Raw genomic sequence first — 144179 nt, 5'->3', positions numbered from 1 at the left:
AAATTTTACAATTTGTGTGGAAACACAAAAGACCCTGAATAGCCAAAGCAATCTTGAGAAAGAAAAATGGAGCCAGAGGAATCAGGCGCCCTGATTTCAGACTATACTACAAAGCAACAGTTATCAAACAGTATGGTACTAGCACAAAAACAGAAATATAGATCAATAGTATAGGATAGAAAGCCCAGAGATAAACCCACACACATATGGTCACCTAATATATGACAAAGAAGGCAAGAACATGCAATGGGGAAAAAACAGCCTCTTCAATAAGTGGTGCTGGGAAAACTGGACAGCTACATGTAAAACAATGAAACTAGAACACTACCTAACACCATACACAAAAATAAACTGAAAATGGATTAAAGCCCTAAATGTAAGACCGGACACTATAAAACTCTTAGCGGAAAATATAGGCAGCACACTCTATGACATAAATCATAGCAAGATTCTTCTTGACCCACCTCGCAGAATAAAGGAAATAAAAACAAAAATTAACAAATGGGACCTAATGAAACTTGAAAGCTTTTGCACAGCAAAGGGAACCATAAATAGGACAAAAAGACAACTCTCAGAATGGGAGAAAATATTTGTAAGTGAAGCAACGGACAAAGGATTAATCTCCAAAATACACAAGCAGCTCATGCAGCTCAATATCAAAAAAACAAACAACCCAATTCAAAAATGGTGGAGGACCTAAATAGACATTTCTCCAAGGAAAACATACAGAGGGCCAACAGACACACGAAAAGATGCTCAACATCACTAATCATTAGAAAAATGCAAATCAAAACCACAATGAGATATCAACTCACACCAGTCAGAATGGCCATCATCAAAAAATCTAGAGACAATAAATGCTGGGGAGGGTGTGGAGAAAATGGAGATTCCTTAAAAAACTAAAAATAGAACTACCATATGACCCTGCAATCCCACTACTGGGCATATACCCAGAGAACACCATAATTCAAAAAGATACATGTACCACAATGTTCATTGCAGCATTATTTACAACAGTCAGGACATGGAAGCAACCTAAATGTCCATCAACAGATGAATGGACAAAGAAGTTGTGGCACATATATACAATGGAATATTACTCAGCCATAAAAAGGAATGAAACTGAGTTATTTGTAATGAGGTGGATAGACCTAGAGACTGTCATACAGAGCAAAGTAAGCCAGAAAGAAAATAACAAATACTGTATGCTAACTCATATATATGGAATCTAAAAAAAATGGTACTGGTGAACCCAGTGATAGGGCAAGAATAAAGATGCAGATGTAGAGAACAGACTTGAGGACACAGGGTTGGTGGGCAGGGGCAGGCAAAGGGGAAGCTAGGATGAAGTGAGAGAGTAGCAATGACATATATACACTACCAAATGTAAAATAGATAGCTAGTGGGAAGTTGCTGCATAACATAGGGAGATAAACTCGATCATGGGTGATGACTTAGAGGCCCAGGATGGGGAGGGGGAGAGGGTGGGAGGGAGTCACAGGAGGGAGGGGATATGGGGATATATGTGTAAACACAGCTGATTGACTTTGGTGTACCTCAAAATCTGGCACAAGAGTGTATAGCAATTATATTCCAATAAAGAGCTTTAAAAAAAAAAGTTGTGACACATATATACAATGGAATATTAATCAGCCAAAAAAGGAATGAAATTAAGCTATTCGTGGTGAGGTGGGTGGACCTAGAGTCTGTCATACGGAGTGAAGTAAGCCAGAAAGAGAAAAATAAATACTGTATGCTAACACATATACCCGGAATCTAGAAAAATGGTACTGGTGAACCTAGTGGCAGGGTAGGAATAGAGATGCAGACGTAGAGAATGGACCTGAGGACACCGGGAGGAGGGGAAACTGGGACGTAGTGCGAGAGTAGCATCGATATACACACACTACGAAATGTAAAATAGATGGCTAGTGGGAAGCTACTACAGAGCACAGGGAGATCAGCTTGATGCTTTGTGAAGACCTAAAGGGAGGTTGGGAGGGAGGCTCAAGAGGGAGGGGATATGGGGATATATGTATACATGTGGCTCTTTCATTTTGTTGTACATTTGAAACTGACACAATACTGTAAAGCAATTATACTCCAATAAAGATTTAAAAAAAAAAGTCCCTTGGACTAAGGGAGTGACAGTGGACATGGAAAGAGAGGATGGATTTTGGCCTTCTTTAGATAAGGTCAAAGAAGTTACTGATCAGAGTAGAGGTAGGAGATGTGGAAAGGGAAATAAACAACTTATAGGATGGTAATGCCATTACTGAGATTGGAAAGAATGAGGAATGGTGAACTAGGGGCAGGGGATGGGCTTGGCAACCAACAGTTCTGTTCGACATGCATAGTAGGAACCCACGTCTTTTCATTCGTTCTCCTGCTTCGACTTTTGCCCAATTCCTTTCCCTCCTCAACCACTCATAGCAAACATCGTGATTCTTTTAAAACTTAAGTCCTATTATACCACTTTCCTTCTCTCAACCTCCAAATGGCCTTGGTTCACAGAATACAAGAGTTTTTTTTACCATAGTTTACAGAATTGCGCACCATCTGACCTCTGGCTACCTCTGCAGCTTCACTTCCCATTATTCTTCTCCTTGCTCACTGTGCTTCAGCCACTCTGGCTTTCCTCCTGCTCCTCAAACGGCAAACCTCTTTCCATGTCTGAGCTTTCAAAACTGCATTTTTGTGTAGATCCTAGGAGGTCCACTACCTCATTGCATTCCGGTCTCTACACAAATGTCTCCTCCCTGGATAGGCCATCTTGACTAATCTATAGAAAGTAGCAATATTGTCACTTAATTGAAGGGGGGAGCCTGGCTGTGAGAACAGCCAGTCCTAACCACTGGACTGCCAGGGAATTCCTGCAACGTTGTCATTTTAACTCTTTGTCCTACTTTAATTTTCTTCAAAGCACCTGTCAATATGTAACATTGTAATTTGTTTGTTTCTTATCTGTTTCTCCCACAAACTTCACCAACACCTTTCAAACTTTTACCAATTGTAACTATAAAAAGTTCTATACACCAGTGAATTTTAATATGCCTTTCTCTTACTGTGAATGAAGTTGAAAACCTTTTCATATCTGTTTTGTGCAAATTTGTTTTTTCCTCATTTTAGTAAATATTATATATATATTTTAGGCCCTATCTACCCCTACCTTCCCCCCCCTTTTTGAACATTTCCAGCCTATTTATTTATTTATTATTGAAGTATAGTTGATTTATGATGTTTCAAGTGTATAGCAAAATGATTGTTATACATATACGTATCTATTCTTTTTCAGATTCCTTTCCATTTAGGTTATTACGAGATATTGAATATAGTTCCCTGTGCTCTACAGTAGGTCCTTGTTGTTTATTTTATATGTTGTAGGATTTATATGTTTTGGGATTTTTTTTAAGATTTATTTTATTATTTATTTATTTTTGGCTGCGTTGGGTCTTTGTTGCTGCACATGGGCTTCCTCTAGTTGTAGAGAGTGGGGGCTACTCTTCCTTGCAGTGCACAGACTTCTCATTGTGGTGGCTTCTCTTATTGGGGAGCATGGGCTCTAGGCGTGCATGCTTCAGTAGTTGCGGCACGTGGGCTCAGTAGTTGTGGATCACAGTCTCTAGAGCACAGGCTCAGTAGTTGTGGTGCACGTGCTTAGTTGCTCCACGGCATGTGGGATCTTCCCAGACCTGGGCTCGAACCTGTGTCCCCTGCATTGGCAGGCAGACTCTTAACCACTGTACCACCAAGGAAGCCCAGTGTGTAAATGTTGATCTCAAACTCCTAATTTATCCCTGCCCCCCCTTTCCTTTGGCAACCATAAGTTTGTTTTCTATGTCCGAGAATCTGCTTCTCTTGTAAATAAGTTCATTTGTATCATGTTTTTAGATTCCACGTATAAGTGATATCATATGATATTTGCTTTTGACTTACTTCCCCTTTTAATAAAATGTTTACTTTCATATTATGTGTCTTAGTCCATTTGGGCTGCTATCACAAAAATACCATACAATGGATATCTTAAACAGCACCTACTGCTCAGAGTTCTGGAGGTTGGGAAGTCCAAGAGCAAGGCATTGGCAGATTCAGTGTCTAGTGAGAGCTGTCTCTTGGTTCATAGACAGCCTTCTTCTCTCTGTGTCTTCACATGGCAGAAGGAGTAAGGCAGCTTTCCTTAGTCTCTTTTATAAGGTCACTAATTGCATTCATGAAGCCTCCACCCTCATGACCTAATCACCTCCCAAAGGCCCCACGTCCAAACACCATCCCATTTGGGATTAGGTTTCAACATATGAATTTTGAGGGGTACACAACATTTAGTTCTTAGTGTGATAAGTATATTTATTTATATACACTCCTTTCCACAAAATATTTCAGAAAGTTTTTTAAAGCACATATAATAAAGCAGTAAGTTATAAATAAAAGAAGAAAATGAAGACTAAGCAAAAGAAGAATGTTAGTATGACTGTCCATTGGGGGTTAACATAAATTACTATCTTTAAATCACATTTTTTCCCATGAACTTCTTAGTGTTACCAGGTATAAAATTGTTCTAGAGTTTCTATCATAGACACAAAGATGGTCCCAAATTATTCTCACTTCCTGGTGTTCATGCCTTTGTGTAAAACCCTTTCCTTGAGTGTGGGGAGGGCCTGTGACTTGCTTCTAACCAATAGAATATGGCAAAGGCAATGGGATGGCACCTGTGTGACTGCATTACATAAGACTGTAACTTTGATCTTGCCAACAGACTCTATCGGCTCTCTGACTTGATGGCTTTGATGAGGTAAGCTGCCATGTGGAAAGGTCCATGTGGCAAGGATCTGGGGTCCGTCTCCACTCAGCATTAGAGGAACTGAGGCTTCCAGTTCAACCAACTGAATGCTGCCAACAATAATGTGAACTTAGAAGAAGAACCTTTCCCAGCTGAACCTCAGATGATACCTCTGCCCCGGCTGACACTTATTGCAGCCTCGTCAGAGACTCTGAAACAGAGGACTGAACTAAGCCATGTCCAGGTTCATGACCCAGAGAAACTATGAGCTAATGCATGAGTAATATTTTAAGCCCTCAATAAATGAGTGATATTTTATGTCACTCAGTTTGTGGTAATATTGCTACACAGCAATAGATAACTAATAAGACGAAGGTGTAGGAAATATCACATTTCACTGTTTTTCTCAATTAAACTAAATCCTTTGAACTCTCCCCTATTAGGGTTGATAATTCAATCAAAGTTATTTTTAGAGGGCCCCGTCTCATTCTTCATAAAAGGACCCTACGGCTTAGCTAATTCAGGGAAACTGATGTGGAGAAGAGGTGTATAAAGTGTTCTCAATCCACTGATTTCATGCTGAAATGCACATTGTCTAAATCTATGTATCTATCTATCATCTATCTGTCTATCATCTACTCTAAGGTGGCTACCTCTGCTGAAAACAGCATCTACTCCTTCTGTGCCAAATTTGGCAACTGGAAACTTCACTACACAGGGATGTTTACAACTTAGTATTCAGTCCCTGGGTACACACACAAAGCCAGGCCATCAAAATTCCTGCAACTTCCAGGCCACTGTGAGGAAGCACAGTGCAAATCTCCACAGCTAGAGGACCAAGCACTATGCATCTGTCTACTCTGGATAATTCACCTCTGCTTTTGCCCTTCCTCTCTTTCTCTTTTTTTAAAATTTATTGGCTGCGTTGGGTCTACGTTGCTGGGCATGGGCTTTCTCTATTTGTGAAGAGTGGGGGCTACTCTTCATTGCGGTGCGTGGGCTTCTTACTGAGGTGGCTTCTCTTGTAGTGGAGCACTGGCTCTAGGCCCTCGGGCTTCAGTAGTTGTGGCTCATGGACTTAGTTGCTCCGTGGCACGTGGGATCTTCCTGGACCAGGGCTCGCACCCGTGTCCCCTGCATTGGCAGACAGATTCTTAACCACTGCACCACCAGGGAAGCCTGCCCCTCCCCTCTTAACACCGGAAGCTCTTTCTCTTTAGGCCAATCCAAGAACAAGCCTCCAAAAACCTAGATTTCAAAAACAAACAACGTTCTCTTAACTAGGTGAAGGAAGCCTAGATCTTACCACATAGAACACAAAGCCCTGGCTACTTTCCCCTCTCCCACCCCCACACTTCCCCCAGGAAGGGAGAGAAAATGTCTCATTCTTCTGTGACGATTCTACAGCAGCTGGAAGTGGTTTAATTTGTCATTTAGGTTGCTAGCCACACACTCTGTCAGGGTAAGATGAAAACAAACACTCAATCATGAAGTTCTCATTATTGTGAAAGATTCTATTTCCTCAAGAAAAACAATACTTCTTCTAGCTCCAGATTCTACAGGGGACTTTTTAACAAGTAAGAGGGTAGCAGTACTAAGATTTGCAAATTCTAGTCGACTTAAAGTATGAATGTTGGTGAAACCCTCATGCGGTGACCCTGGGCCTGGGCTCAGTTAGGGTGTAGGGTATAGAGCCCAAATATGTTTGAGGTAAGGAGAGGACTGAATGTGTGGTAGAAACCATATCATGGAGGGACATGTAGGCACCATAAAGGAGACAGATTAAAACTGAACCAAATATACACATGTATATTTCACTAGCTTTAAAAAAGATCTATATTTTACCACCATAGTCTTGACCGTTATGGTTTCTGATGCTCTTTTAATTTTTTCCCTTTGAAATGCATTAGACAACATTCCAAACTATTTATATAACCAAATCTGGGTTCTTCCACAGAGACATGAATTTAGTTTTTCAGCAGTTCAAAAACACTTTTTTCTTTTCTTTCTTTTGCCATTATCTCTGATAATGCTGTATTATTCCTCCCACTGAAAGCCAAGAAAGACAATCCAACTACTTCCTCCTCCAACATACTTACAGGAAAGAATAGAAACAATTCTATCAACTCCAGCTGGTGTAGCACAAATGCCAGGAAGCTTTTCTTAGATTTTTTTGAATCCTTGGTGACTCTCACTGTAGGCGCTTTCCGACAATTTGGTTTTCTTTTTCTTGAATTCTGTTCTTGCTACAGAAACCTTCAATTGTCTAACACTGGTGGCATTTAGTAATCTTTGCCAAGTTTAATTCCAATTCTCTCACTTGGAAGGTTTCAGTGACCCTGGAAAAGTTTTGTAAAGTTCCTTGTTCTGTGCAATGGGAATTTGCTCAGGAAGTATGAGTCAGGCCCCCTCCCCCTCCCACCCAGCAAAATAGATCGAATGATTTCCTTTTTTTTCAGGATAGAAACTGAAGACAAACCAAAAAATATGACCGTCACCATTGCTCCTACCCCAGTACAAGTTAAATCTGCAGCATTGCAAGAAGCAGTGTTTACCTCAGGGAAATATATGTATCTCTCATAGTACCCAAGGTTATTTTAGGTGGTAAGTGGGCAAATTTTTTGGTTTAATAATTATGTATTCATTTTAGTGTGTATTAGAAAAGTATAACAACATATTAACCCATCATTTCATGGACATTATTATTTCAGATTAGGTTAACTAATAACAAAAGAAGGTCCAAGGAAAATATGAAGTAAATGATAATATGATTGGCATGCATATCCTGAAAGTGGTACGTGAACAATGGTGTATGAACAGTTGATGTTTAAGAACATTGTCCAATTAAAATACGCTGGAATTTGTCTTAAGACAAAACTGTTTTAAATCCCAGTATTGCTACTCTGCAACTATGAGCTTTAGGTAAGTTTACAAACTCTCTGAATCTCAGTGTCTTCATTTGTAATGTAAGGATAATATCTACCTTGAAGAGTTGTTGAGAGAAACCGAGCTACTGGATTTAAGAGTGGTTTTATAATGAGCATAATGTGTGCTCATTAAATGGTAGACATCATATCTGATTCCTCTCTACTGTTTATTGTCATTTATCTTAAGTAAAAATCTTGTAGCCACAAAGCAAGTAAGCAGCTCTCCTGTTCAACATTAGTGTCAGAAAATACTGGTGCCCTTGAGAAATAGGGAATCTAATGAATAGGGCACTGTTTTGGGAATCAGGAGATCTGGCTTCCACCCTGGACTTAGTGTAGCAAGTGACTTGACTTACAAAGCGACCATGAAAACAAGCCTTGTGCCTAAAAAAATAAACCCTCTCAACTTTTTTCTTGATGTGTTTGATTGTTATGGGATTGTTTTCAGGATCAGGAGACTATGACGCAAGTTCAGTTATGGTCAGCAAATATTTTTTTCAGCACTTAATCTGTGTCAGGCACTGTGTTAGTTCTCAGATATAAAAATGAATAAGGCAAACTTCCTGAGCTTTTGTTCACTCATTCAGTAAATGTTTATGGAGTACCTACTAGGTAATAAAAAGCTTGCAAGACCTAGAATGGTGGAAGTACACACAGAGGGTCTCAGAGCACGTAGGAGGGCATTTAGCCCAGCCTAGATGGGTCAGTAAAGACTTCTTAGAGTAAAGAATGACTAAAGATGTGCAGGAGGATAATGAGGGCTGTAAAAGAATAATCAAGTGTTTCAGAAAGGTTTTGAACCTCTGTGTGGATAGATTGGAATTTTCTAGACAAATGTTTTGACCTAACAATCAGAGTCATATTTGGTTTTAATATTTTACTCTCTCTTTACAGATTTGGTAAAGAGAGTGAAATAGACCACATAATGGTAATGTTTTTAAACAATTGTTATAGAAAAACTTGATTTATTTGGGCATATTTATTTATTTGTTTGTGCATATTTTTTTCAAGTTATATTCCTTATCTTATTCTGGAGATATAAGAAAGCAGGAGTAGGCAGGGAGTATAGGGAAATATTCACCTAATCTTTATTCTTTTTTTTTTCAGCTTTAAAGCACTTATTTCAACTTCGCTCACATATTATATTTCTTGCAGTGGAGATACATACATTATTTACCACTAAATACTTAATGCTTTACAATGATCATATTTGCAGAAACTTGAAAATAATTCCAATCAAATGAAAAAAAGTTCAAAAATTATCTTTCTTTTGCTTTATAATTCAAAGTGTATTCAAAATAACATTTTTTAGCAGCTAAAACCTGTAACCAAAAATTCAGAACAACAGTTTTATAAGCTCAACAAAATGTTAAGTTAAATTATTTTGATGACCCTGTCTCTCTTTACTAGTCTGATTAAACCATGAATTTATAGCTGCTGGCTCATAAAAAACAAGCTAGTGGTTATGGCTCTGAGCCCCTACTGCATGGGGCACAGATTCCATCAGGGAACTAAGATCCCACCAAAAAAAAAAAAAAATGTTGAAGGAACTCTAGTCTGTTTCTGGCTGTTATCCAGGATTTCTGCATTACTATGTTTGCTTCAGTATGGCTCCTCAATCAGATTCTTCATCCAGCAGGTTCTGGCCTTAGTCTCCTCTTTCCGGCCATGTGTTTCATTGCCTCCAGGATTTGATGCCTTCCTCACTTTGCCTGTTTTGAAGAAATCTGCCTACCTCACTTTGACTGTTGGCCCAGAACCTCGGTTATCCCAGTTCCATGGAATGATAGGAAAGAGATTTTATTCTGATCAACCAGTCACCTGATCAAGTTAATTTGAAGATATTTTTTGGGCTCTGGAAAAATGTAGTCCACAAACCTTTCTCTATGTGGTAGAATTATTACTGATTATTGTGTTTTCTTCTGGTTCTACTTTTTCTCTAATAAACATAGGAAGAAGCAATAGTAACATACCATCCTCTTCAACCAGAGCAGCTCAGCTTTTCTGTGTTGTATTTTTTAACTTCCATAATAAGATTTTAACAAAGGGCTCCTCAGCAAAGACAAATAGTGCTTTTCAAATCACTCGTACATTCAATATTTCATTTGATCCTCAAAACAACCCAACATGGCTGGTAGATCATTTTTCAAAATTATACTTGAGAGAGAAATATATGACAGCAACCAGATACTGACTGATTGAGCCCCTTTTATTTAGCTAGTTAGCTTTATATCTGAGAGGAGAATTCATGGTCAGAAGTAATTAAAATACAAATTGTCTGGAAATTCAAGGTGGTAGTTTCTTGTAGTTAGCAAAGTGTGAGCCCCACATTAGATTTTTAATATCCACAATATTCATATCACTACCTGATCCTGTTGGGGCACCAATACCACATTAGCCTACTGGAGGATTAATTGTGCCAATCCTGATGCTTTGGTGAATCATCTTTCTAAATTAAAAATTGAAATTTGTAATTTAGCAAAGGATATTTTACTCAAATGCATGAATTTATTTGCAGGAAAAATCTTTGAGAGACATAAAAGTTAAAATCCAATATAGGAATGACTTTTGCTATGGAAAAACAAAAGAAAGAGAGAAACTGAATCTTTTCTGGAAAATCTGGGACATCGAATTATTAGGCGTAATGTGCTTCCTCCTAGGGACATTGTTCACTCTCAATATTTGCCAAAGTATTAGATCAGCCAGGCACTAGGAAACATTTCTAAGCTTAATAACTGAGCTACTTTGATGTGTTTGGGTAAAAGTTTAAAACCTCTCTGGTCCCATTTTATTAAACGTATACCTTTGGTATACAGCATCTCTCCCTTAGGATATTAGTGAGAGAATAACCATCTCTTTATTGTGTCTCTAGTAAGTGTACTGTGTATATGGTTGTTATGTTGTAAAATTGCAATGATTAGGGCTCTGTAGGAGGGTTTGGGGAAATAGGAGGACTTGGTAATCTGAATAGCAAAGGATTCAATTATTCAACTGACTAAAAGTATGTCAACCTTCTCTGCTTTTCAAATAAACTGGAAATCAGGGTAAACTTTTTTTTTTAATATATTTATTTATTTATTGGCTGCATTGGGTCTTCGTTGCTGCATGCGGGCTTTCTCTAGTTGCGGCAAGCAGAGGGTACTTTTCGTTGCAGTGTGTGGGCTTCTCATTGTGGTGGCTTCTCTTGTTGCAAAGCATGGGCTCTAGGTGCGCGGGATTCAGTAGTTGCAGCACGCAGGCTGAGTAGTTGTGGCTCACAGACTCTAGAGCACAGGCTCAGTAGTTGTGGCAGATGGGCTTAGTTGCTCTGCAGCATGTGGAATCTTCTTGGACCAGGGCTTGAAAGCGTGACCCCTGCATTGGCAAGTGGATTCTTAACCACTGTGCCACCAGGGAAGTCCCCAGGGTAAACTGTAGATCAAAAATAAAACCTCAGAGGTTAACTAAGAAGACAAGCATTAAAAAAATTAAAGTTGAAACCAATTTGTTATAGAATAGATAATCAGAAAACACAGATACTTTTTTTAAGGATAAAAACTACCTGAAATTCCACCAGCCAGAGATAGATTATTAAGCTTTTAAGAAACATTCTTCCACATTTTGTATGCATATATTCATACATATAATAAAACTATATATTCTGTTTTATAACCTGGAATGGAAAATTTTAATTTTTTAAAAAACTAATCAACATATTATAAGCATATTTCTATGTCAAATGAGAAACTAAAATGTCCTGTTAGTTATTACATAGTATTTTATTAGATTAATTTGCCAAATTTGCATAGAAAAATCTTTATTTGGGAATACCAGAAAATCTGAGTTTTGATCTTTATAAACATTAAAATGATAGACATTCTTATAACCAAAGTCTTTGGAATTCTTTGTTAGTTTCTGAAGATAACTTCAGAAGTGGAATTGTAAGGTGTATTGGTTAAGATTCTTTGGTTGCAAGCAACAGAAACCCAACTATAACTAGCTTACGGAAAATGGGAGAATGCATTGACTCACAGTCATACAAGAATTTTTTTAGAGATTTTGTTCATTGGAAACTATAAGGATATATTTATTTTCCAAGTTGGAACACAAATCTACTCAAAGAAAACTATAGAAGACTTTTTCTTACAGTTCCCACTTCAGATTGTTCCTTATGTATAGACTCTGATCAATAGTCAGCTAAACAATAAAAAGGAACTCTGCAGATCTCCAGAGTACTCTCTCTGTGCAGCAATCTCCTCTCTGGTATGCTGCCCCGAGAACTCTAGCTGCCTTGTCCTTGCACGACCCCAGTTTCATCTTCTCAACTCAGAGAAACTGTAAGATTCCACCAGGGTCCCTCTCTTTGCAATACAGTATGAAAACTCTCCAGATGATAGAATGGGGTAATTATAGGGCTCACTTTGTTTCCTCTCTTTCAGAAATCACACTATTCTGTACTGTCTGAGGTCCAATGTCTAAAAACCATTTTGGGGAGCTTCTCTGGTGCTCCAGTGGTTAGGACTATGTGCTTCCGTTGCAGGGGGCACGAGTTCCATTCCTGGTTGGGGCGCTAAGATCCCTCATGCCATATAGCATGGCCAAAAACATAAAAATTTAAAAAATTAAAAAAATTTTTTTCATGTAGTTTTTGTTTTTTAAATTGTTTCAGAAGGAAGGGTAAATGTGGTCCCTGTCATTCCATCCTGATCCAAAGTGAAGTCTCTATCTCAGCAGTTATTCTTGGAGTGGCTGTCATGTGCCAGGAACTTGGAATCCTTGCTTTCATAGAGCACATGATCATACTACAAGAAGGTCAGAAGTTGAGATAGCTCCCAGGACAGCAAGACCCAGTCTGGATCCTATGCCTACCTTTGTGCCCAGGGATCTGGAATTTCTTACCAGATAGAATCACAGGGGAATCATCAGATGAGCAGCCATCCCAATTGGTGTCTACAATTTTAGGTATACTATTATTTGACACTTTAACTACTTTGAAGTAATTCCAAACTTCATGACTTTCGCCACTGGTTAGCATTAAGGGTCAAATGCTTGCCTGATATAGTGTATAAAGAAATTAAGGTAGAAGTAGCCTTAACATTTAATTAATGAATGTGGTTCAGACAAGCAGTACATTATAAAAAGAAGCATATGAAGATCCAGAAGAACAAGAGAGAACTTTAAAGAGCAAAGAAGACATTTATAAGCTTAATTTAGGAAACACCAAAAAGGAACTTTAAGATAAGCTCAGGAAATCTTTTCTCATTCATGGACCCATGGCCAGGAAATTCTTAGGACAGCTAGGCTAACTATGCCACAGCCTGAACAAGAAAAAATTTTAATCTTGGCATCATCTTTTTTTTTTTAAATAAATAAATTTATTTATTTGTTCATTTTATTGGCTGTGTGAGGTCTTTGTTGCTGCACATGGGCTTTCTCTAGTTGTGGTGAACAGGGGGTACTCTTCATTGTGGTGTGAGGGCTTCTCATTGTGGTGGCTTCTTTTGTTGTGGAGCACCGGATCTAGGTGTGTGGGCTTCAGTTGTTGCAGCATGTGTGTTCAGTGGTTGTGGCTCATGGGCTTAGTTGCTCTGCGGCATGTGGGATCTTCCCGGAGCAGAGCTCGAACCCGTGTCCCCTGCAATGAAAGGTGGATTCTTAACCACTATGCCACCAGGGAAGTCCTTCGGACCATCTTTGATTAGTCTCCCCACTCTTTGCCTTTTCAGCCAATTAGTTATCAAGCCCTGTCATTCTCTCAACCTTCACTGCCCTCTCCTTATCCAAGTCACTCTCATCTCTCACTTGGATACTGGAAAGGTCTTCTAGAAGCCTCTGTGAATCAAGTCTTCCTCCCTATGAAGGGGTGCTTGTGCTTGCTGCTCCGCATCAATTTTTGCTTTTTTTTTTTTTTGTATGTGTACCCAAAAATCTCCTTTGGGAAAAAAATCCCTCTCCCATTCTCAATCATATAATTTCGGTGGGATTAACCTCACCTTTAGCTCCAGAAGTAGATTCTGGTTAGTTTAGCTACTCAGTGAATTCCTATTGATTTAGTGAATTCACCTATTGCTCTGACTCTACTGATTATTTTAGACCTAATGAGACAAAATAACATGTTTGTTGGGGGCTTCTGGGAGCTAATATCTATTCTTCCTTCAGTTCTCTGTAGAAATGTCACTTTCTCAGGGACAATTTCCCTAATCTCACAATTTGGGTTGTACCATACACTCCCATAATTAACTTTTATGGTGCATATTGAGTTTGTAATAACTTGTTTAAAATCTGCCTTCTTTTTAAAAAATATGTGCTCCCTGGGTACAGGCCTTTCTATCATACTCATTTCTGTATTCCCAGAGTCCAGCACAGGGTCTGAGACCAAATACACAGTGAGCAAATCAATAGAGCAAGAATGAACATGGATCTCAGAACCACAGAAAAAAGCAAAAAGTGTATTTTAAGAAGAAATGAAAAAAAAAAAAAAAAAAAAGAAGAAATGAGCATTCCACCAAACCTAGCTTAAATGTCAACCTAAGGCTACCTAATATTAATGAATATGAGTATCTTGGGTGAAATTCCAACTTAGATTGGGCTAAGACAAGGAATGTGAAATCTGATAGGCCAAATATGCCTTTCAGGTCAGCTTTTAACTATACTTTCCATACTTAATGTGCTCTGTGAATCATCCATGTCTATGCCTGTGCATTGTCTATCATTTTGGCTTTTTCTTATTCATTAATTCAACAAATATTTGTTCACTATCTCCTTTAGTTACCACTGCCTTAGATGCTACAGATAGGATGAATAAAATATGATTCTATAAGAAATTTACAGTCTAATTAGAGATAGATATGTAGACAAATAAATTAGAATATGACATTGTAATTGCTAAAAGAATAATGATTGTTGTTTTCTTCAAACATGAGGTGTTATTAATCAGAGATCTTTCAATGACAGAAATTCAATTTCAAATAGCCTAAGCAGAAAATGGAATCTATTGGCTTATGTAACTAGGAATTCCAGGGATGGAGCTGAGCTGAGGAACCCAAATAATATTATTGGGTCTCTCCATTTCTTTCTGGATTTATTTCTTGCTGTTTGGGCCTCATCTTCTTCTTGTGAAGATGGACTCTGAAGTGGATTCTGTGGTACACCACCCAGACGCCACTTTTAGGATGGAAGCACTGGTTTCCCTTAGCTTTGGGGAGTGTAGGCTGCTGATGGCTTAAAGCTGAGTCTCTCTCTCTGGGAATTGCCCTTAGAAGAAGCGCAATTCTTAGACGGAGCCTCACTCAGGGAGGGGTTTATGACTCTTCCCTGGGAGCGGCTTGCATCCAAAAACTGATCAATGAGGGATACCAAGGCCTGGCCTTTTTCCTTGATTGAAGAGCCATCCCAGCTTTAGAGCTACGCATGGGATCAGCTGAGAAGTCTGAGGAACTTGAGGTCTGACTTTTGGCAGATCTGTTCTATATAAAAAAGAAGGTTGAGTTTATTTTTTAAATTCTGGATATATAGTGAAGGAATGGAGAGAGGTGAAGAGGAGGAGATACGAAGTGAATCAAAAGACTATTCCAACTAAGAAAAGACCAAGCACCTTGCCCTACGACCCCTCTCTAGGACTTTGCAGATCTCTATCAAGCACTTGAATGCAAATAGTTTTTTTTTTTGTTTTGTTTTGTGTGTGTGTGTGAAAGCTGTGAAAAGACTGGCCATCCCCCACCAGAATGGCCTAGGAAGGGAAGGAACTGTAGAGCACAGGTATATTTAGGAGTTTAGAGATGTAATATGAGAAAATAAGTTCCACAATTTTGCAGAAACAGTGGGTAGGGCTATGAACACTGTAGGTTATAAGGTTTAACTAGTGAATATCTGGATATATCTGTCACAGCAACAAATATTTTGGAGAATAGAGTATAGCTTTGTTATAGCCTTCCCCAATCAATAGAAATTGACTAGAGGCCAGACAAGAAATTCAGGCAAGGCTTTATTGGGGCCCATGCTGCAGCAGTGGGGAGCGAGAACAAACAACAGGTTCCCTTGCTTGCTTGCTCGCTGGGAGGGGGGCAGCTGGTTCCTTATATGGGGTGAGGGTAGGGGTGTGTTCAGGGGACTGACAGAGGGGTGGCTTAGGTGGTGTGCCCACCCCGTAGGTGGTGTTGTGTGCAGAGGGCATGCTCAGTACCTGCTTTTGCTCTTTCATCCTCTTTTTTCTCCAGGCTCTTCAAAAGTGGCAGTTGGGTTTTTTGCTCTCTGTGTATATTTGGGGCAGAATTTGCCCCAAATGTGCATGTATGCAGTTATTTTTAGTCCCATATAGTTTCTTTGTATTTTGTTGCTTGAGGAGAAGTGTGTCCAGGTGCATGCATTACAGTACTGCAGCAAAGAGTCCCAGGTCCCAGCAAAGGGTCCCCGGTCCCAGCCTGTCTCTGCTTTATTCTCTAAACATTTGATGAAGTAATAGTAAAACTAGTAAATGCCAGTAAATCACAATATAATAAAATAAGTAAAATGCTATGGGAATAGAAAGGTCCTGAACAACTAATTGATATAGTAAAGAAAAGATAGAGTTTTATAAGTCATTACTTAGCTTTATAATGCAAAGAAAAACTAAGGGAAGAATTAGCCATGTCTAAATTTATTATAAAGAAATAAGATATCAAGAAAATTGAAAGTTCATTTTCCATGAAAAACTTAAGATATAAATATGTTCATCATCTATCATGACAGGCAAATAAATCAAAATTCCAGGCTCCAATGAAAACATTTCCAAAATGGTTTTCATATGTTTTCTTACAAACAAATGAAAACCCCAAAACTATCCACTGAAGAAGTACTTCTGCAAATGAATTTACAACTGCGGATTGTAAATCCTACCAAAAGACAGACAAATTAATTACATAATTCCTGGAGAGCCATTTCTACCCTGTTACCGGGATTTGTGGTAGGGTGATGAAAGCACAAATCTGAACTGAAAATAAACTAGCAAATTAAGAGAGCCATCTACTGGCAGCTCATTGAAATCTGTTTAATTCATTAGGTTTCTATGCCAAATATATTTCCATATGTAATACTGTGATCAACTTTCTGGATAAATTTAATCTGACCAACTTTCATGCTATACGTTGTACGAAGGAGGATATCTTTAGTATCATAGTTATAACTTGAAAACCAGATACCCTGCGTTAAGGAGATTTTCTTTGAAATTTAGCCAACTTGGCTATTACAGTAAGAATGATAACAACAGTGTATATGATGCTTAGTAAAGTGAACATAATAAGAGCAGAAAATATATGTCCAGCACTGTTCCGTGGAGTTTACTTACAGTAATTCTTGTAATCTTCATAAGAACCTTATAAGGTTTGTGCTATTATTTTTTTTCTCTTCTTTATTTCCCATTCATTCTTCTTTTTAAAAAATTATTTATTTATTTATTACTGAACTATAGTTGCTTTACAGTGTTCTGTTAATCACTGATGTACAGCAAAATGATTCAGATATATATATACATACACACACACATTTATATACATTCTTTTCCATTATGGTTTATCATAGGATATTGAATACGGTTCTCTGTGCTGTACAGTAGGACCTTGTTTATCCATTCTATATATTAAAGCTTATATCTACTAATCCCAACCTCCTACTCCATCCCTCCCATAACCCCCTTCCCCTTGGCAGCCACTAGTCTGTTCTCTAGGTCTGGATTCAGTTTCTGTTTCATAGATATGTTCATTTGTGTCATAGTTTAGATTCCATATATGTGATATCATATGGTATTTGTCTTTTCCTTACTTCACTTAGTAAAATAGTTTCTAGTTGCATGGTAGTTGCTATTATCATTCTCATTTTGCAGGTGAAGAAACTGAACACAGAGCAGTTAGATATCTTGGCGGAAGGTCAAGCAGCTAGGAATTGTCAGAGTTTGGATTAGGATTCAAGTGATTTGGGTGCAAAGTGGATACTCTTAACCATAGAAAGATATAAACACCTACTGAGTTCATATTGTCTAATCAGCATTGTTATGGCTTATAGAGATACTAAATCAAATTTGAGAAAGTTGCAGTTAGTTAAGATGAAAAATGCAAATGTAGATAAATTTTAACACAAATGACGTGGTAAGTTAATTAAAGCATGTAAAGGATGCTCTGAGACCACAACGAAGAGGCACTTAGCTCAACCTGATGAAGAAAGAATGGGAGAGTATCTTAGCTTGTTCTCCTAATCATAGCACATACCACACTAAAATAGGACTACTTGTTTACTTTTCTAGACAGCAAACTCCCTGAAGTCAGGGGCTATCTATGTCCGCTTTGCTCACTCATTTATTCCTTGTATTGAGTGTTAAATATTTGTTTAATGAATGAATGTAATTCAGTTTGTGGAGAAAAATATCTGAGACACAGTGATGAAAGATGAGGCTGGAGAAGAGTGCAAAGGCCATGTCTAGAGGGGTTTGATATGCTATATTAAGGAGAGACTTTCTTGAAGTGCTCTGCTGTCCATACATGATCTCACACTTTTCATGGTTTCAAAACTCACCTGACTTTTGCACTTTCTCCAGAACTGTAGTGAAGTAATTCCAAATGTCTGCTTAGAGTATCTATCAGGGTATTCTGGAGGTACCTAAGACTTAACATGTTAATATCTTCAAACAGAACACATTTCTCCTCCATCACTAAATCTGTCCCATTACCTACTTCCTTTTGTTGTTGTTGTTGAGATGTAATTCACATATTATTAAATTCACCTTTTTCAAGTGTACAATGCAGCATTTTTCAGTATATTCACAAAATTAATCAACCATTACCAATAATTCTAGAATATTTCATCACCCCAAAAGAAATCCCATATCCATCGGTAGTTATTTACCATCCTCTCCTTCCCCCCAGAATGTGGCAACCACTAATTTAGTTCTGTCTATATGGATTTGTCTGTTCTGGACATTTCATAGAAATGAAACCATATAGTACATAGTCTTTTGTGTCTGGCTTCTTTAACACAGCATAATGTTATGTTAAACATAGCATAATGTTCATCTGCGTGGTAGCATATTTCAGTACTTCATTCTTTTTTATGACTAAATACCATGCTATTGTAAGGATAGATCACATTTCTTTATGTATTCAACAACTGATGGATATTTGAACTGTTTCCACTCTTTGGCTGGTGTGAATAATGCTAGTACAGATATTCATATAAAAATTTTGTGTAGATATATGTTCTCTTTCTCTTGAATATGTAACTCAGAGAGGTTTTGCTGGGTTATATGGTAATTCTATATTCAACTTTTAGAGGAACTTCTCATTTTCCAGAATAGCTGTGCCATTTTATATCCCCATCAGTAATACATAAGAGTTCTGATTTTCCACATGCTTGTCAACATTTGCTATTATTTAAATTCTTTTTTTAATGGCTGAGTAATATTTCATTGTATGTGTGTGTGTATATATATACCATATCTTCTTTATCCATTCATCTGTCAATGGACATTTAGGTTGATTCCATGTCTTGGCTATTGTAAATAGTGCTGTTATGAACATTGGGATGCATGTATATTTTTGAATTTAGTTTTCTCCAGATATATGCCCAGGAGTGGGATTGCTGGATCATGTGGTAACTCTATTTTTAATTTTTTAAGGAGCCTCCATATTGTTCTCCACAGTGGTTGTATCAATTTACATTCCCATCAACAGTGTAGGGGAGGGTTCCCTTTTCTCCACACCCTCTCCAACATTTATTGTTTGTAGACTTTTTGATGATGGCCATTATGATCAGTGTGAGGAGATACTTCACTATAGTTTTGATTTTCATTTCTCTAATAATTAATGATGTTGAGCATCTTTTCATGTGCCTCTCGGCCATCTGTATGTCTTCTTTGGAGAAATGTCTATTTAGGTCTTCTGCCCATTTTTTAATTGGGTTCTTTGTTTTTATGGTATTGAGCTTTTCGTAAACTTTGGAGATTAATCTCTTGTTGGTGGCATCATTTGTAAATATTTTCTCCCATTCTGTGTGTTGTCTTTTCATTTTGTTTGTGGTTTCCTTTGCTGTGCAAAAGTTTTGAGTTTAATTAGGTCCCATGGATAATGAAATTTTGAATGATTCTTGCTGCTTTTTTTTTCTTACTGCTTTTCTGCAGTTACGATGATTTACAATCTGTATATGTTTTATTTTATAATTGGAAAAAACAGTAATAGTAAAAAAAGAATGGAAGAAATAAAAAGAAGCAAAGAGAGAAAAAAATGTGAATTCTGAATTGATGCTTATCTGAGTTCAAAGCATCTGAAAGCTGAGACGTGAGACAAGCCAAGGAGTATGACTTTTATTACCCACTGGGTTCCGGGTGCCTTGAACACATCAGTTCTGTCATTAGCCCCAAGCAAGAGGAACCATGCCTTAGAGGGCTCCACATGTAACATGATCACAAAAATCATACTAAGAACACAAGAGTGTCTTTATCATTCTCTAACTGGCTCTCAGCACTAACCTGGTGCCACCGCTCACCCTAAACCTCTGTTCCTATGGCTAACATTGTTCAGGCCTCAGGAAAATGCTTCTTCATATCTCTTGTCCTATAAAAGGCGGCTATGTTCAAATGCTATAATATTCTGGATTTTGCTGGTAACAACATAAAAGATAAATACTGCTTCAGAGTATAGAGAGGATTTGAGCGGTAAAATACTTATGTAAGAAAAAAGACAACTTGTCAAATCTTATGTCTCAAAAAGCATGAATGCAGTAGATTCCTATATAGCAGAGACTCATTTCACAATAAAGCTAGGCATTCACTTTCTTGCTTCTGTTCCTATTCCAATGCGTGGTTCCAAGTTACTTATGAATTGCCGTGGTATTTGCAACAGTTGTGTATGGTGGCTGTGGTGAATATTTCTAAAATGGCCTACTGTGATTCTCACCTCCTTACATGTATGCCTTTGTGTAATAATCTCCCCTTGACTGTGGGCTCAGCCTAGCAGGTTGTTTCTAATAAGTAGAACACAGCAAAAGTGATGGGGTGTCAATTCCATGACTGGGTTTTAAAAGAATGTGACTTCTATCTTGCTAGCAGACTCTCTCTATTGCCTTCTTGGCTTACATGCTTTGATGAAGCTGCTAGTTTTGGAGAGGCTCATGTGGCAAAGAACTGAGAGAGGCAATGACCAACAGCCAATGAGAAACGAAAGCCTTCAGTTCAACAATCTGCAAAGAACTGAATCCTATCAACAACCACTGAATGAACTTGGAAGCATGTTCTTTCCCAGTCATATTTGCAGATGGGGCCTCGGACATTGGCTGATTTGATTGCAGCCTTGGCAGAAACCAGGAAGCAGAGGACCCAGCTAAGTCATGACCAGATTCCTAACCCACAAAAATTGTGATAATAAATATTGTTTTTTAAAACCACTAAGACAGGGATAATTTGTTATACAAAATACATGATTAATACAGTGGCTGAGAAACATTTTGCAATTTTAAACACATATTACTCTTAAATGTTTGTTATGTAGGTTTAAACATAAAATACACTTTATCATAAAAGTGTGATTAGCGTTGTTGGACATCTTTTCATGTACTTTTTGGCCATCTGTGTTTATCCTTCAGAGAATGTCTAAGCCCTATGCCCATCTTTTAATTGGATTGTTTTCTTTTTGTTATTGATCTGTAAGTTCTTTATATATTCTGGATTCTAGACCCTTATCAGATATATGATTTGCAAATATTTTTTTCCCATTCTGTGGATTGGCTTTTCATTTTCTTCATGGTGTCCTTTGGTGCACGCAAGTTTTTAATTTTGATGAAGTATGATTTCTCTTTTTTTTCTTTCTTGCATGTGCTTTTGGTGTCATCTAAGAAGCTGTTTGCCAAATCCAGGTCATGAAGATACATCTGTATGTTTTATTCTAAAGGTTCTATCATTTAAACTTTCATATTTAGATCTTTGATCCATTTTCAGTTACTTTTGTAACATGGCATGAGGTAAGGCTCCAACTTTATTCTTTTGCATGTGGAACCCAGTTGTTTCACCACTATTTATTTGTTGAAGAGACTATCTTTTTGCAATTGAATGGTCTTGGTGTTCACTGCTTTTTCTTCTCTTTAATCATTTTTATTATGGTAAAATACATATAACATAAAATTTGCTATTTTAACTATTTTAAGTTTATAATTTAGTAACATTAAGTACATTCATCTTGTTGTACAACCATCAGCATGTCTCCAACACCATTCATTCACAGAGTCAAAGTTCCGGTCCATAAATCCTTCCCTGTAGGAGGTTCAATGCTTGCAAAAGAATTTGTAGTAAATCTGGCCTCTCAGGATGGCTAGCTCCAGAAAAATAAAAAAGAAAAGAATCCATTTTATCTTACAAGATTGAAACTCTATATCCATTAAACAATGACTCCATCTCTCCCTTCCCCCAGCCCCTGGTAACTACCATTCTACTTTCTATCTCTATGAATGTGACGACTCTAGGTACCTTAGGTAAGTGAAATCCTACAGTACAGTTGACCCCTAAATACCATGGGTTTAAACTGAATGGGTCCACTTATACTCAGATTTTTTTCAGTAGTAAATACTACAGTGCTACCTAACCCATGGCTGACTGAATCTGTGGACGCAGAATCGTGGTTATGTAGGGCTGACTATGAGTTACACATGCAGATTTTCAACTGTGTGGAGATGGGTGCCCTAACTCCCTCATTGTTCCAGGTTCAACTGTATTTGTCTTTTTGTGATTGGCTTATTTCACTCAGTATAATGTCCTCAAATTTCATCCATCTGTAGCATGTGTCAGAGTTTCCTACTTTTTTAAGGAATAATAGTCCATTGTTGTCTGAACACCACATTCTGCTTATGCATTCATCTGATGATGGACACTTGGGCTGTGTCCACCTTTTAGCTGTTGTGAATAATGCTGCTATGACTGCATTTTGTTGGAGAGAAAAAATTTTCCCAGAAGCCCCCATAGCAGATTTTCCCTCACATCTCATTGCCTGGAATTATCTCACATGTTCATGCTTAAACCAAGAGAAATGGGCCAAAGTGTTTGATTTAGGGTCTAAATGTTTGGCAAATCACAATTTATGACTTGTAAAGCTTCGGTGGGGGATATTCCTCTCCTGAAGCTCTTGGCTGTGAGAAGTGTGGGTTCCATTATGAAAGAAGGATGCACGCGTAAGTCAGTAAGTTACACTGTCTGCTGCCAAGACTAGTGAAGGCTACATGCACAAGTTAGGGTGAACCTCAGATTTATATTGGATTTCTGTTTTGAAACCTTGAGGCTAGGGAATACTTCCTCATACTCCTGGCATCCTTGGTCATCATCTTTTTTGTGTGTGTTCTCACTTGTGCTTCCTTTCTTACGGCCCAATCTCCCACTACTTTTTTCCATTAAACATCTTTCCATTCCCTCTCTGATGCTCTAATTCACTACCTCAGGATTCTCCTCACAGAATTCTTGCTTCACCTTCTCGTCTAAACACATGCTGACTCTTCTCTGAAGATTCTGTCCCCCTGCAACTTTCTTGAATTCATGCCTTCTTGTCTTTTTGGTCTCATTTATTCATGAACACCGGGTCCAGAGTTGAGTTCAGCTCTCCTCTTATTCTTCAATGCTACATCTAAACTAGTAACGCTCTATTTTTATGTAAAAATCTTGCTCCTTGAAAAATTTCATGATATTTATGTATACTGTTCTCCACCCTCTCTCATTTCTGTCACCTTTTGGCTTTGTGCTTACTAGCTCAGATTCCCATCCACCTGGCTTGTAATCTTATCCATGACCATGATTTCAACTCTCACCTAAAGCTAAGGACAACCAAAGCTATATATTCCAAAAATCTTCCTCTTAAGCTCCATATCTAATTGCCTCCTGGGCATAGCTACCTGATGGCACGTAAGCATTCCTAACTCAACATGTGGAAAATTGAAAAAACAGAAACCAGGGAGTCTCCTTTGATTTCTTTCCTCCTTCACCCCTCCTCTTGGTTCTATTGTTCTAATAACTCTGACCAGTTTTTTGCTTTTCCCTTATCACTATTTATTTCAGATCTCTCATTTTTTAAAATCTGAATTATGAAAACAATTTCCTAACTGGTCTTTCCAGCCCAAGCCATTCTCTGTAATCCTGCAACCAGCAATCTAATTATGTCATTCCCTAAATGGTTTCCTTTATAACCAGATTAAAATTCAAGATTCTTATCATAGTATACAAGTACTACTCCCCAACTCTCATGTTGCAGCTACAAGAAATTTCTGGGTTATCCTAGCCTGGTTGAATCTCCCTCTTCTGCAGCTAGTTAATTATTTTTGTCATTTAAGTTATCTCAGGACTTCCTCCTTCAGGATCCCTCAATTTGAGAATAACTGACACTCCTTGTTCTTTTGATGCCCTGTTCATATCTCTATCACAATGCTTATCATACTGTATCATGAGATAATAAGTTACTTCTCTGAATTCTTTTCATATTTCCATGACTTAGCACAGTGCTGGGTGTTTTGTAAATATTAGCTGTGAATAGATTTTGTGCTGCATTTCAAGGCTAAGGTTCTCTTTGTAGCACTTGTTGAAATGTGGCTATGAAAGGAAGAAGAGGATGGAATAATATTGCATCTAGGAGGGAAACTGAGTCCACTGAAGTTGCTTTCGGAATTATGGGGATTCAGTACATATTTGTAGGCTGAGGCAAAGGGGGCAGTGGAGATAGTGAGCTTGAGGATGTAGGAGAGGGGACAGAAGCAAGGTTACTTGGAAAGGAGAAAACGTTTTCACCAAGTTATCCTTAAAATAATTTTTTAGCCTTTAGATTTCTACAAGGTATTCATCTCGTCAAGGCTGAGTTCAATTTATCTCAAAATAATGTTCTTGATCAGGCATATATAGTACATATTTACTTATTAAACAGAACCTTCATCTTTCCCTGGGTCCTGGAGGGAGGTGAATAAGAAGTATACTTGGTATAAGTTAATAATTAAAAGTTCACTAGCAAAAACCTGTAGCTGTATCACAACCAATGCTACTAGAATGGCTTGTATGTTTTCAAAGTACATGCCTGCAATATGATGAATTTTAGAAAAGGCTTGATGCTTAAGATGAATTTTTTAATATATCTACACACTAAGCAGTGAATTGCTGTTTTTCATGATTTTTAAATGTAGCATTTTATTAGTCAAATATTCTGGTTTTAATAGCTATTTAATTATACAATCTGATTTAAAATTAAAATAATAAAGCATGGGTGTTAAGGATAGCTTATGTATGAATCAGAAGAGAGTTTCAGGGCCTTAGTCATCACTGTGAACTCCCACAAACATTGATGGAAAGCCAGTTACTCTGTACAAGGTACTGTGCTTAGGGTTGAGAGGGACATAAATGTTTAAGATGCAGCTCCTGCCCTTTAGAAAGTATATTTGCTACTAAAGAGTTCCAGTTAACCAAATGCATAAGTGATTATTAAAAGTAGATGTTGAAGATAATTTCTAAATACTTAGAACACTATCTTGTTCAAATATAGTAGCATTTTTTTCACTAATGATAGATATTATTTAAGTACTTTCTCAGAATAGGGTTATAGTTTATTTTTAAAACTTTCAACACCCTGACTAAAATTTTACCTTCAAAAACAATTTTATGTGCCAGGCCCTGTCCTAAATACTTTATGATGAGTTTTATTATCACCCTGTTGTACAGATGAGGAAACTGAAATATATAGAAAAGAGTAATTTGCCCAAGGGTAGAGCTGTGACCCTTACACAGGTATTACACTGCAAAAGCCTTTTAATTTTTAATTAAATTTTTTTTGACTAGGTAAGATTCGCATAGTTTAAGAATAAAGTGTGTATAGTAAAAAAAAGTTGATGTTACACATATTTTACTTTCTGTTTTCCATTCTGATAAATGTTTTCAAAGTACATGCCTGCGATATGATGAATTTTAGAAAAGGCTTGATGCTTAAGATGAATTTTTTAATATATCTACACACTAAGCAGTGAATTGCTGTTTTTCATGATTTTTAAATGTAGCATTTAAAATCATCTTCTTTTCACTTCCTTTTAATTCTTTCCTAATTATCAAAACTATACGTGCTTTGAAAAAAAAAACAAAACACTATAGTGCTGAGGGACTTCCTAGGCAGTGCAGTGATTAAGAATCTGCCTGCCAATGCAGGGAACACAGGTTCAATCCCTGCTCCAGGAAGATCCCACATGCCGAAGAGCAACTAAGCCTGTGTGCCACAACTATTGAGCCCATGCACAGCAACCACTGAAGCCCACGTGCCTAGAGCCTGTGCTCCGCAACAAGAGAAGCCACCGCAACGAGGAGCCCGCACACTATAATGAAGAGTAGCCCCCTGCTCGCTGCAACTAGAGAAAGCTGGTGAGCAACGGCAAAGACCCAATGCAGCCAATAAATTAAAAAAAAAAAAAGACTATAGTGCCTAGGCAGAGTGCTTTTGCCCTAGTAGCACGTATCATGTATTTGTTGAACCAAAATGAACATCCTGTCCAATTTTGACTCTTGTGTGGTTGGCAATTGGCTGAATTGTAAAATCAAAGACACATTTAGAGGAGAGACTATTGCTGAGTACTGCAGCTGCAAGAATCTCTTTTAAAAACCTAAAGTCTGGGACTTCCTTGGTGGTGCAGTGATTAAGAATTCTCTTTCCAATGAAGGGAACATGGGTTTGAGCCCTAATCTGGGAAGATCCTACATGCCACGGAGCAACTAAGCCCTTGTGCCACAACTACTGAGCCTGTGCTCTAAAGCCCTTGAGCCACAACTACTGAGCCCGAGTGCTGCAACTACTGAAGCCTGTGCGCCCTAGAGCCCATGCTCTACAAGAGAAGCCACTGCACAGAGAAGCCTGTGCGCCGCAATGAAGAGTAGCCCCCGCTCACCAAAATTAGAGAAAGCCTGCGCGAAGCAACAAAGACCCAACACAATAAAAAAGAAAACAAAACAAAACCTAAAGTCTGTTATATAAATTATGTACTCTTTAGACTCTTTCCCACGTTCATTTACACAATTGATCATTGAAACTGCTTTAGAAATATGTGTATCAAATATTTAGCATATTTTAAAGCTTCCTTAATAACAACCCTAATAAGTGGATCCAATATGTGTTTATTTACTACAAACACCTATGAATAACAGATAACCTAATTATAGTTTATTATTATCTCTGAATCATTCCAGTGAAAATGTTTTCTCTCACAGAGTTCATATTGCTTTGGTGCATGAGTATGGAAAGCAGCAGATTGTTTTCCATGATCATAGGTTTTAAATATTTACCTGCTTGTGCTGCATAATTTAGCACACTGGAGTTGGAAGCAGTTTGTATGGTAGCTGATGCCATGCCAATGTTAAAGAATATAATTTCCCTGTGTGACTTCTTCATGAAGTTGTAAAAATGGAAAGTATTCTACTGTTTTACTAGCCAATTAAGATTTGCTTTGCTGTAAATCCATAGACTACCAATGTTTGTGGTATACACACAATTTTATTTTGTATAATTGCCATGTAGTTTATTTAAAGAATTGAAGCATTGTTTCTCACTTTCTGTTAATGTGTAATATTAAAAATAAAATACATTCGTTCTTGTAATCCAAGCCTTTATGAAAGTAACAGAAAAGCATCCAGACAGCTTGTTAAATGCCTGTTATCTGTCCTAAGAAATCAAAACAGAGTTCTGTATTTTAACACGTGGAACCACTGGCTACCTAATCAGGCAAGAAAACAGTTATTTTGTTTGCTTACTCTAGTAAATGTTACATCTGCCTATATTCTTTGTGTGATAGGTTACTTGGTTACCCAACTGCATAACAGAAAATAAATAGTTGCGGTTACCTGTCTCTGTGAGAATAATAATAAATATAATTTAAACCATTAAACACAAAAAAATTGAAAACCTCTTCAAATCTAATTTTGAACTTTTCAACTTTGTATTCCTTTTTTAAAATAAATAAATAAATTTATTTATTTATTTATTGGCTGCCGTTGGGTCTTCGTTGCTGAACACGGGCTTTCTCTAGTTGATGCAAGCGGGGCTACTCTCCATTGTGGTGCCCAGGCTCCTCATTGTAGTGGCTTCTCTTCTTGCGGAGCAGGGGCTCAACTTTGTATTGCGAAAGATTTTCTTTTCCATGTGGTTTCATAGTCTGGTAGTACAGACTTAATTTTTCACTTCTAGCTCTTACTGTAATTTCCTACGCAATTTAGGAGCATGTCTGGTAGCCCTTGTTCCAGCACAACCTTGCAGTACTCCAAAAACGACACAGGATTACACTTCGCAATAATTTAGTATTTCTTTCAACACCCCTTATGAATGAGGATAAAAATTTCCATTTCATAAAAAGCCTTTGCAGACTGTCCTGTGTTTCAATTCTGGAAAATAATCTGAACGTGGAAAATGAATGCACATATTCCCTGATATTTTATAAGCATTCATCTACAGTCCTTTAAGAATACCTTCACAAAAGGAAAGAAGGGAATACTAGTATTTTTACCAAAGTGGGGCTTGGTAGAAAGATCTACATTAAACTAAACGATTTAATCAGTCCTCTGAAACCGCATTTGAGGTCTGCGGGTGACAGGGGCAGTGAAGTATGAGGGGCGCAGTGCATGCTGGATCTTGTAGTTCCCGCGCTGGAGGAGCGGGAGTGCTGCACGGCATGCTGGGAGTTGAAGTCTAATTGTTTAACAGGAACTCATGTCAGGAATAATGTACTGGTTCTATCAGAGATACCGCTTATAGATGGATACTTTCCCTTGGTTCTGCTCTTGCTATATTGGTAAGTTATAGTCTGGGGTGAAGAAGAGGGCGAAAAAAGGATGGACGAAGTAAATGGGCCAGGGGCCTGTAGGCTGCGGCTAAAGCTACTGCCAATCAATAGGCTTTAGTGCCCCGGAAGTGGCTGACCCACAGAGTTTGAGGGGGGAGTGGGGAGTTTCTCTTACTACGGTGGCCGGCGAGCTCGAGGAGCCTGTGGCTGCGGCGCTGAGGTCGGAGCGTTTGCGTGTGTCCTGGCTGCTTTTGTGGCGGCTGCTGCTGGAGCTGGAACATTTCCTGGTTGGTGGCTCCTGCACGTTGTTTACACTTTGCAGTTCCGTTTTCGGTGAGGGGTCGACTTGAGTTTCTTCTCACTCCGCTAGCCTCAGGAGAAGGTGGGGACTTAGTGTCTCCGGTCCCCTCAAATGACCGGTTTTATTGGGGGGCCCTGCCCTCAGTGGAGACCCTGTGGCCAACCGTTTGGACTCTGAGGGTTTTGGCGCCTCCCTCATCTCTCTTTCTGGTGTCATTTCTATTCTGACTCCTCGCCCGTCCTGGGCTCCAGAGCTTACGAACCGTAAACCTTCCTGTGGGCAGCTGTTCCCCCATCCTAGAGGCTTTTCTTACGTGTTTCAGCACGATCCCTTGTCCCCTAAGCTATTACATCCATTTAACTCCTTCCCTATTTCTCTCCATTAAAAAAAAAAAAAGAAAAAAAAAATCCCCCCAAATCAGATCCTCAAGATTGCAATCTTCTCATTCCTAACTCCTTTATCCCTCTTTAGGCCTTTGTCACTGCTTCAGACTCTTTTAACACAATTTGCCTGAATATCTTAATGCTTTTCCATCCAGACATTAACGTTTAATCACCTTATTTGCTTCTTACTCACTCTCAACTCTTCCATCTCCCTTCGCATCTCAGAGCTTTTTAGGTTGAAGGTTCAAACACATTCTTAAGATGCCTGGTGAATACGAGAGATGTCAACGAGCAGCTAAGCATGACTGTGCTTATAGAGTTTATAGTTAAGATCTCTTTGGCTTACATTTTTGCTTTGTATTGATTATTTTCCCACAAGGGGTTCACTGCTACCCTATGGTTAGAGAATACCTCGTTCTACAGCTCTTTGTATCTCAGTTACTTAGATGGGATTTTTTTCCTTTTTCCTTTTCGAAACATGTCCCCAGTGGAATTTTTGCGATGATTTTGTGTCGATTAATAGCATATAGACGCAAGAGAATGCTCTTTCCTCCTTGGTTGTTTATGATTTGTAATTAGGTTGTGAGTCATTGAAAGTACCCAGAGGGATTCGAAAGCTTTGAAAGGTAAAGTCTGTGTATATACCAATTTGCAAATTAATAAAGCATCTTTCCTGAACAAGGGAGAGTTTCTAATTAGCCCAATAATCTGATGTTATAGTGAATTAATTATCAGTTATTTCACTGTAAAGTTTTGGGAACTGTTTAAAAAGTAGCCAATATGAGAAATTTTATAGTTTAGTAAAAAGAGTTTAAAAACCGTTTAACTTATGCTCTTTTTTTCTGTAAAGTGGAATACAAATATATTGAAAAGTATGTTGTGATTGTTTATGAGATATTTCTATATATTTTGATAGATCTGGTAAAACAGCATTGTTTACTATTCACTAATATTTTGTAGACAGAAATTTTTGTATTTCCTGGCTTTCTGGGGACCATGTAACTTAAATAACTTTGCAGCTTTCTTCTATGCTGAGTATTTTACTTTTCTAACAGTAAAATTATTGTTATTCTATAGTCTATGTGTCAGTAAAATATAAATATTAATACTTGTACACAGCGTTTTTGAGGTTATTTGTAATTAATCAGAAATGGTTACAGCCATGCTTAAGACTGGGGCTAAATGTATAATATTTCAGAATTAATTCACTCATGAAATTCTTTATTGGATAGATGGTATTAGGCTAAACATTACTCAAAGTTTTTATATTTTACCTGAGATTTTATTCATTTAGTAGACATTTATTGAATGCTTCTTACTATTTAACTTTGTCCTTACTATTTGTCCTCTTGTCCTCAGCTCTGTACCAGATGCTTTAAAGCATTATTGCATTAAATCATTATAACAACTCAGTGAGCTGTTGAGTATTATTTACATTTAACAGATGAAGAAACTGAAGCTCAAAGAGTTCAAGTCATTTAGTCCAGTTCCTTTTGACTCTTCCTACTTACTACAGTTGCAAAGATTTGTTCTCTGCTCTGGAATTTATAAAGAGTATTAATTCAGTAAATCCTTGCTAAGCAGGTATTACATACCAAATACTCTTCTAGGTGCTGGGAATATAACAGTGAACAAAGAGACAAGAGTCCCTCCTCTTAGGGAGTTTACACTCTATTAGAATGCTTGACATGTAAACCTTGCCTTCAAGAAGCAGAAAATGTAGCCAGTATGCATTAGATTTTTATGTGTTTTAGAGTGTTAAGGTTGAAAAGAGAGATTAACTAGGGAGTGTTTCACGAAGAAGATGAGATTTGATCTAGAACTAAAATAGTGAGAATGAATTTGGTAGGTAGAAATTGCCAGGAAAGTGATTCCAGTTTGTCATAAAATGAGCAAAATTGTAAATAGTAGGAGAGAGAGATTAGTGGGAGGGAGGTTAACTGGACTGCTTTATATCTTCATTTCTCTCCATATAGGTGTGCAGTGTTGGTTGAATTTGAAACAAATGTTTAAATGAATAAAGCTATGGCAAGAGCTCAGATACCAGGCAACGAGGAATTAGGTAGATCTAGTGTGATTATTGTGGGATTTAAGGAAAGGAATTGGTTTGATAACTGTTGGTGAAAGAACCAGTAGGCACTGTTAATTATTGAGTGTTGGGAGTGGTGTGGTGGCCAAAGGAGAAGGGAGGCTAGCTTACCAAGTTTGAATTGAGTGGGTCAGGTGTATTATAGATTTACTTGTTTCATCCAATCGTGAGGGTTTTTGGTTTTTTTTTGGTTTATTTTATTCCAAGATGCACATTATTTTATGAACTGCTGTAAAAAAAGAAAAAAAATTGCTCATTAAACATAAAAAGATTGTCAACTGTAAGATGTATTCAGTTTCAGAGTTAAAATGATGAAATAAGGTACTCCTTATGATGATTTGTTAGCCTTATAACTACTTAATTTTTTTTTGGACTATTTATAAATAAGTTTGTAATCTTTGACATGCATTCAGTCCTTTAGCATTTATTTATTTACTAGGCAGTCTTCTAGGCCACAGTGATATAGTGACGAGTAAATGTAGCTTCTACCTCCTGGAACGTATGAGGGGAGGCAGACATAAATCAAATATTCCATCAAAGAAATGTAAAGTTGCAACTATTGTAAGTTCTGCGAAAAAGGACTTGATGTTATACAGAAGAAAAAATGTTTACAGAGGAGATAAGAGTGTGGATGAGGAGAGGCCAGATGAGAGGTGGTGTCTTAGACAAGGTAGTGGTGAAGACAGGTAAAAGTGGATAGAGTGAATTTAGAGATGTTTAGGAGGTGGAACTGGGTGATGAATTGGATATGAGGAATGAGGGAGAGAAAGGTGCCATCAGCCACTACTAGCATTTTGGATTATGTAACTGGATGGATTGTGGTACAGTTCACTGAGGTAGGGAACATTGTAAGATGACTGGTTTTGGGGGAACATGCTTTGTTTGTTAATATTTTTTCACTGTGGCATCAGTGTTCAAGGTTAATGTCTTAATTATTCTTTTTTTTTTTTGCTTTTATGTCATTGTTTAAATTAAGTATGTTTGAGGAATGGTGTACCCAAAATAAGTTTTTTTCAGTATTTTTTTTTCCTTGAGTGGACAGGGATAAAGTTCTAGATGAAGGCTTTTGGAAATATGTTGGTATTTGTTTTGAATTTATATGTAACATATTCAACCATATATATGAATAGGTAACTGAGTAATATAGCTATATAGCATTTTTATTTGCACTTGAGATTTGGCAATAAACTGGGCATCTGGTTAAATTCTAACTTCATTCAGTTGGTGTATATGTAAATATAAATATGTATGAAGGAAAAAAGACACGCTTTTGATTTTTTTTGAAATGACTCATGTAGTTTTTGGTGGATATTGAATTAATACAGTCAGTTATTTAGATTTTACATTTCATAGTAAAGCAGTAGAGGGTACAGAGCAAAAAGCTTGGGTTTGGAGTCAGATTGCCTGGATTCAAGATGTGTTTTGATATTTCGTAGCAGTATGATCTTGCAAAAGTTATTTAGCCTTTGTTATTTTTTAAATCTATAAAATGAGGATAATAATAGTACCTGCCTTACAGAGTTGTTGTGAGGATTAAATGAGATGGTATGTGTGCATAGGTTAACAAAATTCCTGGTACAGAGTTTATTTATTATTATTATTATTGATATTATTGTTATAGTGATATGGTGTCTGAGATCATCTGGACTTGAGTAACAACATTTTAGAGTTCCTTTTAACTAATAGATCTCAATTGGGGAAAAAATTGTTTGGTAGTCATATTTGGATTTGGAGAAAATATTATATAAGACAGCTTTTGTTCATTCACAGTTGTCCTAGGTGAGTCACCACACATCATCTCTCACAGAATTCTCATCAGAGATTATAGTTAGTCTACAGCTATAATTGGAAATTAATGATGGATTGGCTTATAATTACTTATTATTTGTTAGGATTATTACTTTTATTTTTAGTCCAACCTTTCTGAACTTTGTACTGGTGTTTAGGTCTCATGGATAGGGTGAAGAAGTAGTTAAACGTTATAAAGTCTGATCAGCTGCTCTAAAGTCGATTTAATTTTCATCCCACTATTTTCCCCCAACTTTTTTTCTTTTGAAAGTTTCAAACCTATAAAAAATGTTTAAAGAGTAGGACAACAAATACCTGTATATCCTTCACCTAGATTCACTAGTTGTTAACATTATGCTTCTTTTGCTTTTTCGCTTTTTCTCTAATACACACACATACACACACACAAATGCACACATTTTTTTTTCCCCTTGTTGAACCATTTGAAAGTAAGGTGGAAACATCATGACACTTTACTCTGAAATATTTCATCATGCATCTCCTAAGAACTAGGACATTCTCCTCCATAACTATAATGCCATTAGCATACCCAAATAATTTAATTTTGATATGATATTATCTAATATATAGGCCATATGAAAAAATTCAAATTTACCCAAATGTTCCAGTAATGTCCCTCATACCTTTATAGGAAGAGAACACTGAATTGAAAGAGAGATATGAATTATATTTAGTTGTCATGTCTCTAATGTAGAACAATCCTCACCTTTTCTTTTTCCTCCTATCTTCCTTCCTGTTTTTTCTTTTTTTTGGTCTTTCAAGATGTTGACATTTTTGAAAAGTCTAGGCCAGTTTTTTTGTAGAATGCCTCACAAAATGAATTTGTTTCCTCACAATTTCAGGCTAAATAGTCTTTTTTTCCAAGACAGTTACATGGTAGTTATTGTAAGCTTTCCATTTGATCACATCAAGAGTAATGTAATAATAATTTGTCCATTTATTGATGATGTTAAGGTTGATCACTTAGGTTAGCCAGATTTCTATATTCTAAAGGTATCTTTTCTCTACTTAACAATTCATCTGTGGAGGTGATACTTTATCATTGGATATTCTGTTTTCCAACAATTTTTTTTTTTCTCTATGGTGGTTTTAGTAGCTGTTGGTGATCCTTGCCTGAATCAGTCATTGCACTGGTGGTTGCCAAATAATGGTCTTCCAGTTCTCTCAATCCTTCTAAATATGTTTGCTGTCTATCTTCTTTAAAGAAGAGATATTCCTCCCCTCTCCTTTTATTTTAGTATCACTATGTACCCAAGGATTCCTTTTTAAAAAATTTATCCAATGTGATGATCTGTTACTATTATTATTTTTGATGACTGAATTATCTCAAAGTTGGTTGGTCCTTTCAAACTAGTTCCTGTGGCCTTTGTATAGGTCCACGTTGTTATTTGGGCACCTTCTTACTTCTTTGTACAATAAGGTATTCCAGGCTCACTTTGTATATCCTACCTGGAATCAATTATTTTACCATGGAGCCCTTGTTCATTTTAGTGGAAAATGGTGCTTAGAAGCCAAAATTGAGGCATTGAATATACTCATTACTACTGGAGTGTTGTTGCTTCTAGGCCCTTTATATGGACACACAGACACAGACACAGACACATTAAAAAAAAAAAAATCATGATTTTATAAGATACCTTCAATTCAAGTTCAGAACCACAGATTTCAGTTTTGCCTTTCATCAGTTCATATTTGCATCTCCCTTTTCCTACAGGGAGAATTCTAATTCTCAGCCATATCAATATATTTACTCATTTAATCTGCCCTACACACACATATGATAGTTTGGGGATTGCTATACTGATACTCCCTCCTACAACAGATTTACCAAGTAAAGATTTCTTGGCCACTTTATGTCCTTAGAATATATCCCTCTAAAGATGTATAGTTAAAGTAGGTATTCAAAGTTATTTGAATTATTCCTTCTGTGATTATGTTATCAATTTAAAATATAGGTAAGTTCCTACTAAACTACTTTTTAGTAGACTTTCTGTAAAATCGGTTATCTGTAAAACTACTGAAGTAGACATAATAATTTAAAACTTTATCATCATATATAGTAATAGGGAACTCTAGAATAGTTAGAGAATATGCAGTTTTTATCTTTATAAGGCTTTAAACTCACAGCTCTATTTTCACATTGATGTGATTTTTATTATTTAAAATTAGAAATGATAAGAAAAATGACATCCTGCAATTCCATTCATAAGCCAAAACAATTGTGTTTGTGAACATTTTAAACAATGCTCTTCTTTTGACTGATGATACAATTCAAGCATTAATCTTTAACAATAGGCATAATTGTTCAGGGTACTTTAACTCATTCCTTAAAAATATGGCTCGTGTTTTCCTGTATTTACACACAGAATAGAAAGATCTATGTTATTTGTATGTCCTTGTTCTTTGTATTTGAAGAATGCTGTTTATGACTGTGTGTTACCCTGTGATTTTTTCATGTGTGAATGTTCTCATTGGAAAGGGAAAAATACTTCTCTTAATTATTATAGCATTTCATATTTCTGTTGTGAGACATAACCACATTCATTCTAGAGTTCTGGTTAGTTATAAACATCTTGCTTATTAGAATGCAAGGTTAATGGGGACAGGAACTGGGTTTCGTGGCTTATTGTATTTCCCACAGTGCCTGACAGAAGTAAGCATTGCAATACCTGATTAATGAATAAACCTGATGCTTTGTGTTTAAATGACATGTAATTACTAGTCTCAATAATATGGATGCACCTTTTTCCTGATAAAAGTATCTAATGGAATGAGACTTAGAAAGGATCTTATTGGTATTGTTACAGATCTCAAAATCACTGTGTCTCACACTGAATTCCCCATCTTCCCTTAGCCTTTTCCTCTTGGATTCCCTTTTTCTGTTAAAGGTATCATTATCCTCTGAGATATCAGACCTGAAATCTCAATCACTATAGTCTCTCTCCTGTATGTGGGCATATAAACATTCATATATTTATATGATGTTGTTAGCTCTACCATCTCAGCTTGTTGCTTATATCTCCTTATTCCTTATCCCCTTACCAGCACTCTGATTGAGGCACCCATTACCACTCATATAACAGCCTTCTGACTAATTGAAGGAATTAAGAATATTTAATGTGGAAAAGAGATAGGGTAGGGTGAAGAGCAGGAAGTATGTCTTTGAATATCTGATGGACTGTCAAATGGAAGAGGGATTGATTTCAGAGAGCACAGCCAAGACCAGTTAGTAGAAATTATAAGGACACAGACTTTTCGTTCCATATGTCTTTCAGGCAAGTGTAGGTGTTTAAAATGAGCTATTATCATGTAGTTGTATGGCTACTCTAGAACAGTTATGTTAGTAGAGAAAAAATAGTTTAAAATATTATCAGGCTTTTAAACTTATAGCTGTATATTTAGCTCAATACAAAGCTCATTATATACTAAACTCCCTGTTCTAGGAGTATTCACTCAGAGGCTGGGTGAATGCACTTGGCAAGGATGTTGTAAAGGAAATCTTGCTGGTGTATGGGTGGGTGAACCTGATTATCAATGAGTCTGAACCAGAGAGCAGGTCAGATTCCTAGGGATAGGAGTGACTTTTCTTTGCTTTTTAAACTTGCGTATTTTCTTTCACTGCTCCTCGCCACCCATGCAGTACAAGTTAGGCGAGATTAATGGTAGATTGGAGTGTATTGTGTAGGAAAATGGTCAAGACCTATTAATGTTACTGCTTAATAATTACTAGATGCTTTTAAGTCCCCTTTTAATCCTAAAATTCTGACATCCTTCAGTTCTTGTAGAGATTAAGTTTATTTTGTTGATTAAATGATTTGACTCAGTATGTTATTTCTTATATGTAGACTGTGTATTTAATAGCTTGCAAAGTTGTACTTTAAAGTATGGAGGTTGCAAACATTCATATTTATCTTGGACTCATCAGAGGCTACTAAGGTACTGACATGATTAAAATTTACTTATCAAACTATTCTAACAATATTATGTTCTCTTAGAGATAAGATCAAGGAATGCTTAGGACAGCCCAGGTAACATTAATAGTTCTTATTGTAGTCTTCAATCATTTAGGTTGGTTATGGTGACGACTTTACAGTCTGTGAACATGTAATATTCTGTGTTGGATAGGTGGAGATTTTCGCCTATAGGAACTTGATACATGTCATATGTGAGGGTAAATGTCTATTCAGTACTTAGTTTTTTCCATGTAAGTTTCATTTTAGATTTAAGAGAACAACTAAGTAGTACATTTTATTTATGTCATCATTATAAAGTAGCTGTATATTGATTTAGTGTCTTTAACTGGAGGTTGCAATCCTGGAAAGTTCTAAGAATGTTTACAAGATGTATCCTTGAGGCAAAACTACCAAGCCAGTTTCTGAATGTACATGTCTTACCCTTATTATGTTGCTTGTTCCTTTTCTCAGTCTTTTTATCTTTATCTCTTACTGCCGTCTACATTGCCTAAACGTTAGGTCTGAAAGAGAGCAATCCAAATAAATATTGCCAGTGCTCTCCCTTTCTTCATATTTGCTACTTAAAAAAAAGAGTGTGCAGGGTTTACAAACTGAACATTTTTAGACAACAAGTTCAGTGCATGAAGACAGAAGACTGGCAAGTATAGGAAGAGAGGGAATAGAAATGGATACAATAGTTGATGATTCTGTAAACAAAGAACTGAGATGGAGAAAAGATATGAGAGTAGAGATGACAGACCAACATATTGAGAGACATTCAGGGTCAGACAAGGCATTGATATTTGTTACTAAAAATGCAAGCAGGTTGAAAAGGTTACAGTAGATGAAAACCTTCCTCACAGTTCATTTTATTTGATGGTATAGCTAAAAGCACATCAAAAATTCTAAATCAATATTTGTATTTCTTTTGCTGCAGGATACCGTTTGGGGAAGATGCCCAAGCATACACAAATCATGGAAGTCTGCAATGTTTTTATTGGTTGTGCTGTGTGACTGAGATATATTCTGTAGAATCAGTCCCTGAAGTTCTGTCAGGAGTTTTTACTGGCTTTAAATCCTCAGTGGATAAAATATTCTATTTATTGCCATATGGGAGAGGCTGATTACCTTCATCTGCCCTTCAAGGACAATGATTTGAGTACCTTTTACATTTATCAGTTTATAATTTATCGACTATCTTAATATGTGGTTGTGGTTATAAAAGTGACTCTAAAAATGACATTTGGGTCTCAATCAATGATTTTCATATCAAATGTTGTAGTTTTGTCTTCCAAAAGAGCTCTAGTTAGTCTTCACTCTGCTTTTCAAATCATTAATAATAAAGTTTAGGAATAAACCTCATCTAGTAGCTTTATCTGTGTTTACTGAGGTAAAGAGTTTTCTATTCTTTAATGCTATTATCTTTTTTTAAAAAAATAAATTTATTTATTGGCTGAGTTGGGTCTTTGTTTCTGCACACGGGCTTTCTCTAGTTGCGTTGAGTGGGGGCTACTCTTCATTGGGTGTGCGGGCTTCTCACTGCGGTGGCTTCTCTTGTTGTGGAGCACAGGCTCTAGGTGTGCAGCACAGGCTCTAGGTGTGCACGCTCAGTAGTTGTGGCACATGGACTTAGTTGCTCTGCGGCATGTGGGATCTTCCCAGACTAGGGCTCGAACCTGTGTCCCCTGCGTTGGCAGCGGATTCTTAACTACTGTGCCACCAGGGAAGTCCCAATGCTATTATCTCTTAATTAAAAATGGAATCATTAGAATGTAAACAGCAAACAGAAATATGGAAATGGTGGATGATGAAATTTGTTGTAGTATGCATTAGTAAAGAAAGTTTGTTTGCAAAAAGGGTTACTAATTTCTCTTAAGTTTTAGGAAATAAACCAGAAATCCCCTCTAAAAAGTATTTGGAAATTGTGAAGAATGATATTTGGATGGTTTTCCAGACTGAGACTCTGACAAAAATACATAAAATAACCAAGAATTTTGGCATATCATTTTTTATTTTCCTGGAACAGTCAAACCATGTGTTTTAGGTATCATAGGAGATTGAAATATACTGGATAATGGGTAAATCATCTCTTCACTTTATAATTGGTAGACAAATGAATTTTAATTCATTTTTAATATTTTTTTAAATCAGGAAAGCTTTGGGAATGGGAATTTATAGGTGAGGATAGTTTAGAATTGTGGTTTCTTCATTTGTGTGTGGTTTTATTTGTTTGTTTTTCTTTTATAGTTAAACTAATTGTACTGTTTGTCTTGCCTTTCTGTGGCTTTTCTCACACAAATATAAAGAAAAAAATTGTTTTAATCATTGATTTATTAAATTATGTACATTTTCTTCCAGCTTTATTGACCTACAGTGCTGTATAAGCTTAAGATGTACAGCATAATGATTTGACTTACATCATGAAATGATTATCACAAGAAGTTGAGTCTATCATCTCATATAGATACAAACTTAAAGACATAGAAAAAAATTTTTTCCTTGTGATGAGAACTCTTAGGATTTACTCCCTTAGTAACTTTCATATGTAATATACAGCAGTATTTTTTTCTTTTAAGTTTACTTTATTTTTGGCTGCGTTGGGTCTTCACTGCTGTATGTGTGCGGGCTTTCTCTAGTTGCGGTGTGCAGGCTTTCGCTAGTTGTGGTGAGCGGGGGCTACTCTTAGTTGTGGTGCTCAGGTTTTTCATTGCGGTGGCTTCTCTTGTTGCAGAGCATGGGCTCTAGGTGTGAGGGCTTCAGTAGTTGCAGTACACAGGCTCAGTAGTTGTGGTTCACAGGCTCTAGAGCATAGGCTCAGTAGTTGTGGCACACGGGCTTAGTTGCTCCGCAGCATGTGGAATCTTCCCAGACCAGGGATTGAACCTGTGTCCCCTGCATTGACAGGTAGATTCTTAACCATTGTGCCACCAGGGAAGTCCCAGCAGTATTAATTACATTTATCATGTTGTTAATTACATCCCTAGTACTTATTTATCTTACAACTGGAAGTTTGTACCTTTTGACTACCTTCATCCAGCTCCCCCTCTGCCATACCCTCCTCTGGTAACCAGAAATCTGATCTCTTTCTCTGTGAGTTTGTTTGTTTGTTTTTGAAGTATAATTGACCTAAACATTATGTTAGTTCCTGTTACACAACATAGTGATTTGGTATTTCTGTGCATTTCAAAATGATCACTACAATAAGTCTAGTTAGAATGTCACCATACAAAGATAGTACATAATTATTAACTATATTCCCTACAGTGTACATTTCATACCTGTGACTCATTTAAAGAAACTATTTTAGTAGGCTGAATGAATGCGAGTATTAATTTATTCCTTTTCCTCTATCTGGATTTCACCACACTTATTTTAAGGAGAAACAAAAATTATGAATTAACAAGGAGTATGCTCCAAGCCATTTTATTCAGCTAAAGCTGCTCTGGGGAATTACATTGGGAAAGTTAAGTTTTGTAAATGACTAAAGAGCTGAATCTGGGGTCTTTAAGAACCACAAGAATAATGTTGTTTATCTTAAAAAGGAAAAAGCACTTTGTCTCAGCACTTTTTCTTATAGGCTGTTTAGGAATTTTGCAATAGAATGTCTTCTCTGTAGATTTCTTAGTTGAGCAGTTTCAGTTGTTTTGTTAGAATTTAACATAACCTGGACACATTTGTAATTTTGTGTATTAAGTTTTTCATTTGAGCAATTTATTTATTTTTAATTAGTTAATTAATTTTTATTTATTGGCTGAGTTGGGTCTTCATTGCTGTGTGCGAGCTTTCTGTACTTGTGGAGAGTGGGGGCTACTCTTCATTTCAGTGCCCAGGCTTCTCACTGCGGTGGCTTCTCTTGTTGTGGAGCATGGGCTCTAGGCACACGGGCTTCAGTAGTTGCGGCATGTGGGCTCAGTATATGTGGCTTGTGGGTTCTAGAGAGCAGAGTCAGTAGTTGTGGTGCACTGGCTTAGTTGCTCCTCAGCATGTGGGATCTTCTCTGACTAGGGATCAAACCTACGTCCTCTGCCTTGGCAGGCAGATTCTTAACCACTGCGCCACCAGGGAAGCCCCTTGAGCAATTTGTTTTTGAATAATTTTGTTATTATGTTTTTAAATTTTTAAATTTATTTTATTTATTTATTGGCTGTGTTGGGTCTTCATTGCTGCACACGGGCTTTCTCTATTTCCTGCGAGTGGGGGCTACTCTTCATTGTGGTGCGCAGGCTCCTCATTGTAGTGGCTTCTCTTGTTGTGGAACACGGGCCCTAGGCACGTGGGCTTCAACAGTTGCGGCACATGGGCTCAGTAGTTGTGGCTCACGGGCTCTAGAGCACAGGCTCAATAGTTGTGGCGCATGTGGAATCTTCCCAGGGCAGGGCTCGAACCCGTGTCCCCTGCGTTGGCAGGTGGATTCTTTACCACTGTGCCACCTAGGAAGTCCAATTTTGTATTATTTTAAAAGAGGCTCAATGTAAATGATTTAATAAAGAGAAATACAAAAAAGAAAGTAGAAATGACGTTGCATAATGTCAGCATTTTTTAATTAATTAGTCTCACCATAAATCATATCTTGTTAAATAAAGCTTCTCCTAATGTTAAAAAAAAATGATATTGCATCTGTTAGAGATTTCCACTTTTAACATTGCGGACTTCTAGACATTGTTTTATGTGTGTGTGTGTGAGAATAGGTATGTACTTATATAATACATATGTATATAGATGCGTGAATTGTATTTATGCTGTTCTCTTTTTTTTTCCCTACTGTATGCCCTAGATGGCGCTTTAAAAAATAATTAGGACTTCCTAGGTGGCACAGTGGTTAAGAACCTGTCTGCCAATACAGGGGACACGGGTTTGAGCCCTGCTCCGGGAAGATTCCACATGCAGCAGAGCAACTAAGCCTGTGTGCCGCAATTATTGAGCCTGTGCTCTAGAGCCCATGAGCCACAACTATTGAGCCCGTGTGCCACAACTGTTGAAGCCCACATGCCTAGAGCCCATGCTCCGCAACAAGAGAAGCCACTACAATGAGGAGCCCACGCACCACAATGAAGAGTAGCCCCTGCTTGCAGCAACTAGAGAAAGCCCATGTGCAGCAACAAAGACCCAATGCCGCCAATAAAATAAATAAATAAAATAAATAAATAAATAAATAAATAAATTTATTAATAAAAGGTAAAAAAAGGAAAGAACAAACTATCAGTACACACAACAACCTGGATGAATCTCCAGAGAATTATGGAGAATTAAAAAAAGATTAATAAACTTTATTTTTAGAGCAATTTTAAGTTTACAGCAAAATTGAACAGAAATAATACAGCATTTCTATATACCTCCACCCCCAATACACATAACTTCTGCCACTATCAAAATCCTGTACCAAAGTGGTACATTTGTTACAGTTGAAAAATCTTTGACATGTCATTATTACTTAGATACCATAGTTTACATTAGGGTTCACTTTTGGTGTTGTACATTCTCTGGTTTGGAAAAATGTGTAATGACATGTGTAGACAATTACAGTATCAGATAAAATAGGTTTACTGCCCTAAAAATCCTCTCTGTTCTGCCTACTAATTCCCTCCCTCTAACACCATAATCGCTGGCAACCATTTTTTACTGTTTCCACAATTTTGTCTTTTCCAGAACATCATATGGTTGGAATCATGTGGTGTGTAGCTTTTCAGATTGGCTTCTTTTAGTTGATATCATTTAATTGCTTGATAGCCTATTTCTTTTTAGTTCTGAATAATACTCCATTGTTTGGATGTACCACAGTTTATCTAAATAATTTATCCATTCTGAAGGATAAATTGGTTGTTTCCAAGTTTTGGCAATTATGAATAAAACTGCTATAATATTTGTGTGCAATATTTTGTGTGGTTATAAGTTTTCATTTCACTTGGGTAAGTGCTAAGGAGCACATTTACTGGATCATATGCTAAGAGTATGTTTAGTTTTGTAAGAAATTGCCAAACTGTCTTCCAAAGTAGCTGCATTCCCACCAGCAGAGAATGAAGGTACCTATCCTTGCCAACATTTGGTGTTGTCAGTGTTTTAAATTTTGGTAATTCTAATAGATGTGTAGTGATATCTTACTATTGTTTTGATTTCTCTAATCACATATGATGTGGAGCATATATTCATATGCTTACTTTCCATTTATAGATCTTCTTTGGTGAGGTATCTGTTAAGATCTTTGGCCCATTTTTAAATTGGATTGTTTGTTTTCTTATTGTTGAGTTCTAAAAGTTTGTCTCATATTTTAGATAACATTTCCTTTTCAAATATGTCTTTTGCAAATATTTTCTCCTAGTCTGTGGCCAGACCTCTTCATTCTCTTGACATTGTCTTTTGCAGAGCAGAAGTTTTTAATTTTGATGAAGTCCAGCTTACCAATTATTTCTTTTAAGGTTTGTACCTTTGGTGTTGTATCTAAAAATTTATTGCCATACTTGGGGTTCTTTAGATTTTCTTCTGTTATCTTCTAGGATTTTTATAGTTTTGTGTTTAACATTTAGGTCTATAATCCGTTTAGAGATAATTCTTGTGAAAGGTATATGATCTGTGTCAAGATGCAGTTTTTTGCCTGTGGATGTCTAATTGTTACAGCATCATTTGTTGGAAAAACTATCTTTGCTGTGTTATTTTGCCTTTGCTCCTTTGTCATAAACCAGTTGACTATATTTATGTGCATCTATTTCTGTTCCATTGATCTACTTATCCTTTTGAAATACCACACTGTTGTGATTAGTGTAACTTTATGTCTTGAGGCTGGGTACTGTCAGTCTTCCTACTTTGTTCTTCAATATAATGTTGGCTATTTTGTGTCTTTTACCTCTCCATATAAACTTTAGAATCAGTCTCTGTGTCAGTGTTCATAAAATAACTAGCTGGGATTTTGACTGAGATTGTATTGAATCTGTAAATCAAACAATATTGAGTTTTCCTATCCATGAATATCTTTCCATTTATTTAGTTCTTCTTTGATATCTCTCACAGTTTTGTAGTTTTCCTCATATAGATCTTGTATATATTTTGTTTGACTTATACCTATTTAATACTTTTTTGAGTGTTAATGTAAGTGGTAATGTCTTTTGAATTCCAGGTGTTCGTTGCTAGTGTATAAGAAAGTGATTAACTTTTGTGCATTAACATTTATTTCTAGTCTGTATCTTACAACCTTGCTGAAGTCACTTATTAATTCCAGAAGCTTTTTTATTTTTTGTTTTTGTTTTTTGATTCTTTAAAATTTTCTCCATAGACAATCATGTCATTTGTGAAGAAAGTTTTATTTCTTCTCATTCTATATACCTTTTATAGCCTTTTCTTGTTTTATTGCGTTAGCTATGACTTCATGTACAATGTTGAAAAACGGTGGTGAGAAGGGACATCCTTGCCTTGTTCTTGATCTTAGTGGGTAAATTTCTCTTTTCCCAACATTAAGTTTGATGTTAGCTGTAGATTTTTTGAAGATGTTCTTTATCAAGTTGAGGAAGTTTCCCTCTATTCCTGGTTTGTTGAGAATTTTTAAATTATGAATGGGTGTTGGATTTTGTAAATTCTTTTCTGCATCTGTTGATATGATCATGTCATTTTTCTTCTTTAGCCTGTTGATATGATGGCTTACATTAATTGATTTTTGAATGTTGAACCAGTCTTGCATACCTGGGCTAAATCCCACTTGGTTGTGTTGTATAATTCTTTTTATACATAGTTGTTTTTCTTCCAGTTTTATTGAGATATAATTGACATACTGCACTGTGCAAGTTTAAGGTGTACAGCATAATAATGTGACTTAGCACAGTAAGTTTAGTGAATATTCATCTCATATAGATACAAAATTAAAGAAATAGAAAGAAAAAATTCTTGTGATGTGAACTCAGGGTTTATTTTCTTAATGTGTTCATATATAACACACAACAGTGTAATTGTGTTTATCATGTTGTATATTACATCTCTAGTACTTACTTATAACTGGAAGTTTGTATCTTTTGACTGTCTTCATCTAATTTCCCCTCCCCTCACCCCTTGCCTCTGGTGAGCACAAATCTGATCTCTTTTTCTTTGAGTTTGTTTTTGAAGTGTAATTGACCTACAACACTATGTTCCTGTTACACAACATGGTGATTTGATATTTCTGTGCATTTCAAAATGTTCACTACAGTAAATCTAGTTATAATATGTTACCATACAAAGATATTACGTAGTTATTGACTATATTTCCCACAGAGTTCATTTCATACCCATGACTTATTTATTTTGAACTGGAAGTTTGTACGTTTTAATGTCCCTCATCTATTTCTTTCTTCCCTTCACCCTGCCTCCCCTCTGGCAGCCACCTGTTTGTTCTCTGTATCAATAACTCTGCCTCTGTTTTGTTATGTTTGTTCTTTTGTTTTGTTTTGTGAGATTCCACATATAAGTGAAATCATATAGCATTTGTCTTTCTCTGTCTGATTTATTTCACTTAGCATAATACCCTCTAAGTCCATCCATGTTGTCACAAATAGCAAGAATTCATTCCTTTTCATGGCTGATTAATATTCCATTTTGTATGTGTATATACCACATTTTCTTTACCCATTCTGTGAATTGGTACTTAGTTTTCTCTCATATCTTGACTATTGTAAATAATGCTGCAGTGAACATAGAGGTACATATATCTTTTCTAACTAGTGTTTTTGTTTTCTTTGGATAAATACCCAGGAGTGGAATTGCTGGATCAAATGGTAGTTCTATTTTTAATTTTTTGAGGAATCTCTATACTGTTTTTCATAGTGGCTGTATCAATTTAAATTTCAAACAACAGATCACAAGAGTTCCCCTTTCTTCACATCCTTACCAACACTTGTTATTTGTTGTCTTTATTAGACATTAGCCAATGTCTAATAATAGCCATTCTGACAGGTATGAGATGATATGTCACTAATACATATATTTTTTGGTTTGTGTTTCCCCAGTGACTAGTGATGTTGAACAGCTTTTCATGTGTCTGTTGGCCATCTGTATGTCTTCTTTGGAAAAATGTTTGTTCAGATCCTCTGCCCAATTTTTAATTGGGCTCTTTGTTTTTTGATGTTGAGTTGTATGAGTTATTTGTGTAATTTGGATATTAACTCATTATCAGATATATTGTTTGCAAATATCTTCTCCCATTCAGTAGGTGGTCTTTTTGTTTTGTTGATAGTTTCTCTGCTGTGCAAAAGCTTTCAAGTTTGATTTGGTCCCATTTTTTAAAATTTTGCTTTTATTTCCCTTGCCAAAAAAATATTACTAAGCCCAGTGTCAAATAACTTTCTTCCTATGTTTTCTTTTAGGTTTATAGCTTCAGATCATATAGTTAAGTCTTTAATTCATTTTGAATTTATTTTTGTGCATGGTGTGAGAGAGTAGTCCAGTTTGATTCTTTTGAATGTAGTTGCCCAGTTTTCTCAACACCATTTATTGAAGAGGCTGTCTTTTCTTCATTGTATATTCTTACCTCCTTTGTCATAGATTAATTGCCCATATAAGTGTAGGTTCATTTTCTGGGTTCTCTATTCTGTTCCATTGATCTATGTATCTTTTTTTGTGCCAGTACCATATTGTTTTGATTATTGTAGCTTTGTAGTATAGTTTGAAATCAGGGCACATGATACTTCCAGCTTTGTTCTTCTTTCTCAAGATTGTTTTGGCTATTTGGGGTCTTTTGTATTTTGTTCAAGTTTTAGAATTATTTGTTCTAGTTCTGTGAAAAATGCCATTGGTATTTTGATAGGGAGTGCCCTGAATCTGTAGATTGTCTTGGGTAGTATGGTCATTTTAACAATATTATTTCTTCCAGTCCATGAATACAGTATATTTTTCCACCTGTTGGGTCATCTTTAATTTCGTTCATCAGTGTCTTACACTTTTCCAAGTACAGGTCTTTTACCTCCTTAGTTAGGTTTATTCCTGGGTATTTTATTGTTTTTGATGTGATTGTAAGTTGGACTGTTTTCTTAATTTCTCTGATAGTTTGTTGTTAGGGTATAGAAATGCAGCAGATTTCTGTATATTAATTTTGTATCCTACAACTTTACTGACTTCATTGATGAGTTCGTTGTTTCTTTGGTAGCATCTTTAGGATCTTCTATGTATAGTATCATGTCATCTGCAAACAGTGACAGTTTTACTTCTTCCTTTCTAATTTGGATTTCTTTTATTTATTTATTTATTTATTTATTTATTGTCTGATTGCTGTGGCTAGGACTTCTAATACTCTGATGAATAAAAGTGGTGAGAGTGGATATCCTTGTCTTGTTTCTGATCTTAGGGGAAATACTTACAGCTTTTTACTGTTGAATGTGATGTTAGCTGTGGGCTTGTCATATATGGCCATTACTGTATGGGGATACATTATCACTGTTGAGAGTTTTTGTCACAAATGCATGTTGAGGTTTTTTTTTTAAATTTTTATTTATTTATTTACTGGCTGTGTTGGGTCTTTGTTGCTATGCTTGGGCTTTCTCTAGCTGCAGAAAGTGGGGGATACTCTTCATTGCAGTGTGCAGGCTTCTCATTTGTGGTGGCTTCTTTTGTTGCGGAGCACAGGCTCTAGGCATGTGGGCTTCAGTAGTTGTGGCACAAGGGCTCAGTAGTTGTGGCTCATGGGCTCTAGAGCGCAGGCTCAGTATAGTGTGGCCCACAGGCTTAGTTGCTCTGTGGCATATGGGACCTTCCAGGATCAAACTCATGTCCCCTGCATTGTCAGGTGGACTCTCAACCACTTCACCACCAGGGAAGTCCCTCATTGTTGAGTTTTGTCAGAAGCTTTTTCTGCATCTATTGAGATGATCATATGATTTTTATTCTTCAGTTTTTTAATATGATGTATCACATTAATTGATTTGCAGATTTTGAACCATCCTTGCATCCCTGGTGTATGATCATGGTATATGATCCTTTTAGTGTATCGTTGGATTCAGTTCACTAGTATTTTGTTGAGGATATTTGTTCATCAGTGATATTGACATGTAGTTTTTTGTTCATTTTGTTTGTTTTGTTATATCTTTTTCTAGTTTTTGTTATGGTGCTGGCCTTGTAGAATGAGTTCAGAAGCATTCCTTCCTCTGCAACTTTTTGGAGTAGTTTGAGAAGGATAAATGTTAACTATTCTCTAATTGGTTGATTCACCTGTGAAGTCATCTGGTCCTGGACTTTTATTTGTTGGGAGTTTTTTCATTACTGATTCAGTTTCACTGATGGTAATTGACCTGTTCGTTTTTTTTTAATTTGAAGTATAGTTGATTTACAGTGTTGTGCTAACCTCTGCTGTATAGCAAAGTGACTCAATTATATGCATATATGCTTTTTAAAAATATATTCTTTTCCATTATGGTTTAGCACAGGATATTGACTATAGTTCCCTGAGCTATACAGTAGGACTTGTTATTTATCAATCATATATATAATAGTTTACATCTGCTAATCCCAAACTCCCAGTCCTCTCCTCTCCTACTCCCCGCCCCACTGGCAACCACCAGTCTGTTCTCTATGTCTCTGAGTCTGTTTCTGTTTTGTAGATAGGTTCATTTGTGCCATATTTTAGATTCCACATATAAATGATATCATGTGGTATTTGTCTTTCTCTTTCTGACTTACTTTACTTAGTATGATAATCTTTAGTTGCATCCATGTTGCTGCAAATGGCATTATTTCATTCTTTTTATGGCTGAGTAGTATTCCATTGTATATATGTACCACATCTTATCCACTCATCTGTTGATGGGCATTTAGGTTGTTTCCATGTTTTGGCTATTGTGAATAGTGCTATGAACATAGGGGTGCATGTATCTTTTTGAATTATAGTTTTCTCCAGGTATATCTCCAGGATTGGGATTGCTGGATCATATGGTAATTTTAGTTTTTTGAGGAACCTCCATACTGTTCTCCATAGTGGCTGCACCAACTTACATTCCCACCAACAGTGTAGGAGAGTTCCTTTTTCTCCACACCCTCTCCAGCATTTGTTATTTGTAGACTTTTTAGTAATGGCCATTCTGACTGGTGTGAGGTGATACCTCATTGTAGTTTTGACTTGCATTTCTGTAATAATTAGTGATGTTGAACATCTTTTCATGTGCCTACTGGCCATCTGTATGTCTTCTTTGGAGAAATGTCTTTTAAGGTCTTCTGCCCATTTTTTGATTGAGTTGTTTGTTTTTTTGTTGTTTAGTTGTATGAGGTGTTTGTATATTTTGGAGATTAAGCCCTTGTCTGTCACATCATTTGCAAACATTTTCTCCTATTCCATAGGTTGTCCTTTCATTTTTTTAAAATTTATTTTATTTTTAAATTTATTTATTTTTTACAATTTCCTTTGCTATGCAAAAGTTTGTAAGTTTCATTAGGTCCCATTTGTTTATTTTTGGTTTTGTTTCTATTGCCTTGGGAGACTCACCTAAGAAAACACTGGTATGATTTATGTCAGAGAATGTTTTGCCTATGCTCTCTTCTAGGAGTTTTATGGTGTCATGTCTAATGTTTACGTCTTTAAGCCATTTTGAGTTTACTTTTGTGTGTAATGTGAGGGTGTGTTCTAACTTCATTGATTTACATGCAGCTGTCCAACTTTCCCAGCATCACTTACTGAAGAGACTTTTTCCCATTTTATATTCTTGCCTCCTTTATCGAATATTAATTGACTGTAGGTGTGTGTGTTTATTTCTGGGCTCTCTATTGTGTTCCATTGATCAGTTTGTCTGTTTTTGTACCAATATCATACAGTTTTGATTACTGTGGCTGTGTAGTATTGTCTGAAGTCTGGGAGAGTCATGCCTCCTGCTTTTTTTTTTCCTCACGATTGCTTTGACAATTTTTGGTTTTATATGGGTCTGTTCATGTTTTATATTTCTTCCTGGTTCAGTCTTGGGAGGTTATCCATTTCTGGAAATTTACCTATTTCTTCTTGTCTATTTTACTGGTGTATCATTGTTTGTGGTAATCTCTTATGATTCTTTGTATTTCTGTTGTGTCACTTGTAACTTCTGCTTCTTCATTTCTAATTTTATTGATTTAGACCCTCTTCCTTTTTTTTTTTTTGATGAATGTGGCTAAAAGATTATCAATTTTGCTTATCTTTTCAAAGAAGCAGCTCTTAATTTCTTTGATCTTTTTCTTTCTTTCTTTCTTTCTTTCTTTCTTTCTTTCTTTCTTTCTTTCTTTCTTTTCTTTTTAGTCTTTATTTCATTTATTTCTACTCTGGTCTTAATATATGTTTCCTTCTACTAACTTTGGATTTCCTTTGTTCTTCTTTTTCTAGTTCCTTGAGGTGTAAGGTTAGGTTGTTTGAGCTTTTTCTTGTTTCCTGAGATAGGCTTGTGTTGCTAAAAATTTCCCTCGTACAACTGTTTTTGCTATTTCCCGTAGATTTTTTTTAAAAAATTGGGGTATAGTTGTTTTACAATGTTGTGTTAGTTTCTACTGTACAGTGAAGTGAATCAGCTATATGTATACATATATCCCCTCTTTTTTGATTCTCCTTCCCATTTAGGTCACCACAGAGCATTCAGTATGGTTCCCTGTGCTGTACAGTAGCAGGTTCTCATTAGTTATCTGTTTTATAGATATTGGTGTATATATGTTAATCACAATCTCTCAATGTATCCCACCCCCTTTTTCCCCCTTTGTGTCCATACCTTTGTTCTCTGTGTATGTGCCTATTTGTGTCTTGCAAACAGGTTCATCTGTACCATTTTTCTAGATTCCACATATATGTGTTAATAGATGATGTTTGTTTTTCTCTTTCTGACTTACTTCACTCTGTATGACAGTCTCTGGGTATATCCACATCTCTACAAATGACCCAATTTCGTTCCTTTTTATAGCTGAGTAATATTCCATTGTATATATGTACCACATCTTCTTTATCCATTCGTCTGTCGATAAGCATTTAGGTTCTGTGACCTGGCTATTGTAAATAGTGCTGCAATGAACATTGGGGTGCATGTGTTTTTTTGAATTATGGCTTTCTCAGGGTATATGCCCAGTAGTGGGATTGCTGAATGTTATGATAGATCTATTTTTAGTTATTTTAAGGAACCTCCGTACTCTTCTCCATACTGGCTGTATCAATTTACATTCCCACAAACAGTGCAAAAGGGTTTCCTTATTTCCACACCATCTCCAGCACTACTTGTTTGTAGGTTTTTTGATGATGGCCATTCTGACTCCTGTGAGGTGATAACTCATTATAGTTTTGATTTGCATTTCTCTAATAATTAGTGATGCTGAGTATCTTTTCATGTGCCTACTGGCCATCTGTATGTCTTCTTTGGAGAAATGTGTACTTAGGTTTTCCGCCCATTTTTGGATTGGGTTGTTAGTTTTTTTGACAGTGAGCTGCATGAGCTGTTTGTGTATTTTGGAGATTAATACCTTTTCCGTTGCTTTGTTTGTCAACATTTTCTCCCATTCTGAGGGCTGTCTTTTCATCTTGTTTATTGTTTCCTTTGCTGTGCAAAAGCTTTTAAGGGTCATTAATTCCCATTTGTTTATTTTTGTTTTTATTGTCTCATAGATTTTGGATTGTCGTATTTTTGTTTTCATTTTCTGTGGGTATTTTTTTTTAATTTCAGTGATCCATTGGTTATTTACTAGCGTATTGTTTAGCTTCCATGTGTTTGTGCATTTTTGCAGTGTTTTTCTTGCAGTTGATTTCTAGTCTCATAGCATTCTCGTCAGAAAAGATTCTTGATATACTCTGGATTTTATTAAATTTACCAAGACTTGTTTTGCGGCCTAGCATGTGATCTATCCCGGAGAAAGTTCCATGTGCACTTGTAAAGAATGTTGTTTTTGGGTGGAATGTTCTGTAGATATCTGTAAAGTGCATTTAATCTAATATGTCATTTAAACCCCTTTTTACTTATTGATTTTCTGTCTAGATGATTTTCAATTGATGTAAATAGGATGTTAAAGTCCCCTACTATTAATATTATTGTGTTTCTGTTACTTTCTTCATATCTGTTAATATTTGCTTTGTGTATTTAGGAGCTCCTATGTTGTGTGCTTATATACTTACAACAGTTATATCTTCTTGAATTGATTCCTTGATCATTATGCAAGGTCCTTCTTTCTCTCTTCTTACAGTCTTTGTTAAAGTCTTTTTTGTTTGATATAAGTGCTGCTACCCTGGCTTTCATTTCCATTGTATGGAATACCTTTTTCCATCCCCTCACTTTCAGTCTGTGTCTTTAGATCTGAAGTGAGTTTCATATAGGCTGCATATGTATGGGTCTTGTTTTTGTATCCATTCAGTCACTCTGTACCTTTTGTTTGGAGTATTTAGTCCACTTACATTTAAAGTAATTATTGATAGATATGTAATTTTTGCCGTTTTGTTAACTGTTTTGGGTTGTTCGTGTAGTTCTTTTTGTTACTGTGTTCTTACTTTGCTCTTTTCCCTTGTAATTTGATGACTATCTTTAGTGTTGTATTTGGATAGCTTTTTTTGTAATCTGTGTATCTATTGTAGTTTTTTGCCTTGTTGTTACCATTAGGTTTATATATAGCAGTCTCTGTGTATTTACATGATTATTTTAAGTTGCTGACTTCTTCAATTCAAACACATTTTAACAACCCTGCATTTTTTTCTTCCCTCAATATGTTTACTGTTTTTGACATATTTTACATCTCCTTGTTTTATATGTTACTAACTACTTATTGTGGATATAGGTGGTTTTACTACTTTTGTCTTTTAACCTTCCTACTTAGCTTTGTGCTTGGTTGGTTTACTACCTTTACTATATGTTTGCCTTTACCAGTAGTCTTTTTCCTTTTGTAATTTTTGTGTTTCTAGTTGTGGTCTTCCTTTTTCATTTAGAGACATCCTTTTAACAATTCTTTTAAAGCTGGTTTGGTTGTGCTGAACTCTTTTGCCTTTTGCTTGTCTGTGAATCTTGATCTCTCCATCAAATTTGAGTGAAAGCCTTGCTGGGTAGAGTGTTCTCAGTTGTAGGTTTTTCCCTTTCATCACTTTAAATGTATTATGCCACTCCCTTCTGGCCTGCTGAGTTTCTTCTAAAAAGTCAGCTGATAGCCTAGTGGGAGTTCCTTTATTTGTAGCTTGTTGCTTTTCCCTTGCTGCTTTTAATATTCTCTTTGTCTTTAATTTTTGCCAATTTAATTACAGTGTGTCTTGTTGTAGTCTTCTCTGGAATTGGTCTCATTTGGCACTCTCTGTACTTCCTGGACCTGAATGTCTGTCTGTTTCCTTTTCCTGTTTAGGAAAGTTTTCAGCTATTATGTCTTTAATACAGTCTCTGCTCTTTTCTTTCTCTCCTTCTTCTGGGACCCCTGTAATGTGAATGTGAGTTGATGTGCAAAGGTGTCTTAAACTGCCCTGTATCTTTTTATTACTTTTTCTTTTTCTGTTCACCTTTAGTAATTTTTACTACTCTGTTTTCCAGCTTACTGATTCATTGCTTATATCATATGCTGTTGATTCTTTCTAATGTATTTTTTATTTCAGTTATTGTATTTATCTCTGTTCATTCTTCTTTATATTTTCTAACTCTTTGTTAGAAACTTCTAAGTTCTGTGTTCATCCAATCTTCTCCTGAGTTTTTTGAACATCTTTATGTCATTACCTTGACCTCTTTATTGGTTAGATTGCTTATCTCTGGTTCATTTACTTCTTCTAAATTTTATGTTGTTCTTTCACTTGCAACATATTTTTCTGTTTCCTCATTTTGCTATTTTTATGTATTTGGTAGGTTGGTTATGTTTCCCAACTTTGGAGAAGTGGCCTTGTGTAGGAGACATCCTGTGGTTCCCAGCAGTGCACTCCCCTCTAATTACTGGAGCTATATGCTCTAAGGGTGCCCCCTTTGTCAGCTGCATGGGTCCTTCTGTTGTGAGCTGGCTACTGTGGTTGGTCTGGTAGGCATGACTGGCCCTCAGTCTGTTTGTTTGTCAGTCCCTGCCTTGTGCAGAGGCTGTTGGCTGGGTCATGAGGCAGCTGATGGCAGAGCCCCAGAAGGTCCTGTCCCACTGTTGGGTGGGAACCAGGTTCTGGTGTGGGTGGTTGTGGGGCTGGGGGGGTCCCAGATCTATTATCAGCCTGCTGTTGGTCAGGTCCATTTTCTGGCATGGCTGGCTGCTGGGTCTGGGGTGTCCCAAAGCTGATTTTTTACCTGCTTGTGAGTTGGGCCAGATCCTGGGGAGGCTGGCTGAGGGGCCCAGGGTGTCCTAGATCTGGTGTTGGCCTGCTGGTTGGCAGGGCCGGGACCCAGGGTGTCCTATGGTTGGTGCTTTTCTTCTGGTGGGTGTGCTGTGTCCTGACATGACAGGCTGCAGGGTTGTGGTGGTCCCATGTCTGATGTCTGCCCTCTGATGGGTGGGTCCATGGCCCAGGGGATCCTGGTACTGGGGCCCACCCACTAGTGTCTGAGGTCCTGGGGCTAGTGCCATCCCACTGGTTGGTAGAACTGAGTCCTGAAGTCTCTGGCTTTAGAGCCTCGGGATTACAGAGCTGGTAGCAGCCTGCTGGTGTCTGTGGGAAGGGAGTGGCGAGGCCCAGGTCGTCCTAGGGCTAGTGCCTGCTCATTGGTGGGTGAAGCTGGGTCCCAGGGTCTTTGATTGCAGGGCTCTGGGGGTCCTGGAGTTGAGGTATTGGCCTGGGCGCAGGGAGTCCTGAGGCTGGCGCCTGCCCACTGGTGGGTAGGGCCAGGCCATGGGTTCTCTGGCTGCAAGGCCTGGTGGTTCCGAGGCTAGTGCTGGTGCACTGGTGTGTGCGGCCAGGTCCTGGGCCCTCTGGTGGACAGGGCGTGTCCTGAGGCAGCTGTGGGCTCAGGGGGCAGGTCTTAAGGTAGCTGGCCTGCTGGTGTTTGAGGCTTTGTTTCTGCCTGGCTAGTTGCTTGGCCTTAGGATACCTATTACTGGTGGTGACATGCTGATGGGAGGGGCTTGGTTCCAGAGGTAATAAGCTAGAGGGAGGAGTCCAAAATGATACTTGGCAGCACCAGCATCCTTGTGGTAGAACAAGCTCCCCAAAATGGCTGCCACCAGTGTGTATGTCCCCAGTCTGAGCTCCAATTGCCTCTGCCTCTCTGCCAAGATCAGCAGGTAAGTCTGACCCAGACTCCTTTCAAATTATTGCTTCTGCTCTGGGTCCCAGAGAGTGTGAGGTTTTGAGCACATCCTTTAAGAGTGGAGTCTCTATTTCCCATAGTCCTCTTCCTCTCCGAAAAATAAGCCCCACTGGCTTTCCAAGCCAAATCTTTTGGGGGCTTTTTTTCCTGGTGCAGGACCCCTGGGCTGGGGACCCCAGTGTCGGGTTCAGACCCCCTTGCTCTTTAGGGAGAAAACTCTATATTTGTAATTATCCTTCTGTTTGTGGGTTGCCCACCCTGGGGAATGGATCTTGACTATACTAAGTCTCTGCCCCTCCTGTCCATCTCGTATGGTTACTTCTTTATACCTTTAGTTGTAAAATATCTTTCTCTGTTAGTCTTCCTGTCTATAATCAATAGTTGCTCTGTAAATAGTTGTAATTTTGGTATGCCTGTGGGAGGAGATGAACTCAGGGTCTTCCTACTCCACTAAAGAGTCCACCCAGACGAATCTCTTATGCATTGCTGAACTTGGTTTACTAATATTTAGTTGAGGATTTTGCAGCTATGTTCATGAGAGATATCAGTCAGTAGTTTTCTTTTCTTGTAATGTCTTTGGTTTTGGTATTAGGGTAATGCTGACCTCATAGAATGAGTTTGGAAGTATTCCCTTTGCTTCTGTCTTCTGGAAGAGATTGTAGAGGAAAGATATAATTTCTTTTGTAAATGTATGGTAGAGCTCAGTGAAGCCACCTGGGCTTGATGGTTTGTGTTTTAAAAGTTATTAGTTATTAATTCACTTTCTTTTCTTTTCTTTTTTTTTTTACAAATTTATTTATTTATTTATTGGCTGCATTGGGTCTTTGTTGCTGCACATGGGCTTTCTCTACTTGCTGTGAGTGGGGGCTACTCTTCTTTGTGTTGCACGGGCTCCTCGTTGTGATGGCTTCTCTTGTTGTGGAAGCACGGGCTCTAGGTGCACGGGCTTCAGTAGTTGCGGCACATAGGCTCAATAGTTGTGGCTCACAGGCTCTAGAGCACAGGCTCCGTAGTTGTGGTGCATGGGCTTAGTTACTCTGTGGCATGTGGGATCTTCCTGGAGGAGGGATCAAACCCATGTCCCCTGCATTGGCAGGCAGAGTCTTAACCACTGCGCCACTTAGGAAGTCCCGTTGATTTACTTTTTTTTTTTTTTTTTTATTTACTTTTTAAAATAGATATAGCCCTATTCAGATTGTCTGTTTCTGGTGTAATTTTTGGCAGACTGTCTTTCAAGAATTTGGTTTATTTCATCTGTGTTATCAAATTTGTGAGCGTAGAGTTGTTCATAATATTTCTTAGTGTTCTTTTAATTTCCATGGGATCTGTGCTGATGCCCCTTCTTTCATTTCTGGTTTTAGTAATTTGTGTCTTCTCTCTTTTTTCTTAGCCTGGCTACAGGCTTATAGGTTTTATTGATCTTTTCAAAGAACCTGCTTTTGGTTTCGTTCAATCTCTATTGATTTGTTTTCTTTCTGTCCTATTTTTTATTATTTCCTTTTTTCTGCTTACTTTAGATGTAATTTGCTCTTATTTTTCTGGTTTCCTAAGGTGGAAGCTTATGTTTTTGACTTTATCTTTCTTTTCTAACATATGCATTCAGTGCTATAAATTTCCCTGTAGGCATGCATTTGTTGCATTCCACAAATTTTGATATTACTTTTTCATTTTCATTTAATTCAAAATACTTTTCCATTTCTCTTGAGATTTCTTCTTTGACCCATGAGAGGTATGTTGTTTAAGCTCCAGGTATTTTGGAATTTGGGGGCTGTCTTTTCATTTTTGATTTCCAGTTCAACTCCACCATGGTAAGAGCAAACCTTGTATAATTTTGATCCCTTTAAATTTGTTAAGGGGTGTTTTATGGCCGAGAATGTGGTCTGTTTTGGTAAATATTCTGTGTGAACCTGAGAAGAATGTGTAATCTGCTGTTGTTAGGTGAAATAGTCTGTAGCTGTCTAGTCTGTAGCTGTTGATTGATGCTGCTTTTGAGTTCAGTTATGTCTTTACTGATTTTCTGCCTGCTGAATGTGTCCATTTCTGATAGAGGGATGTTAAAGTCTCAAATTATAACAGTGGATTAATCTATTTCTTCTTGCAGTTTTGTCTCACATATTTTGATGCTCTCTGGATATCCTTTTTTTTTTTTTAAACTTTTTGTTGGATATCTTTTTATGGTGATAAATATAGGTTATAATGTGTATCATCAACAGATATTTGTGTCTAGTAGCACACCTGTATGCTGGCTGTGAGGATGCAGTAGTGAACAAGACACATTCTCTGCCTTCAAGGAGTTTATTATCTGAGAAAGAATTTTGTAAAATGCTTGTTGCCTCAGGCTTGTGAATATCCCTTGCTAAGATGAAAAAAATATTAAATTCCTTTAATGTGCATTACTTTGTTATAGCAAGGTTGAAAAATATTTTTATATGTTTATTGGCTGTTTAGAATGCTTGTCTTTTTTCTTTTTTTTTCTATATTGATTTTTTTTTTCAGATCTTCACTGGAGTATAATTGCTTTACACTGTTGTGCCAGTTTCTGCTGTACAACACAGTGAATCAGCTATATTTATACATATATTCCCACATCCTCTCCCTCTTGAGCCTCCCTCCCACCCTTCCTATCCCACCCCTCTAGGTCATCACCAATCACTGAGTTGATCTCACTTTTGCAGCAGCTTCCCGCTAGCTATCTATTTTTTCTGTATTGATTTTTAAGAGCTCTTTGTATATTATGGACATTAACCTTTTGTCTATACAATACTCATTGATTTTTTCTGAATTGATGAATTGTAAGTCAACCTTAATGCTTTTTTTCTTCTTCCTGTATTATTTTTATGTAGTTACATTTTCCTTTTTGATTTCTAGTTTTGCCTGCTATGCTTAGAAAGGCCTTTTCTACAAGACTTTTAAAAACATTTAAATCAGTATTTCCTTGTAGTATGTGTACACATGCCATGTGTTTGTATTTGCATTTAGATCTGTGATTGGGCTAGAATTCATAATGTGGAGGTACCTTTATTCTTAAACTGGCTAGCTTATTATTGCAGTACTATTTACTAAATTAGCCATCATTTCTCACTGATGTGAAGTATCTCTTGTATCAGTCACTAAATTCTCAAATATATTTGGGTTTATTTTTGTACTCCCTGTTATGTTTTACCCAGTGACATTCTTTGTTAATAAGATCAATAAATTTAAGTATTACTAAACTTTAATTACTGTAGTTTTATAATGTGTTTTAATATGCAGTAAGGAAAATCCTTTCCTTGTTAGGAATTTTTGGTTCCTTTTTAAAGTGTTTCAATTTATAGTACTTTCTAATATGGCTCGAGGGATCACCTTTCAAAATCGTCTCTGGTCTGAAAAGTTAGGATTTTTAGAAACAGCCATTCAAATTTTTGTTATAGAAATACAGTGGGTTTCTGTCTTTATAGAAGATTGGAAGTCAATTTTAGTTATGTGGAAAGTGACTATATTGAATTGTTAAACTAGTAAGAACTTAATTAACTTGACCTTATGATAATAATTTTATTCTTTTCATGTACTCTCTATAACAATCACAATAAATGCATTCTTATAAAATAGTTAAGGAAGTGTTCCAAAAACATTTCAAATGTTTCAAATTTGGGATAAAATTACTCTGAGTAAGTAGCAGGAGTTGGAAGTAAAAATAACAGTAAAAGAATAATTTAACAATTTATTCCTAAGTTCCTTGACATTAGTATACTGATGAGGTCATTAATTTCTGTATCTGTCACAGTATCTTATCTTGGTTATTTATTTATTTACTTATTCATTTATTTATTTATTTAGGCATCATTATCTAAGATACAGACTTTCCCCATAGAAAATGTCTCATTTTGTCCTCATTCGCCCCCCCCTGCCCCCCACACACTTTAAAGGTATCTTGACTTTCACGCTGTTGCCAAGGACTGTCCTGGTAGCTGGTGTTGGGAACTGTTTGAACCAAGGTCTTCCCTGTGACCTACTTTCTTTCTGACTTAGGAAGAAAATACATGCATGTACATTCTTATTTTATTTTTATTTTTTTAATTAATTGATTTATTTTTATTGAAGTCCAGCTGATTTACAATGTTGTGTTAGTTTCAAGTTTAAAGCAAAGTGATTCAGTTATACATTTATATAGATCTATTTCTTTTTAAGATTGTTTTCCCTTATAGGTTATTACAAAATATTGAGTATAGTTCTGCTATATGGTAGCTCCTTGTTGGTTATCTATTTTATATAGAAAAGTGTGTATATGTTAATCCCAAACTCCTGATTTATCCCTCCCCTGCCCCTTTCCCCTATGGAAACCATAAGTTTGTTTTCTATGGCTGTAGGTCTGTTTCTGTTCTTTATATAAATTCATTTGTATCATTTTTTTTAGATTGCACATGTATGTGAGATCGTATGATCTTTGTCATTGTCTGGCTTACTTCACTTCATATGGTAATCTCTGAGTCCATCTATGTTGCTGCAAATGGCATTAATTCATTCTTTTTTATGACTGAGTAATATTCCATTTTATATATATACCACATCTTCTTTATCAACTTATCTGTTGGTGGACATTTAGGTTGTTTCCTTGTCTTGGCTATTGTAAATAGTGCTGCAGTGAACATTGGGATGAATGTATCTTTTTGAATTACAGTTTTGTCCGAATATATGCCCAGGAGTGGGATTGCAAAATCATATGGTAGTTCTATTTTTAGTCTTTTGAAGAACCTCCAGTCTCTTCAATAAGTGGTGCTGGGAAAACTAGACAGCTACATGTAAAAGAATGAAATTAGAACATTCTCTAACACCGCACACAAAAGTAAACTCCAAATGGATTAAAGACCTAAATGTAAGACCGAATAGTATAAAACTCCTAGAGGAAAATATAGGCAGAACACTCTGACATAAATCGCAGCAATATCTTTTTGGATTTGTCTTCTATAGTAAATGGAAGTAAAAAGAAACGAATGGGACCTAATTAAACTTAAAAGTGTCTGTACAGCAAAGGAAACGATAAACAAAATGAGAAAACAACCTACTGAATGGGAGAAAATATTTGCAAGTGATGTGACTGCCAAGGGATTAATCTCTGAAATATACAAATGGTTCAAACAACTCAATATAAAAAAAACCCAAACAACCCAATCAAAAAATGGGCAGAAGATCTAAACAGACATTTCTCTAAAGAAGACACACAGATGGGCCAAAAGGCATGTGAAAAGATGCGCAACATCGCTAATTGTTAGAGAAACACAAATTAAAACTACAATGAGGTATCACCTCACACCAGTCAGAATGGCCATCGTCCAAAAGTCTACAAATAATAAATGCTGGAGAGGGTGTGGAGAAAAAGGAACCCTCCTACACTGCTGGTGGCAATATAATTGGTACAGCCACTATGGAGAACAGTATAGAGGTTCCTTATGTTCTCTTATTTTAAACATTTTGGATTTAGAAGATTCATGGTTGGTGCCTTTTTAAAAATAAACTTTTTAAATTCTAAAAATTGTATATGTTCTTTGCATAATATTTGGAAAAAGTAGGCAATAGTGATAAAAAATAACCACAGACAATTTGTCAAGGAAACTATTGTCAGCACTTTGGTGTAAACTTTGGTGTACTTTTTGTTTTGTTTTGTTTTTAAGCCAATAGGGTCTTTTTTAATAAAACAAGAATAAAAAATAGCAGGAAAAATTTTGGCAATTGAAAAAGTAAGGGCCCTTAGGAGAGGACAGACATGGCAAATACAAATTAGAAAGAGTCATCATGGTATAGATAAATTTAAAAATCACTGATAAAAATAATAGGAATTATATTTGAACAACAAAAGCAAATGAAGTTGTAAAAACATCCTGTAAATATCTTCTTTTCCCTGTGGCTATGACCCAGTGTATACAATGGTGTACTTTTTTTTTTAACTACTTCACTTCTCTTTCAGCCCCCAGACAGTATTGCATGATACATAAAGTCTTAGATTTTTTTTTTTTTTTTTTTCATAGTCAAAATTACAGTTTCATTAAGTGGAATCTTTTCACTTGTCTTATTCTTTTTTTTTTTTTATTTTTTATTTTTTTTTTTTGGGGGGGTACACCAGGTTCAATCAACTGTTTTTATACACATATCCCCATATTCCCTCCCTTCCTTGACGCCCCCCCCTCGAGTCCCCCCCACCCTCCCTGCCCCAGTCCTCTAAGGCATCTTCCATCCTTGAGTTGGACTCCCTTTGTTATACAACAACTTCCCACTGACTATTTTACAGTTGGTAGTATATATATGTCTGTGCTACTCTCTCGCTTCGTCTCAGTTTCCCCTTCACCCCCCGCCCCCTCCCATACCTCGAGTTCTCCAGTCCATTCTCTGTATCTGCTTCCTTGTTCTTGTCACTGAGTTCATCAGTACCATTTTTAGATTCCGTATATGTGAGTTAGCATACAATATTTGTCCTTCTCTTTCTGACTTACTTCACTATGTAAAGTCTTAGATTTTGCATAGTGTTTCCCCGTTTTCACAGACTCTTTGTGAGCATTTTTAATAGATATATAATGCATAACGTGGAGGCACTATATATAATTCACACAGCTTATAAACTTTTCTCCTTCTTGCTTTTCCAAAGTTTGTTAAATAATGCAATTTGGGAGGAAATTTTTTTCCTTTATTCTAGTCAGTTGAATTCTAATTACAGCAGGTAAAAGTACTACTACATTTCATCAATTTATCAGTTCACTGATTCGTTTAATAAACATTTTGAGAACCAATTGCATGCCAGGCAGAATTTAAGGACACCTGAAAAGTTTACTGTCTAATGTAAGAGACAGGTAAGAAACAAATAATTACAATGCAGTGTGATGAGTGCTGTGATAGAGGAAGACATAGGCTCCTGAGGAGCTAAGAAGAGGGACTTCTGTTTTAGTTTGAGGTTGGGACAAGGGTAGAAATTTTACTAATCTTACCAGAGGAAGAGAAGCTTAAGTTGGGTCTTAGGGACTCATGATAATATAAGGCATTCAAAAAATGAGGATGAGCAGGAAGGCATCCTAGGTGGAGGGACAGCACTTGGAAAGGCATGGAGGTATTAGCATGTCAAGTTTAGGAAGCTTTAATATTAATATTAAAAATGGCTTCAGTATATGGTGCATGTGAAGGAGTGGCAAGAGAGAAAATTTGAGTAAGTGGGCAGATATAATTTCATAAAGGGCTTTGAATATCATCCTCAAGGCTGGAGTGCCATTATGGACGAGGCAGAATCCTTGAGAAACATGTTTATAGCTCTAACCCTTCATTTGTACATCAGCAATTCTCAAATTAGTAGCTCTAGCCTAAACCTCACTTTTGAGCTCCAGATCTCTATATCTAACTGCCTTGTTGGCCTCTCTAGAATGTCTAGAATGTAAGTTCTGTGAAAGCAAGTATTTCACTCCCTTTGTCCTAAGCTATATCTGCATTGCCTAGAACATGTGCCTGGCAATAATTTATTGAGTGATTAGGTAAAAACAAAGGATTCCCTACTATATCTCAGAGCATCTCAAGCTCCGCATAAATCTGATTCATGATCTTCTCCATCTAACCTGCCCTTCTCCTAATGTTCCCTATTTAAGTGATTGGCATCATCTATTTAATTTCACAAGCCAGAAACTTTGTTGTATCTTTGACATATTCCTCTTTCTCACCTTTTACATCTATTTTATCACCAAGACCTACTCACTTCTTGACACATTTCTTCATATGTCCATTTCTCTCTATCTCTACTGCTCTAGTCCAAGCTACCATCTCTCTCCTCATCCTATACAGTAATAGTAAACTTTCACCCTTTTCTCTTGTCCCTTTTCAATCTGTTCTCTGTGTTGGAGACAAAAAACCAAATAAACCCAAAAAATCTGATTCTGATATTCCCGTTTGGAATTGGAATATTATTCTTTGGAAAAAGAGCCAAATCCTTAACATGGTCTACAGGGCCTGTGTGCTCTGGCCCGTCTAACCCAATAGCCACATCTCATGACACTTTTTTGGATTCTGTTCTTAGTCGCATTGGCTTTTAAAATTCTTCCAGTGGACCCTGCTTTCTTCCGTCATAATGATAATTTATAATTAGTAGCTTCTAATACATATTATCAAATGGGATGTCTGTTGTAAGAGAAACAAATGTGTCAATACCTTTGAGTTGATAGTTATAACCCTGAAAGGATAACTATTCTATGTGGCATTCTTTTCTTGAAAAGCAAACTGTCTCTGAATTATTGCAAATAAGCTCAGGCATTTTCAGTTATAATTTGTTCCTCTTTCAGATTACATATCACATATCTCAATTTTCCCTCAAGTCAGTGAAATATTTATAACCTACGTTTATTCTTATTTTAAAGTAAGAAAACATTGTTGTAAATTTAAGCCATTCTATTTTTTTAAAAAAATGCTGCAGTAGGAAGAATATGTAGGAAATATAGGAAATGCTTTAATTAAAAAAAAAAACAATTAGGCTTTATATGAAAGTAGTGACTTAACCAATAGATATGGAAGCCTCCATTCTGAAGATAGTCGTCATTTCTTATACAATTTCAAATCACCTTCTCTGATTACAAATGAAACAAATCTTGAATAGTCTCACCAAAACTGACTTGTGTTACTAAGTTATTATTCTTAATTGTGAGTATCTGGGAGAGGTTATTGTTTGGTTTTGTGTGATAATTTTTATTGTTGTATGTAAAATATACAACAATGAAGTATATTTTGTAATTAAAATATATATAGCATATATTCTATTCTATAAATTGAAAAAATGATTTGTTCATTTCCAGCTCAAGTTGTATTTAATCACTTAAGTGACTTTAGCAGATTTTGTGCCATATAATATGTACTTATTACTTATTTTTCTTTAACCTTTTTTCTTTACTCCAGAACAAAAGACTAAATTCACAGAAGAATGCAATCAAGTGATGGCTTTTTCTTTAGAATCTGAATATGGAGGCCACAGGAACAGAAGAAGTTGATAAGTTAAAAACTAAATTTTTATCTGCTTGGAACAACATGAAATATAGTAAGTATCATAATTTGAAAATGTATAAATCCAAAAAAAATTTGGAGAAATGTATTATCTCTCTTATTAAGTCACTGACAATTGCTGAGATTCTCTTTGGATGAAATATTTCTGTAAGGAATGTAGATAAGAATAATTCCTGAAGAAAGAGCCAAATATATCATAAACATTGCTTAGAAACTCAGGCATATCATGTGATCCTTTAAAAAAGAAAATTCCAAAGCAGATAGAATTTATTCAGGTGATGATAATACCTCAGTTTTTCAGACTCAGTATCAGGCAACCTCATGTATGAACCAGGAAATGAGCAAAATAGACCTCTGAACACATAAAGCAAACCCTTTAAAGTTCACACACCAATATATATGACTTTCTTCTAAGAGTACACTCAGACCCCTATTTTTAACTTAGTTATTCTTGGTTTGCATACAAATGCAATAAGGATTGTATGGTGGTTTTGAAGCCCACTTCAGACTAGAAACAAATTGGAGATGAAGAATCCTTCAAAGATGGCGAAATACTCAGGAGAGCCAGTTTCAACCTGCAGAAATTCATATCCATTAGATAGGAATGATAAAATTCAGTAAAACCCCCTGACAATGTAAATTCAGGTAAAACACAATTGACTGTTGGCTCCTGGTTCTCTGGAAGTCATGGCCAGCTAGCTATTTAGACAGTTAAAACTTGATGATAACTTGACATTGTATTTTGAAGATCACAGACATTAATTTTTTGAAAAATTGAGATTTAAATCATATACTACTAAAATTCATCCTTTTAAAGTATATGTCAGTGGTTTTTGGTATATTCATAGGAATGTACAACCATCATCACTGTCTAACTCCAGAACATTTTCATCACCGCCAAAAGCTACCTTGTACTCATTAGCAACTGCTCTCTTTTTCTCTCTGCCTCTCTCCAGTCCCTGGCATCCACCAGTCTACTTTTTGCTTCTGTGGATTTGCCTGTTCTGGACATTTCACATAAATGATATCATACAACTTGTGGCCTTTTGTTTCTGACTCCTTTCACTTAGCTTAATGTTTTCAAAGTTCATCTTTGTTGTAGCCTGTATGTATCAATACTTCATTCTCTTATACAGCTGAGTAATATTTCATTGTATGGGTATACCACATTTTTTTGACCCACGCATTAGTTGATGGACATTTGGGTCATTTCCACTTTTTGGCTGCATGAATAGTGCTGCTATGAATATTGTGTACAAGTTTTTGTGTAAACACATGTTTTCAGTTCTCTTAGGTATATACCTAGGAGTGGAATTTCTGGATCATATGTTAATTCTAACTTCTTAAGGAACTACGAAAATGTTTTCCAAAGTGTTTGCACCATTATGCATTCCTACCAGCAATGTCTGAGGGTTTGAATTTCTCCACATACTCAGCAATACTTGTTAATGTCTATCTTTTTAATTAGACCCATTCCAGTGAGTGTGGAGTATCTCACTGTGAGTTTGATTTGCATTTCCTTGATGAATATATATATAATTAGGCATCTTTTTATGAGTTTATTGGCAATTTGTATATATCCTTTTGAGAAATGTCCATTCAAATCTTATGTACATTTTAAAATTGGGTTGTCTTTTTGTTGTTGAGTTATAAGAGTTCTTTATATATTCTAGATAAAAATCTCTCAGCAAATATGTGTTTGCAAATATTTTCTCCCTTTCTTGGATTGTCTTTTTACTTTCTTGATAGTATCCACTGAAGCATAAAACTTTAAAAATTTTCGACCTTCCTAGTAGCACGGTGGTTAAGAATCTGCTTGCCAGTGCAGGGGACATGGGTTCGATCCCTGGTCTGGTAAGATCCCACGTGCTGTGGAGCAACCAAGCCCGTGTGCAGCAACTGCTGAAGCTCGTGCGTCTAGAGCTGGTGCTCCACAACAAGAGAAGCCACTGAAATCAGAAGCCTGAGCACCGCAGTGAAGAGTAGCCCCTGCTCTCTGGCAACTACAGAAAGCCCACGTGCAGGAACAAAGACCCAAACACAGCTAATAAAATAAAAATAAATAAATAATTTTAAAAAACTTTTAAATTTTGATGAAGTCCAATTTACCTATTTTTTTTTTCCTTTGGTAGCTTGTGCTTTTTTTTTTTTAATTTTTATTTATTTGTTTAAATTTACCTTTTCTTTTTTTTGGCTGTTCTGGGTCTTTGTTGCTGAGCACAGGCTTTCTCTAGTAGCAGCGAGCAGGGCCTACTCTTTTGTTGTGGTGGCGGGCTTCTCATTGTGGTGGCTTCTCGTTGCGGAGCACGGGTTCTAGGTGCAAGGGCTTCAGTCGTTGTGTTGTGTGGGCTTGGTAGTTGTGGCATACAGTCTTAATTGCTCCATGGCATGTGGGATCTTCCTGGACTAGGGATTGAACCTGTGTCCTGTGCATTGGCAGGTGGATTCTTAACCACTGTGCCACCAGGAAAGTCTGTTGCTTGTGCTTTTGATGTCATGTTTAAGAAACTGTTGCTTAAATCAAGGTCATGAAGATTTGCACCTATTCTTTGAAGAGATTTTATCTTTTTAGCTCTTATATTTAGGTCTTTGATCCATTTTGAGTTAATTTTTACATATGATATAAGGTAGAGGTTCCACTTCATTCTTTGTATGTGGCTATCTAGTTGTCCCAGCACCATTTGTGTAAAAGAATATTCTTTCTCCATTGACTGTTCTTGCCACCCTTATCTAAAATCAGTTGACCATAGATGTAAGGGTTTATTTCTGGACTCTTAGTTCTTTTTTTTAAAGATTCTGTTTTTTTAAAATAATTAATTAATTAATTAATTTATTGACCGCGTTGGGGTCTTCATTGTTGCACGTGGGCTTTCTCTAGTTGCGGAGAGTGGGGGCTACTCTTCATTGTGGTGTGTGGGCTTTTCATTATGGTGGCTTCTCTTGTTGCAGAGCATGGGCTCTAGGTGCATGGGCTTCAGTAATTGTGGCACACGGGCTCAGTAGTTGTGGCTCGAGGGCTGTAGAGCACAGGCTCAGTAGTTGTGGTGCATGGGCTTAGTTGCTCCGTGACATGTGGGATCTTCCCGGCCCAGGAATCAAACCCGTGTCCCTTGCATTGGCAGGCAGACTCTTAACCACTGCACCAGCAGGGAAGCTCTGGACTCTTAGTTCTATTCCATTAATCTTTATGTTTGTTCTTATGCCAGTAGAACATTCTCTTGATTACTTTAGCTTTTTTGTAAAATTTGAAATTGGAAAGTATGATTCCTCCAAATTTGTTCTTTTCCAAGATTGTTTTGACTATTCTGGATCCCAGGCATTATCCACATGAATTTTTTATTGTCTTAACAATTTCTACAAGAAATACAGCTGGGATTTTTATGTAGATTTTAGTGAATCTGTAGATCAATTTTCAGAGTATTGACGTATTAACAGAGTATTGTCATAGTAAGTCTTCCAGTCCATGGACGTGGGATGTCTTTCCATTTGTTTAGGTCTTTAATTTCTTTCAGTGATGTTTTGTAGTTTTCTGTGTGCAAGTCTTGCACTTCTTTTGTTAAAGTTATTCCTAAATATTCTTTTCAATGCTATTTTAATTAATTAATTAATTTTTATACATTATTTATTGGCTGTGTTGTGTCTTCGTTGCTGCACATAGGCTTTCTCTAGTTGCAGTGAGCGGGTGGGCTCAATAGTTGTGGCAGATGGGCTTAGTTGCTCTGCAGCATGTGGGATCTTCTGGAGCAGGGATCCAACCCGTGTCCCCTGCATTGGCAGGTGGATTCTTAACCACTGCGCCACCTAGGAAGTCCCTCAATGCTATTTTAAAATGAATTGTTTTCTTCATTTCATTTAGACTCTTCATTTCTAGTATATAGAAATACAGTTAATTTTTTGTGATTTGGTCTTGCATCTGGTAAGCTTGATAATCTCTTTTGATTAGTTCTAATAGTTCTTTTGTGGATTCTTTTGGATTTTCTGTGTGTAAGATCATGTCATCTGCAAATTGAGGCTTATGTTCTTTTTCAACTATTTAATCTGATGGGTAGGTTATGTGATGAATATTTTATTTATAAGGTCTGAACGTTGTCATACAGATACTCAACACATTTCATCAGTGTCCCAGGAATTATTTAACCTATTATTTACATGTGTGTAGCTTTCCCTATCTTGATATTTAAGTGGGCATAGTAAGATTATGGTAATCCCTAATGTCTGAAGAACAGATTGTTCAGGGTAACTACATGTTCTAGATATAAGTTATATATGTTTTAAGTTATTGAGTAGTATTTTAGTTTGATTTTTATTGATGAAAATTATTCTAAAATGTTTAATGTATTTTCCTTGCTTAGAGGTTGTGTAGTATGGATGGTTTAAGAAGGATTAAAATTGACTGAGCACCCACTAGTATGTTGTAACTTATATACCTTCTCATTTAAATCTCATATCTTTCTGAGTTAGATACCTTTCTGAGATTTAAATCTTATATCTTTCTAAGGTATTCTTTTTTTGTAAATTAGAAAACCGAGATTAAGTGACAGATTCAAGGTCACATACCTAGGTAAGTCTTGAAACTTGTATTCAAACCCAGCCTCCCTTGCTCCCTATTCTTGATGTTCTCTGAATACACTAAACATAATTTAGGATTATTTTTTAATCAATGTCAATCTTGTGATATGAAGATGGAACTAGAAATGGCATAGCAGTTAAAATTTAAAGGAACTGGACCTTACTTTCTTGAAAAAGTGTTTCATTTTTGCTTTCCTCCCCATTCCCCTTTATTTACATAACTTTATAAGGTATGTAAACTTGATTTCCTTTTTAAAATATTAAGAAGTAAATCATTCTTCTTCTGGGTGTTTCTGATCCTCTAGGAAATCATTATCATCTCTACTATTTCTGTGCTCTTTGGCTTGTTTGCATCTTTTAAAGCCTTATTTGTGATTTTCAAATTGCTGACTTAATGGACTATAGATTTTTGGGTAACATTTTGTTTATGGTAGCTGGTCTCCAAAGACAGCCTCAATGAATCACATTTTGTGTTGTCTCTTTTCTCATTTGAATCTGGGCTGGCCTATGTCTCACATCAACCAATAAAATGAGATAGAAATGAGGCTCTGTCAATTCCAGGCCTAGCCGTAAAGAGACAGCTTCTACTTCCTCTGAGCACTATAACTCATTGCTTGTGTAAAATGTAGATTGTTGCAGAGTCTTAGACTCTGACTGGTCAGATTTACTTCTCTTTTCTTTTGGTAGGATTGGTAACTTGTAAGAGCGTATATAGGCAGAGGGTAAAAGCATAGGGAGAAAGAGAGAAGTTCCTCCTTAAAGGTTTTTTCTTTGTTAGTTTTTGAGGTTGTTTTTATGAAGTTCTTAGGATTTGCTTTGGAAATAACTGCCTTTTGGGGAGGGGGATTGTTACTGTTTTGGGGATTAGAATCATCCTAGTATGGTACTAATAATACTCCTAAGACGCAATGTCTATAAAGCACCTAGCTTAGTTCCTAGTGTAAAATAGGTGGTCAGTAAATACTAACTTCCCATTGGGGTTCAGAGAAGAGAATGAGAGATAGGTGGGAAAAGGAAAAGATGGCTTAGAAGTGCTTGTAAGAGTCAGGAGAGGAAGATTTAAATGGATTTAAATGGGCTGATATTGGGGAGGATGTTTTTGTCATGGAATAGTATGAATTAAATAGTAAAGCCCACTTTGAGTATAGATGAAAAGTAGTGGAAAGATGACTCTAAAAGTAATTTGTATCATATTGTGGAAAGTCTTTAGTATCACAGAGAAGTTCATTGTAAATCTGTTAGGTAATGAGTCATTGAGGATGGTTTTTGAGCAGATGAGTTACCTAATCAAAGCTGAGCCATCGGGAGATTAATTTGGCAAGAATATGTGGCATATGCTAGAGTGGGGAAAGACTGATGACAGAGAAGCCATTTTGGGGAGTATTGCAGTAATCCAAAGCCTAATTAGTGTATTTGACTTTCCATTCTTTCTTTTTCACTACCAAACTCAGATACTTGCATGATCTTTATTATACTCGTAAATACATATTTTAATTTACTTGTTCTTTATACTTATTTGTGTTGTAGTACTTAAGGGGGCACTTTCATAAAAATCATTCATTTAAAATTTTGTAACAACTCTGTTAAATATAAATGTCGGTTTGTTTAAGATAGACCTAAGTTTCTTGACTCCCAGTTTCAGATTCTTTCCATTTATATGTTCTTGCATTTTAGGAGCTGCTTTTAAGGCTACCGTTAGCACTCAGGAATTTCATATACTTGGGAATGTTCAGGAATGTAATGGGCAAGTGCTTTTCTCAGGAAATTGAGAACTATTAATGGCATCATAAAAAGCCAAAAGGATAGTTCCTTTTAGATAGACACTTTAGTAGGAAGAAAATGGGAAGAATTAGAATTTGCAGCTAGAAGTTGAGAATTGGGGATTAGGAGGTAGAAAATTGAGATGAAAATGTCTAAAAGCTTTATATATCACTTTCAGAAGTCCTCATTTGGCTGAAATGATGGGGTTACAATAGATTTCCCTAGGAAACTTCAGAGACCCACTTTTATTATAAGCTCTAGTTTGCTGTGTGATCTTTTCCCTAACTTACTTCATTGGAATATTCAAATACTTTAAACCTTTAAGATATCTAAAATGGAAGGAAATACAAGAAACTGGTAACATTTATTGCCTTTGGGAAAAGAGGTTGGTGTCAGGGAAACTGGAGTAGAATTTGTACCTTTTAATTTTTATACCATAAGAATATTGTGACCTGTTTGAAAATAAATTAAAGCTAAAATTTTTTCTCTGTTATGTTCTTTTTAAGAAATATTTATTTAATTCATTTATTTTATTTTTGGCTGCATCCAATCTTAGTTGCGGCACTTGGGATCTTTGTTGTGGCATGCCGGATCTTTTGTTGTGGCGCATGGGCTCTTCTTTGTGGCGCGAGGGCATCTCTCCTTAGTTGTGGCATGCAGGCTTTCTAGTTGTGGCCTGTGGGATCAGTAGTTGTGGTGTGTGGGCTTAGTTGCCCTGCAGCATGTAGGATCTTAGTTCCCTGACCAGGGATTGAACCCACGTCCCCTGCATTGGAAGGTGGATTCTTAACCACTGGACCACCAGGGAAGTCCCTGTCATGTTCTTCAAGTGGGTAGAATGTTGTTAAAATACTTAGCTTTATTTGACAGTAGCGTAAGTGGCTTGTATTTTCAGTTTATTGTCAAAATATTTTTGCCAGACTTGTAAGAAAAAGCACATCCATAGTTGAGAATTGGTGATTTGAAATTAAATAAAAGAAAATGCTGCTAAACTTTTAGCCTGAAATCCTTTAATTGCAAAACTGTTTTCCTCTTTTTTCTCATTTAGGTTGGGTGTTGAAAACAAAGACATATTTTAGTAGAAATTCCCCTGTATTATTGCTTGGAAAGTGTTACCATTTTAAATATGAAGGTAAGTGCTAAATTTGTAACCCATCAAAAAATCTTTGTAGAAATTCATTGTGTAATTATTTTCCTTATTCTATTTCCAGGTTAACCTACCTTTGACATATTTCTTTTTGTTTTTTTTACTTTCAATTATTTTTATTGCGGTAAAATAAACTAACAAAATTTACCATCTTAGTCATTTTTAAGTGTACAGTTCAGTGGTATTAAATATATTCATAATGCTCTGCTACCATCTTCACCATTCATCTCTAGAACTCTTCATCTTGTAACAGTGAAATTCTGTACCAATTAAACGATAAGTCCTCATTCCTCCCTTCCCTTCAGCCCCTGGCAACCGCCATTCTACTTTTTATACCTGTATTTTGGCATATATCTTTTAAGAACCTGTATTTTATGTAACACATAAAATACTGCTATATGGTTTGGGTTTCTTGTGAACTCCTTGAAAATAAAGTTCATACCATCATACACCTTTTGTTATATCCCTCATAATTTTGGTTAAGGGACCATAGTTTTTATTTTTATTTTTTTATTTATTTTTGGCACACGGGCTTAGTTGCTCCGTGGCATGTGGGATCTTCCTGGAGCTGGGATCGAACCCGTGACCGCTGCATTGGCAGGCGGATTCTTAACCACTGCGCCACCTAGGAAGCCCATAATTTTGGACTTATAGTATGAATGCTAAGAAATATTGTCTGAATCAATATCTGAATATTCTTTATCAAGTTCTCTGATGATGATTTTAAAGTATATTATAATAATTAAAAGTATCACCTTAGTTAACCCCCAAATGGTAAGTTTTCCACTTCTTAAGGATGCTCCAATTTCTGAAATTATTTACTGTATTTGATGTTTCTGAATTATCATATATTTAAATAAAATAATTTATGCCCCCTATTGAGTGCCTACTGTGTATCAAGCATCATGCTAAACTCTTTGGGAAATGTCTTTAATTCTCACAACAAGCCTACATGGTAGATCCTGTGTGTTTGAAAGCTGGGGTTTAAAGAAGTAATTTGTCCAAAATCACACAGGTATTAGATGACAGAGATGAATTTGAAATCAAGACTGTGTTTCATTTTAATACTGACATTCTCTGTACTATATGGCTTTGCTTGGTATTCTGTATGTATGAATGTGTGTTGTGTGTGTGAGAGAGAGAGAGAGGAGAGGGAGAGAATGTATGTGACAGTATGTGATTATAAAGGCTTTTATTTATTTTTTGGTTGATCTGTTTTGGTCACATGAGCAATTGTGTGAAGCCTAAATGGTTTGTAATAGTAACAGCTGACATTTATTGAGTATTTATAATGTGTCAAACAGGATTGTTAAGTAATTTACATGTGTTAACTCATTGAATCCTCACAGTATTCTTGAAAGATGAGTAGGAAGTTGATGGATAAAGACAACATGCATTTTAGGTAAATAGAATGGCATGACGAAAGCAATAGCACTGAGATGTTAGAGAGTATATTTAGGAAACAGAGGTATCCAGTGTAACTATGGTGGGAGAGAATTATGAAAAGGATCAAATTATGGAGGAGCATCTTAAATGCTGTGCTAAAGAGTTAGGTCATTTGTTTACAGGCAGAGGGGAGTATGGGCTTTGGGGTTGAACATGTGGGTTTTAACTTTGGCTCTTTGCTTGTTAGTTGTTAGTAAGTTATATAATTTCCCAAAGTGTTAATGATACCTATTTCATAGGCATTTAGTGATGTGCCGGGCGCATATAAACATTCTAAATGATATTATTATTCATGATAAAAGGAATTGTGAGAAAAAGTTATTAGAATTCCTTTTAAGGATAGCATTATGTATTTTTTGGAAGAAGTACTTTGAGCAGTAAATGGACTCTTGGGGGTTCTCAACTAAAGAGATGAAAAGTAAATGATATAGGAGATTTGAATGAGACAAATAGAAGACTATTTTGTTTTGGGCTAGTAGTGGGGATGCAGGGAAAGAAAGGGTATGGGGCTCAGGAGGGAGAAAGTAGAGAGAGCCAGAAAGGTGGTGGGATTTTGCATGTCCATTGAGAAGTTTCTTTGTTGACGTGCTCTGATCTTCAGTAAAGTCAGGGAAGCTCATGAAATGCTTAATGTAAGAAAAGTTGTTTTAGAATAGGGATGGATTTGGCATCTGGAATGAAAAAGACAACTCATATCATTGCAGGAGCTAAAAGCGGGAGGTGGGGATCCAAGAGAGTTTAAGCTGTGTAAAATTAACAGAAATCTGGGGGGCTAGCTTTGAACTTCTATAGTTGCAGAATTTTTGGTTCAAGCAAGTTCTCTAAGTTTTCAGAGAGATAGGGGGTAGTGTACCCAGCTTCTTAACTATAGTGGTTATTATTATCCTAGGTTTTTGAACAACAAAATGCCAGATTTCGTTTATTTTCAGTGATCATGTATTGAGAACATGGTAGCAAGGACATTGATCTTGCCCAGAAGGAGCACATGATAATCATAACTAAATATATGCTTTAGAAAAATAACTGATAGCAATGTAGAAGAACCATTGGAAGTCAGTTATCAGGCAAGACACGATGACTCTGATATAGGGCCATGGAAATGGAGAGGATGAACTTGAGATATTTTAAGGTAGACTCGATAGCATCTGACAGATGATTGGATTTGGGGTCATGAGAGACAGAGAAGATAAAGAATACCTAAAGACTACTATCTTGGATGACAGATAGTGTTAGTAATCAAATGTGCTATATTAGAGGAAGTGTGGATTTTGGGGTGCATGTAGTGTTTGAAGTAGGCTGTTCAGAAGTAAACAATCTGAATGAAGTAGGCAGTTTAGAATTGATTGGTTAGTTATTTTCAAAGAAGTAGCGTTTGAGGCTAATGAATAAGGTCACGTTGATGGAAAATATATGTGGAGAATATTCATCTTTAAGGATCTACTGATGAAGAAGAATCAGTGAATGAAACTGAGGAGTAGGCAATATATAGGACAAAACCCATGATAGTATATTATCATAGAGACGAAAGGAAAGAGATTTTCAGGAAGAAAAGTTGGGACAAAGTACCTAATGCTAAAAAGAGGTTGAGCGGGAAATAACCTGAGAAGAGTCTGTAGGATTTGTCAGTGAGAAATTGCTGATGACTTCTGAGAGATCAGTTTCGCTGGACTGGTAAGGATAGGAAAGTAAAAGCAGTAAAATTAGCAGCAGCTAACCTGCATTTACTGAGTATGGCTCCTTGTTATGAATGAAAGCTAAAGTGATATCTTTTAAAGATTTAGTGGTTATGATATTGGGGTAGAGAAGAACTGCTTTTATAAAACATAAAACACAGCTTATACAGGAAACTATTGATGAATTTGACCAAATGAAAATTTAAAGATCAACATCACAAAAGACACCACAAAGTTTAGAAGCAAGCCAGAGAGAGAAGATATTTGCATGTGGTCTCTTATTCTCTTTTTCTTCCTCTCTGTATAGGGGTGTGTGTGTGTGTGGGTACGTTGAAGATCTATCTATCCATCTGTTATCTCTTCATCTATATCTTAGGCAAAGGGTTAATCTCCAAAATAATAAGAAACTACAAATTAATATGAAAAACATGGACAATTCAAGAAAAAAATGAACTAAGGAAATGAACAGGTGCTTTTAAAGTAAAAACTTGAGTGGCCAGTCAAACATTAGAAAATGCTCACCTCAGCAATAAAGGGAGCGCAAATTAAAATAAGATACTGTTTCTTAGTTATCAAATTTGTAAAAATTTAAAAGCTTCATGATATCAAATGTTGGCAAGGTTGTGAAGAAATAGGAACTCAAACACTGCTGATGGGAAGTAACTTGGTACAACTTCTTCATGAACTTTGAAAGTATATAGAAAAATTGAAAACATACACAACTTAGGACCCAGCAATTCTACATTTAATTATTTATCCCAGAGAAGTTCTCTGTATATGTGTAGAACACTTGTACAAGGATGTTTATTGTAGCTTTGTTGAAATAACAAAAAAATTGGAAACAAGTATGTGGTGAAGAAGGTTATTGATTCATTCCAAAATGTTTATTAAGAACCTGTTATGTGCCAGGCACTGGGGTTACTGCTGAAAGTATGACAGACACATTACTTATACTCAAGGAGCTTACAGTCCAGTAGATGAGAGACATTAAACAAATAATTACAAAATTGTTAATCCCATTATGATATTTATGATGAAACAGAAGTACAGGTTGTTACAAACAGAGACCAAATTAGAAAGGATGTGATTGGATCAAATAAGCAGAAAGCCCATTTCAAAATAGCTTAAAAGCAATAAGGGGATTTATTTATTTATTTAATTGTATTTATTTATTTATTATTTTTGGGGGGTACACCAAGTTCAATCATCGGTTTTTATATACATATCCCTGTATAACCTCTCTCCCTCGACTCCCCCCAACTCTCCCTCAAGTCCCCCCATCCTCCCCATCCCAGTCCTCTAAGGCATCTTCCATCCTCGAGTTCAACTCCCTTTGTTATACAACAACTTCCCACTGACTATCTATTTTACAGTTGGTAGTATATATATGTCTGTGCTACTCTCTTGCTTCGTCTCATCTTCCCCTTCACCCCCCGCCCCCTCCCAAACCTCGAGTTCTCCAGTCCATTCTCTGCATCTGCTTCCTTATTCTTGTCACTGAGTTCATCAGCACCATTTTCAGATTTCGTATATGTGAGTTAGCATACAATATTTGTCTTTCTCTTTCTGACTTACTTCACTCTGTATACAGACTCTAGGTCTATCCACCTCATGACATATAGCTCCATCTCATCCCTTTTTATAGCTGAGTAATATTCCATTGTATATATATGCCACATCTTCTTTATCCATTCATTTGTTGATGGGCATTTAGGTTGTTTCCATGTCCTGGCTATCGTAAATAGTGTGGCAATAAACATTATGGTACATGTTTCTTTTGGGATTACGGTTTTCTTTGGGTATATGCCCAGGAGTGGGATTACTGGATCATATGGTAGTTCTATTTGTAGTTTTTTAAGGAACCTCCAAATTGTTTTCCATAGTGGCTGTACCAACTTACATTCCCACCAACAGTGCAGGAGAGTTCCCTTTTCTCCACACCCTCTCCAACATTTGTTGTTTCCAGATTTTGTGATGATGGCCATTCTGATTGGTGTGAGGTGATACCTCACTGTGGCTTTGACTTGCATTTCTCTGATGATTAGTGATGTGGAGCATCTTTTCATGTGTTTGTTGGCCATCTGTATGTCTTCTTTGGAGAAATGTCTGTTTAGGTCTTCCGCCCATTTGTGGATTGGGTTATTTGCTTTTTTGGTATTAAGCTGCATGAGCTGCTTGTATATTTTGGAGGTTAATCCTTTGTTCGTTGTTTCGCTGGCAACTATTTTTTCCCATTCTGAGGGTTGCCTTCTAGTCTTGTTTATGGTTTCTTTCGCTGTGCAAAAGCTTTTCAGTTTCATGAGGTCCCATTTGTTCTTTCTTGATTTGATTTCCATAATTCTAGGAGGTGGGTCAAAAAGGATCTTGCTTTGATGGATGTCACAGAGTGTTCTGCCTATGTTTTCCTCTAGGAGTTTTATAGTGTCTGGCCGCCTTACATGTAGGTCTTCAATCCATTTGGAGTTTATTTTTGTGTATGGTGTTAGGAAGTGTTCTAATTTCATTCTTTTACATGTTGCTGTCCCATTTTCCCAGCACCACTTATTGAAGAGGCTGTCTTTTTTCCATTGTATACTCGTGCCTCCTTTGTCAAAGATAAGGTGCCCATATGTGTTTGGGCTTACTTCTGAATTCTCTATTCTATTCCATTGATCTTCCTTTCTGTTTTTGTGCCAGTACCATACTGTCTTGATCACTATGGCCTTGTAGTATAGTTTGAAGTCAGGAAGCCTGATTCCACCAACTCCATTTTTCCTTCTCAAGATTGCTTTGGCTATTCGGGGTCTTTTGCGTTTCCATACAAATCGTAAGATTTCTTGCTCTAGTTCTGTGAAAAATGCCATTGGTAATTTGATCGGGATTGCATTGAAACTGTAAATTGCTTTGGGTAGTACAGTCATTTTCACGATGTTGATTCTTCCAATCCAGGAACATGGTATGTCCCTCCATCTGTTTGTGTTGTCTTTGATTTCTTTCATCAATGTCTTAAAGTTTTCTGCATACAGATCTTTTGCCTCCTTAGGCAGGTTTATTCCTAGGTATTTTATTCTTTTTGTTGCAGTGGTGAATGGGAGAGTTTCCTTAATTTCTCTTCCTGCTCTTCCGTTGTTAGTGTATAGGAATGCAAGAGATTTCTGTGCATTAATTTTGTATCCTGCTACTTTACTAAACTCATCAATGAGTGCTAGCAGTTTTCTGGTAGAGTCTTTAGGGTTTTCTAGATATATAATATCATGTCATCTGCAAAGAGTGACAATTTTACTTCTTTTCCAATTTGTATTCCTTTTATTTCTTTTTCTTCTCTGATTGCTGTGGCTAAAACTTCCAAAACTATGTTGAATAATAATGGTGAGAGTGGGCACCCTTGTCTTGTTCCTGTTCTTAGAGAGAGTTCTTTCAGTTTTTCCCCATTGAGAACAATGTTGGCTTTTGGTTTTTCATATATGGCTTTTATTATGTTGAGGTAATTTCCTTCTATGCCCATTTTCTGGAGAGCTTTTATCATAAATGGATGTTGAACTTTGTCAAAAGCTTTTTCTGCATCTACTGAGATGATCATATGGTTTTTATTCTTCAGTTTGTTGATATGATGTATCACGTTGATTGATTCGCGTATGTTGAAGAATCCTTGCATCCCAGGGATAAACCCCACTTGGTTATGGTGTATGATTTTTTTAATGTGCTGTTGCAGTCTGTTAGCTAGTATTTGGTTGAGGATTTTTGCACCTATATTCATCAGTGATATTGGTCTGTAATGTTCTTTTTTTGTGACATCTTTGCCTGGTTTTGGTATCAGGGTGATGGTGGCCTCGTAGAATGAGTTTGGGAGTGTTCTGCCTTCTGCGATATTTTGGAAGAGTTTGAGAAGGATAGGTGTTAGCTCTTCTCTAAATGTTTGATAAAATTCACCCATGAATCCATCTGGTCCTGGGCTTTTGTGTGTTGGGAGATTTTTAATCACTGCCTCAATTATTTATTTATTTATAATTCACAAGCGGAAGTCCTGACATAGGGATGGCTCTAGGTTAGGTTAATTAGTGCCTCTGCGACATCATGAAGGACTCATGTTCTGTCCATCTTCCGCCTCTGCTAATCTCAGCATATTGGTCTTATCTTCACCTACCTCTCCTTATAGTAGCAAGTGCCTATCTCAGTACCATGATGAGACATGACAGATATGACAGAATCTAATGGAAGCAGGACTTTTTCTTCTTTGTTTTCTTTCATTATTGTAAATATTGAATTTTTATTTTAATAATTTTATATTATTTAAAATATTTACATTTTTAAAATTATGAATTACTCATACCTAGAGAAGACAAAAGCCTTATGTATACACTTTCAAGAATAGTAATGAGGGACTTCCTGGGTGGTGCAGTAGTTAAGAATCAGCCTGCCAATGCAGGGGACACAGGTTCGATCCCTGCTCCAGGAAGGTCCCACATGCTGCGGAGCAACTAAGCCCGTGCGCTACAACCGTTGAGCCCATGTGCTGCAGCTAATGAAGCCCACGCACCTAGAGCCTGTGCTCCGCAATGAGAGGCCACCACAATGAGGAGCCTATGCACCACAATGAGGAGTAGCCCCTGCTTGCTGCAACTAGAGAAAGTCTGTGTGCAGCAATGAAGACCCAACACAGCCAATAAAATAAATAAATACATTTATTTAAAAAAAAAGCATAGCAATGAAACTGTGATAGACAAGAGAAGTACAACATTATGAGTAAGTTTTAATTGTGTTTCTGCCCAATTGTAGCCCTTCCCACACCAAAAAACTCTACTATCCTGAAGTGGTAGAATGGACTCGAACTATGTTTTACTTCTGTGACTTGCTTATGGCTTTTAGTTTTTTTTTTTTTTTTTTTTTTTTTTTTTTATTATTATTTTATTTTATTTTTTTGGGGGGTACACCAGGTTCAATCAACTGTTTTTATACACATATCCCCATATTCCCTCCCTTCCTTGACGCCCCCCCCTCGATTCCCCCCCACCCTCCCTGCCCCAGTCCTCTAAGGCATCTTCCATCCTCGAGTTGGACTCCCTTTGTTATACAACAACTTCCCACTGACTATTTTACAGTTGGTAGTATATATATGTCTGTACTACTCTCCCGCTTCTTCTCAGTTTCCCCTTCACCCCCCGCCCCCTCCCATACCTCGAGTTCTCCAGTCCATTCCCTGTATCTGCTTCCCTGTTCTTGTCACTGAGTTCATCAGTACCATTTTTAGATTCCGTATATGTGAGTTAGCATACAATATTTGTCTTTCTCTTTCTGACTTACTTCACTCTGTATGACAGATTGTAGTTCTATCCACCTCATTACATATAGCTCCATCTCATCCCTTTTTATAGCTGAGTAATATTCCATTGTATATATATGCCACATCTTCTGTATCCATTCATTTGTTGATGGGCATTCAGGTTGCTTCCATGTCCTGGCTATTGTAAAGAGTGCTGCAATAAACATTATGGTACAAGTTTCTTTTGGGATTATGGTTTTCTTTGGGTATATGCCCAGGAGTGGGATGACTGGATCATATGGTAGTTCTATTTGTAGTTTTTTAAGGAACCTCCAAATTGTTTTCCATAGTGGCTGTACCAACTTACAGTCCCACCAACAGTGCAGGAGAGTTCCCTTTTCTCCACACCCTCTCCAACATTTGTTGTTTCCAGACTTTGTGATGATGGCCATTCTGATTGGTGTGAGGTGATACCTCATTGTGGCTTTGACTTGCATTTCTCTGATGATGAGTGATGTTGAGCATCTTTTCATGTGTTTGTTGGCCATCTGTATGTCTTCTTTGGAGAAATGTCTATTTAGGTCTTCTGCCCATTTGTGGATTGGGTTATTTGCTTTTTTGGTATGAAGCTGCATGAGCTGCTTGTATATTTTGGAGGTTAATCCTTTGTCCGTTGTTTCATAGGCAATTATTTTTTCCCATTCTGAGGGTTGCCTTTTAGTCTTGTTTATGGTTTCTTTTGCTGTGCAAAAGCTTTTAAGTTTCATGAGGTCCCATTCGTTTATTCTTGATTTTATTTCCATGATTCTAGGAGGTGGGTCAAAAAGGATGTTGCTTTGATGTATGTCAAAGAGTGTTCTGCCTATGTTTTCCTCTAGGAGTTTGATAGTGTCTGGCCTTACATGTAGGTCTTTAATCCATTTGGAGTTTATTTTTGTGTATGGTGTTAGGAAGTGTTCTAATTTCATTCTTTTACATGTTGCTGTCCAATTTTCCCAGCACCACTTATTGAAGAGGCTGTCTTTTTTCCACTGTATACTCGTGCCTCCTTTGTCAAAGATAAGGTGCCCATATGTGTTTGGGCTTACTTCTGAGTTCTCTATTCTGTTCCATTGATCTTCCTTTCTATTTTTGTGCCAGTACCATACTGTCTTGATCACTATGGCCTTGTAGTATAGTTTGAAGTCAGGAAGCCTGATTCCACCAACTCCATTTTTCCTTCTCAAGATTGCTTTGGCTATTCGGGGTCTTTTGCGTTTCCATACAAATCGTAAGATTTCTTGCTCTAGTTCTGTGAAAAATGCCATTGGTAATCTGATCGGGATTGCATTAAATCTGTAAATTGCTTTGGGTAGTACAGTCATTTTCACGATGTTGATTCTTCCAATCCAGGAACATGGTATGTCCCTCCATCTGTTTGTGTTGTCTTTGATTTCTTTCATCAATGTCTTAAAGTTTTCTGCATACAGATCTTTTGCCTCCTTAGGCAGGTTTATTCCTAGGTATTTTATTCTTTTTGTTGCAGTGGTGAATGGGAGAGTTTCCTTAATTTCTCTTCCTGCTCTTCCGTTGTTAGTGTATAGGAATGCAAGAGATTTCTGTGCATTAATTTTGTATCCTGCTACTTTACTAAACTCATCAATGAGTGCTAGCAGTTTTCTGGTAGAGTCTTTAGGGTTTTCTAGATATATAATATCATGTCATCTGCAAAGAGTGACAATTTTACTTCTTTTCCAATTTGTATTCCTTTTATTTCTTTTTCTTCTCTGATTGCTGTGGCTAAAACTTCCAAAACTATGTTGAATAATAATGGTGAGAGTGGGCACCCTTGTCTTGTTCCTGTTCTTAGAGAGAGTTCTTTCAGTTTTTCCCCATTGAGAACAATGTTGGCTTTTGGTTTTTCATATATGGCTTTTATTATGTTGAGGTAATTTCCTTCTATGCCCATTTTCTGGAGAGCTTTTATCATAAATGGATGTTGAACTTTGTCAAAAGCTTTTTCTGCATCTACTGAGATGATCATATGGTTTTTATTCTTCAGTTTGTTGATATGATGTATCACGTTGATTGATTCGCGTATGTTGAAGAATCCTTGCATCCCAGGGATAAACCCCACTTGGTTATGGTGTATGATTTTTTTAATGTGCTGTTGCAGTCTGTTAGCTAGTATTTGGTTGAGGATTTTTGCACCTATATTCATCAGTGATATTGGTCTGTAATGTTCTTTTTTTGTGACATCTTTGCCTGGTTTTGGTATCAGGGTGATGGTGGCCTCGTAGAATGAGTTTGGGAGTGTTCTGCCTTCTGCGATATTTTGGAAGAGTTTGAGAAGGATAGGTGTTAGCTCTTCTCTAAATGTTTGATAAAATTCACCCATGAATCCATCTGGTCCTGGGCTTTTGTGTGTTGGGAGATTTTTAATCACTGCCTCAATTATTTATTTATTTATAATTCACAAGCGGAAGTCCTGACATAGGGATGGCTCTAGGTTAGGTTAATTAGTGCCTCTGCGACATCATGAAGGACTCATGTTCTGTCCATCTTCCGCCTCTGCTAATCTCAGCATATTGGTCTTATCTTCACCTACCTCTCCTTATAGTAGCAAGTGCCTATCTCAGTACCATGATGAGACATGACAGATATGACAGAATCTAATGGAAGCAGGACTTTTTCTTCTTTGTTTTCTTTCATTATTGTAAATATTGAATTTTTATTTTAATAATTTTATATTATTTAAAATATTTACATTTTTAAAATTATGAATTACTCATACCTAGAGAAGACAAAAGCCTTATGTATACACTTTCAAGAATAGTAATGAGGGACTTCCTGGGTGGTGCAGTAGTTAAGAATCAGCCTGCCAATGCAGGGGACACAGGTTCGATCCCTGCTCCAGGAAGGTCCCACATGCTGCGGAGCAACTAAGCCCGTGCGCTACAACCGTTGAGCCCATGTGCTGCAGCTAATGAAGCCCACGCACCTAGAGCCTGTGCTCCGCAATGAGAGGCCACCACAATGAGGAGCCTATGCACCACAATGAGGAGTAGCCCCTGCTTGCTGCAACTAGAGAAAGTCTGTGTGCAGCAATGAAGACCCAACACAGCCAATAAAATAAATAAATACATTTATTTAAAAAAAAAGCATAGCAATGAAACTGTGATAGACAAGAGAAGTACAACATTATGAGTAAGTTTTAATTGTGTTTCTGCCCAATTGTAGCCCTTCCCACACCAAAAAACTCTACTATCCTGAAGTGGTAGAATGGACTCGAACTATGTTTTACTTCTGTGACTTGCTTATGGCTTTTAAAGTTGTGTTTTTAAGATTTGCCATGTTATGTGTAGTTCTAGTTTATTTGTACTGCTGTATAATAGTCCATTGTATGAATTACCACAAATTATTCATTCTACTATTGTTAGACATTTAGTTTGCTTTGGTTTTGCTATTTTAAATAGTGTATAATAGTACCTTCTTGTGTTTTTGTAGAAATAAGACTTTCTCAGAAGTTTTTGAAATATGTCATTTGCTGTTTAAAAATATCTACATGCAGAATGAAGGGAATTAATCATTATTCAGAAAAATATCACATTTCTGTTCTTATTATCCACTTTATAGATTCTCTTTTCTGATGAGTTAACCCCAAACCACCTTTTTACACCTTTCCAGAAATTTTTTGGTATTTTCAGAAAGGGACGCCCTTGTACTTAAAAGTACACAAATTTAAGTGAGTCAAGTATAATTTTGAAAACAGGAGGAATAACAGTAAATAAGATCAAATACACATTTGAAAAGAGATTTAAATATACATTTTGAAAATAAGGGGAGTCACAATAATCAAGGTAAGGTAAAATTTGTTCAGAAAAACAAAGGGATTATGACAGGGTGGAAATAACATATTAAGGATTTTTTGGTTTGTAATGAAGTTTTAAAACTTTTGAAATATATGACAAAGATCTGTTAATTATGGGGGCTAATTTTCTTTATTATTTCTCCTTTTGTGGGTATACAAACCCACATTATGTAAAGATTTATTAATCCTATAATTATGGTATTACTTTGGTGAATTTCTAGTTCATAACACTTGTCCTAAGGTTATTGTCCTCTTTTGTCATGACTTTCTTTGTAGCTTCAAAAGAAATATAATATTCTGTTTATTGCATTTGAAATATTTTAATGCTAACCTTTTTTCTCTTTGTGTGTCATTATGGATTCACGGGTTTTTAGGTTTACTGTGCATCGGTCAGTCTCCACCAGTAATCTCTGTATGATACTCAAGTTGTCCCAACTTGGCCAGTGGAAATTCCTTTCAGATTGGCTTATCTTTCAACAAACCCTAATTAATTTTTGGAATTTTCTTGCTTTCTTCCACAATTAGGTGTGCCATGCCACCATTTCAGTGTACAGAGCCAGAGTAGATAAATATTTTTTCTTATACAGCCATGAATCTATATTGGTATTTCCAGTCTAGTTCTAATGGATCATATTCCTACTTAAATTCTTGATCCTTTAGTTATCTCTTTTTCTATTATATAAACGTTTTCTAATAGTTCTTTTTGTTCTGCTAAGGATTTTAGTCAAACTACTTTAACCAGAGTCACTCATCTCTCATTCTTTGTGGCATTTATCTGATGGATAGTTTTATTCAGTTGTTTCAATTCTCTTTCAGTTTGAAGGTGTTGGCATTCTATCTCACAGATCTAAATGGTGTCTTCCAACCACAATGATTTTACTTTGCCTCCCTTTTGAGTTATCTACAGTGAATTAATTCATAATGATAAGTATAAGATTCTTAAACTTGATTACACTACTTTAACTATACTAAGTCTGTCCTGCTCATTCAAGCTTTTTAAATTTATCTTGCTACCTTTCCTGAGCTACAAAGTTATTTTATGCAATTTTTCTTTCCCAGTGTTAGATATCATGCTGTGCATTGTTATGTCAAGGTTTGTGGTATGTAAATCCAAATGGTCCTTCCAGTTAGTATTATCTTGACCAAATACCAAAATTAAAAAAAAAATTTACAGGTATCTATGAGAGAAACAATTAAGGATTTTATCTTATTTTAAGAAAGCCTCATTTCCCCATAGATACCATGCCCCCATCTGGCTAGAATTTTTTTAAGATTTTCTCTTAGATGATTCAGGACATGATGGGCCCGGAGACTACTAAGGAAGAACTGTATCTGTGGTTGTCTCTAGTATGCCAGTTCTATCTTAGGGACTCAAATGATTTAACATGAATAACAGAGATAAGTCTGTCTCCTTCCTAATTCTGGGGCTGAGGAGCATCTATAGACAATCATTCTAATCTATGGACATACACACACACACACGGAAACAAACCATAGTGCATGGAAAACAGGAAACATTTTTTTTTAAGAGATAGAAAGGGTAGCACAGAGGCTAGAAAATAATAAAAGTTTTTTCTGAACTGAAACCAGCCTGGGGTGGAGCCTTGCTTAGGCATCTCTTTATAGGACATAAGAAAGGGCATGAAAGTAAGATATCAAGGGGTCTTCCTGTGTGTGCTTTTGGTTCTTGTGCTGTCTCTACTGTTTTCAGGGATCTGTGTTATTCCAGATGTTGCCAAGATTATGGCCAAATGTGGAAGTAAGATCCCACAATTTAGAATTTTTTGAAACATGACTTTTGCCATTTAGTAAGAAAAGGCATGCAGGAAGAAATCAGTTATTTAGAGGTATATTACTTAATTTGAACATTTTCCAGATCTTGTTTTATTATTGATTTTTGATTTAATTCCATTGTGGTCAGAGAAAATATTTTTATGACTATAATCTCTTTGAAGTTGTCGAGACTTACTTTATGGTCTAAATATAGTATAACTTGGTAAATATTCTTTGTGTGCCTGACAAGAGTATGTATTCTATTACTGGAATGTTCTGTAAGAACAGTTAGGTCAAGTTGGTTGAATTCAAGTCTTCTCTAGTCTTGCTCTATCCTACTTGTTCTGCAAACTATTATGAGAAGGATATTGAAATCTCTGCCTATGATTGTGGATTTGTCTGTTTCTCCTTGCAATTCTGTCAGTTTTTGCTTCATTGATTTTGAAGCTTTGTTATTGGGTGCATGAACATTTGAAATTGTTATGGTCCTTTAATGAATTGACCCCTTTATAATTATAAAACCCTTCTTTAGGCCTGGTGATATTTTTTTGGTCTGAAATCTACTTTGATATTAAGCTTTCTTTTGCTTAAGGTTATATGGTATATCTTTTTATATTCTTTTTCACAATCTATTTGTCTTTATATTTAAAGTTTGTTTCCTGTAGGAAGTAAATAGTTGGCTCTTGCTTTTTTATCCAATCTGATAATCTCTGCCTTTTAATTAAGTTGTTTAGACTACAGGCATACCTCAGAGATATTGCGGGTTTGGTTCCAGACCACTGCAATAAAGCAAATATTGCAATAAAGTAAGTTGCACCAAGTTTTTTGGTTTCCCAGTGTACATGAGAGTTTGTGTATACTGTATTATAGTCTATTAAGTATACAATAGCATTATGTCTAAAAAAGCGTACATACCTTACTTAAAAAATACTTTATGGCTAAAAAATGCTAATCATTATCTAACAATGCAGGGTTGCCACAAACCTTCAATTTGTAAAAAACGCAGTATTTGCAAAGCACAATAAAGTGAAGAACAAAAGTAAGATATGCCTGTATTCACATTTTATATGATTATTGATATAGTTAGGTTTGTCTGTCATCTCACTATTTGCTTTTTATTTGTTAAATCTGCTCTTTGTGCCTTTTCCTCTTTTTCTACCTTCTTTCAGATTAGAATCTTTTTTGATTTCTCTTTTATCTCTTTGTTGGCTGATTAGCTGTAACTTTTTATTGTGTTACTTTATGAGGTTACTTTAAGGCAGCGGTCCCAAACCTTTTGTCACCAGGGGCTGGTTTCGTGGAAGACAGTTTTTCCATGGATGGGGTGCGGGGGATGGTTTTGGGATGATTCAAGTGCATTACATTTATTATGCAGTTTGTTTCTATTATTATTACATCTGGTCTATCTCAGATCATCAGGCGTTAGATTCTTATAAGAAGCACGCAACCTAGATCCCTTGCATGTGCAGTTCACCGTAGGGTTTACGCTCCTATGAAAATCTAATGCTGCCACTCATCTGATAGGAGGCGGAGCTCAGGCAATAATGCGAGGGATGGGGAGCAGCTGTAAATACAAACGAAGCTTTGCTCGCAGGCTGCTCACCTCCTGCTGTGTCTCCCGGTTCCTGACAGGCCACAGACTGGTAACGGTTTAAGGTTTTAGTGTACATCTTGAACTTACTGCAGTCTACCTTCAAGTGATATTATATCAACTCATATAGTATAAGCACCTTAGAGTAGCGTACTTCACTTCCCTCCTGCCGGTCGTTATGCTGTTGGCGTCATACATTTTATTTATTTGTATCTTATACATGCCACAATATATTGTTATTATTTTTGTTTAAACGGCCAATATCTTTAAAGAGATTTAAGTAAGAAAAGTTATATGTATTGTTTTAGTAACTTTTAATGTCCTTGTTTGCTAATTCTAGCATTCATGTTGGTTTGGGTTCAGTTTTGATTGGGTGAGTATTCTCATTTTGGCTTGTGTTTTCCTGCCTATTTGCATGCTTGATTGATTGCCAGACGTATTGTTTACTTTCTTGGGTGCTGGATATTTTTGTGTTCTTTGAGTATTGCATTGTGTGAATATGCCACAGTTTATCCATTTTATTCTTGGTGGGCATTTGGATAGTTTTCAGTTTTTGGCAATGGTTAGGAGCCCTGCTGTGAATATTGTAGTACATGTGCTTTGGTGAATGAACATGTGTATGGATTTTCATTCGGTGTGTATACCTGGGAATGTAATTGCTGGGTCATAGGGTATTCATACCTCCCGCCTCAGTATATACTACCAAATAGTTTTACAAAACACTTGTGCCAATTTGTATTTCTACCAGATGTGTGTGAGAATTCTGCTCGCTCTCAGCTCTCCAGTACTTGGTATTTTTCCATGTTTATTAGAGCCACATTTTATTTTAATTTGCATTTGTCTGATAGCTAATGAAATTGAGCATATTCTCATAAATTTTTTCCATTGAGATGTGTCTTCTATTAGATTATCTCTCTAGGTTTTCTTCATATATTCTGGATATGAATCCTTTTTTGAATATATCTATGGGAAATGTCTCCTACTCCATTAGTTACTTTTTCACTCAGTTTATCTTTTGAAGAGCACAGTTCTTAATTTTAATATAGTCTGGTTAAGTTTTTTACTTTCAATGGTTAGTACTTCTTGTGTTCTCTTTAGTAAATCTTTGCTCTCTTTAGGACGAGGTATTTTTTCTAGTGTTTTGAAACTGTCATTTCTTTGTTTTTTCTCTCTGGTTGTTTTTAAGATCAGCTCTTTGTCTTTCATGTGGATTTCATTTTATTCTACTCAGAATTCGTATATTTCTTAAAATGTGAAGAATTTCAGCCACTTTTTAAAAAAAAATTTATTTATTTATTTATTGGCTGTCTTGGGTCTTTGATACTGCACACAGGCTTTCTCTAGTTGCGGTGAGCGGTGGGCTTCTCTTCGTTGTGGTACGCAGGCTCCTCTTCGCTGTGCCTTCTCTTGTTGCGGAGCATGGGCTCTAGGTGCGTGGGCTTCAGTAGTTGCATCACATAGGCTCAATAGTTGTGGTTCACGGGCTCTAGAGCGCAGGCTCAATAGTTGTGGGATACGAGCTTAGTTGCTCCGCAGCATGTGGGACCTTCCTGGGGCAGGGATCGAACCCATGTCTCCTGCGTTGGCAGGTGGATTCTTAACCACTGCGCCACCTGGGAAGCCGAATACCCTTCTTTTTTAAACATATACATATTTTATCCCATTTCTGATAATTATAATAGTTGTACTCTTTCAGGGTATATTCCTGCAGTTTGTTGTACTTCTGATTAATTCTCATATTAGCTTGTTTTATTGTCATTTTTGATTGTGATAAGCAACCTTGACTGAGCCCTCAATATTACTAGCAGTTCTCTTCTATTTCCTTTATCAGCTTCCTTTCTCATTCTTCATAGTGGTTCTTTCAGGCATTCTCATTCTTCATAAACCTCTGCTCAGAAGTCTTTTCCATCATAGAAAACAAAAGCAAAGCAAAACAAATGTTTGTTGTGCATTTACTGTGGACTGAACTCTGTTAGGCGCAGAGCATTCAGAGGTCTAGAAGATAAACATATTTCTTCTCCTCTAGTATACTTGAAATCTGGAGGGGAGGCAGATGTAGATAAAAGGCTCTCTAGATACAGTTGACTAAATACTCTGAAAAGGAAAATCAGTCAAAAAGTGGAATAGCAGTAGCAGTATTATAGTGGAAAGTCAACAAGACAACAAAGTTCATTTAGTACTCGCAGTTCCCCAATAATATTTACAGTAAATATTAAGAGGATACTAGATCTTAAAAGGATAAGGAATTAATCACTTTCTCAAGATAGGAGATTAGGAACTATGTGTTTGGCAAGCCACAGGATGAGCTGTTATGTGTTATTATATCCAATTTCAAACAAATTTAAATGTCTCTAAGGTGGAAATTTTGGACTTATTTTTAGTGCTGTATTCAGTTTCCAGGCATTTTTATTTTTATTTGTAATTAAATTTAAACTCTAATATTGAGAGAAATTCATTGATAATAGAGGCTTCACATGCCTTCTTTTAATTATCATTGAAACTGTATGCTACAACTTAGTTCCATTAGGCTGAGTATTATGAAGTTCGGGTGATTGTAATTTTTTTCTGAATGAGCTTGAAAAGGGATAGGTGCAGGAAAGATGAGGAGTAAAAGCATGATAAAACTGCTTTAACATCCTTTAGAAGGGCATTAGAAATTAAACTCCTGGAATTGAGAGTTATAGGCAGATTTACCTACCTATCCATGCACTCACCCAAACCAGCCAACATTTATTAGATCTGTTTTTGCTAGACACTGTGCTTCATGCTGAGGTTGAAAAGATGACTAAGACTTTCTCTCTGAAGGAATCAAGAAATGTTGGTTCCTCTTGAGCACTAGTGTTTTGTAGATTATTGGGCAAATAGTGACCATAGTTTTCACTTAGAAATTGTATTAGAGATAATCAATTTGGAAAAGCTTTTGAAAATGATGTATGTGGGTCGCAACAATTTAAAAATATATATATTTCAACATGAAAGGATAACAGTATATTTAAGAATTTTATATTCTTACTGTTTAGCTTGTTAGCTTTGATTTTATAATTTGAGTATAAATGATTACATACATTTTTACATATTGGCAAATGATATTTTATTTTTTATTTTTTTAAAGATTTATTTATTACTTATTTTATATTTGGCTGCATTGGGTCTTCGTTGCTGCACATGGGCTTTCTCTAGTTGTGGTGAGTGGGGGCTACTCTTCGCTGTGGTGTGTGGGCTTCTCTTTGCAGTGGCTTCTCTTGTTATGGAGCACAGGTTCTGGGCACATGGGCTTCAGTAGTTGCGGTGTGTGGGCTCAGTAGTTGTGGCACACAGGCTCTAGATACAGGCTCAGCGGTTGTGGTGCATGGGCTTAGTTGCTCTGTGGCATGTGGGATCTTCCTGGTCCAGGGATCAAACCCATGTCCTCTGCATTGGCAGGCAGATTCTCAACCACTGCGCCACTAGGGAAGTCCTGACAAATCATAATATTTTATTTGCAAATCTCATTTTAGAGAGCACTAATATCTATATCCTGAACCAAATGAGGCAAAAAGAAAATATATTTTTATATTATCTCCTCCTAAGAGAGTTGATTATATTTGGAGTATAGGATATTATTATTAACAACAGTATCACTGATAATACCTTATGTTAGTTATTGCTAGAATGTACAAAACATTTCAGCATTCATTCTCATTTGATTTTCATAACAGCCTGCATAGGCAGAATGTAAGATTTATCTTCATTTAAATTGAATACAAGAATTAGAAAGATTGTGCTGTACTCCATATGGAGAATAATGGAAATATAGTACCATTATTGACATTTCTTTGCATTTATTTAGACTATAGTTTATATTTTTATTTTGTAGATGAAAATGAACTGTTACCTACAAGATCAGGATGTACAATAGAAGATCATGTAATTGCGGGAAATGTAGAAGAATTTCGTAAAGATTTCATTTCAAGAATATGGCTTACCTACAGGGAAGAATTTCCTCAAATAGAAGGCTCAGCTTTGACAACAGACTGTGGTTGGGGCTGTACATTAAGAACTGGCCAGATGCTATTGGCTCAAGGACTCATACTACACTTTCTTGGCAGAGGTAAATCAAATCTCTGTTTTTTGGGGGGGGTTGTTGTTGTTATTTTTTAAATTTGAACTCTAGCTGCAAACTGAATAAAATTCCCTGATGTTAATTTCTTGACTCCCTGATGTCTTCTAAAGTTGTAACTAATCTAGCATATAACATTTTTGTTGAACTGGGACGGTATGACTTAAACTTTAGTGATTTATCTTTCAAAAATATGGGTTAAATGTAAGTATTATTCATGGATACCACTATGAATTAATTACATTCAAATTTTAGTAGTCTTTGGATTTTTTGTTGTTGTTATTATTTAGTTCTTTTTGATTGAACTCTGGATTATCTGCAGTTCAGTAAATTCTGGGCAGGTCAACAGCAATGACTTTGAGCACAAAATTATTGAGCAGTTAATATTTTTACATTATTTAAATCTTAAGAAATTTTACACTGGTTTCTTTTTTTTCTGTCTACATATCAATGCTTTAAACTATTTTTATCTTTATAAATATGATTATAATCAGTTAAATTGATTAGGGCATTTTCTCAATAAGGTCATCATGCTTAGACTTTTAGACTCTCAAAAATGTCATTGATACCTAACTTATATACATCTATTTTTTTCTAATGTGCCACCTTACCATTTCTGTTATTTTTATATAATTTTCTGTCATTTTTATATAATGTGTACATTTGTAGGAGGATTTTAGTTTACCATTTTAGGCTATCATATCTGGTTATTAGTAAGTGTCATTATATTTTTTAAGTGTTAAACAATTTTCTGCAATGCATGGCAAGTATTTAATAACCTTTCTGTAGGGATTATTGATGAGATCATTCAGAGAGAATGTTTATTCAAGAGTGGTGTGGATATTGCAAGGAAAAGGAATTTTTTTCAGCATTTTCTGGGATGATTTATTTATAGTCTCATGCAGTCATGGACAAGAATTGGAATACTTTTCACAGTCCTGACTAGGTCTCTGAATCTGATTCATTTTGTTAACTTAAAATTACGTGAATGTTTGGGGACTGTCTTGCTGTTGAAAACAGTGAGGTAGTGATATAGTTGATGGTGGGGGGTGGGGGGGGTGGGGGAGGAATCTTTGATCTATAATAACTTCATTTATTAACTCCATTTGCTAGAGAATTGATGTTACTCCCTAAATAATAATTAAATTATTTTGAAAGGATTGTATGAGAAAAAAAACACCTTGAAAAGAAATATTTAACTTTCATGGTCAAATTTCTATTTTAACATATAACCAAAACAAAATCCACTTCTGAAGTTAATCTCTCATGAATACTATGAATGTTAGTGAATATTTTTATTGTGCCTTTGGGTAATTGAGACTGGATGTCTGGTGAGCAGTACTGGTAATGTAATACAAAAGTCTTTTTTCCATCTTAGCACTGTCAAAAAAAAGAAAAGAATGAAAAACATATTCCAGAATTGTTCATTTTTACCTAAGTTTACTATTTTTTCTCTTTCATTTTGGTAATTTTTTCCTGGTTATATGTAATATATTCCCATTTAAAAAAATTGTAGAAACTACGGAAAAGTCCAAAGAATACTATTTCAACTAAAAAGTAAATATCATTGGTATATTAGCATATTTCTTCTGCTTGTACCTTTGTTTTCTTAATCAGCTTTATTTAGATATAATCTACATACCATAAGTTCAGTCATTTAAAGTGAACAACAATTCAGTGGTTTTTAGTATATTTACAGAGTTCTACAATTAGCCCCATTATCTAATTTTAGGACGCTTTCATCTTCCGCCAAGGAAACCTCATACCCATTAGTAGTCACCCTTCCCCACTGGCAGCCATTAATCTACTTTCTGTCAATATAAATTTGTGTATTTCTGACTTTGCTATTTTAGCTTAGTAACCCATATGACTTTAAATGCTACATACTTATTTTAGTAGAATTGATAAAGTCTAACCATACAAAAGATCTGAACACCTTGCTTTGGAACTACTATAGCTTGGACCTGGCCTGATGCTTTGAACATTGAAAATTCAGACTCTGAATCATGGACTGCCAACACTGTAAAAAAATTTACAGCATCATTTGAAGCATCACTTTCAGGGGAAAGAGAACTCAAAACCCCAACAATTTCTCTGAAGGAAACAATTGGGAGATATTCTGATGATCGTGAAATGCAAAATGAAATTTGTCATAGGAAAATCGTCTCTTGGTTTGGTGATTCCCCCTTGGCTCTCTTTGGTTTACATCAACTAATAGAGTATGGAAAGAAGTCTGGGAAAAAAGCTGGAGATTGGTATGGACCAGCTGTGGTTGCTCACATTTTAAGGTAAAATTGTTTTAAAATCTTTCATCTTATGACAGAGGTCCTCAGGCTCATAGATACTGATTTTTGCAATGTGTATATATTATTGGAACTTTTAAAGTCTAACTGTGTGAGAGTATTCATAAAGGAGCTTTCATTTACTGTTAGGGAAAAAAATAAGACATATTCAGACTCTAGTTACATTTAATTCATCTACTGACAAATTTTTCTTCTTTTGCTCATAGGTATAGATATCCAAGGTCTCTTTCTAACCAGGTTTTCATTAGACTACCTTATTGAAATGTTCTGAAAACTAACAACTCTTTCAACCTTGGAACATGCATAACATTATAGTTTTTTTTAATAGTGTAACCTGGGGGCTGTAATGTACTGATAGTGTAATGAAATGTCAAGAGCTAAAATTGATGTTTTCAGCATTTCTTTGCACACATCAAATTCTTGTGAATTGTAAATGTATGGGACTATTAATATTATAATTATATCACAGTAAAAGTAAAGGGTCTGTGACATTCAGAGTAGTTAGAAAAAAGTCAAAAGTCGTTTCACTATACCTCAGCTTTTTATATGTCAGTTGTTTGGTTGCTACTTAAGTTTTTTAAAAAATTGTCTTATTTATTGTGTGTCCCACTATTATTATTAACTGAATCATTAATAATGTCATCCAAGTATAGCATGTTATAGTAAATTTAGTCCATTTAGAATAATATACAAAATCCAAATCACTGCAAATTTTTTTTTTTGCTTATTAACAGGTCTCTATATTTTATAGGCCAGATGCTTACAGTTGAAAAAGTATTTGCCTAATGTTATTAAATGGATTGTGAATAATATCAAGTCCAGCGTGGTATGACATTTATAAAAATATAATCGTAAAAGCATAGTTTCTCCTCTTCAAGATGTTTTTGTTCTATACCCTGGGGATCAGAACACTTTTTCTGTAAAAGGCCTAATGGTAAATAGTTTAGGCGTTGCAAGGCTATATAAAGGCTCTAATGTTCATTTTGCTTTTTTTTCTTGTTTTACAATCCTTGAAAACTGTAAGAACCATTCTTAGCTTGCAGGCTGTACAAAAACAGGCCTTAGGTCATATTTGGACTATGGGCCAAAGTTTTCCCATCCCTTTTTTATACTAGAACATACAAACATGCATAATAAGGCATGTTGAGTTAAAAAATTATAAAGATACAGTTAAATAAAAGTATTTTTCCACAATTTGTGTAATTTACTTTTACATATATTGTTGTGATTTTTTTTCACTTTATGTGTATACACCATTGAGAACATTATACTCACTTGGAAATATTTTTCAATTTGCAGTTTTCCTTATAGAATTCTAAGACTTGAAAGTCAGAAATTCATTTGTTCAGGTCTTATAGATTTTTGAGTGAAGGGAAAAAGTCATGCTATTGTTTAAAGAAAAGAAAAAAACTTTCATAAGTGAACCAGGGGACAATCATACTTTGCTAGTCAGTAGTGTAAGTTAATATGAAGCAAACCTTGAACATACTGTAATACCACTGGTTAGAAAATATTTAGTATATTCAGGTGAGTTTGAGAGAAATTCTTTTTTGGGGAGCAGGGTGGGGTTCACACCTTTATACCCAAGAATTTAAAAAATTTTTTTAACTTATGTTTTAATGTTTTTTGAGTAATTTAGTGTAATATTCTGCTTTGAAAAAATTGACCTGATTTTTTTTTGACCTGATTTTTTATACCATTGATGATAGTTTTGAAAGCAGACGTTATAGGGTAAAAAGGAAAGTCAAGAAAATGATGGCTTTCTTTTCCCTTAAATTAAATCTTTATTAACTGGAAATATTAGTTAGGATTTTAAAGGATAATGCTTGTTATTTTCTTAGAAAAGCAGTTGAAGAAGCAAGACACCCAGATTTACAAGGAATAACTATCTATGTTGCGCAAGATTGTACAGGTAAGGAATGTATTATATAATTCTACTTGTTAATCCATTTATTTGGTCAGACCTTTTTAAAGATTAGATATAATTGATATATAACATTATATTAGTTTCTGATGTACAACATAGTGATTCAATATTTGTATATATTGTGAAACAATCACCATAAGTCTAGTTAGCATCTGTCACCACAGATAGTTAGAAAATTTTTTTTCTTGTGATGAGAACTTTCAAATATACAATATAGTATTATTAACTATAGTCCCCATCCCCATGCTGTACATTATATCCTTATGACTTATTTATCTCATAGCTGGGACTTGTACCTTTTAATGCCTTTCACCCATTTTGTTCCCCCATCGCACCTCTGCCAACCATCAGTCTATCCTGTGTATCTGTGAACTTGGTGTTTTGTTTTATTCATTTTGTTTTGCTTTTTAGAGTCCACACATAAGTGAGATCATGCAGTATTCGTCTTTTTCTATCTGACTTATTTCACTTAGCATAATGCCCTCAAGGTCTATCCATGTTGTCACAAATGGATACAAATGGCAACATTTCATTCTTTTTTATGGCTAAATAATATTCCACTGTATATAGGTACCACATTTTCTTTCTTTCTTTTTTTTTTTTGTTGTGGTGCATGGACTTCTCATTGCAAGAGCTTCTCTTGTTGCAGAGCATGGGCTCTAGGCATGCAGGTTTCAGTAGTTGCAGCATGTGGGCTCAGTAGTTGTGGCTCATGGGCACAGTAGCTATGGCATGCAGGCTCTAGGGTGCAGGCTCAGTAGTTGTGGTGCACGGGCTTAGTTACTCTGTGGCATGTGGGATCTTCCTTGACTAGGGATCAAACCCATGTCCCCTGCATTGGCAGGTGGAGTCTTAGCCACTGTGCCATTGGGGAAGTCCCCACATTTACTTTATCCATTATCCATTGATGGGCACTTAGGTTGTTTCCATATCTTGGCTATTGTAAATAATGCTGCAGTGAATCAGGGGGTACATTTATCTTTTTGAGATAGTGGTTTCGTTTTCTTCAGATAAATACCCAGAAGTTGAATTGCTGGATCATATTATAGTTCTATTTTTAATTTTTTGAGGAACCACTGTACTGTTTTCCATAGTGGCTGTAGCAATTTACATTTTCAGCAGCAATGCAGAAGAGTTCCCTTTGCTCCACATCCTCAACAACATTTGTTGTTTCTTGTCTTTTTGATAATAACCATTCTAACAGGTGTGAGCTGATATCTCATTGTGGTTGATTTGCATTTCTCTGATGATTAGTGATGTTGAGCACCTTTTTCATGTACCTGTTGGACATTTGTATGGCTTCTTTGGAAAAATGTCTTTTCAGATCTTCTGCCCATTTTAAAATTGGATTATTGTTTTTTTGATGTTGAATTATATGAGTTCTTTGTATATTTTGGATATTAACCCCTTATCGATATATGATTGCAAATATGTTCTTCAGTTTGGTAAGTTGCCTTTTCATTTTTGTTGATGGTTTCCTTTGCTGTACAGAAGCTTTTTAGTTTGATGTATTCTCATTTGCTTATTTTTGCTTTTGTTGCCTTGTGGTGACAAATTTAAAAAATTATCACTAAGACCAGTGTCAAGGAGCTTTCCACCTGTTTTCTTGTAGGGGTTTATGGTTTCAGGTCTTATGTTCAAATCTTTGATGATCGATTTTGATTTAATTATTGTGTATGGTGTAAGATAGTGGTCCAGTTTTATTCTTTTGCATGTGGCTGTCCAGTTTTCCCAATACCATTTATAATTGGATTTTTCATATGTATTTAGCTTATCCCAATTATATTGTAAATGGTCATGAAGGTAGGGACCATGTGTTATCCCTTTTTGTTCCTACATGGCACCCTGTGTAGGCACTTATTATGTGTTTCTGGATTGAATATATACTCTGAATTATTAGTTGCAATATTAAAATAAGTTCATAAGGAAAATTTCAGTATTTAGAATGACTGCTTAAAACAGATAGATGGAAAAATTTAACATAGGTATATACTTGGGCTGCATGTCTACCAAGTACCATCTCATTGTTTCCCATTAGTCCTTCAGTAAATCATCTGATCATGATGCAGCTATTGTCCAGAATGTTTCTTTGTTTCATTGTTTTGGGTATTCTGTTTAATGACCGGTATCTGTAGTAATTTTGAAACTCTATTGGGGATAAAATAGAGACCTTAATTTCCTAATAAAATAAAAGTGCCTTCAAAATAAGTCACCTCATGTTGTTTATTTTTTATCAAAATGCTGTTAACAGGATAGAATATGTTAATGTTTGGGGAAAGTTAAATATACTTCAATTATGTTTAATACAAGGGTATTTACAAAATGCTTGAGATTACCCTGGTAACTGACTAGTGTTTATAGTGTGGAAATAATGGTTACCAAACACACGTGCATTTTCTTTGGCCTTTTATTAAGGTTAATTGGATTTTTAAGAAGGCCTGATAAGTCATGATTATAGCCATATGAACATGAAAGTTTTAAGTTTTCAGATGAGTGTGTGAATTTTGCAGGTACAGTATTTGTTTTTCAGGTAGGAGATCTTGCAAATAAAATGTACTGTGTTAAGAGTTCTAATTAAGGCAAAGGATGTACTTAAACAATTAGTCATTAAATAATTTATGAATTTGCCTTTTGTGTTTTTATTGCTATCAATCAGCCTTGGTCTTATGTGTTACATATTGTTAGTTAATTAACACAGAGCTACTCAATATCTAAGTAGTTTGTGTAATTTGAAGTAGATCTTAAAATCTTGAACATTGATATTTAAAATCTAAAGGGAGAGTTTATATTACTGTAGTGCGTTTTGATAGATTGTGAGGTTAGGAACTAGGTGAAGCTGGAGTGTATTAATAACTCCCCTCCACACCCTATCTTCATTAGTGTTTTTAAAAGCTCCACTTTCTATTCATTTTTTCTTCCTTTCATTCTGTATTCTCTTCCTTTGTAATTGCATATTTTTCCATGCCTTTAAGTAGTTAGGACTGTGCTCTATACTCTAGGGCTTTTAAAACTACATTTTTAGTCCTACTTGTGTTAATATGAGGTAACTCGTATTTTCTGCTGTCCTTCAAATATTTCCATCTAGATGGGTCTACAGACACTTCAAATTCAGGATGTTTAAAGTTAAACCTGTAATTTCCCTCTACATCTCTGCTTTCTTTTTTTCTATTCCTCTTCACTAATATTATCATGTCCATATGCATACTTACTTATTCTTGACTCTTTTCTAGTTGCTTGTATCTAGTCAGCCAAAGCTTCACAAATTATACTTAAAAAAATGCTTCTGAAATCTGTTCTCTCCTTTACTCTCATTGATTTCCCTATCTTTCTTTTCTTTTTCTCATTCATCTCATCAAAATAAATTGATCATGTCCCTTAATTTAAAACCTATGACTGTCTGTTAACTCTAGTCTCAAGTTATCATAGCATATAAAGCATGTGAAATGCTTTACTGTTTGTCTTGACCTACATTTACAGAGTCACGTTTCAACACTATCTTCCATGCTGATACACTAAAGCACAATCAACCTGCAGGCCGCTCCTTGGATATACTGTTATTATCTTTTTTCCCGTGTGTTGCTGATATTATTGCCTCTGCTTAGAATGCTCCTTATTATTAAAATGCCTTTTGTTAACTCATTCTTTAACAACATATTCAAAGGTTACACCTTTAGTGAAGCCTTTCCCAACTCCCATCAGGTAGAATTAGTTTATTATTCTGTGTTCTGTAACATTTTGAAAATACCTGTATAAAATATTGTGCTTGTAATTCACTTTTAATATCACCTTGTGCTTATCTGTATCTCCTTGTGGATCAATGATTAAGGTAGCGGGGGTAGGGGAAAGGTACCAGAACCATTTGGTTGGCAATCACTGCTGTTGTGAGCCTGTGTTATGGAATTGGATTATTTCATAGCTCTTATGTATGTTGAAAGTGGAGGAAAAATACCAAAACATTTGAGCCAGACACTGCGAAGTAAGGATCTTATTTACTTTCATATTTCCCTGGCATAGCAAACTTCAATAACTAATTGGCCATTAATAAATGTGTGTTGAATGAAACTGAAGGGTAGGAAGCATTTGATGAGGAAGAAATTGTTGTATATGCTAGCGGAAATATTATTACTTTGTCTTGCTGCAATATTTGTTTCTGAAGGAAGCAGACCTTTGGAAAACCCACTTGATTGGAGTGTGTATTAGTTCAGACAAGTCAAAGATAGGGATGGTCATGTGTGCGCTGCTTCAGGAAAGTGAGAGAATTTAAAGATTTATAATTAGAAGGCTTTACTTTGGCAAAAGTAAAATGACAGAACTGAAACATGGAAAGAACTGTTTTTCCGTTTTTGTAGCTTTGGTTTAGACTGACTATGGGAGATAGGGAAGCTGATAAACAGGAGAGTATGATAGCTCATAATCTAAATTTGGAATTTAAGGAAGAACTGGGACAGCAGTGGCAGAATTCGTTAATCAGCTAACTGTGGAAGAGTAAAAGAGTTTGCTGACAGGGAGTGTGGATGTAAAGTAAGTTTTGAATGAAACTATTTTTTTGTTGAACAAAACAAAATAAGGTTTTGTCTATATTTGCTTCCACCAAATCCACCCATTTTCTCTTGAACTATCCACTTAGGCTCTCATACCCATCATTCTACCAAAACTACTCTTGTCAATAATTTAACCTTGCTCAATCCAGTTGTCACTTCTCAATCTTTACCTCACAAGCTGTCAGCATCACTTGACACTGTTGCCTTCTCCCTCTTCCTTGTAATGTTTTGTTTACTTAGTTTCCAGAATGCTCTTCGGGTTTTCCTTTTACCTTTGTGTTTGCTCCTCCATGGGCTCCTGGGCGAGTTCTTCCTTATCCCCATCTCTAAAGTTCTTGGTGTCTTGTGCTAAGTCTTTGGATCTCAACTTTTTTTTCTGTGTATACAGATTTGGATTTACCCAGTCTTATGGCTTTACAGTACCATCTGTGTCACGTCAATTCCCAAATTTATAGCTACATCCCATACCTGTCCCCAAATGCAGGCTTTTATGTGCTTCCCTGACTACTCATCCTCCCTGCTTGCATGTCTAATAGATATCTCAAAGTTGGCATGTCTAAAACTAAATTCCCACTCCTCCTTTCTATATTTTCCCTTTCTACAGTCTTCTATGTCTTTGTAAATGGCAGCTTGCCTACTCTGTTTGCTTGTATCAAAACCACTCAAATCATCTATGACTCCTTTTTTCCTCTCATATCTTACTTTTAATGTATTAAGGAGTTCTTCATTTTCAACTAATCACTTTTCACCACCTCCACATGATCATCCCATGACCGTTCCATATCTTGACAATTACTGCCTTTGTTCAAGCCACCATCATCTCTTGCTGGATTCCTGCAGTGGCTTTCTAACTTCTCTGTGCTTCAGTCTTTGCCCTCTGCAGTCTGTTAACACAGGAACCAGACTGGTAAAGTGTAAATCAGAGCAGGACATCCTTTCCTAAAAAATTCTTCATTGGCTTCCCATCTCACTCAAAGTAAAAACTGAAGTCTTTATAACGGCTTATAAGATTTCCCACAATCTGTCTTCGTTCTCTTTCAATCTGCAACTTCATCTTCTAACCTCATTTTCTATTATTGTACCCTTTGCTCACTTTCCTCTAGAGGCACTGGTCTCTTGTTCCTGAAACAAGCTGGCTGTGCTTCTGCTTTACGACATTTGCACTTGCTGATCTTTCTGTCTGGGATCTTTTCCCCCAGGTATCTGCATTTCTTGGTTTCTTTCCTTCTTTAAGTCTTGACTTCCCTACTACCTTATTTTAAGTTGCTCCCCTTCTGAGCATTTCTTATCCATCTTTCTCTGTTTGTTTTTCTTGAAAACACCTATCACTATCTGACATATCTTATATTTTACTTATTTATTGTCTGCTTCCCTATGTTAGAAGGTATGCTCTATGAGGGCAGGGGTTTTTCTCCCTTTTGCTCACTGCTGAGGACCCAGTGCCATGTAGTAGTTATTTGATAAATATCTACTGAATGCATGAATGAGGTAGGTATTTTTTTTTTGGTCCTTATTTTTAATTTATTTTTATTTCTTTTTTTAGCTCTTTATTGGAATATAATTGCTTTACATTCTTGTACCAGTTTTTGGTACACCAAAGTCAATCAGCTGTGTTTATACACATATCCCCATATTCCCTCCCTCCTGAGACTCCCCCCCACCCTCCCCGTCCCAGCCCTCTAAGACATCATCCATCATCGAGTTGATCTCCCTTTGTTACACAGCAACTTCCCACTGGCTATCTCTTTTACAGTTGGTAGTATATATATGTCTATGCTACTCTCTCACTTCGTCTCAGCTTCCCCTTCGCCCCCCGCGCCCCCAACTTCGTGTCCTCTAGCCCATTCACTGGATCTGCATCCTTATTCTTGTCTTGTCGCTGGGTTCATCAGTACCATTTTTTTTTTTTTTTTTTTAGATTCTGTATATGTGAGTTAGCATACAATATTTGTTTTTCTCTTTCTGGCTTACTTCGCTCTGTATGACAGACTCTGGGTCTATCCACCTCATTACATATAGCTCCATTTCATTCCTTTTTATAGCTGAGTAATATTCCATTGTATATATATGCCACATCTTCTTTATCCATTCATCTGTTGATGGGCATTTAGGTTGCTTCCATGTCCTGGCTATTGTAAATAGTGCTGCAGTGAACATTACGGTACATGTTTCTTTTTGGATTATGGTTTTCTCTGGGTATATGCCCAGTAGTGGGATTACTGGATCATATGGTAGTTCCATTTTTAGTTTTTTAAGGACCCTCCAGACTGTTTTCCATAGTGGCCGTACCAACTTACATTCCCACCAACAGTGCAGGAGAGTTCCCTTTTCTCCACACCCTCTCCAACATTTGTTGTTTCTAGATGTTTTGATGTTGGCCATTCTGACTGGTGTGAGGTGATAGAGGTAGGTATTTTTTAACTCATCTAGACCGTGTTAGTGATGTCAGAGATCATATAACTGGCCATTAGTGGGAAATTAGGATACAAGTGTTTCTAAAAATCATTTTTATAAAATTTAATACATATTAATTGTGTTTTTCTCAGTTTACAGTTCTGATGTAATTGATAAACAGTGCACTTCCATGGCCTCTGATAATACAGATGACAAAGCTGTTATTATTCTAGTTCCTGTTAGACTTGGTGGAGAAAGAACCAATGCCGACTATTTAGATTTTGTAAAGGTATGAAATAAGAGCTAAAATTTTTTGAAGGCAATGCTGGCTAATACGAAAAATAAAGAAGGTTTGCAATCTTTTTTCTATGAAATGGGTAGTGATGATTTTATAGTTGTAGACTGTAAAGTTTGACATTAGAGATTTTAAATTTCAGTATTACAAAATCAGATGTGATGTGAAGAGTAAGGTGATATATGACAAAATAAAAAGACTTTTAATCTTTGCAGCCAATCAGGGGGATACAGTGCAGCAGTAATCGTAATCTGAAATATGTCTGCAGTTCCCATTATCCTTATATGTGATTTTTAAAAGTATGTATCTTTGTTTATTCATAAACCCACATTAAACTATATCTAGGTAATTATTGAAACAAAATGAGTTTTCTTTTATTACTGCTGCATTATCAAACAAACATTAGTTTGTTTCCTGTACTACCATAAGGTCCATAAGTGGGTAGAATACTTATTTATGTAGACAGAAATGATGAAGATAGTATGAGGGCAGGTTCCAACTTTGTTTTCCTCATATTAACCAGTAAAAAAATCTGTTCTATTTTAGAACACATAATTCTTTTTTTCCAAAAGAACATGTCTAATTAGGTTATCTTGTCACAAAACTTTAACTTTTGAAATACTTAGTTTCTAGTTGAGAGTATAGTATTTATATTATTTTCACAGTTTTAATAAAATCAGACCAGAGAATTCCTCTTTTAATGGAGTGCTATGGCATATAGTAATCTTGAAATAAAGTTTAGATTTGTTCCCCACGTGAAACATTGATCCCATATTATGGTTCCTATGTATGTAGGTGAAACATATATCCTCACTCTAGATTGTACCAGTTCTAAAAACCTAGAGGAGTTATTTTCAATATGTGATATATGGAAGTCTTCTAGCTGGTATATTGGCTTTTCCTAATAGCTACTAAAATTTTGCAGGCATACTTGTTGCTAATAATACCAATACTATAACCAATAACATACACATACCCTAGATAAAAGTGCAGTTTTGATTTCTAACATGTGGACTCTTTAGTAGAATTATTGGTGGAATGTGAGAAGTTATGAACCATTTCATCTAGTGAATCCACTGAGGGTTTTGAGACTTCTGGCATGTTGTCATGTCTCTGTTGGTTGTAATCAAATCTGAAATGAATTTCCGTGCCTTCTCCACTACCATGAGAAGATCAGAAACTGAGGCAATCTCAGAACTGACTCTTGCCAAACCCCCATTCCTGGTGAAATGGACTGCAGATAGCTTTGAGGCACGCTTCATCTGGCTGAGGGCTTTACTGTTTGGTGGTATTGATAGCAGTTATCAGATGGCAGGACTGCTTAATGCTCTTAAGTGATTCATTAGAGTCTGCAGTGTAGTGAAACAAACCACAGTTAGCTCTTATAGTTCCCCTTAGTACCTAGCATATAGGAGCTGCTCAACAAATATTTGTTAAATCTCATATTTGTATAACACTTTTAATACATATTTATCTCATTTTGCGCTCATACTAGCTAGGAACTGGATTGTCTTTATCAAACATAAATGATAGAAGTTAAGTGATATGTTCAAATTCAGTTAACAAACTGTTTTCATTGTTTTTCATATTTTCCCCTAAAACATGGACTTTCTAAAATGTAACATTTCGGGCTTCCTAGGTGGCGCAGTGGTTAAGAATCCGCCTGCCAATGCAGAGGTCATGGGTTCGATCCCAGCTCCAGGAAGATCCCACATGCCGCGGAGCAACTAAGCCCGTGTGCCCAAAAAAAAAAAAAAATAAATAAAATAAAATAAAATACAATAAAATGTAACATTTCTTTGAGCTTCTACTAATTTACTTTATGCTACAGTCTGCTTTTAGAGTAATGATTACTAATATATTTAAAATTTTCAATTATAAGGTAAAAATGGCTGAAATGGCTGGGTGAAGTAATGTGATGTTAAGTGTTGTGCTTGGTCGGGGGTGGTTGGGTTAAAAGCCAAAATAAGAGCATATAAAGAGTTATTCACTTAGAATTGAGAAAATAGTGTGTTTAATAGCCCTAAAAGAAAAGTAATTTTCCTCTTCCAGTTCTGTTCACTTTTCTTCTCCTCCTTCTCCATCTCCTCCTCTTCTACCTCTACTTCTGTCACCACCCCCACTGACTCCCCTCCTCCTCTGCTTACGCTTCTTCCTCCTCCTCCTTTGTCAGCAGTTGTATTTTTTCCTGACAAACCATTGTACGTTATACTCTCTAAAATTCACCATTCAATTCTGTTTTTTAAATTTATTAATCAAGATATTTCTACAGTATTTCAGGGATGGTACAATCTCCTGCTATATTCTGTGAGGAGAAAGAAATTTGGTGTGTTGCTTTATCAGCCCTCACCACAGGAAGTTTACTTATTTATTTATTTTTATAAAGGAGCTGGAATGAGGAAAATCCAATATGTTCTCTTTCTTCAGCAAGACAAATTAGGGCTTTCCTTTTTGACTGATTACTTCAGTCTTATTTATTGCTTCATGGATACAGCTCAATCAATTCTCACCAGTAGATAACTGTGAAAAAGCTTTTTTAGGAACTGAAAAGTGTTTCAAGTTTCCAAAGATACAGCTTTTATATGTAATGGCATTTTAGCTCCTAATCTACTTCTAAGTGTTTATTGCTAAATCTGCTCTATTCTGTTGAAAAGGAAATATAGATGATGTCAAAAACCAAAGTCTTTCTTCCATTACCTGAAATCATTCTTTTTCTGAAGAGAGTCTGTGATGATTCTTGCTCTCTCTCTCTATATATATATCTTTTTTTTTCTTGGCTGTGAGGGACTTAGAACTTTCACTTCCTCATGGGTCCCTGTATCAGAAGCATTGTATTTCAGCTGATCAGATTACCTCAGGTTAAAGTAACACTTTCTAATTGTGTTAAGGATTTTTATTTAGTGGGAAAGCAACAGAATAATAGAACTGTTAATAGAATGATAATAACAATAGAATAATAATAACTATTATTGTCAAGTTTTTTTGGTATAATTTCATCTTAATTTGTTTTTTTGTTAGCACTAAAATTTTAATCTAATATATCTTCTCTGTTTAATTTTTTCAACTGCAGTTCTCCTTTCCAAAAAAACCTCTATGATATTTTCACAAGATTGAAAATATACAAAGGGTACAGCCATTGAGTATTATAGTATAGATCTATATTTATTGAAAGGAAAAGATGTTTATGAGATGAGTGACAAAAGTTACAATAGCTTATGTTGTATGATGCCATATATATAAAATTGTATTTATAAATCTGTGTGTGATTATATGTAATATAGACAGATGTCAAGAAGGTATCCACCTAAGTGTTAATAATGATGAACTCTGAGTGTTGGGGTTTTAGGAAATTTCTGTGTGTGTTTTTTTCAATAACCACCACATATTGTTTTTAAGAAAATAAGTTTAAACAAAACTCTGTGGTTTGTTTACTTATTAACGGAAAAAGGCATTTGTTTATATAGTCTTTATTTTTGTATCTTCTAGATTTTGAAACACCCCTCTCATTTAAGAGAAGGAAAGTTTATTGTTTAAGAGAAGGAAAGATTGTTTAATACTCTAAAGTTTATTGTTTTATAACATATACTTTATCATTATTAGTGTTTTCTAACATATGCTGAAATTAATGCAGAAACTATTGATAGGATATTAATTGATTCCACTGGACATGTTTTTAATTGACTCCACTCCATGGACATGTTTTTTAAAAAAGTGTAGAATTATTTGGCCCAGCTTAAATAGACTTCTGCTTAGAATAGATGCTGAGGGAAATACTGAATGATTTATTGAAGTATCACTGATATTTTATGATTAGTAAAATAAACTGACTTTAAATACAGTCATGATTATTATTTTCCTTGGATTAAATTGTTTTCATTAGCCTTTATATTTATTCCAAATGAAGTAGCGTAAAAATTTTGTCAAGTGAATGCCATTGATTAAAAATGGTTTTTGGTTTGTGATTCTAAGACTCAAGTTTCATTGAAAACAGTAACAATGTCTAATAATTATTTCTAGCATTTCAAAAAGCCTGATGAAAATACTACATTATCACAGCAAGGCTGCACCAGCTAACTGAAAGGCCAAATGTTTTGACTTTGGCAGGAATTTTTACTGCCTTTCCATGGGTGTGTTGTTTATCTCTGTAACTGGCACACAGTAATTGTTTAATGTTGTTGAATGATTTAAAGAAAATGGAAGATAGTTTGGTAGACAAAAGGATTTCAGAACATGGGGGAAAATGTAATAAAAATAAAACTGGTGGTGAAAAATTTGGGAACTGCTACAATTAGTAATACAAATTTTAGTTGTTTTGAATAATTACCATTTGTCTCTTGACTCTAAATCTGAATTAATTTATTTTGGCAGGGTATCTTAAGCCTTGAATATTGTGTGGGTATTATTGGTGGCAAACCTAAACAGTCATATTACTTTGCTGGATTTCAAGGTTAGTGATTTAGTAAAATATATTTCTTCTCTGTTTTCTTTTAAAAGTCGGAAAGTTAATATAGGATCATCTAGAAACAGAATGATTAACAGAGCAAAATGAGTACCTTACAAATTCATCAGTCTTACCATAGCCACTCATTTGTCATTTGGTCCACAACGTAATTGGATTCTGTAAAATGTATATTTAATTTCTGTTATTTCATAAACAAGGCATAATTTATTGGTTTTACTAAACTCTAGAAGACATTGCTGCCACATTCTGGCAGTTGCTATTTACATATTTACCTTTTCCCAGTTTTAGTGGTGCTAGTTGATGACAAAATGACAAGCAATATGTTCTTCCTGTCGGGATGAAGTAGCACAATACATCTTTCATATGCAAACTGTAGAATGTAATTGTGTGTTTGTGAAAGTAATTTTATCACCAAAAATTAAATGACAGTCTCATCACTTTATAAAAATTCTGCTTATACAAGCATATTTGATTATGCAAAAGTTAATCTGTCCTGTGCAAACCTATGTTTCAGTCAATGAATATCAGTCTGGCAAGCTGTTACTCCCAGATTTTTTTTCAGCTATTCTACATAGAAATTGGATTGTAAGCAGTGTAATAATAAGGTGTTTTTTGAATTACTTGTCTTCTGTTTTGTCCTTGTAGATGACAGTTTGATTTACATGGATCCTCATTACTGCCAGTCTTTTGTAGATGTCAGCATAAAGGATTTCCCTCTCGAGGTACTGTGGATAAAGAGCTGGTACTGTTTTCTTACCATATGAAGCAAATTCTAATTATTTAGAGATGTGTGCTAGGCAGCTACACTTTTATGGTATTTACAATTACAAGTTAATAATAAATATTTTATTAATTTATTTAAAAATCATAAAACCATAATACATACAATGGTCAAAGGTTAAATATAATTTGTTGCTGAATTGTAATTTATAATATACTCCCTTCTTTATTTATCTTTGTCTCTAACTTGTTAGATACCCTAGCCCTACCAAAATAACTGATCAAGCCTCCAACTAATTTTGTACATATACAGCTGAACAGTAATGAAGAATTTAAAATGTTAGGCATGTTTAAAAAAAAGAAAGAAAGCGGAAAAAAGATAAATGAAGATGATGGAATTGGATTAGAATGACAAAGTAATTGAAGGAGACTGCAAAATTATTTTGCTTTAAGTTTAGTAATTAAATCTTAGCCCGTAGTTAAGTTTTCATGAGCTTTAGTTGGGTTTCTAAGATTTGTTTTAGCTTTGATTTCTTAGAGTCTTCTTTTCCTTTGTGGTGATCATTTTCTGATCCAACATTTAAAAAAAAATTTTTATTGGAGTATATAGTTGGTTTACAATGTTGTGTTAGTTTCAGGTATACAGCAAAGTGAACGTTATACATGTATAGCATTTAAATTTAGAAACTCTTGAGAGCGCATAAGTGAGACATAATTATTACATGGTTTTGGTTCTTGTTTTTCCCAGGTGATGCTTTTATAGACTTTTAAAATAATCACTTGAGTGGCATGGATCAGTAAGTCTCAAGGGCTTGGCAAGTTGGAAATGTGGTTTAATACTTTATTTTAGTAATAGCTTGCTAGCTAATATTAATACCTAATAAGTATTTAAGGGGTAGATTATGAAAATGGGATAAATCACAAGATTAGAATCTGGTTTTAAAAGATACATAATAAAACAGCCTAAAAAAATAAAAATAAAAAAAATAAAACAGCCTAGCATTTTTTGTAGACTGTTACCTCAGCTAAAGTACATGCATCTTGAGGCCAGAGAACAACTTTGCTTTCTACGTTCTTCTCTCACAATATTTTGCATGTAAACCTTAATTAATATTTCTAGTTGGCTGATTGGTACTGTGAGAGACACTATAGAACGGTGCCATGTGAACCACACTGTAATTCTCTTGCTGATGCATTGTCATCTTGTAGCACTGATTCCTGTGTCTAAGTTACATTTTCAGTGTGTCTGTGTCAAGTCGACTCCTTAAAAAAGTAAATACTTGAGATTCAGATGGAAACTTGTTCATAGTGTCCTAGTATTATCTAAAATAGGCAAATTAAAAGATTATTAATGTTGGTTATTTTGGCTGGTAGAAAGAGACTATTCATCTGATATTTTGAGAGACTACAAAGATGCCAGGTCAGTGAATATCCTGGTTATGTCTACACAATCAGTATTAGGAAGGTTGCAGCTCATTATTGGGAGACTGTTGCAACATTTCACAAGTGAGTCAGTAAAAGCTTGAAGTGGGGTGGAAGTGAGAATGGGAAAGAAGAATTGATTTTAAGAGACTTTGTAAAGTAAAATTTGGTGAAATTAGGTAACTTCTTGAATGCACAGAAGCATTTATTTCTTATCTATTGGGACACCAAGAAAGTAGGTTTAAGATGAGCTTTAGCAATGAGGGTATGTTGAACTGTGGGTTCTTATTGATAGTGGTTAGGACAGGGCAGAGTTTCAATTGTTGGGATGAGAGGACTGGTGGATATACATGTTCTTATACGAGGGCGAGTCAAAAATTATCCTCACTCTGGCTGTAGAATTTACAGAAGTTTTAATATAACCAGAGTGCGGATAATTTTTGACTCAGTCTCATACATATTTATAATGTATATATGTGTGTGTGTGTGTATTTAATAAGTTAAGATTCTTAAACCAGAGACTATTGCTTCATGATATTTATGATACACTTTCAGAATGACTGATTCTGTATCTTTACAAATACTGAATCTATTCTAATAAAATATTAATATTTTATTAATAAGGTAAGAAAAGCCTTAGTAAAGATATGGTAGTCTCTTCTGATTCCAGAGCCCCCAATTCCAGGTTTCAGGTTTTAGAAGGTTTATGCTGTAGTGACTATTTTAATATATCCTGGTAAATTTAGAGAATAGTGGCATTAAAGCTGTTAGAACGATGCGATGTGATTATGTAGATAGATGAGTGAATTCATCAGTGAAAGATTACCCTTTATGAATTACACATGTGAACTGCAGTTTGTAGGAGGTGCTTTTTAGTAAGGATGTATTCTCTAATTAGTTATCTTAAGAAGCTTTATCTCAATCACCAAAATAACACAGGTACACCTAAAAGTACTTGTTTCAGTATTATTTGTATGTTAGGTAATAGAATCCGCTATTCCATATAATAAGCCTAGAACAGTGCCTAGCATTTAGTAGGTGCCTAATAACAATTTGTTGAGGCAGTGAATAAATAACGTATTGAAAAATGAAATAAATGGGAATTGACTCACTCTGGCCATTTTTTTCGGAAACATTTTATTGTCACAGAAGTGTATCTGTTGATACTTGCTAAAATGTGTTTGTGAAATAGAAGCTGCTACTCTTACCAGTCACCAGAATTTTAAAAATTAAAAAAGAAATCTAAGTGCATAGCTTAGAGAATTATTACAAAGTGATCATAGCTGTGTATTGCCACTTGGGAAAATGTTTCGAAGTCTAACTTGTTTTACAATAAACAGAAGTGATTTTGAGTTATAATGTTGGTTTGATTTGGGAATCTTCTTGTGTGAACAAAAGAATACAATTTAAATGGTATAAAATGCCTCTCTGTAATATGAGTCCTAGTACTCATATAGGAACACCCAATAGCAATTTCAGTTTTCAGTTATCAGAGATATATATCTGTTTTTGTGAATAATTTAAGAAGTTCTTTGTAGGTATCAAAACAACCATGATTAACTAGTGTTTGTCATTATTATCTACGATGATTTGAGGCAATACAGTGAAATAGCACTAAGCCTATTTTGGTTTAGTCTTGATGGTTCTTACATGAAAACTTTAATCAGTGCTTTAATGTAATTTAGGGCACCCATGTAGACAACGTTAAAAAAATACTTTGTTAGACTACAGACTTTTGACTCTTCTTTCTTATCCCCAAGTAGCAAAAACTAAACAAACATTTGTTATTATTGGCTTCGGAAGGAGTTGGGCAAATGACTCTTGTTAGATACCTTGTATGTAGAATAATCTTTTTGTAAATATGACCTAGAACTGTCTGAGCCTTAAGCAGTAATACTCCTGCATATTGTTAACTAACAAGTGTACCTAGCTCTTCTATGCCTTTCCAGACATGTTTTTAATATTTCTTTATAAGTAAAACAGGTAAAACTATGTTAGAAAAAGTCCAACTAAGACAATACTTGTGTTGACTAGAACACTGAACGTTCCAATTTAGCTAGGTTGGATCTCCCTTTAAAGTAAGTGTTAGCTAAGCATTTCATGGAAATCATAGTTTTGAAAACACGTTTGTTTGGTCTGTGTTTACTAGCATCATGTTGGATTTGAATCTAATATGTAACTGAAGTATCTGTAAGGGAAAAAAAAGGAGCTTGAATGTATTTGTTTTGCATATCCTCTGGTGATAATGTGGGATATTAATTGGATCACTAGGATGTATGTAGAGGGAAGGAAAAGAGTGATTTTGATTGTTTTACCATGAACATAAATATGAAAGCCTATATTTTTCTGTGTTTTAATAGATAGTTCCAAGTTGAAATTCCTAGTTTAGGCATTAAATGTAGGGAAATTTTAAGTTTATGGGTTCATATCCAGCCTAGATTATTTCTTGAGCTTGTTCTTTAATTCAAAAATATAAAATATACAATGAGGAATTTCCCATACCTGTCTCTCACCTGCCCAGTTTTCTTCCTCTCCTCTAAACTTGTTAATTTTTGTATATCTTTATGCAAATATAAGCAAATATGAATACATATATATTTTTATGGCCCTCCTTTTTAACATAAACATCTTTTTTTGTATAAACAAAAAAAGATTTGGTCGTGTCAATAATTTTTAAAGATAAGTGTCTGAGCATTTGTGCAGTTAAAAAAAATCTTTTAAACAAAGTACCAGAGTGTAGTGGTGAAGAAAAAAAAGGTTGGAGTGATTAGTTTTATATTCTGCCCTTTTCTTATTTTTGCATTCTTTAAAGATAACCAGACTCTACTAATAGCCACAGCCTTTTGGCAAGAGTAGAGACTCTAGAGCAGCCTCCTCAGCCCCTTTATATCTTTAGCACTGTGACCACTTGAAAAAAATGAACTAAGGGACAGGAGGACTGGTAAGGAGGAGGGCAAGGACCGTAACAGAACAGTTTTCACCTGTATCCTGTTTAGGACTAAACAAGAGCTTGAGGTAAAGCTCAGTAGAAGAGTGGGCTGGGAGAATGTGCAATTATGTGCTAATTGTGTTAATTGCTAAAACTCTCAAGTTGATCTCTTTTCCTATCATTGTGGAGCATTTTCATGAACCTGCGTATTTGTTTACAAAGTCTTGGCATTCTTATTCAAAGGTTTATAAACATTTAAAAAGTCTCTAACCAAACAGACTTCATTGCACTTTCATAGAAATAGCTAATTTGATTCTAAACCATGTACTAGCTTATTCATGTCTTTTTCCGAGATACATTTTCTTCCCTTCCCAAGTGTTAGAAATGCACACCACTTTTGACACACTTCCTTTCTCTTGGAGAATGGCACTAATGTTGCATAAGGTGAAGATTTGGTGAATTGAATATACACAATGTTGGCTCTTGTGTTTTACAGCTGTGGACATTGGGAGGGATCGTCTGCATAGGATAGACTAAAACACCATTTAAAAGCATGTTTATAGTTTGGAGAAAAGCTAGATAGCAAATTTTAAATTAAGTAATATTTTTGTATACTTAAGTCCATCAAATAAAACTCAATTAATCCTGAAGAATTTTTAAAATTACAGACATTCCACTGCCCTTCTCCCAAAAAGATGTCATTTCGAAAAATGGATCCTAGCTGTACAATAGGATTTTACTGTCGAAATGTTCAGGACTTCAAACGAGCTTCTGAAGAAATCACTAAGGTACTTTTATTTTAAATATGATAATGATATTTGTAAATGACCCAATTTTTATTAGAGATGGCCTGTCAGAAGATAAAAACCTAGAAAGTATGATACGTTTATAAAATTTCCCTTTAAATGTTAATATTATTAGGAATATTGTGAACCAGAAAATACAACTATTTGCGGATTCCTAGCTAGCTTTTGAGGATGATGAAACCACTTAATGACCAGTTGAAAGTATTGATTGCTCCACTAGGTGGCACTGTTGAAATAAAAATCTCTGCAAACTCTAGCCACGTGCAAGCAATTAGGTTATATTTTATTTGAAGAGGATTTTAAAAGGGCAATACCTTAGGGGGTAGAAAAAAATTAATGAAGTATTTGATCAAGCCAAATTGTGCATTATTTCTTGTTAGTCCAAGTGCTTCTTTGATTTTTTAAAAGAGAAATGGTATTTTTGGATTTCTCAGAACTGCTTTATCAAATGAGCTGTGTTGTTACCTTCCAATAAGCTTGTTTAATCTGATCTGTTCTACTTATAGGATCTTTTGAAATCGGTTTATTTAACTTCTCTTATTACCTTTAAACTTCTGCCTTTTTCTGGCCCTTGAATACTGCTGAAACATTTATAGGGCCTTAAGTTCTGTCTATATTTAGCACTTTGGAAAATCAAAAAGATTACTTATTTAGAAAGTAAGCATAATTGGATGGCTCTCTTAATTAGTATCAATATTATAGGTTATCACTTATGGTAAGTAAAACCAATACTAGAATCATTTTTGGAAATTCTCAACTTGAGCTCAGTTATAGTATATTATACCTTATTACTGCTTTACTTCCAGTTAATTTTATTCAGGAAAATGGACATAGTGGGTTGAAATTTTATTTTTATAATGTAAAAATAGAATGAAAAAGTTATATAAAAAGTTTCATTTAAGTTACATTTAGTTTACTTGACCTGTCATGTAAAAGAGGAAATTTAACAGGAACATGACAGAAAAATTAATGAGGAGAGGAGAAAATGAGATATGTGAGAACCTTTCCTTATTCCTCATTTCTCACAGTTGTCTTTTCACTCTCCTTTTCAACCTGAAAAGCCAAGTGAACATAAGAAAATATGTCTTCTCCATTTCCCCCTCTTTTATTACTTGAAATTAGTATATACATTTGTATATTTTAGTTTGACAATTCTCTGTCTTTATAAGGTATCATGTATGTGCTAAAATATACAAATACAGATGATATGGTAATATAGATTGAGGTTGATGAACATTTTCCATTAAAAAGTCCCACTTATGTTTCCATTATTTTATTTTCTATCTATGTTGAAATAAATATATTTAGAACACTGAAGTATCTACCTCTGGAATAGAAAAAGGCCCAAATTATTGTTACCAAATTGAAAAAAACAATATTCATAAATGAGTTGCATGTTGATATTTTCTGATTAAAAACAGATAGTTTTTTGGTTTTTATACTAATAGTTATGGTTTTTACACAGAAGACTACTTAGATATTGCTCTTGATGCATCCAGGTAACATGCAGTATTAAAGCAACAAGGTGCATATTGAAATATCATATGGAAGTACTTAGAATTTTGCCAGAGTCAATTAACTTTGCTTTAATTATACTGTTGTTCTTAAGTTAATAGCTTTTTGGTTACAGTATCAAAAACTTGCTTTGTCAATTAATAACTTGATCATTTATTTTTGTTTGGAAGATTCTAAGTTAGGTGATTTTCCTTCTTAAAAACAGAAGCTGGCATTTTTAAACTTATTTTTTTTTCTTTGAAAATTAAACTTCTTAAATTATTTGTTTCTATATAGGATATATTTTCAGTTTTCTCATTTTGAAAATGAGGCTGGGTAGTCTAGATTCTCATGCTTAATTTGTAATGCTATATGAATGAACATTCTAATGCTTATGCCACATGAGTTTTAAAATGTTAATAAAAATTGTTAAATTAATTCATTGTTTAGCAGAGCTCAGTCAAGCAAGTATCTGAATAACTATTATGTTGAAAGCATAAAATGACCAAGCCATAACCCCTGCTTTTTCCCTGAAGTAGCATTTATACTTCAGGAGGTGGAATAAGACAAGTAGACATGTATTACATTGAATATGATAAGCGTTCACACAGAAATAGAAATAAGTTGATAGGGGAAGGAAGAATGTTAAAATGAGAGAGATGTCACATCCAAGTCAAAGTTCTTTATTGTGATTATGATATTTAATATGGGCCCTAAAGTGTAGGCTTAATTTCTGTTGGCTAAAGGAGAAGGGAGGGTACTTCAAGCAGAGGAAATAACAAGAGGAAGGTTTGGAAATGAAAAATGTAGAGCTTCTCTAGAGAATGGCAAATAGTTCAATTGGTTAAGTGCCATGGATACATATAGGACAGGATTTCTGTCTTCTGATTACCTGAATCAGAATTCCTAGAGATATGGCCTGGGAGCCTCCATATCTCATAAACCCCTCAAGTAACCTTGTATACCAAATTTGAGAACCATTAGTGTAAGAAAAGGGCAACCCAAAGCGTGATACTTGATGTTTTGGGGTGACACTAGGACAAATGTTCTAGTATTTATATATGTATATTCATATTGGAAAAGTATAGCTGGCTTATTAAACGTGTGATTTCCTACTTATCATTGACCTGTATAAGGCTATTTGAGTTAAAATTATGAAAAGAAAAATTTTTATTAATTGTAATAGAGATGGCATATATAGTGAAAATAAGGAAGGGGGTATATAAATGTCCAAGCCTTGGGAAACACTGCTGTAGAAAATAGTGAAGGATGAGGTTAGAAAAGGAGATTGGAATAGTATTGTGGAGAGTCTTGAATGCAAGGCTGAAGAAGTTTGTACTTTGGCAATATGTTGATTTTATTAAATTAGTTTTTAAAAATTTCAAGCATACAGAAATATAGAGGATAGTGTAATAAATACCCATGTGCTACCATTAAGCTTAAGGGAAAAAAAAAACCCATGTATATAATCAAAGTGTATTACCCATCCCCAATCTTATTCCATTATTTCTTTCCCAGTAGTAACCACTATCATAAATTAGTATAAATTAGTATACTTGATATATCTATAAACAACATATACTGTTTTGTATGTTCTTAAACTTGTCATTAATTATAAATTTATATAAAAGTGTATATATCCTTTTGCAACTTGCTTTTTCATTTGATAGTGACTTGGAGATTGTCTATTCATGTTGGTCTAGCTTATTCATTTAAACTGATAAATAGTACATTTTACAATATACTACATTTAAAAAAATGTATTTATTTCTTGAATTTTTTGAAGTATAGTTGATTTAAAATGTTATGTTAATTTCTGCTGTACAGTTATACATGTATATGTATATATATTCTTTTATAATATATATGTTCTCAGTTATACATATATATATTCTTTTCCATATTCTTTTCCATTATGGTTTATCACGGGATATTGAATATAGTTCCCTGTGCTATACAGTAGGACCTTGTTTTTGTTTATTTATTTATTGTACAGTTATTGAACATTTTTTCATGTGCTTGTTGGCCATCTGTATGTCTCCTTTAAAGAAATATCAATTCAGATCTTCTGTCCATTTTTTGATTGGGTTGTTTGTTTTTTTGATATTGAGTTGTATGAGGTGTTTATGTATTTTAGATATTAACCCCTTGAGGTTGCATCGTTTGCAAATATTTTCTCCCATTCTGTAGGTTGTCTTTTCATTTTGTTGATAGTTTCCTTTGCTGTGTAAAAGCTTATAAGTTTGTTTAGGTCCCATTTGTTTATTTTTGCTTTTATTTCTTTTGCCTTGGGAGACTGATCTAAGAAAATACTGCTATGATTTATGTCTAAGAATGTTTTGCCTTTGTTCCCTTCTAGGAGTTTTATGGTGTCATGTCTTATATTTAAGTCTTTAAGGCATTTTGAGTTTATTTGGTATATGGTGTGAGGGAGTGTTCTAATTTCATTGACTTATGTGAGGCTGTCCAGCTTCTTTCCCAGCACCACTTGCTGAATAGACTTTCTTTTCTCCATTGTATATTCTTACCTCCTTTGTCGAAGATTAATTGACCGTACATGTGTGGGTTTACTTGGCTCTCTATTCTGTTACATTGATCTGTGTGTCTGTTCTTTGCCAGTACCATACTGTTTTGATTCCTGTAGCTTTGTAGTATTGTCTGAAGTCTGGGAGGGTTTTGCCTCCAGCTTTGTTCTTTTTCCTCAGGATTGCTTTGGCAACTCTGTGTCTTTTGTGGTTCCATAGAAATTTTAGGATTATTTGTTCTAGTTCTGTGAAAATGTCTTGGATAATTTGATAGGGATTGCATTAAATCTGTAGATTGCTTTGGGTAGTACAGCCATTTTAACAGTATTAATTCTTCCAATCCAAGAGCATGAGATATCTTTCCAATTCTTTGAATCAACTTCAATTTTCTTTATCAATGTTTTATAGTTTTCAGTGTATAGGTCTTTCACCTAGGATGCCACCATTTTAGATTAACACTACAGTGCCTTTACCTTCTGATATATATATTTTTTAATGAATGAATTAATTTATTTACTGCATTGGGTCTTCATTGTTGTGCACACAGGCTTTCTCTAGTTGTGGCGAGTGGGAGCTACTCTTCACTGTGCTGCACGGGCTTCTCATTGAGGTGCTTCTCTTGTTGCGGAGCACGGTCTCTAGGTGTGTGGGCTTCAGTAGTTGCAGCACACGGACTCAGTAGTTGTGGCTCGTGGGCTCTAAAGCACAGGCTCAGTAGTTGTAGCGCATGGACTTAATTGCTCCGTGGCATGTGGGAGCAGGGCTTGAACCTGTGTCCCCTGCATTGGCAGGCGGATTCTTAACCACTGCACCAGCAGGTAAGTCCCTCTTTCTTTTTTATAAGTATGTTTCTTCTTTTGTTTTTTTGATTTTTAAAGTTGAATTATATTGAATAATAGAATACATACAATATTAGACTAGTTTGAAGTGTACAACATAGTGATTTGGTATTTTTACACATTACAAAGTGATCACCATGATAAGTCTAGTTACCATCTTTCACCATACAGAGTTATTGCATATTTCTGTATATAATTACATATATTCCCTGTGTTGTACAATACATCCCTGTGACATTTACTTTAGAGCTTGAAGTTTGTACCTCCTAATCCCCTTCACCTATTTTGTTTATCTCCCCACCTGCCTTTCCTCTGGCAACCACCAGTTTGTTCTCTGTACCTGTGAGTCTGTTTCTGCTTTGTTTTGTTTGTTCATTTGTTTAGTTTTATAGATTCCACGTATAAGTGAAATCATACAGTATTTGTTTTTCTCTGACTGACTTATTTCACTTAGTATAATACCGTCAAGGTCCATGTTGTCTCAAATGGCAAGATTTTATTCTTTTTTTGTGACTGTGTAATATTCCACTGTGTGTATGTACGTGTGTGTGTGTGTGTGTGTGTGTCTGTGTGTGTGTAAAACATTTATGCGGTCATCTATCAATAGACATTTAGGTTGCTTTCATATCTTAGCTATTGTAAATAGTGCAGCAATGTGTATAGGGGGCCATATACTTTTCAAATTAGTGGTTTCATTTTCTTTGAATAAATACCCAGAATTAGAATTGCTGGATTGCGTGGTAGTTTGAGTTTTAGTTTTTTGAACAACCTCAAAACTTTTCCATACTGGCTGTAGCAATTTACATTCCTATCCTTAGTGCATGAGGGTGCCTTTTTTCCCATATCCTCACTAACACTTGTTATTTTTTGTCTCTTTAAAAAAATGTTTATTTACTTGGTTGTGTTGTGGCTCATGGGCTCCTTAGTTATGGCAGGTGGGCTCCTTAGTCGCAGCTTGCCAACTCCTTAGTTGCAAAACGTGGACTCCTTAGTTGTGGCACATGAACTCTTTAAATTGCGGCATGCATGTGGGATCTAGTTCCCTGACCAGGGATTGAACCCAGGGCCCCTGCATTGAGAGTGTGGAGTCTTAACCACTGTGTCATCAGGGAAGTCCCCATTTCTTGTCTTTTTGATAATAGTCATTCTAACATGTATATCTTATTATGGTTTTAATTTGCATTTCCCTGATGATTAGTGATGTTGAGCATCTTTTCACGTGCTTGTTGGCCATCTGTGTGTCTCCTTTGGAAAAAATGTCTATTCACGTCTTCTGCCCATTTTCTAATCAGGTTTTTTTGTATTTGATATTGAGTTGTATGAGTTCTTTGTGTAGTTTGGATTTTAACATCTTATCAGATATGTCGTTTGCAAATATCTTGTCCCATTTAGTAGATTGTCTTTTAATTTTTTTGATAGTTTCCTTTGCTGTGCAGAAGCTTTTTAGTTTGTTATAGTTCCACTTTTTTTATTTTTGCTTTTGTTGCCTTGGGGTGTCAAATTCAAAAAAATCATCACCAAGATCGATGTCAAGGAGCTTGCTGCCTATTTTCTTCTAGGAGTGTATGGTTTCATTTAAGTCTTTAATCCATTTTGAATTTATTTTTGTATATGGTGTAAAAAAGTAGTCTAGTTTGATTCTTTTACATGTAGCTGTCCAATTTTCCAAAAACCATTTATTGAAGAGGATGTCTTTTCTCCATTGTGTGTTCTTGCCTCCTTTGTCTTAGATTAATTGACCATACAAGCATGGGTTTATTTCTAGGCTTTTTATTCTGTTCTGTCTATCTATGTGTCTGTTTTTGTGCCAGGACCATGCTGTTTTGATTACTATAGTTTTGTAGTATGGTTTGAAATAAGGGCGCTTAATATTTCTGGCTTTGTTCTTCATTCTCAAGATTATTCTGGCTATTCAGGGTCTTTTGTGGTTCCATACAAATTTTAGGATTATTTGTTTCAGTTTTGTGAAAAATAGCATTGGTATTTTGATAGAGATTGCATTGACTCTGCAGATTGCTTTCAGTAGTATGGACATTTTAATGATATTGATTCTTCCAATCTAGTTATTTGTCTTCTTTAGTTTCTTTCATCAATGTTTTCAGAGTACAGGTCTTTCACCTCCTTGGTTAAGTTTATTGCTATGTATATTATTCTTTTTGATGCAGTTGTGAATGGGATTGTTTTTTTCATTTCTCTTTCTGATAGTTCATTATTAGTGTACAGAAATGCAAGAAGAAAGAAAGAAAGGAAGAAAGCAAAGAAGAAAAAGAAAGAAAGAGAAAGAAAGGAAGGAAGGAAGGAAGGAAACTGGAAAACACACAGCTATTCGGAGATTAAACAACATGCTACTGAACAATCAATAAGTCAATGAAGATATCAAAGAGGAAAATTTTAAAAAACCTTGAGAGAAATTAAAAATAAAAACACAATTTTCCAAGATCTATGGGACACAGCAAAAGCAGTTCTAAGAGGGAAGTTCATAGTTATAGAGACCTACCGCAAGAAACAAAAAAAAAATCTCAAATAAAGAATCTAAGTTTATATTTCAAGGAACTAGGAGAAAAAAGAACAAACAAAACCCAAAGTAGTAGAATGAGGAAAGTAATAAGGATCAGAGCAGAAATAAACGAAAGAACTAAAAAAGAAATAGAAGAGATCAATGAAACTAAGTGCTGGTTCTTTGAAACGATAAACAAAATCTACAACCTCTAGCCAGACTCACCAAGAAGAAGAGAGAGCCCAAATAAACAAAATTGGAAATGAAAGAAGGGAAATTACAGCCAATACCACAGTAATACAAAGGATCGTAAGAGAATATTATAAACAGTTATGTCAACAAATTGGACTACCTCGAGGAAATGGATACATTTCTAGAAACATACAGTCTTTCAAGATTGAATCATGAAGAAATAGAAAATCTGAATAGACCACTTACTAGTACTGAAGGTGAATCATTAATCAAAAATTCCCCAGCAAAGTCCAGTTCCAGATGGCTTAACAGGTGAATTCTAGAAAACATTTAAATAAATAAATGGTTTTTTAAAAAATAAAGCATTAATACCTATCCTTCTCAAATTATTCCAAAAAATTAAAGGGGAAGGAGCACTGGCCAGCATTAACCTGATGCCAAAACCAGAAAGAGACATTACAAAAAAAGACTCCTGGAATAAAACATAGGCAGTAAGCTCTTGCCATCAGTTTTAGCCATATTTTTTTTTGGCTATGTCTCCTCAGACAAGGGCAACAAAAAATAAACAAATGGGACTACATCAAACTAAAAAGCTTCTGCACAGTGAAGGAAACCATTGACAAAATGAAAAGGCAACTTATGGAATGGGAGAAAATATTTGCAGATGATATATCTGATGAGTTCACATCCAATTATATAAAGAACTTATGTAACTCAATATCAAAAAAATACAACCACATTTAAAAATGGGCAGAGGAGGGACTTCCCTGGTGGTGCAGTGGTTAAGAATCCGCCTGCCAGGGCTTCCTAGGTGGCGCAGTGGTTGAGAAAACGCCTGCCAATGCAGTGGACACAGGTTCGATCCCTGCTCCAGGAAGATCCCACATGCCGCGGAGCAACTAAGCCGATGCGCCACAACTATTGAGCCTGCGCTTTAGAGCCCGTGAGCCACAACTGCTGAGCCCATGTGCTGCAACTACTGAAGCCCATATGCCTAGAGCCTGTGCTCTGCTACAAGAGAAGCCACAGCAACGAGGAGCTTGTGCACCACAATGAAGAGTAGCCCCCACTTGCTGCAACTAAAAAGAAAAGCCCATGCACAGCAAAAAAGACCCAACACAGCCAATAAAAATAAATAAATAAATTAATTTAAAAAAAAAAAGAAAAAAAGAATCTGCCTGCCAATGCAGGGGACTTGGGTTTGAGCCTTAGTCCAGGAAGATCCCACATGCCGTGGAGCAACTAAGCCCATGTGCCACGACTACTGAGCCTATGCTCTAGAGTCCTTGAGCTGCCACTGTTGGGCCTGCGTGCCACAGCTGCTGAAGCCTGTGCATGCCTAGAGCCCGTGCTCCACAACAAGAGAAGCCACAGCGATGAGAAGCCTGCGCACTGCCACAAAGAGTAGCCCCCACTCGCCGCAACTAGAGAAAGCCCATGTGCAAAAACAAAGACCCAATGCAACCAATTAAAAAAAAAAAAAGTCAGAGGACCTGAATAAACATTTTTCCAGAGAAGACATACAGATGGCTAACAAACACATGAAAAGATGCTTAGCATCACTATTTATCAGGGAAATGCAAATCAAGACCAAAATAATGTACCATCTTATACATTCTAGATGGTTAAAATTACAAAGACAATAACAAGTGTTGGTGAGGTTGTGGAGAAAAGGGAACTATCATGCACTGGTGATAGTAGTATAAATTGGTATGGCCTTTATGGAAAATAGTATGGAGATTCCTCAAAAAACTAAAAATAGAACTACCATATGACCCAGCAATTCCATATCTGGGTATTTATTTGAAGAAAATGGAAACACTAATTTGAGAAGATATATGTTGACTTACAGTATTATATTAGTTTCAGGTGTAAAGTGTATTCAGTTTTCTTTTTTGCAATTGATTTCTAGTTTCATACTGTTGTGGTTGGAAATGATGCTTGGTATGATTTTAATCTTCTTAAATTTATTGAGACTTGTTTTCTGACCTAACATATTGATCTATCCTAGAGAATGTTCCATGTACATTTGAAAAGAGTGGATATTCTGCTGTTTCTGAATGGAATGTTCTGTATATATTTATATTGAGTCCATTTGGTCTAATGTGTCATTTAAGGCTAATTTTCTGTCTGGATGGTCTGTCCATTGATGTAAGTGGGGTATGAAAGTCCCCTACTATTATTGTATTGCTGTCTATTTCTTCTGTTATTTATGTTAATATTTGCTTTTATGTTTAGGTGCTCCAATGTTGGGTGCATAAATGCTTACAAATGTTGTGTCATCTTACACGATTGACCCTTTTATTGTTATAATGCACTTTGTGTTTTGTTACAGTTTTTGTTTGAAAGTCTAATTTGTCTAAGTATTACTACCCCAGCTTTTTGTTTGTTTCCATTTGGGTGGTATGTCTTTTTCCATCACTTCACTTTCAGTCTGTGTCTTTAGATTTGAAGTGAGTCTCTTATAGGCAGCATATAGAAGGGTCTTATTTATTCTTATCTATTCAGCCAAGCTTTGTCTTTTGGTTGGAGATTTTAGCCCATATACATTTAAAGTAATCATTGATAGATATGTATTTATTGCCATTATGTTAATTGTCTTCTGGTTGTCTTTGTAGTTTTTCTTCTCTTTCTGTTTTTCCTTGTGGTTGGTTGTTTTCTTTAGTATTGTATTTAGAGTTCTTTCCCACTTTCTTTTGTGTATTTACTTTAAGTTTTTTCTTTGTGGTTACTGTAAGGTTCACATATAACATTCTTTGTATATAACAATCTCTTTTAAGTGTATAGTAACTTAATTTTGAACACATTCCAAAGCTTTATATTTTGACTCCCCCCTCCATGTTTGATATTTTTGATGACATATTTTACATCTTTTTATTTCATGTATCTCTTGACTAATTATTGCATTTTTAAAATTAATTGTACTACTTTTGCTTTTTACATTTGTACTTACTTTGTAAGTGACTGATTTACTACCTGTATTATTTTTTTTACCTTTTCCAGTGAGATTTTTACTTTTTTTATGTTTTCTTATTAATTACTGCCTTTTTAACTTAAAGAAGTTCTTTTAACATTTTTTTTGTAAGCCCAGTTTAGTGGTGATAAACTCCTTTAGCTTTTACTTATCTGTAAAACTCTTAATCTCTCCTTCAGTTTTTTTAAAAAAATATTTATTTATTTGGCTGCACTGGGTCTCAGTTATGGCATGCAGGATCTTTAGTTGTGGCATGTGGGATCTATGCAGAATATTTTTTTAGTTACGGCATGCAGCATGTGAACTTTTAGTTGCAGCATGTAGGATCTAGTTCCATGAGCAGGGATTGAACCTGGGCCACCTGCATTGGGAGCATGGAATCTTAGCCACTGGACCACCAGGGAAGTCCCCTTCTTCAATTTTGAATGATAACTTTGCTGGGTAGAGAATTCTTGGTTGGCAGTTTTTTCCTTTAAGCAGTTTGAATATGTCATGTCACTCCTTTTCTGGCCTGTGATGTTTGTGCTGAAAATCTGCTCATAGCCTTATGGGGTTTCTCTGATATGAAATAAATTGCTCTTCTCTTGCTGCTTTTAAAATTCTCTCTTTATCCTGAACTTTTACTGTTTTAATTATAATGTGGCTGGTATGTTTTTCTTTGGCTTCATCTTATTTGGAAGTCTCTGGGTTTCTTGGACCTGGGTATGTATCCTTCCCCCAGTTATGGAAGTTTTCAGACATTCAGACAACTTTTCTGGCCCTTTCTCTCTGTCTTCTCCTTTTGGGAGCTCTGTAATTGGAACATTATTCTGCTTGATGTCCCAGAGGTCCCTTAAGACATCCTATCTTCTTTTAATTCTTTTTTCATGTTGCTGCTCTGTCTAGGTGTTTTCCATTGCTTTGTCTTCCAGCTTGCTGATTCGTGTTTCTATTTTAAATCTGTTCTGCTTTTGAGCCCAGGGGTGAGGTGCCTGATTTTGGGTGCCAACTCCTTGGTCCTCCAGGAGAAGCACCCATCTGGTGAGATTCCCTCCCCATTGTGTGTCTGCATGTCAGGGGTGGTGTTTCTGGGGAGGCCTTTTCTCTGCCTCTCCTTTCCATCTTGATGTAGTCCTTTTTATTCTTTGTTGTGGAGCCAGTGTTCAGCTAGTTCTCAGGTTCTTTTTGAGGAGAATTGATACATATGTAGGTGTATATTTGTTGTGTTTGTGGGAGGAAGTAACTTCAGGCTCTTCTTCTGCTTCTGTCTTGAACTAGCCCCCCCAAAAAGTCTTAACTCATCTGTGAAATCTGCCTTATTTACCTACCACAACATTAGTAAGAAATCAGCAAGAGAATAGTGAGGGTCCTCCTAATTATAATGGACCTAAATAACAGTTTCATGACTTGTTTTAAGAATGCTTGGAAGCCCTGAATTGAGAAAAAACAAAGTGAACAATAGAGTTTGGCATGATGGGAATCGCAGAATTTCAAGTAGAGTTAAAAGTGTCTTTTATTTCATTAAAATAGTGAATCATGGAATCCCCATGGATAGGGAGGCAAACAAGGAGAATTGAGAGAGGTAGAAAATTTGAAGGTCAGTTGCATGTGATGAAGGCAGATTTACTGGGAATACATCTAAAACAACCATCTTCTACCACTTCTTTAGACTTCAGCATCTCTGTGGAATACAGTCATCCCTTGGTATCTTCAGGGAATTGGTTCCAGGACCCACTGCAGATACCAAAATCCACAGATGCTCAGGTTTCATAATTGGTCATTTGTATCTGTGGTTCTGTGTCCACAGATTTAACCAACTATGGATTGTGTAGTGCTGTACATGTTTATTGAAAAAAATCCACATATAAGTGGGCCCTTGCAATTCAAATCTGTGTTGTTCAAGGGTCAACTATTTATATTTAATCCTGTCTCTGATCTTGTATTAATAGTCTCCTCTCTCCCTCTTTCTTTCCCTCCTTTCCTCTATTACCTCCACCCTGTTGTCTCTAAGTAATTAATAATGTTGTTAAAATCTTTCATGTCCCTTTTTTTGTTGTTGTTCCTGCATGATATGTAAGATATGTGATAAAAGCTTCCAGTTGTGATTGTGGGTTTGTTCACTTCTCCTTTAAGTTCTCTTAATTTTTATTTTATGTATTTTGAGGCTATGTTATTAGTTACATACAAATTTAGGAAAGTTAGGTCTTCCTGTTGAGTTGATTATTTTACAGTTATATGACCGTCTATCGCTAGTAATATTTCTTTCCCTAAAGTCTGTGTTTTTTTGTTCTATTGTCAAATAATTTAATCCTACACATATTTTAAATTCCACCAGGCATTATTTTTTAAATAGTATTATCCTTTCTGATGCCCTTCATTCTTTCGTGTATTACTCTATTTCCCTCTGTGATCATTTTGCTTCTTTCTAAAGACCTTCCTTTACTATTTCTTTTAGCACTGTTTGCTGATGATAAATTCTCTCAATTCTTATTTGTTTTAATGCATCTTTATTTTGTCTTCATTAAAAAATTGAAATAATTGCAACCTTATAGAAAAGTTGTGAATATAATACAAATAATTTTTTTTTCTGAGCTATTTGAGAGTAAGTTACCAACATGATGTCCCCCACCCTTGAATAATTGAGTGTGCAATTCCTACATTCTCTTATCTGACTACTATACAATTATCAAAATCAGGAAAATAGCATTGTTATCACAATGTAATCTCAAAAACTATTCAGGTTTTGCTAATTGTCCCAGCAATGCTCTGTAAAGCAAAAGGATCCAGTTCAGAATGATGTGTTGCATTTATAGATCTTCAATCTCCTTTAGCCTAGAACAGTTCCTCATCTTTCCTTGACTTTCACATGACCTTGATACTTCTCAAGAGTAGAGGAGACTTCTTTTTACAAGACACTTTTGAAAATTTTGTAGATTGCCTCTCAGTTTGAGTTTGTCTGATGTTTCCTCATGATTTTTTAGGTTATGCATCTTTGTCAAGTATATAACAGAAGTAATGCTTTATGTTTTTCTTACTGCATCCTAATAGTTGCCACATGATTTTAGTTTGTCCTTTTAATGGTTATGTTAGCTTTGATCACTTGATGAAGGTGATATCTGTCAGGTTTTCCAGTCTGGTTTCAACATACCCAGTAGACCAGAGTGCCTTCCTCCACCCTGGCGTGGATGCCTGATTTCCTCATCCTCATCTAGTGCCTTTAGACATGAATTGTTTGGGAAGGGAAGGGAAGAGGAAGAGCTTGCATTTGTTATTAAAGGATATTTTCACTGGGTAGAGTTCTGTGTTAGCAGTTGTTTTGTTCATTTAAAGATATATATTTCATTGTCTTCTGTCTTCTCTTATTTCTTGATGTATGTCCCCTCTCTAAGATTTTCACTTCTCTAGATGTATTTTTCTTGTTTGTTCTCAGATGCTTTCCAACAGTTGCTTTATCTACTTTATTTCTTACTATTATTCTTGGTGGGAGGGTAAATCTCATCATGGCCCTCTAAATAATTATATTTATAAAATACTTGTTTTAGCTATTTAAGTTGTAAGATGTGACTATAAAATAAAAGGATCCATTTTAAAAATCTAACATAAAACTAATTTTATTTCTGTATTTCATTGGAATTTTACCATGAGTGTTATTTATAGAAAGGAATGTGGGGTTACAGTTATATCTTAAATCCATTCAAAGAAATTTTGTTACTAAAGTAAATTGTAAAAGTAAAGTGAAATAAATGAAATGAAAAGAATTTGGTTACTCTATAAATGGCAACCACATTTTTCTGAGTGCTCAGTCTAAAAACTTGGAGTAAAACTTGGAGTTATCCTGGATACCTTGCTTTATATCACACCCCATGTTCACTCCATCAGCAAATCCCACTGTCTCTCCTTCAGAATATATTTAGAATTTAACCTCTCACCACTACCATTATTACCCTGGTCCACCATCATATTTTCCTTGGCATTGTTGCAGTAGCTTCCTAACTGATCCCCCCTTGCTCCATTTATAGTTTGTTCTCAGTACAGCAAAGTGCTTTTGTTGAAATGTAACTAGTGTTGTGTTACTTTTAAATTCAAAATGCTACAGCAGCTTTCTAACTCTCTCAGAGTAAAAGCCCCAGCTCTTACAATGACCCATAGGCCTATGTAAATGGAATTTTCCTCCACCCCCATTACCTCTCTGACCTCATCCCCTGCCACTCTTCCCCTAGCTCTCTCAAGTTCCACCACAGTAGTCTCCTTGAAAATGTCCTATTTCAAGGATTGTTTGTTTTCCTGTGCCTGCATTTCTCTTTCCACAGATATGCTCATGGTGTCCTTCCTCACTTCTTTGAGGTTTTTACTCAAGTATCACCTTTAGGGCTTCCCTGGCCACCCTTTATACATTTGTTGTTTCCCCCTTTCCTTGTTTTATTTTTCTCCTTAGTGTGTTCATGTACGTATATACACACACTCACACACACATACATGCTATATCATATGTGAACAAACTATGCTTATATAATTTATCATCTTTCTATTCCACTGGAATGTAATCTTTTTTTTCTTCAGATCTTTAATGACCTGAATAAAGTCAATTTTTATTTATGTATATGTATATATATTTACAATGTATCTTTATTTACAATGTTGTGCCAGTTTCCACTGTACAACAAAGTGAATCAGCTGTGCTTATAATACGTATATCTCCATATCCCCTTCCTCTTGAGCCTCCCTCCCACCCTACCTGTCCCACCCGTCTAGGTCATCACCAAGCATCTAGTTGATCTCCCTGTGCTATGCAGCAGCTTCCCACTAGCCATCTATTTTACATTTGATAGTGTATATATATGGGAAGGGATAAGGGAAGGGATATTTGTTGGTTTTGTATATTATTGTGTCTCCAGTACCTGGAACTGTTTGTCAGGTTGTAGGAGTTCAATAAACATTTGTTGAGTGAAAGAATGAATTAAAGTGACTTTGTCTAAGTTTGTCTTACTTATAAATTAGCAAGGAATTCACCTATTTCTTCTGTGGTATTTACTTTATTTTTTTTTTATTTTATTTTTTTAAGTGGGAGATTTTTTTTATTTTACTTTATTTTATTTTATTTTTTTATTTATTATTTTTTGGGGGGGTACACCAAGTTCAGTCATCTGTTTTTTATGCACATATCCCCGTATTCCCTCCCTTCCTTGACTCCACCCCCCTTGAGTCCCCCCCACCCTCCCCACCCCAGTCCTCTAAGGCATCTTCCATCCTCGAGTTGTGGTATTTACTTTAAATTGCTGTATGTATGTTTTATTTTCCTTTATAACAGTCTATTTAATTAATACATAACTCAAAATATGTTTCAGCCCAAAATTAACTTTTGTCTTTATCAGAATAATACATACACAAATCTTAAAAGGTAAAATTGTAGTAAAAGGCTTATGCTGAAAAACAGGAGTCCTTTGCCATGTTACTCCTCACTCCAGCGTACATCCTCAGAGATAGCCACTTTTAACTCTTGTAGCTATTTCTTTAGATTTTTACCTCTACATTTCTAATGATTAAGATTCTCATGCTTATTCTGCCATTTCTTGGTTTATCCATTTTAGACATTATTTCCTTTATTTGTTGGTTCAGTTCTGTAGTACTGAGGATTTAGCTCTCTTCTCATACCCTTTCATCCCATTTCTCCTTCTAGCATACTCCCACAGATTTTGGTTAAATCACTATTCAATGTTTGCATTAATATACCTCCATAATGTTCACTAATCATATAATGTACTATGATCACATTTCTTTTTTCTCTAACTTTTAGTTTCTTGGAGTTAATACTACCTCTCGCCTTTTTATTTCCTTAGTTTTCTTTGCACCTCTTGATATTTTTTCTAATTTTTTACTCATATCTGTTAAATATCTAGCAGTAAATTTTTCATGAATATAAATGTAAGAAAGTCATTTTTTTCTTTTTTTTCTTTCTGGAGACTTTTCTCTCTCAGTTTTCTCTTTGCTTCAGTCCCCACTGATGCAGAATTGTCCACTTGGAACTTCCTAATGTTACTTTTTTGAATTGCATTCCCTATCTTCTGAATCTTTACTTAGTTTATTCCCTTGTTTTACTGAAGCATAGTTTCTAGTACCTTCCTAGTAAAAGGATGTATAGATGATAAAGTTTTTGAATTCCTGCATGTTTGACCATCTTTGTCTTTTCATTTGTTGATAATTTGATATGGTGTAGAATTCTAGAGTGGAATAATCCCTCCCCCCCCCCAAACTTTAGAGACATTGCACTGCTCCCTTCTAGCATCCAGTGTTGCTGTGGAGAAGCTTAATGTCACTCTGAATTCTTTTCCTCTCAATGTAAACTTTTTTTCTCTCTGAAAGTTTTCAGGTTTGAATCCTAGCTCCACTATCTCATGGCTGTATACCACTGGCCACATTGCTTAACCTCTCTGTGCATCAGTTTTCTCATGGAATGAAAATAATAATGGCTACCTCTCTCTGTAATATCATTATGAAGATTAAATGATTACTAGTTTAGTGCTTAGTTTATAGTAGGCACTATGTAATGTGTTAGGTATTATTAATTATCCCTAGTATTCCAGAACTTCATCATGTGTCTTGATTTGCATTCCTTTTCCTTGATTGTCCTGTTTCTTTCCATTTTGAGAAATTTTCTTGAAATTAAAAGAAAAATTATTTCCTCTCTTTTGTTTTCTTTATTCTTTCTGAAATTCTTCTTATACAGTTGTTGGACCTTCTGAATTGCTCCTCTAATTTTCCTGTATTTTTTCCTTTAGTTTGCCAAGTCTATCTTTTTGTGTTCGGAGATTTCCTCTACTTTATCTACTAACTCTTCTGTTGTTCTTAAATTTCGATTATGATATTTATATATCTAAGAGTTATTTATATGTTTCTATTACTTATTTTTCATAGCATTCTTTCTTTTTTTAATGCATTTTATTATCTCCTCTTCTCCCCAAGGAAATTAATTATAATAATTTTGAAATTTTCTTCTGTTTCTTTTGCTTTTTATGTTCCCTTCTGGATCTCTTTTTGCTTGTTTGGTTTACCTTTTTGTTTTAATCTTCTAGTTTTCCCTTTGATGCTTTCCACCAAATGAGTGGTAATCTTCTGTGCCTGTTTATGCTTAAGAGTGGGGCACTAAAGAGCTGAGTAGATGTTCTCTGTGTTTGAGAATGGCTTTTTAGCTGGTGACCTTCATCTAGGGTGATCAGTGATGAGCCTTACTTTTCACTAGGTGATCCTCAAATGTTATTAAGTGGTCATCTTTTCTCTAGAGTTGTTTCAATTTTTCAGAGAAAAATTCTGCCATGTCTCTGTAGAACGTATGTTGCCTCTCTGTGCTCCAGGAGCAGGAAGTGAAGGATGCTGAGGACCCTATGGGTTAGTATTTTAGACTGTCACTTAATCCCTCAGCTTTTGTAGTCATCACTGTTCTGGGTATACTAGAGTCCATATATTTATTTGACTTTTCTAACAAATAAATCTTTATTTTCTTGTGTGTAGATGGCTAGTGGGGAGCAAAGAGGGCTGTTGGTTGCAAGGAGGGACCTGGAAAATGAGTCTATATACAGGCTTTTAATCACTTTCCTTGTTTTCAGTTTTGTGACTTACTTCTGTTTTTGTACCTTTATATACTATTCCTCTCCAAGTTCTATAGGGTGAACTTGCCCAGCTTTTGTAGGTATCCTGCCAACACATCTCTTTCCCTACCACTGAACTTAGATTGTATCTGCTCTGCTGTTTTGTCAAAGGCGTGATGTAGATTGTTTTTATCTTATTGCATACCTCCTTTTCTTCCTTTTCTTTTCACTTGTTCTCAGCCTAATGATTATTATCAAATGAAATACACCTATTTAGTGATAAACTTACTACCATATAATATTGCTGATGTTTGAAGCCAGAGGATCTTAAATAAAAATGTGAGTCTTAGGAAATTAATCATTTAGTCAGCACAGGAAAAAATGTTTGCATGTGGCCAGTTGTCCTCTAGCTACCGAATAAAATTTATATTACAGCCATTGAATCCTAGAGATCCCAGGTATCTTAGAGCTTAAATTCAATCCAAAGCTAACATTTGTTTAGTCCTTACCCATATTCAGCTGCTGTGCTAAATAAGCACATTATATACATTATTTCATTTAATCTACATAACCCTTCTGAGGGTAGATACTGTTATCTCCATTGTACAAATGAGATACAAAGTTCTGGTAATTTTCACAAAGGTCCCAGCTAATAAATGGTAGTGCTGAGATTCAAACCTCAGACAGTTTAACTTGAGAATATGTGCTTGTAGGTACTATTCTATATAGTCTCCTATTTATCAATCCATGGTCCAGACAATTGACTATCTAGTCTTCATTTCAGGTAATGATGAACTAATTATTTTCTTTGGAAGTCTTTTCAATTTTTGGACAGACCCTTATTGTTAAAAAAGCTTTTCTTATATCGGGTTGGAATCAGCCTCCATGTAACTTTTATTCCTTAGTGTCACAGAGTAAGAAAATAAGTTTGCTTCCTCTTCTAGAACAAACATTCCCATTTTCCCCAGTGGTGCACAATTTCCCATACCCATTGCTATTTTGGTAAATGTGTTTTTGTAAACACTTTAGTGTTTCAAGTTTATGTTCATGATTATGTTTCCCCTTCTTCTAGTTCTATAGTCTCCATGTGAAACTGAGGGACATTTTTCCTTCATGGGCCTTTTTTACTTCTGAGATTTAATGATAGGAACTTTTGACTTCTTTTAAAATCTTAAGGTCTTCTCATTTAGTTGGGAAGACATGAAATCAACATTAAAGATAAATGCCTATAAAGGGATATATTTAATAAGTGCCAGGAAACAAATATTGTGATAATAATGGCAGTAATAATGTTAATAGCCAACACGATAGATGCCAGGTAATCTCAGTACCTACGTTTATTAACCGATTTAATCCTCACAATAACTGTGAGCTATAAATACTATCAATACTGACGTTTTACAGCTATGGAAAGTCAGACAGTCTGGTTAAGTAACTTGCCTAGGGTCACATAGTTTGTAAGTTTCAGCCAAGTTTTGAACTGAAAGTGTGTAAGTTCATAGTCCGTGTTTGTAATCCTTACACTATCCTAGACAAATCTATAGGACTTTGGAGAAAGGTGTAGTCATTGTGGACTAGAATAGTTGTCAGTAGAATTAGGCTGGAACTTTAAGTTCTGATAGAATTTGTACGATCAGAAAGGAAGTATGAAGGGTGGCTAGATGATAGAAACATCATGAGCAGAAACACAAAGGTAGAATGTTACGGGATGTTTATAGTAGATTGTTTATGAGGTAGAATGTTTAAGGGAACAAAGAAACTAGTCACTTGTTAATGTGGCTACCAAAGGCATGTGTGATCTGGCTTTTGTATAACACTCTTCCTCTTTTCCTCTACTCTCAATCACACTGGCTTCCTTTCTGTCTTTTGAACATGCTAAGTGTGTTGGCATCCTATGCCTTCGTATTAGCTGAGTTTTCTGCCTGGAGTGCTCTTCTAGAACTTTTATGTCTGACTCCTTACTGCCATTCAAATCTCAGCGTGGCCTCTTTTTTTTTTTTTTTTTTAATAACTTTTATTGAGATATAATTGGCATACAGTAAACTGTATGTATTTAAAGTGCATAATTTGATATTTTTTTCTTATTAATAATGTATATGTGGCAATCCCAGTTCTCTCAGTTCATCCCACTTCACCCCCCCATGCCCCCTTTACCCACTTGGTGTCCGTATGTTTGTTCTCTACATCTGTGTCTCTATTTCTGCCTTGCAAACTGGTTGATCTGTACCATTTTTCTATATTCTGCATATATGTGTTACTATACAATATTTGTTTTTCTTTTTCTGACTCACTTCACTCTGTATGACAGTCTCTAGGTCCATCCATGTCTCCACAAATGTCCCAATTTCATTCCTTTTTACAGCTGAGTAATATTCCATTGTATATATGTACCACATCTTCTTTATCCATTCATCTGTTGATGGGCATTTAGGTTGCTTCCATGACCTGGCTATTGTAAATAGTGCTGTAATGAACATTGGGATACATGTGTCTTTTTGAATGATGGTGTTCTCTGGGTATATGCCCAGCAGTGGGATTGCTGGGTCATATGGTAATTCTATTTTTAGTTTTTCAAGGAACCTCCATACTGTTCTCCATAGTGGCTGTGTCAATTTACAGTCTCACCAACAGTGCGAGAGGGTTCTCTTTTCTCCACACCCTCTCCAGCATTTATTATTTGTAGATTTTCTGATGATGCTCATTCTAACTGGTGTGAGGTGATATCTCATTGTAGTTTTGACTTGCATTTCTCTAATAATTAGTGATGTTAAGCATCTTTTCATGCGCCTCTTGGACATCCGTATGTCTTTGGAGAAATGTCTATTTAGGTCTTCTGCCCATTTTTTGATTGGATTGTTTGTTTTTTTGATATTGAGCTGCAAGAACTGTTTATATATTTTGGAGATTAATCCTTTGTCTGTTGATTCGTTTGCAAATATTTTCTTCCATTCTGAGGTTTGTCTTTTCATCTTGCTTATAGTTTCCTTTGCTGTGCAAAAGCTTTTATTCCTTTGCTGTGCAAAAGCTTTGAAGTTTCATTAGGTCCCACTTATTTATTTTTGTTTTTATTTCCATTACTCTAGGAGGTGGGTTCAGCTTGGCCTTTTCTGAACACACAACCTACAGAAGCCTTTCAGTCCTTCCTCACCACCTTACCATGTTTGACTTTTATCATGGTTCTGCTTTCTGAATGGTGTGTAGGCACCATTGGTTACTTGTTCAATACCCATCTCTCCTTTTTTTGCTGGGAGAATCCTGATTTTTTTGTTTGGAGTGATAGTCATTTTTCTTAGTGTCATTTTTCTTAGTGTCCCTTGTATTTAAGCACGTTTTAGCCAGTGAAATATAAGTGAATGTGTGCTGGAAGTTTCTGGGAAGGCTTTTGCTCTTCTGATGAAATGAAATATAGATGCAGTGCTGTCACTCTCCTTACATTCACCTACAACCACCTTGAATGCAGATTCATCACCTGGGGTTTCAGCAGTCCATTGTGCTCATGAGGGAAAGGCCAAGAGAATTGTAGAAACTGTTTTAACATCAGTTAACCAAAGCTAGCAATGTCAGACTTTTTGTTATATGATAAAAACACACCCTGTTATTTAAAGCCGTTGTTAATTGTTGTTTTTATTTAGTTTTTCATTTGGCAACAAAAACATTCCTAACTTATATAAATGATGTTACCAATGATAGTAATAGAGAAGTCTGGAAGGGAACTAATTTGGAGAGGAAGAAATGATCATTTTAGTTTGGAATGATCAATTTTTGAGTTGATATTGCAGCATGTCTCCACTTATTCTTAGAGGTGGTGTAGTATGATGGTTGTAATGGAACCAGAGTGCTTATGCTTAAATCTTGGCTCTGTCAGTTACTCTCTGTGTGACCTTATACAAGTCACCTAACCCCTCAATATTTCAGTTACTTTATCTATAAAGCATGAACAATAAGAAGACCTAACAAAGAAGTGGTTAAAACTAAGAGTGGATAATATTTTTAAGAGAGAGAATATAGACTACACAGAGAAAGTAAAGGATTCGTAATTGATTAATACCTGCGTTTTGGAATATAAGAATAAGTGGAGTCAATGAAGGAGATAGAGATAAAATGATTCAGAAAATAGGAGAAACAGGAGAGCAAACTGTTATAGGAATCAAAGAAAGTGAATATTTTAAGAAAGAAATGCTCAGCAATGCTTATTGCTGTAGAAATACCAAAAGAGTAAAAACTAATAAAAGGCCTTTTTATTTGAGGACTAGAAGAGAGTATTTTCAGTGCTATAGTAGGGGCTAAAAGTTCAGTTACAGGGATTTAAGATTGAGTAGTGAGGAGACAGAGTGGAATTAGCATCACGTGCACATTTTGTTTTTAATTAAAAAATTAAAAAAAATTTTTGGCTGTGTTGGTCTTCATTGCTGTGTGTGGGCTTTCTCCAGTTGCAGTGAGCGGGGGCTACTCTTCCTTGCGGTACGCAGGCTTCTCATTGCAGTGGCTTCTCTTATTGCAGAGCTAGGGCTCTAGGCGCACGAGCTTTAGTAGTTGTGGCATGTGGACTCTAGAGTGCATGGGCTCAGTAGTTGTGGCGCACAGGCTTAGTTGCTCCACGGCATATGGGATCTTCCCAGACCACGGATCAAACTTGTGTCCCCTGCATTGGCAGGCACGTTATTAACCATCGCACCACCAGGGAAGTCCCATCATGTGCACATTTAACTTGCTGCAGCTCAATGACATGAATTCCTGTAATAAAAAAACAAGAATGTATTTGTCCATGTAATACTCTTTATTACACACCATATATTGCTATATACTACACTGTATTGTACACTTATACATGTTACTGAACATGGTTGTATACACAGAATTATGCATAACACCCTTTAAATAATTTAAAAGCTTTTTGAAGGTAATTTTTGACTATGTTTTATTTTCACATTAAGAGCTGACTAACCCCTACATAATATGTAGTTCCACTGTGGTCAACATAGACCACATAGGTGTAGACTGCTGTGTGCTGGGTGTGATTTGACATGTGTGGTGGCAGAGATTTGTGGAAAAAAGGTTTTGGCCTGAGGAGAAGGGGTCATCTGGTTCTCTTTCTGTTCTTACTTACAACTACTAGCTTTATGATGGAAGAAATTGCTTAATTTCAGTCCTCCAGCTTTTTCCTTTGTAAATTCTGAAACGTGTAAACTTAGCACATAGGAAAAATGATATAAAATATTTGACCTCTTGAAAAGAAATTTATGACTTGCCTTTTAGATAATAAAGCCTTTTCAGTGTATCTTTAGCTATCTTATTAAAATAGAACAGAGGACTTGCCTATTCTAAAGTTATTGTTGAATAAACTACTGAACCCCCTTTTGAAAAGCAGCTATAAGATAGTAAATCCAGTTATCTGAAATTTGAAAAAAACTGATTTTCTCTTAACTGTACAAGAAATACATATTAGAAAAGTTTGGAAAATAGAAGTATAAAAAAAAATCACCACTAAGTCTTTCATTGAGATAACTGTTAATGTTTTGTTGTATTTCCTTCTGGACTTTTTAAAGAACATGTTTAAGATTATTTTAACAAAACTGAGATCAAATTTTATGTATAGTGTTTTATCCTGTTTTTCCTTTAACATTATGTAATAAGTATTTCCCCAAGTTATTAAATAACTTTCATTATCTTTATTTTGTATAATATCTCAATTGAAATAATACTCCAAGTCATATAGATAACCTAATTAGGAATTTTTTTGTGTATATTTTATATTGTCCATTATGGAGGAACCTTAATGTTTTGACAGTGCATCCTATTTTGTAGTATAAAAAAGAAAACTGAACTTTTCCCTTCTGTTAGAAGTCAAATCAATGGTTATTCTTTAAAAAAAAAGTAAAAAATTCTTGTTATGGTGCTTAGAGCTTTGAAAAGCGTTTAAAAGGCATGTTGCTAAGTTAGTATCTTAGTAATTCATTTTCAGTTTATCTTTTTTTCTTGTTGCTGCTATTGTTGTTATGTCATCTTGGGAAAGCAGTTTAAATCCTTTGGGTCTCAATTTTCCCATTTATAAAATGAGAATGAGCTAAATAATTTGTCTCCTTTGACATTTTTATTTTTATTTGTCTTAAATTTACTTCTTCCTGTCATATCATGTTTATGTTTGTTAGACTATCACTTAATATCGCTCAGCTCAATTGTGTGTGTGTAAAAATGTGTGTGTGTGTATGGAATCATACAGTATATAGCCTGTGTAGTAATTTTCTCTTGTCTGAATGTACCGTAGTTTATCCGTTCACCTACTGAAGAACATCTTTGTTGTTTCCAAGTATTGGCAATTATGAATAAAGCTGCCAGAAACATCTGTGTGCAGGTTTTTGTGTGGACATAAGTTTTCCACTCATTTAAATAAACCTTTAATATATTTTTCATCTTATAGTCTTTAAAAATATTTAAAATAAACTTAGAAAAGTTAGAAAATGATCATTCTCAAGGCCTGAATCAATAAATGTGTATTAGGAGGACTTACATTGCTATTGGGTTTGCAAAAATTAGGTGCATTTTATAATTAAAGGACTGAGAATTCCTTTCTGACATTTTGCCTTGGGGCACAGGTTTGAATCATTTGAATCTTAGTTGATGAACAACTAATAAACCTAAATCACTTATTTCTTGATTTTGAAAGAAAGGATGAAGAGATGATAATGTTAGCTCTGCTGTGTTGAGTTAAAAATGATACAGTGGTATCTGCCTGTTAGATACTGGACTTTTACAAGTGACGTTAAATTAATACAAAATGATAATTTTAGATTGTATTCCAGCCATTGGCTGGAGGTGAAAGGTGATTGATCAGATGCCAGCCTTCTCTGTCTCTTATTTTTCATTTCCACATTTTTGCCCTTCTCTCTCCCTTTTTTTAAAAGAATGTAAGTTAAATAAATTTGAGAGGTGTAAAAAATAGGAGCACAATATGAATTATAGGATCCGATTTTCATCACATCTGTTTTTTTAAGTATTTGTTTTTAAATGGTTCATTTCTATTCAATTAGAAAATGTATTTCGTATTAACTGTCTCATTGAAATATTTTAAATTTAACATTGTATCTGTATCTTAGGGCTACATATTTATTTTAGCCATGTTTCAAGAGAATCTATAAATGTAATATATAAGAACTTGATGAGCCTTCAGTTGAATATTGACATTTGGGAGAATTTAGTTTTTACTCCTAAAATTATTGTTAAACAAATTATATTTAATTGATCAGGATTAATGATGTATAAGTACTATTGATATTTTTTCAGCATTCTTTGTAACTCACATAAACTTTTCAGAATCTTTCTTATAAGTCCTGGTTACCTATAAAAGTGTTTATTTCTATAAAAACAGCCCTCACGCAAAAAAACTTTTTTCACCTCTAAATGAAAATTGTTTAAATTTTTTATAGACTTTAACAGAAAAATTTAAATGGTTTAGAATGGATTGTTGGCTTGTCAACAAATCCCAGATTGACAGAGGTTATATAAAGGTTGTTGGTGTTCCCACAAAATTCCAGATATTACTTATTTTACTTCCAAATTATGTAATGTAACTTTGGAAGGTAATATGTAAAATGTGGATTATTGCTATGTATAAGAATACTGTTTTTCATGTTGATTAGATTATTGCAAAAATATATTTTTTTAATATAGAAATCTTTGAAAGACCAAACTTGATTTAAAAAAAAACTTTTTATTGCTTTTGGTCATCCTAACATTTCTCTGAGGTAAGATTGGATATCTTTTGCCTAGCTTTATAGATGATACACAGCTAGGGTGATTTGTCAAAGATCACATCAAAGTAAGTTGTAGAACTGAGATTAGAATGGACCTTTTGACTTAGTTTTTTTTTTCTGTGTTATGGTACTAAACAGTCATTCACAGTATTTTACCATAATTAGTGATACCATTTTGTTTTACTGTCTATTAACACCAAAAGATGATAAACCTTAACTCACTAGTAAGCCTTCAAACTAATGTGACTGGAAGACTTTACTTTTGGGGGTTTTGGGTAGGAATGATAATATACTTAATTTTTGATGGTCAAGTCGTAATGGGGAAGTAGGTATTTAGCAAAAAATAAACTATACAATGCTGATCAACTTTTGTCTTTTAGCCAGAACAGTAAAACAATAGCACTGGATAAATGTAAATGAGAGAAGCTAACAAGAGAGATTTAGGGCTAAAACATTAGACTTCATCATGTGGTCCTACTGTTCACTATTGCATCCAATAAGGGATTCTTCTGTGCTTTCTGTTACAGATGCTGAGAATTTCTTCTAAGGAGAAATATCCCTTATTTACTTTTGTAAATGGTCATTCCAGAGACTATGATTTTATGTCTCCTACAACCAATGAAGAAGACCTTTTTTCAGAGGATGAAAAGAAAAGATTAAAAAGATTTAGCACAGAAGAGTTTGTCTTGCTGTAAAGATTAGCACATTTGTGTTTGACGAGAAGAAATCCTTTGAAGGAGGAGAAATGAAGAGAAACATGTATATACTTGAAACTGGTTTATTTTCACAGATCTCTTACTTTTATATGTTCTTTAAAGAAAGAACATTTGAAAATATACAAGTTTTAAAGATATTTTTCTGGAAGAGAAATGATTTAGCGAATCTTGATTTCTAATAAATATCAAGTGGTTCTGGCTGCATTCCTGTTTCCCTAAGATCTGCTAATGATAACTCTACCTTAACTTCAAGTCTTCCAGTCTTCAAATTCTTCCACCTGCGTCCACTGTTCTCCTGGAGGTTTTGTGATATTGGGCCCCAAAATGGGATTGCCACATAATTTCAAAAGCTTCAGTTTATACTAATGACCAGAAGACCAGAGAATGAATCTTCAGTGCTGTCTAAGCCTCTTGATATTAATGCAACCAAAAGACGCTTTTGGATGTATCTTGATATATTAAATAGTAATTTTTAGCTGTGATATGGTACAATTATATAAGCAGGGTTTTGAGTTAAGGTAATACTTAGCAATATGATTTTATAATGGCTCCTCATTTTGCTTGCTGTTGAGCCTTCTCTGAGGAGTGAAGGTGCAGTATTGGTTTTCCCCACAGATTTAAAGGTTATGTTATTAATAATAACTACATCCAATCAAACAGATAAAGGCAAAATTGTTTGTTTCCTATCTCAAAAATGAAATTTTATGGAAACTCTACTTATTATGCAGTTTTAAGATCTAAACATAAGTACCAAGAAAGATATCAGTAGATGCCCTCCATGAGATTTTTGCTATTTGTGTAAATCAGTGCAGTGGTGTTTAGAAGCTGAGGATATCTGTAAGGTAAATCTGCCTTAAATGTGTTATGTATTACTTAAAGGCAAATTTGTGATATAAAAGTATGAGAGTTATTATTGAGCCAGGTTTATAAAATAAGTACCTTAATAAAGATACAAGAACATAAAATGCCTTTGTTTTGGTTTTAATGGGATTATTTTAATCCTTTCATTTGAAAAATCATTGTTTCAAATGAATTCTGTTTATTTATAATAAAGGCAAATAATATTGTTGCTTTGAAAGCAAACATTAACTTATTTTATGAAGCTTCCATGTTTCAGTGTGAGAAGGTGACTTATAAAGATATAAAGTTGTGTATCATTTAAAGTCATTGATTTTTTTTCCATCAGGAAGCCTATTTGTTAGGTTTAGAGTTGCATGCAAAACTGAAACAGAGGGTGGGCAGGTAGATTGCTTTGGTATGCCTGATGAGAGAAATCAGATTTGGCATTTCCCAGTGAAGATAGTTTAATGAATTGAAAAAATAGTAATCTAAAATTTTCCTTTACCCTGGATGAAATCTGGACAAGTATGGTACTGATTTCCCTAGAATGCAAAAGCAGTACAGGTACAAGAAGCCAGTGGTATGCCCGATTTTATACACGGCAGTTCCCTCATCTAAAGTATTGCAATTTGTTGTTCCTACACACCTGCAGTAGTCACAGGATTCTGCAACAAACACATCAAATGAGAGCTCTGTGTCTTCAAACAAATCAGAACTGATTATAAGTGTTCTCTTTCAAGGATTGTCTACAAGTTTAGGATTACAGGATAGCATTCTGTTATTTTCACAGCGTATTTGGGGATCATTTTTAAGTAGGATTTTGGAATGAGACAAAATTATACCTAGACAAAGTTGAGGTGAGAGGAGGCAGAAACTTCTTTTACATTGAATTATATTGAAAATATTATTTCACAGAATATTGCACAGACAAGACAGATCTTACAGTACAGTCACCCCCATGACCAAGAATAAATGGTTAGGATCAGAAATTATCAGAATAATATGCACATAAAAATATTCAACAATATGTAGGAATAAATGTGTGTTCATGAAAATTGAGAGGCTGATGGATTTATCTTGCTTATTAATAAAAAAATCAACCTCAGCCAAGGACCAGCCAAAAGTTGTGCTAATCTTTTATTGGAAAGGCAGCAACAAAACTGCATCATTAGATTTAGAATAGAAGTTTCAGACTTTGTTTTGAACACAGATTTCATTTCAAGTTCTGACAGCCAGTAAACTCAGTCAATAAAGCTACTGGATGATCTCTTTCAGCCTGGAATAAACGGAAGTAAAAAAAGACAAGATTCTAAGGTGGGTGTTCTGTTAGAATTATGATAGGAGGATCCTCCCTTTGGACATCAGTATTAAGGTATTAGATTTCAGCATTAACATTTCAGAAATGAATGTTTAAAATTTTTGATGTGACTTTTTGGTGGTGAAGGTCTCTTTTCTCTTTTCTTCATAAAATTTGACACTTTGAATCCCCTTTTGTCAATGTATTAACCACCAGCAGGCAATCTTGAGAGTCATCATTTGGTGAATGACTGAATGAAAAGATCCTTTATAGTGTAAGTCTATCCAAAAGAATTTCCCGGAGGTACCCATTTTTCTGTTTTTACATTAAACCAACCCCGTTAATATTTGTATTAGTGAGAAGACAACTTTAGAGGATTAAAAATTTAGGTCACTTTTCTGTTAACCTTAGAATTTAGCATTGTCCAAGGGCAAACATAGCTAAAAATATGAATGGTAATTTCATCTTATTTTTAGAAGAATGGAAACAAAATAGCAAAAATGACATCTGTAAAGTCTATCCAATTTTAGGTTAGAAATCTCTATTTTTTTAGAGATCTCTTGTTACTTTCTATTATTCCATGCCAGAAAGCAGTGTGTTTCTGGTCAGATCATACTAATCCAGTCTTTTTTTCTTTTCTTTTCTTTTTCCCTTTTCTCTGCTAATTTCTTTGATACTAGGAGAAAGATTTATTTTCATGGTTTATCACAGGTCACTTTCAGTAGCTTGCATTGTACATCTAAATCTTGACTGTATTTTCATACACAATCATAAAAACACTGTAAAGGATCTTCCCAAAATAGAACCCAATAGGAAGAACAGATACTGAAAAAACACTTTGAAAATATTAAATCACTATATGAATTTCTATTGAAACAGGCATAAGATAAGAAAGAGATTGAGAATTTAAAATAATAATGAAATAGAAGCAAGATATTCAGAATATATTGATAGAGGCAATTTCTTAGAAAGGATAATGGATTATTTTCTATAAAAAGAAGAGCAAATGTCTTTCAAAAAATTTTAGGAGAATAAATACTTATCCAGTGATATTTATTATAGCCTCAGTATTGTCAATCAGCCACAATTTAATAGTACTATATTCAGTTGAACATTCAGACTGAATATCTTGAGGTGCTGAACTGAAAAGGTGAAACCATCAGACCAGGAAAAATTGGAAACATCCTATTGATTCTGAAATATGAATTTTCTATCATTTTATAGTTTGAATCTTAAGTCAGTTTAGAGATCTTCAGCATTTTTGTGTGGTTTTCATGGTTATATAAAGACTTTGTAAGCTTTGGAAAATAGTATATTTAGAGTCGGTATTGCAGACACATTTTTGAATTAGCATTTTCCTCTCTTTCTTTTTTTACAGTCCTCCTCAGCATTATTGGTGGCAAGCAATGGCCCAAAACATTCAGAACTACTACAAAATTTCACTTATTCTCTCACAATAAGAAAAATATGTTAGGGACTTCCCTGGTGGTCCAGTGGTTGAGACTTTGCCTTCCAGTGCAGAGATTGCAGGTTCGATCCTTGGTCAGGGAGCTAAGATTCCACATGCCTTGGGGCCAAAAGACCAAAACAGAAAAACAGAAGCAATATTGGAACAAATTCAATGAAGACTTTAAAAAAAAGAAAAATATGCTAAAGGTGGAGAATACATGTTTATATTTGTATTAGGTAGAAAAATTAGTGTGCTACCCTCTAACAAATTCCTCCAAAAATTTAGAAACTCAGTTTTCACCTATTTTAAGTCAATAAGTCCAGATACTGGTGTCAATCAAGAATGAGTCACAAAAAAATTCTACAGAGAATTATCTTTCATTTAAGTTATTGAAAATTAAATTAATAAATATAAATATAATACACATTTATATTTTATACTAAGATAATATCATAAGAATTGGAAATTCATGGATTTTAAAATAAGTTATTTTATAAGCAGGAAAGGTAAACAAAGGAAAGTTAGAAGTCCAATAGAAGTCTGGTGACAAAAGGATGAGAGAATTATTGACAGCAAGTTTTGAGTGTGTCTAGGCAAATATACCATATCAAACTGACACAGATAAAAAGGATGAATTAAAAAGGCTTGAAGGCTGGGATTTAAAATTTGATGTCGGCATTGGAAGAAATACCAAAAGGTAGATATGTGGCTGCCGTGTTGCACAACTCCAAAGGGGCACTGTTTTTAGTGTAATGTGGATGGCACTCATGGAGTTGTACAATGTGGCGTCCTTGTAGCTACTTGCTATTTATGCAGCACTGTTCTGATCAATTCAGTTGTATTAAATTATAGCTAATGAACCTAAGATGGGGAATTAGATCTGGGATTAAGGAGACAATTAGGGAGTCCTGAGACTCAGATGATCCCATAATGGAGCAGGTCAGGAGAGTCCATAGTTAGGAGTGTAGTTAGTTATCAGA

General features: G+C 35.5%; 1 protein-coding gene across 4 annotated transcripts; it reads left to right on the top strand.

Moving 5' to 3' along the window:
- The first annotated feature begins 28385 nt into the window (after positions 1 to 28385).
- On the top strand, positions 28386 to 140577 carry ATG4C (autophagy related 4C cysteine peptidase). Of its 4 annotated transcripts, none has more exons than XM_057717576.1 (11): positions 28386 to 28476; positions 64011 to 64149; positions 71494 to 71577; positions 91021 to 91254; positions 93221 to 93551; positions 95408 to 95478; positions 102581 to 102717; positions 107092 to 107170; positions 107831 to 107907; positions 112925 to 113044; positions 139424 to 140577. In XM_057717576.1, exons 2-11 carry the CDS (start codon positions 64074 to 64076, stop codon positions 139589 to 139591), a joined length of 1377 nt encoding a protein of 458 aa, XP_057573559.1. In that variant the 5' UTR covers positions 28386 to 28476; positions 64011 to 64073; the 3' UTR covers positions 139592 to 140577. The 4 variants fall into 4 exon arrangements, with proteins under 4 accessions (XP_057573559.1, XP_057573553.1, XP_057573542.1 ...); XM_057717570.1 differs by lacking the exon at positions 28386 to 28476 and adding an exon at positions 28622 to 28754; XM_057717559.1 differs by lacking the exon at positions 28386 to 28476 and adding an exon at positions 28631 to 28800.
- Positions 140578 to 144179: the final 3602 nt, after the last annotated feature.

Source organism: Hippopotamus amphibius, chromosome 1 (genome assembly GCF_030028045.1).
Source record: "Hippopotamus amphibius kiboko isolate mHipAmp2 chromosome 1, mHipAmp2.hap2, whole genome shotgun sequence".
Lineage (NCBI taxonomy): Eukaryota > Metazoa > Chordata > Mammalia > Artiodactyla > Hippopotamidae > Hippopotamus > Hippopotamus amphibius.
The sequence above is the reverse complement of the archived record's forward strand: the minus strand, read 5'-3'. Positions and strand labels throughout refer to the sequence as shown.

Bases quoted from the DNA above. Each gene is read 5' to 3' on its own strand.
- ATG4C (XM_057717576.1), top strand. From the start codon at position 64,074: ATGGAGGCCACAGGAACAGAAGAAGTTGATAAGTTAAAAACTAAATTT. The intron at 91,255-93,220 runs GTAAATCAAATC...GAACTACTATAG, and splicing joins ACTACACTTTCTTGGCAGAG to CTTGGACCTGGCCTGATGCT. The intron at 95,479-102,580 runs GTAAGGAATGTA...TGTTTTTCTCAG, and splicing joins TGTTGCGCAAGATTGTACAG to TTTACAGTTCTGATGTAATT.